General features: G+C 36.5%; 3 protein-coding genes across 3 annotated transcripts; 2 read left to right on the forward strand and 1 right to left on the reverse strand.

The window, feature by feature from the left end:
• The first annotated feature begins 2,735 nt into the window (after window positions 1-2,735).
• Window positions 2,736-31,262, forward strand: LOC131855562 (uncharacterized). Its single transcript, XM_059206837.1, has 11 exons — window positions 2,736-2,961; window positions 8,000-8,188; window positions 9,322-9,441; window positions 9,835-9,945; window positions 11,345-11,497; window positions 13,533-13,721; window positions 15,223-15,424; window positions 25,151-25,247; window positions 27,976-28,064; window positions 30,034-30,100; window positions 31,200-31,262. The coding sequence occupies exons 1-11, from the start codon at window positions 2,736-2,738 to the stop codon at window positions 31,260-31,262; spliced, it is 1,506 nt and encodes a 501-aa protein (XP_059062820.1).
• A 17,756-nt stretch (window positions 31,263-49,018) lies between these two features.
• LOC131855563 (ammonium transporter Rh type A) lies at window positions 49,019-105,363 on the forward strand. The gene is made up of 8 exons (XM_059206838.1): window positions 49,019-49,136; window positions 73,616-73,807; window positions 81,616-81,758; window positions 84,699-84,873; window positions 93,743-93,855; window positions 101,645-101,839; window positions 104,708-104,872; window positions 104,953-105,363. The coding sequence occupies exons 1-8, from the start codon at window positions 49,019-49,021 to the stop codon at window positions 105,361-105,363; spliced, it is 1,512 nt and encodes a 503-aa protein (XP_059062821.1).
• A 4,462-nt stretch (window positions 105,364-109,825) lies between these two features.
• On the reverse strand, window positions 109,826-115,041 carry LOC131855564 (uncharacterized). The gene is made up of 2 exons (XM_059206839.1): window positions 111,705-115,041; window positions 109,826-109,932 (listed from the first exon to the last, which is right to left on the reverse strand). Exons 1-2 carry the CDS (start codon window positions 115,039-115,041, stop codon window positions 109,826-109,828), a joined length of 3,444 nt encoding a protein of 1,147 aa, XP_059062822.1.
• Window positions 115,042-144,179: the final 29,138 nt, after the last annotated feature.

Below are 144,179 nucleotides of genomic sequence, written 5' to 3' on the forward strand. Positions count from 1 at the left end.
AAAATTTCGCATTTATAATATTACTAAGATCTAGTCACAATTAATTTTTGAAGTATTCACAGGTATAAATGTCGATTTTTATATATGTAATACTTTGTCCCCTACGGGACAAACTTACGGCTCACCTTATGGTAAGTCATTACCGCCGCCCATGAGCACCCGCAACACCAGGGGAAAAAATGTAAATGTATGTTGGATTCCAGTATCCGCAATTAGCCTCTCATTCGGGCCGTTGTGCGTGCAGAGCCAGACTACTAAAGTAGCCAGCCAAGCTCCTCCCAAGCGCAGAAGACTCCTGGTGTCTTCGCAGGCTTCACGGAGCGACCTCACCGTTCCGAGGATTTGTTTTCGTTGTTGGGCCACTGCCGTGCACTCCAGGATTACGTGAGCCGCCGTCTCTTCAGCTTCAAAACAGCCCCGACAAAGGGGACTATCTGTAGCATCTATTTTGTATAAGTGTTTGTTTAAGGAACAATGGCCCGTTATTGTCCCTATCATTATTTTGAGGTTATGTCTATCTAGATTAAGTAGACGTGTTGTTAATTGATGGTTCGTTTTTTTTTTTATGGATGATAATGGAATGCTGCACCCGCCTGCGCTAACGGTTTACGCTGGTGGGGCACCAGTGGGGGATGATAAGATGAGCATGAGGTCAGGTCAGTTAGCCCATCGTGATAAATTCACCAGGAATTTATCACGATGGTTTCCAGGGGGAACCGCTTGGAGGTCAACCTGACATTGTACATTGCTAGCAACGGGGTCATCAGTCCACATTACACAGTATAAAACTACATAGTATAAAATAAAGTCGCTGTCGCTGTCTGTCCGTCCCTATTGTAAGATTATGAATATAATTGAGTATCTGAATATGATCTATTTGGTAAATAGCGCCATCTAGTATTTATAGACCGAACCACGTTGTTTGTCAGAAGATAACCGTTACCTCCGCTTCTCTCCCTACTACACTAACTTCGGTCTATAAATAGGGAGGTCGGTAGTTGAATAATCCTTTGGTTGGGTGAGCCGCGGCATTCAGTCGACGAGTGCAGAGCGTGCCGGTTGTGTTTTGGATACTAAAGTGAATTGTATTAGGAATGGGTTCATCCCGGTCTTAGTTGGGCCTGGAGGGAAGCTGCAAGTAGTGAAGGTGAGTGTTAATGCATTCTAAAAGGACCTTTTAAACCTACCCCCAGTGTCACAAGTCACGGGCGCTACTTGGGGTTTCCCTTGGGTAGCCGGCTTCAAAGCCAAGTCATCATCTTATACAAGTACATCTTACACTATGTATGCTTAAATCTTTAAAACTACGCAACGGATTTTGAAGCGGTCTTTTTAATAGATAGAGTGCTTCAAGAGGAAGGTTTATATGTTTAATACATGTATACCCGGGCGAAGCCGGGGTGTGTAGTTAGTAATAAATATATTCATATAGTGAACTTGGCATACTATTATTTTTGTATCTAAAACCTTTCCAACATACAAGGTTTTGAACCCGCTACTCTAACATGCTTTACTCGGTGTTTATTTTAATTCCCTTAGATTTGCAACCAACCGATCGTTGTTAATAACGACCACGGCATGTGGAAACATGGCTGTTTCATTAAACAAACGAGGTTTTGTTACACGCTTAAAAAATACTTTATTTAAGAAAGAAAGAAAATAGTTTAATACTTTATTATATGTATAATACATGTACACCCGGGCAAAGCCGGGGTGTGTAGGTAGTAATAAATATATTCATATAGCGACCTTGGCACATTATTATTTTTTTATCTAAAACCTTTCCAACCTACAAGGTTCTGAACCCGCTACTCTGACATGCTTTACTCAGTGTTTATACCTACCGAGCTATAGCTTCCTTGATTTGCAACTTATGTTTATTTGATAACATAATTTCCATCACAATACCATAGTATTGAACAGCAGATATTTACTGCAACCCAGTAATTCGAAATAAAATACGTTATTTCCTTCCAGTAGATAAGGAATATTTGCTTGCAAATGTTTTGTTTTATTTTCTCTAGCTTTTACCACATTTGCCGGTTCTGTATAAAAAACTTAACTTTTGTTATCATTTCGTCATTCATTCTTATTAAGTTATGTCTTTAAACTCCTTATAGTGACAGACTTTTAACTTTTTAATTTTAAAATTAACAGCTTTTCAATAAATGCAAATGTATACACGGTAGTTATTATATAATAAAATTAATTATAAAGCTATAAAAAGTGTTATAGCGGAGTGATAGAATATATAAAAAAAATTTTTTGTCTGTCTGTCTGTTTTTGTTCATCACTGAAACGGCTGGACCGTTTCAGTGACTAGCAAGACACTGTTACCTGCAGATAGCTAGTTATAAGGAGTAACTTAGGCTACTTTTATTTTACAAATTTATTTTAATAGAAAAACGCCTGGACCGATTTTGACGAGACTTTTACTCGCAGTTAGCTAAAGTTACAAAGAGTAACTCACGCTACTTTTATTTCTTTAAAGAGAAAATAGTTAAATTCCACGTGAACAAATCCGCGGATAACTGTTAGTCTGTATATAAGTATAGATTATTCGTCATGAAATTCAGTTTAAAGTTACCTTTAAATTGCCACCTACGATTGAAGTACCGCAGAAATGTGTGCATTTAATATTTATATGAAAATCATGCAGCAAATATGGGTATAACCCATCTATATAAGTAGATGCCCCATGTTGTTTTGGTAGACATATCATTGATCTGTAAAAAATGGACCAGAGCTATCCATCTGAATACATAAGACCTTTCCTCATATGTTTCGATATGTTCGACCGTATTAACATAAGATTTTTCGATAGCAGTTCGTTTTTTTGGAGGAACTGGCGTTTTGTTTATATAATACCATGCATTTTAGTACAGTGTACAACTATGAGCATATATATGACACGTTTGTACGTGGAGGACCGGAACATGTTTGTTGAAGCGCGAGTGTTGGGTTTGATTTTGGGATGTATACAATGTATGTATGTATAATATAATTTAATTTACTATAACAGCAGTAGAATGGAATAAAAACAATCTTTATAGTAATATAACTGTTGGCGACTGGCCGCCGCAACCTCTTTTGATACTTTTATTATTTTTAAATCTATATTTTTAGAACAGTTCTTTTTATACGTCATGTTTTTTTATACATTTCAATCATTCTATCATTGTCTTTCGTATAGTTCGCAATTGCACATATTAATATATTATTATTGCAAACTACGTGTTTTCATCATTTAGACACCCATACAGTCCACCGATCCATTATAATAATAAAAAATATAGTTTAATTGATTTAGCGCTTTACTCTTGATAATCGCAGGATCGATTCCTCGCACGATACAAACATTTGCAATAATGAGCCGAATTGTTTATATTCTGGGTGTACTATATATATATTACTAGCTGTACCCGCGTGAAATTTATAGACTATATGTTATTGTAAGCTACTTTATTGTAATTTTTTTTAATAATCCGTTTAGTAGTTTTAGCGTGAAAGAGTAACAAACATCCATACATACTCACAAACGTTCGCGGTTATAATATTAATAAGACAATCAAAATGCTAGAAATAAAGTTTTACTCTTGATAATCGCAGGTTCGATTCCCCGCAGGATACAAACATTCGTAATAATGACTCTGATTGTTGTATTAGTGTTGGTGTATGTATTTAGGAAAAAATGTACATAAGTATTTTTATTACTTATTTAGTACCCATAGCAAAAGGTCTGCTTAGTTTATGACTAAATGGCATCGTGTGAATGAATTAATGAAAAGAAATGCTTGCATTTTATTTTATTAATAATGGGATTGCGCTTGGTCTTACCTCATCTGATGGTAAATGATGGCAAGACCTAGGATGTAGCGCGCTCACCCAGAAGATATCTATTTACCATAGACTTGAATAATCCAGGGTTGTATTTGCATTCATTAATTCATTCACACGAGGGAAATCGGGGAATCGAGCAGCGATCATCGGAAGTAAAGAGTACGAAATCGCTACACCACTGAAGCCAATATTAAAAAGCTGTTCATATTTTTAATAACTTTATAAGAAATTAAAATAATATCTAAATATATATAACTCAATGGTGACTGACTGACTGACATAGTGATCTATCAACGCACAGCCCACACCACTGGACGAATCGGGCTGAAATTTGGTATGCAGGTAGTTATTATGACGTAGGAATCCGCTAAGAAAGGATTTTGATTAATTCTACCCCCAAGGGGATAAAATAGGGGATGAAAATTTGTATGAAACATTGTCAATTTTTCACCGATCGGGCTGAGACTTTGCATGCATAAAGCTACTATGACGTAGGCATTCCATAAGAAAGGATTTTGATAAATTACACCCCTAAGAGGATAAAATAGGGGATGAAAGTAGGGGCAAACTCTCAAATTTGCGGGTATTGACTTGAAGGAACATTGCTTCTCTCATGGACAGTTTTGTGTTGCTTGCTCACGAGTAAGTTCACCCAATAAACCCGGGTCAATGGGCTCCCTAAAATATGGTCGAGCGCAGTGATGGCTGGTTCATCCGTCATACTCGTGAACGAGTGCTGCTTGTAGGGACTGGTCTGCTCTTATCACTACGACTGATTTAATCTTATTGCATGATTATATTTGACCCAAAAATTAGTGCTTGTTGGTAGTTTGTATTCACACGTTTCGACTTGTAAATGTAAACTTACAAGGATTATTTAAAAGAGCAACACACAAGTTTCTTGCTCGTTCTTCTTGTGATGAGACAGCTTTCCGAACGAGTGGTAGATAAAAAACAAATTGTTATGACTATTCAAAAGTGCTTAAATTAAGTTTATTTGAATAAATGATTTTCTATTCTATTCTATTCTATTCTAAATAGCTTGATAGTTTTAGCGCCTAATGACAGACTAGTTAAGAATATTGTGTACAATGAAGTTTTGTAGGCCCTAATTTCTACACATGCTAAACAAAAGTAAAGCCGCAAAAACTATACCTAATTAATAATAATACTTCTTAGCGCGAGTGAAGCCGCGGGCAAAAGCTAGTTAATCTTATAATTTAAAAGTAGAAACCATAAAATAACTGAACTAGAAATAAATTTATCATCTATGGAACGAGTCGATTGAAAGTTTCTTTACATTTTCTTAGACACCGTGTCTGAAATACCAACATGGCTTCCTCGTCTACTGAGCTACAGCCTATTAAAAATTTCGCTTCAGGCTGCGATGGATGGCTGCCCCAATTTTTGAAATATCAGTTGATCGGTACTTACGCTAAAATTCTTTCTCTCCCGCCGTAAATATTGTTTTTTATCGTGAAAATTCGGTACTCATATTTTGCAAGTACTCCTTGCATACGGATCATCAAACATCTTAAGCTTTATCTTATACTCGTTATTACCCGCGACTTTGCGTAAAATTCAACCCCTATTTTACCCCCTTACCTGTGTTTTTTGAGATACGGTATGACCTATGTTCATCTCCGTGATACTATAAGCATATCAAATTTTATTAAGACTCGTTCAACCGTTTCGCCGTGAACAGGTTATAATCAAATACACAGATTTTCACTCGAGCGCAGTGATGGCTGGCTCATCCGTCATACTCGTGAACGAATGCTTGTAGGGATTGGTCTGCTCTTATCACTACGACTGATTTAATCTTATTGTATACATATTTATATTTGACCCAAAAAATTTGTGCTGGTTGGTAGTTTGTATTTACACGTTTCGATTTGTAAATTTAAACTTACAAGGATTATTTAAAAGAGCAACACACAAGTTTCTTGCTCGTTCTTCTTGTGATGAGACAGCTTTCCGAACTAGTGGTAGATCAAAAACAAATTGTTATGACTGTTCAAAAGTGTTTATTTGAATAAATTATTTTCTATTCTATTCTATTCAGATTCATAATATTAGTATTCTGGGCACGGTAGCTGCACGAATATTTGCCGACACTACGACCAAGAAGCCCGCACAGGATGACGTCGAACATAGTCGAGGGCGATGTGGTGCTTATAGCTAGGTTAATTTTAATTACAATAGAAGCGCGGCCGGTCACCACCGGCAGTTAGTGTTCCACTGGGGGCCCGGTATGTTGGCGACCGACCGCCGAACTCTTTTGATATTTTTATTATTTTTAAATTTATATTTTTGAAGAGTTCTTTTTTATATGTCATGCTTTTGATATACTTCAATTTATCTTATTATTCCATCCATATATTTTAGGACCAAAATATAACGAATCGGTGGACTGTATGGGTGTCTAAATGATGAAAACACGTAGTTTGGAATAATAATATATTAATATGTACAATTGCGAACTATATGAAAGACAATGATGGAATAATAAGATAAATTGAAGTATATCAAAAGCATGACATATAAAAAAGAACTCTTCAAAAATATAAATTTAAAAATAATAAAAATATCAAAAGAGTTCGGCGGTCGGTCGCCAACATACCGGGCCCCCAGTGGAACACTAACTGCCGGTGGTGACCGGCCGCGCTTCTATTGTAATTAAAATTAACCTAGCTATAAGCACCACATCGCCCTCGACTATGTTCGACGTCATCCTGTGCGGGCTTCTTGGTCGTAGTGTCGGCAAATATTCGTGCAGCTACCGTGCCCAGATGTCCTCAATGGGGCGCAGCAACCACCTCCAGTCTTATCTGTTTGGTGGGTCGGCGATGGGCGGTCAATAAATATCATAGGTTATCGTCGCAATCGAGTATATCCCACTATATGTACATAAAGGGCCAGTCGCTGGTCTGTGGCTTAATAACTTGCCATTCCATCTTTATAATACTGATGGTATTGTACGCTCTTAAATTCTAGACTTTCTTTCGTACTGGGTGAATATGATGACAGAGCATCAGAAGTCGTACAAAGTAGCGACGGCAATGTAGTATAATGAGTGATAGTGTATTCGTAATAACCCGCTTTCCTCTGGTACCGGTGCGTGTTGCAAAATAGCTGGGCACGGGCTGCTTGGCCTTCCGCTCTTCAGGGAAGTTGTCTATTTCAGCTTGTTGAGGCGTCTTCTGGGCTTCTGTGACGTCTCTTGCACAAAGTCGTGAGGGAAATGTGGTGCCATCTAAAAACAATTTAGAATTTGAGAGTATTGGCCGAGACAGCTTAAACCGAAATAGACATGCATCTTGGAGAATGCGAAGCCACGGAGGATCGGGTAATGGGACGCAGGAGAGCAAGTCTAGTAAAGTCTCCTCTGCGTCAGTGATGTTTACATTTAACCCGAAATCTAGTAGTTCTAAAAGAAATCTGAGAGGGCTAGGAATCCACCTCTCATTGTACGGATTTATGTAAGCAGTAAAATAATTAAATGACGGCCTGAAAGGATTGAATAAAAACGCGCGTAGAATAATCTGTGTGCATCGCGTAAGTGCCGTCTGTAGCTCCAGTAGACGTATGGAGAGCGGTTTCAGTGGTGCTATACGCCCTTTACTACACATAGAAACATCACTGATAACACCGTTGTGTGTAAAATGCAGCGCGAGCTTATGCCTGAATGCAGTACAGGTATTTGCTCGTTTGTCATTATCCCTAATTGACGATATATTTGTCGTACACATAGAATCAGTGTCGTACTGTTGCTTTATGGGAGTATCTAGGACGTTATGACAGATAATATCGTCGACGTTTTCAGATGGATTGGATGATAATGAAAGTGCACCGTGGAGTACCCATCCTAGTAATGTTTTAGAGGCAACAGGTTCGTTCTTTTTTCCGCTTCGTACTTCGCGACTGAGAGATAAATGCCAATCGGGAGCTCCAATGAGAACAGTAGGTGTAATGTTTGCGTATGAAAGTTCATCGGATAGATCTGACAGGTGCTGGTAATGCATGTAGTTGACGGTATTTTCATTCCGAACGCGCAGGCTTAGTGGGTTGATGGCACGTGCGTGCTCCACTAAGTAGCGGTCGGATAGGTTACGTCCTCGGATATAAAAATTCACATAACCAACTTTAACGTCTTTAGACATACCATTTACACCTTCAATACGAAGATGCTCACCACAGGTGGATTTGGCGCCGATGCGCATTGCTACCTTATCATCGATTAGCGTCGCAGTGCTACCCTCGTCCAGAAGCGCTGTGGTTTCGTACTCGCCATCAGGGCCTTCGAGGATGACCGGTAAGACTTTCAGCAAGCCACGCGGACGTAAAGGTAAACTTGTCATATTGATTAGGACGTCAGATGAGTTGATGGTTCTATTTGGTTCGTTGTTATGACTATTACTACCAATATCACTAAGAATGGGTGAATTGTCTGGTAGTATTTGAGTGCAATGGATGTTAGATATTGGACTAAGAGTAGGATCATCGTGCGGCATGCCGTGAAGGAGTGAGTGGTGACGCCGTGAACATCCATTGACTCCGCAACATTTAACACGACAATTGTTCCACTTATGAGGGTTCGATTTGAGACAGCGATAGCAGACTTTGTTATTTCGAACCCAACGCCATCTGTAATCTACTGCGAGAGATAAAAATGTTTTACAGGATTTGATACTGTGCCCCCTTGTTTACAGTACGAACATTCGAGTAGATTATTACTAGTAGGCGTCATGCGTAATGTCTCCTTTTTTAAATGACTATCAGCCATAGAGGGATGCGTGGTGTATGGCTTGACAGTATAGTCTTGCACAAAATTATAACGGAGTTGCTTGTCCGCTTCTACTAATAAGAATTGCGACAACAACTCTAATTTTGGTAGACATTGTTGCTCACTTACGTAAGTTGCGGCAAAATCCGTAAAGCGAGCTCTAGTATATTCGCTTAACTTCAGTAAAATAATACGAAATAGCTCCGGTGAATATAAATAATCGTTTTGATTCACTAATTTTAAAGTTGTTACAAAATTACGCAATCTGTTCGCAAGTGAATTTAAATCCTCAGGAGAACTTAACTTAGGGGTGTTACGTAGCTCTGCGACCTCACGGGCGACGAGAATTTCTGGTCGGGCGTAAGTCTGCTCCAGTGTCCTCATGACGACCTGAGGGTCGCTGGAGGTCCACAGGAGTGATGCCACGGCCTGGTACGCTGGTCCCCGAATAGCGTTGTTTAAACGTGTTAGGTTCTCTGCTGTAGAAAAATTGGATTTAGTCCTCTCGTAACTACACTTAAAGGCCATCCATTGATTTACGTCACCTGAGAAGGGGACGAGATCGGGCTTTTTGGAATGGTTAGACAGACTAGTGATTGCGTATGTAAGTTGTACTATAGGGTCCGCTGGTGGATGCTCAATTGGTGGAAGACTCGCAATAGTTGCGTAGTTGTTGTCGTCAATGGTACGTGCAGGTTTCGATTGGTTTGCGTGGTTGACATGTGGTACATGTGACGGGACCGTGGTGGAAAAGACAGCCGGCTGTAATCTGGGGCCTTGGATATCATCCAAGGTGACAGTCGGTGTCTTCCCAGGTATGTTCACATGTGCCATGGTCATGTTCGCATTTTGTTGTGAAACCCATGTCGCTGTACGTATTTCGGTATCGCGAATGGAAAGACGAGAACTACGTGAATGCGCAGACTTATCTTTGCAATCCAATGCGGCGAGCTTCGCTTCCAACTCTCTCTGCTCAGCCTCGGACTCCAGGCGAGCTAGTTCGTGCTCGCGTTCCGCCTGACGTGCGAGCTCACGTTGCCGTGCTAATCTGCTCCGCAGGAGTTCCGCTTCGATGGCGAGCTTCTGAGCGCGGACAGTCGCGGACGACCGCGAAGACTGCGAGCGTTCTTTACTGCAACAGCTTTGTGTCTTATGAGGTGATGATGTATGGGCATCGAGTCTTTGATGTGAGCTAGCGGTGTCACTAGGACGCTTGGTACAGCGAGATGATGCTGGTACCGAAGTGGTGGCGTCCGCCGTTTGTGCGACTATTCTAGCCGATGATGCCGATACGTTCGTAATTGCGGTTGTTGAAGCCGGCTGGTCGCGGAGCGATCGCTCGGGAGGATCGCGAAGCGGCCGTTCGACTTCTACAGCCGTCAAGTTCGCAACTGATTTACTTTTGCTACGTGTTTCCACCATGTTAAACAATGAAAATTATGACGCAAAATAGAAATGATAAATGATAAAATGTAATGCAATATGAAAATGAAAATGAAAATTTGGAAATTAATTTAGGTCGATAAATTTCAACTTACGGCAGCGAAAACAACCAAAAGTATGAAATTTCAGTATTACGGCGACGAAAGGACCAAAATATAACGGATCGGTGGACTGTATGGGTGTCTAAATGATGAAAACACGTAGTTTGCAATAATAATATATTAATATGTACAATTGCGAACTATATGAAAGACAATGATGGAATAATAAGATAAATTGAAGTATATCAAAAGCATGACATATAAAAAAGAACTCTTCAAAAATATAAATTTAAAAATAATAAAAATATCAAAAGAGTTCGGCGGTCGGTCGCCAACAAGTATGAATAAATATTTACAGCAAAACAATGTTTTTGCAATATTTATAACTTAAAATTTATACTAAAAACAATGTTATCTGATTGAACAAAGATTGAGTGTTACACACTCAATCAGGTTTCTATGTGGATTGTCCGCTTAATCCGTGTTAACGTAAATCTACTTAAAACTACATTTATTTAGCAGAGAAACACACAAGTTTCTACCTCGATGTTTCCTAGACTCTGAATGAGAACTGATGAGTCTGCGTTCTGAATGAGTGGTATAATAAAAAAATGTGACTCAGAAGTGCTTATATTAAATTTATATGAATAAAGATTATTTCTATTCTATTCTATTTCTATACTTTGCATTTAAGCTCACCAAATAGTTTGGTCACACAAATACTCTATTAATAACTAATAATTACGTATCTTTGCTCTGTAGAGATATTTTTATTTAACCTAGGAATTGTAATTTTTGTTAACATATCCTAGAATTAGTAAACACGGTTCTCTGTCATATAAACATATTTTAAATTCTAAACTTATTTCAATTATTTTTAATAATAAATAGTTATCTATACATGTAAATAAAATCTGTTTGTAATATTGAAGTAACCATGTTTTACTACATGCGTATGTATATAAATACGGTACATACACCAAAATAACATTTTTTACAATTTTTGTCTATCTATCTGTTTGTTCCGGCTAATCTCTGAAATGGCTGGACCGATTTTGACGGGACTTTTATTGGCAGGTAGCTGATGTAATAAGGAGTAACTTAGCTGATTTTATTTTAGAAAAATAAAGTTAAATTCCACGCGGACGAAGTCGCGGGTGCAGCTTGTTGACATTAAGCTGTAAAGTGTATTAATAAAGTCTTTGTTCAAAAATAATGAATGGTAAATTTCCAGGTATTTTAAAAGGGATTGTTTTATTGCAAAATATAACAAATATAAGGGTGTTTATTGACGAAATGGCTCGTATATGGAGAATACACGACCTGAATGAAGAACAAGTCGCAAAGAAGAACCGTTTATACAAGAAACTGGATATTGCTGCAATTGGTAATAAAAATATTTTATTACTATTTAATAATACTTTGTAATAAATCGTCTGCATATGCTATCTTTCTATGATATGTAATGTAATTTTTTTTATACTACTGATGATGATGATGTCATCCCGGCTGATTTCGGCACGGTACTGGCTTCAACTCCGGTTTTGCTGTTGATGTGCTCGCATGTGGGTTTTGTAACCAATTGACGACCTCGGTGGTCTAGCGGTCAAGCACACCGCTTTACGACCGATGGTCGCGGGTTCGATTCCTCGCACGGCACAAACATTTGTATTCATGAGTATGATTGTTTGTATCGGTCTGGGTGTTTTCTATGTATAATGTATTTACAAAAAAAAAAGATCTATGTATATGTGTCAGTTATCTAGTACCCATAACACAAGCTCTAGCTAGCTTAACTTGGGTCTTGATGGCTCTGTGTGAATTGGCCTGAGATTATTATTATTATTAATTTTGTTTACAAAAATCCTCGCACATTGCTGGCATGAGAGCACACCGTACAGATAATTATAGCTGATAGCCGCAGGTAGTCTGGCATCCAGCTCAAAGAGCTGCTGGTTTACAAAGGCTTTGATGCTAGATTTAACAAGCGCTGTCCACTCCGGGCATTTTTTTTTATTGATGTCGCACTGCTTCATGTGTCGCTTCAGCACATCCTAGTACCTGAGGAGTTGTCTGCCATGCTTTCGCTTGCCTTCCTCAAGTTCTGTGTAAAAGATGTGCTTCTATTCTTTCCTCCATATTATTATAGTGGCAAACAAGTATACGGCCCATCTGATGGTAAATGGTTACCGTAGCCTATGGACGCCTGAGACCCTTAAGTGCGCGTTGCCGACCCTTAAGAAGCCTTAATATACCCTTCTTGGAAAACCCCATGCTGTAGTTTCATGAGAAAACCACGGCAGGTAGTTCATTCCACAATCTAAGTGTACGCGGGAGGAAGCTCCTCTGAAACCGCACTGTCCGAGACCACTTAGGTTCTAGCGTGTGGGGATGATAACCTGATATATTTGACTTCAAAAACTTTTTTATAAATATTAAATGAAGATTTTTATACTACGGTGGTGAAAAACAAGCATACGCCTCATCTGATGGTTACCGTAGGTCACACCAGGGGTGTCACGTGTGCATTGCCGACCCTAATATAGGTATAATTAATGGGTTAGGAAAAAATAATAATCATCATCATCATCATCGCAGCCCGGAAGACGTCCACTGCTGGACATAGGCCTCCCCCAAAGATCTCCACGACGATCGGTCCTGCGCTGCTCGCATCCAACGCCTTCCAGCGATCTTGACCAGATCGTCGGTCCACCTTGCTGGAGGCCTTCCCACGCTGCGTCTTCCGGTCCGCGGTCGCCACTCGAGGACTTTACTGCCCCAACGACCATCTGTCCTACGAGCTATGTGCCCTGCCCTGACTGGAGCTTCCTCCCGCGTATACATAGATCGTGGAATCAATTACCTGCCGAGGTTTTCTCACGACTCTACAGCATGGAATTTTTTAAGAAGGGTTTATTAAGATTTCTTAAGGGTCGGCAACGCGCACGTGTTACGTTGGTACCCTTGGTGTTTCAGGAGTTCATAGGCAACGGTATCCATTTACCATCAGATGGGCCGTATGCTTGTTTGCCACCATCGTAGTATAAAAAAGGTCAAAGAAATATAAAAATATAAATAAAATTATACATATAAACACAATTGGAGTGTCTGTTTGTAATATTGAAATAACCGTTTTTTACTACATGCATATCAATATAAATACGGTAAATACACCAAAATAACATTTATTACAATTTTTGTCTATCTGTATATTTGTTGCGGCTAATCTCTGAAATGGCTGAACCGATTTTGACGGAACTTTTTTTGCCAGATAGCTGATATAATAAGGAGTAACTTAAGCTACTTTTATTTTAGAAACATAAAGTTAAATTCCACGCGAACGAAGTCGCGGGTACAGCTAGTAATAATATAAAACTGTATCAAGGAGTTCGCTACACTCTATAGTTGTTTGTCACTTTCAGTTTTTTTCAAGTTGGCCATAGCAACGACCTGGCTGATGTTGTTATTTCCTCTGGTGGAGACCGTGTTCCGCAAACTAATATTGGGCCAAAATACAAAGTTGATATTAGCGTTCGCAAGCACTTATCCGTTTGACCCCACGACAAATTGGTTCATATACATTGTCGTTTATTTCTTTCAAGTGTACAGCAGTAAGTATATATATCTAAATATACAGGGTGTAAGGGACAGGTTGTCAAAACGAAAACAGCTGATTCAGTCACCTTTGAGTTATATATATAACTCAAAGGTGACTGACATAGTGATCTATCAACGCACAGCCCAAACCACTGGACGGATGGGGCTAAAATTTGGCATGCAGGTAAATGTTATGACGTAGGCATCCGCTAAGAAAGGATTTTGATTAATTCTACTCCCAAGGGTATAAAATAGGGGATGAAAGTTTGTATGAAACTTTGCCAATTTTAAACCAATCGGGCTGAGACTTTGCATGCATAAAGCTACTATGACGTAGGCATCCCCTAAGAAAGGATTTTGATAATTTCCACCCCTAAAAAAAAAATAATCTATAATGAGCAATTTTTTTTCTTTGCATTTTTTGGGTTAGGTTATTATTAATTATAGATAATTATATATTCTTTCTATATTTGGTGAAGGTCACTATAACACGCGGACGAAGTCGCAGGCAAAGCTAGTATACTTATATTTACATCGGCATTTATCATTTTATCGAAACGTTTGTTCGAATTACAAATCCTGCTGAAATCAACATAGCAATGTCGAATATATACATCGAAATCTCTAAAATTTAAGTAGGCGCTTCCTAACCCGTTTCGTTTGTATATTCTTTTATGATGAATTGCACCTAGTGGGTACAAAAAGCAGAGACATAAATGAAGATGAACGGGACAAGAACCGCAATTTATATGGAAACTAAGCGTGTCATATTCTTTCTACTTACTGTGACAGAATATACAATCCCTACACTAAACCTTTTGGAAAATATCGATCTCAACCTTTCATTTAATGTTAGACATAGACACCTATATAAATACTTATACATTATAAATAAACTGGTTTTTAAAAGAAAGTATTACAATTGAGTTTCTTGTCAGTTCTTCTCCATTGGATCTATATACCGAACTGGACGGTAGTAGCTAGTAATATGTAATGATAGGTATAGAAAAAAATATTAATACAAAAACTGACATATTAATACTAAATTGACTGTAATTAGTATCTTAAATATATATAACTCAAAGGTTACTGACATAGTGATCTATCAACGCACAGCCCAAACCACTGGACGGATCGGGCTGAAATTTGGCATGCAGGTACATGTTATGACGTAGGCTAAGAAAGGATTTTGATTAATTCTACCCCCAAAGGGATAAAATAGGGGATGAAAGTTTATATGAAACTTTGTCAGTTTTAAACCGATCGGGCTGAAACTTTGTATGCATAAAGCTACTATGACGTAGGCATTCCCTAAGAAAGGATTTTTCCTACGAGCTATGTGTCCTGCCCATTACCACTTCAGTGTCGCAATTCTTCGGGCTATGTCGGTCACTCTGGTTCTTCTGCGGATCTCATTTCTGATTCGATAACGCAGAGTAACTCCGAGCTTAGCCCTCTCTATTGCTCTCTGAGTGACTCTGAGCTTGTTCCAATTAAATTACCGATTTTTTTCAGTGCTTCGAATGACATACATATATTTGAATGGCAATTACCTATTGATAACTTTATGCGGATTCCTCGGCACGCAGATTGCGATATTATTGGATGATTTTGACAAAATCAATCCAATTAACAAGAATGGCAACACTGTCCGCGGCCAGGATGATACAGAGATCAATATTAGTGAATTTATAATGAAACATCAGACATTAATAAGGTAAATCAAATGAGGTGTATGTTCCCACAAAGATTTACTACATATATTCGACGACCTCGGTGGTCTAGTGGTTTAGCACACCGCTTTACGTCCGATGGTCGCGGGTTCGATTCCTCGCACGGCACAAACATTTGTATTTCTGAGTATAATTGTTTGTGTCGGTCTGGGTGTTTTCTATGTATAATATGTATGTATTTACGAAAAAAAAAATATCTATGTATTTGTATCAGTTGTCTAGTACCCATAACACAAGCTTTTAACTAGCTTAACTTGGGTCTAGATGGCGCTGTGTGAATTGTCCTGAGATTATGAGATTACAATACATTCATGAAACATATCTTCATTACATAGTATAAAACAAAGTCGCTGTCGCTGTCTGTCCCCATGTATGCTTAAATCTTTAAAATTACGCAACGGATTTTGAAGCGGTTTTTGTAATAGGTATAGTGTTTCTAGAGGAAGGATTATATATATATATATATATATATATAATACATGTACACCCGTGCGAAGCCGGGGCGAATAGCTAGTTATTTATAAATGTATAAATGTAATAATGCTAGCTGTGCTCGCGGTTTCGCGTGAAGTACCCAGTCCCAGCAAAACCAAATCTATACCTACATCTGTACATATAAATAAAATTGGAGTGTCTGTTTGTCATCATCATCATCATCATCGCAGCCCGGAAGACGTCCACTGCTGGACATAGGCCTCCCCCAAAGATCTCCACGACGATCGGTCCTGCGCTGCTCGCATCCAATGCCTTCCCGCGATCTTGACCAGATCGTCGGTCCACCTTGCTGGAGGCCTTCCCCCTTCTGTTTGTAATATTGAAATAACCGTTTGTTACTACATACATATGAATGTAAATACGGTATATACACCAAAATAACATTTTTTACAATTTTGGTCTGTCTGTCTGTTCCGGCTAATCTCTGAAATGGCTGGACCGATTTTGACGAGACTTTTATTGGCCGGTAGCTGATATATTAAGGAGTAACTTAGGCTAATGTTAAATTCCACGCGGACGAAGTCGCAGGAACAGGTAGTAAATAAATAAAATATATATAGAACGTAAATGTAGTATAAAAAAATTTAACACCTCGTTACATTTACGGAGCTAGTCTTTGTAGAAATTTGTCTGCGTGGGGTGCTGTACCTCAGACTCACCTTTTCATCCGATACGCGGCAAATTTGAACTTTTACCTTCCCAAATGGCTCGATTACACTGTATATGACATATATATGTTTTGTAGGGAACATAAAATAAATATTATTATCATAATAGCTTGATTTTACTAGATATTTTGTAAAATAAAAGCCTAAGTTACACCTTATTACATCAGCTACCTGACAATAAAAGTCCCGTCAAAATCGGTCCACCCATTTTAGAGATTAACAGGAACAAACAGACAGATAGATAAAAATTGTAAAAGATATTATTTTGGTTTACGTACCGTATTTATATTCATATTTCTGTATTACATACATACATTTTATTTATATATATAGATGTATAGATTACTAGCTTTGCTCGCGACTTCGTTCGCAAGGAATAGAGGATGAATGAGGAATTTCCATTTACCCCTTTAAGGGTAAAATTCGCAAATTTTGAATATCATATTGATAGTCAAAAGCTTAAAAAATAAGTTTCAAGCTTTTAGCTTTAAACATGTCGATACTTCCATAGAACGGTTCATCTCCCCTTTCTACCCCTTACAACCCTTGATTCGCATTAAAAAGTAGCCTAGGCCCTTTTTCAGGTTCTAGACTATCGGTACACCAAATTTTAATTAAATCGGTGCAGTAGTTTTGGCGTGAAAACGAGACAGACATACAGACAGTTACGCATTTTTAATATTAGTAAGTATCTGTTTAATACAGAGACAGACAGACAGACAGACAGTTACTTACGCATTTATAATATTAGTAAGTATCTGTTTAATACAGAGACAGACAGACAGACAGACAGACAGTTACTTACGCATTTATAATATTAGTAAGTATCTGTTTAATACAGAGACAGACAGACAGACAGTTACTTTCGCATTTTTAATATTAGTAAGGGTCTGTTTAATACAGAGACAGACAGACAGACAGTTACTTTCACATTTATAATATTAGTAAGTATCTTTTTAATACTGAGACAGACAGACAGACAGTTACTTTCGCATTTATAATATTAGTAAGTATCTTTTTAATACAGAGACAGACAGACAGACAGTTACTTTCGCATTTATAATATTAGTAAGTATCTGTTTAATACAGAGACAGACAGACAGACAGACAGTTACTTACGCATTTATAATATTAGTAAGTATCTGTTTAATACAGAGACAGACAGACAGACAGACAGTTACTTACGCATTTATAATATTAGTAAGTATCTGTTTAATACAGAGACAGACAGACAGACAGTTACTTACGCATTTATAATATTAGTAAGGGTCTGTTTAATACAGAGACAGACAGACAGACGGTTACTTTCACATTTATAATATTAGTAAGTATCTGTTTAATACAGAGACAGACAGACAGACAGTTACTTTCGCATTTATAATATTAGTAAGGGTCTGTTTAATACAGAGACAGACAGACAGACGGTTACTTTCACATTTATAATATTAGTAAGTATCTGTTTAATACAGAGACAGACAGACAGACAGACAGTTACTTTCACATTTATAATATTAGTAAGTATCTGTTTAATACAGAGACAGACAGACAGACAGTTACTTTCACATTTATAATATTAGTAAGGGTCTGTTTAATACAGAGACAGACAGACAGACAGTTACTTTCGCATTTATAATATTAGTAAGTATCTGTTTAATACAGAGACAGACAGACAGACAGTTACTTTCACATTTATAATATTAGTAAGTATCTGTTTAATACAGAGACAGACAGACAGACAGTTACTTTCGCATTTATAATATTAGTAAGTATCTGTTTAATACAGAGACAGACAGACAGACAGTTACTTTCGCATTTATAATATTAGTAAGTATCTGTTTAATACAGAGACAGACAGACAGACAGTTACTTATGCATTTATAATATTAGTAAGTATCTGTTCAATACTGAGACAGACAGACAGTTACTTTCACATTTATAATATAAGTAAGTATCTGTTTAATACAGAGACAGACAGACAGACAGTTACTTTCACATTTATAATATTAGTAAGTATCTGTTTAATACAGAGACAGACAGACAGACAGTTACTTTCACATTTATAATATTAGTAAGGGTCTGTTTAATACAGAGACAGACAGACAGACAGTTACTTTCGCATTTATAATATTAGTAAGTATCTGTTTAATACAGAGACAGACAGACAGACAGTTACTTTCACATTTATAATATTAGTAAGTATCTGTTTAATACAGAGACAGACAGACAGACAGTTACTTTCGCATTTATAATATTAGTAAGTATCTGTTTAATACAGAGACAGACAGACAGACAGTTACTTTCGCATTTATAATATTAGTAAGTATCTGTTTAATACAGAGACAGACAGACAGACAGTTACTTATGCATTTATAATATTAGTAAGTATCTGTTCAATACAGAGACAGACAGACAGTTACTTTCACATTTATAATATAAGTAAGTATCTGTTTAATACAGAGACAGACAGACAGACAGTTACTTTCACATTTATAATATTAGTAAGTATCTGTTTAATACAGAGACAGACAGACAGACAGTTACTTTCACATTTATAATATTAGTAAGTATCTGTTTAATACAGAGACAGACAGACAGACAGTTACTTTCGCATTTATAATATTAGTAAGTATCTGTTTAATACAGAGACAGACAGACAGACAGTTACTTTCGCATTTATAATATTAGTAAGTATCTGTTTAATACAGAGACAGACAGACAGACAGTTACTTTCACATTTATAATATTAGTAAGTATCTGTTTAATACAGAGACAGACAGACAGACAGTTACTTTCACATTTATAATATTAGTAAGTATCTGTTTAATACAGAGACAGACAGACAGACAGTTACTTTCGCATTTATAATATTAGTAAGTATCTGTTTAATACAGAGACAGACAGACAGACAGTTACTTTCGCATTTATAATATTAGTAAGTATCTGTTTAATACAGAGACAGACAGACAGACAGTTACTTTCGCATTTATAATATTAGTAAGGGTCTGTTTAATACAGAGACAGACAGACAGACAGACAGACAGTTACTTATGCATTTATAATATTAGTAAGTATCTGTTTAATACAGAGACAGACAGACAGACAGTTACTTTCGCATTTATAATATTAGTAAGTATCTGTTTAATACAGAGACAGACAGACAGACAGTTACTTTCGCATTTATAATATTAGTAAGTATCTGTTTAATACAGAGACAGACAGACAGACAGTTACTTATGCATTTATAATATTAGTAAGTATCTGTTTAATACAGAGACAGACAGACAGACAGTTACTTATGCATTTATAATATTAGTAAGTATCTGTTTAATACAGAGACAGACAGACAGACAGTTACTTTGCATTTATAATATTAGTAAGGTATCTGTTTAATACAGAGACAGACAGACAGACAGTTACTTTCGCATTTATAATATTAGTAAGGATCTGTTTAATACAGAGACAGACAGACAGACAGTTACTTATGCATTTATAATATTAGTAAGTATCTGTTTAATACAGAGACAGACAGACAGACAGTTACTTACGCATTTATAATATAAGTAAGGGTCTGTTTAATACAGAGACAGACAGACAGACAGTTACTTATGCATTTATAATATTAGTAAGTATCTGTTTAATACAGAGACAGACAGACAGACAGTTAGCATTTATAATATAAGTAAGGGTCTGTTTAATACAGAGACAGACAGACAGACAGTTACTTATGCATTTATAATATTAGTAAGTATCTGTTTAATACAGAGACAGACAGACAGACAGACAGTTACTTTCACATTTATAATATAAGTAAGGATCTGTTTAATACAGAGACAGACAGACAGACAGTTACTTTCACATTTATAATATTAGTAAGTATCTGTTTAATACAGAGACAGACAGACAGACAGTTACTTACGCATTTATAATAATAATTATCTGTTTAATACAGAGACAGACAGACAGACAGTTCTGCATTTATAATATTAGATCTGTTTAATACAGACAGACAGACAGACAGTTACTTACGCATTTATAATATTAGTAAGTATCTGTTTAATACAGAGACAGACAGACAGACAGTTACTTACGCATTTATAATATTAGTAAGTATCTGTTTAATACAGAGACAGACAGACAGACAGTTACTTTCACATTTATAATATTAGTAAGTATCTGTTTAATACAGAGACAGACAGACAGACAGTTACTTTCGCATTTATAATATTAGTAAGTATCTGTTTAATACAGAGACAGACAGACAGACAGTTACTTTCACATTTATAATATTAGTAAGTATCTGTTTAATACAGAGACAGACAGACAGACAGACAGTTACTTTCACATTTATAATATTAGTAAGTATCTGTTTAATACAGAGACAGACAGACAGACAGTTACTTTCACATTTATAATATTAGTAAGGGTCTGTTTAATACAGAGACAGACAGACAGACAGTTACTTTCGCATTTATAATATTAGTAAGTATCTGTTTAATACAGAGACAGACAGACAGACAGTTACTTTCACATTTATAATATTAGTAAGTATCTGTTTAATACAGAGACAGACAGACAGACAGTTACTTTCGCATTTATAATATTAGTAAGTATCTGTTTAATACAGAGACAGACAGACAGACAGTTACTTTCGCATTTATAATATTAGTAAGTATCTGTTTAATACAGAGACAGACATACAGACAGTTACTTTCTCATTTATAATATTAGTAAGTATCTGTTTAATACAGAGACAGACAGACAGACAGTTACTTTCACATTTATAATATTAGTAAGTATCTGTTTAATACAGAGACAGACAGACAGACAGTTACTTTCACATTTATAATATTAGTAAGTATCTGTTTAATACAGAGACAGACAGACAGACAGTTACTTTCACATTTATAATATTAGTAAGTATCTGTTTAATACAGAGACAGACAGACAGACAGTTACTTTCGCATTTATAATATTAGTAAGTATCTGTTTAATACAGAGACAGACAGACAGACAGTTACTTTCACATTTATAATATTAGTAAGTATCTGTTTAATACAGAGACAGACAGACAGACAGTTACTTTCGCATTTATAATATTAGTAAGTATCTGTTTAATACAGAGACAGACAGACAGACAGTTACTTTCGCATTTATAATATTAGTAAGTATCTGTTTAATACAGAGACAGACAGACAGACAGTTACTTATGCATTTATAATATTAGTAAGTATCTGTTTAATACTGAGACAGACAGACAGTTACTTTCACATTTATAATATAAGTAAGTATCTGTTTAATACAGAGACAGACAGACAGACAGTTACTTTCACATTTATAATATTAGTAAGTATCTGTTTAATACAGAGACAGACAGACAGACAGTTACTTTCACATTTATAATATTAGTAAGTATCTGTTTAATACAGAGACAGACAGACAGACAGTTACTTTCGCATTTATAATATTAGTAAGTATCTGTTTAATACAGAGACAGACAGACAGACAGTTACTTTCGCATTTATAATATTAGTAAGTATCTGTTTAATACAGAGACAGACAGACAGACAGACAGTTACTTACGCATTTATAATATTAGTAAGTATCTGTTTAATACAGAGACAGACAGACAGACACAGTTACTTACGCATTTATAATATTAGTAAGTATCTGTTTAATACAGAGACAGACAGACAGACAGTTACTTACGCATTTATAATATTAGTAAGGGTCTGTTTAATACAGAGACAGACAGACAGACGGTTACTTTCACATTTATAATATTAGTAAGTATCTGTTTAATACAGAGACAGACAGACAGACAGTTACTTTCGCATTTATAATATTAGTAAGGGTCTGTTTAATACAGAGACAGACAGACAGACGGTTACTTTCACATTTATAATATTAGTAAGTATCTGTTTAATACAGAGACAGACAGACAGACAGACAGTTACTTTCACATTTATAATATTAGTAAGTATCTGTTTAATACAGAGACAGACAGACAGACAGTTACTTTCACATTTATAATATTAGTAAGGGTCTGTTTAATACAGAGACAGACAGACAGACAGTTACTTTCGCATTTATAATATTAGTAAGTATCTGTTTAATACAGAGACAGACAGACAGACAGTTACTTTCACATTTATAATATTAGTAAGTATCTGTTTAATACAGAGACAGACAGACAGACAGTTACTTTCGCATTTATAATATTAGTAAGTATCTGTTTAATACAGAGACAGACAGACAGACAGTTACTTTCGCATTTATAATATTAGTAAGTATCTGTTTAATACAGAGACAGACAGACAGACAGTTACTTATGCATTTATAATATTAGTAAGTATCTGTTCAATACTGAGACAGACAGACAGTTACTTTCACATTTATAATATAAGTAAGTATCTGTTTAATACAGAGACAGACAGACAGACAGTTACTTTCACATTTATAATATTAGTAAGTATCTGTTTAATACAGAGACAGACAGACAGACAGTTACTTTCACATTTATAATATTAGTAAGGGTCTGTTTAATACAGAGACAGACAGACAGACAGTTACTTTCGCATTTATAATATTAGTAAGTATCTGTTTAATACAGAGACAGACAGACAGACAGTTACTTTCACATTTATAATATTAGTAAGTATCTGTTTAATACAGAGACAGACAGACAGACAGTTACTTTCGCATTTATAATATTAGTAAGTATCTGTTTAATACAGAGACAGACAGACAGACAGTTACTTTCGCATTTATAATATTAGTAAGTATCTGTTTAATACAGAGACAGACAGACAGACAGTTACTTATGCATTTATAATATTAGTAAGTATCTGTTCAATACTGAGACAGACAGACAGTTACTTTCACATTTATAATATAAGTAAGTATCTGTTTAATACAGAGACAGACAGACAGACAGTTATCACATTTATAATATTAGTAAGTATCTGTTTAATACAGAGACAGACAGACAGACAGTTACTTTCACATTTATAATATTAGTAAGTATCTGTTTAATACAGAGACAGACAGACAGACAGTTACTTTCACATTTATAATATTAGTAAGTATCTGTTTAATACAGAGACAGACAGACAGACAGATACTTTCGCATTTATAATATTAGTAAGTATCTGTTTAATACAGAGACAGACAGACAGACAGTTACTTTCACATTTATAATATTAGTAAGTATCTGTTTAATACAGAGACAGACAGACAGACAGTTACTTTCACATTTATAATATTAGTAAGTATCTGTTTAATACAGAGACAGACAGACAGACAGTTACTTTCACATTTATAATATTAGTAAGTATCTGTTTAATACAGAGACAGACAGACAGACAGTTACTTTCGCATTTATAATATTAGTAAGTATCTGTTTAATACAGAGACAGACAGACAGACAGTTACTTTCGCATTTATAATATTAGTAAGTATCTGTTTAATACAGAGACAGACAGACAGACAGTTACTTTCGCATTTATAATATTAGTAAGGGTCTGTTTAATACAGAGACAGACAGACAGACAGTTACTTTCGCATTTATAATATTAGTAAGTATCTGTTTAATACAGAGACAGACAGACAGACAGTTACTTATGCATTTATAATATTAGTAAGTATCTGTTTAATACAGAGACAGACAGACAGACAGTTACTTACGCATTTATAATATAAGTAAGGGTCTGTTTAATACAGAGACAGACAGACAGACAGTTACTTATGCATTTATAATATTAGTAAGTATCTGTTTAATACAGAGACAGACAGACAGACAGTTACTTACGCATTTATAATATAAGTAAGGGTCTGTTTAATACAGAGACAGACAGACAGACAGTTACTTATGCATTTATAATATTAGTAAGTATCTGTTTAATACAGAGACAGACAGACAGACAGTTACTTATGCATTTATAATATTAGTAAGTATCTGTTTAATACAGAGACAGACAGACAGACAGATACTTTCGCATTTATAATATTGGTAAGGATCTGTTTAATACAGAGACAGACAGACAGACAGTTACTTTCGCATTTATAATATTAGTAAGGATCTGTTTAATACAGAGACAGACAGACAGACAGTTACTTATGCATTTATAATATTAGTAAGTATCTGTTTAATACAGAGACAGACAGACAGACAGTTACTTACGCATTTATAATATAAGTAAGGGTCTGTTTAATACAGAGACAGACAGACAGACAGTTACTTATGCATTTATAATATTAGTAAGTATCTGTTTAATACAGAGACAGACAGACAGACAGTTACTTACGCATTTATAATATAAGTAAGGGTCTGTTTAATACAGAGACAGACAGACAGACAGTTACTTATGCATTTATAATATTAGTAAGTATCTGTTTAATACAGAGACAGACAGACAGACAGTTACTTTCGCATTTATAATATAAGTAAGGATCTGTTTAATACAGAGACAGACAGACAGACAGACAGTTACTTTCACATTTATAATATAAGTAAGGATCTGTTTAATACATTCAAATTGATATTTGCAGGTTGACAAAGCAACTGAATGGAATATTTAACAAATTTCTTTTTATTAAATTACTATTTGATTCTATGATGATTTGTTTCTTCGGACTGGCGGCAAAAGTGAGTTCCATTTATATATATATATACTGGCTACTCGACCTGGCTTCGCACGGGTGTACATGTATTATACATATAAAACTTCCTCTTGAATCACTCTATCTATTAAAAAAAACCGCTTCAAAATCCGTTGCGTAGTTTTAAAGATTTAAGCATACTTAGGGACAGACAGCGCCAGCGACTTTATTTTATACTATGTATATATATGTATATACTAGCTGTGTCCGCGACTTCTTCCGCGTGTAATTGAACTTTGTTTTTCTAAAGTAAAACTTGTCTATGTTACTCCTTATTACATCAGCTACCGGCCAAAAAAAGTCCCGTCAAAAACGGTTCAGCCATATCAGAGATTAGCAGGAACAAACAGACAGACAGACATAAATTGTAAAAAAATGTTGTTTCGGTGCATGTATCGTATTTATATTCATATGCATGTAGTAAAAAACGGTTATTTCAATATTACAAACAGACACTCCAATTTTATTTATATGTATAGATACGTAAGTTATGAAATTATATTTTAAATCTTTTCATATATGTGTAACTTCAAAGGAAATTTAGTAAATATATTGTATTATAAAGAAATTGAAGAAAATTAAAATTATTTACAAGTATGTAGTTCTGAAGCTTTATAATATTGATAATACTAGCTACTCGCCCCGGCTTCGCACGGGTGTACATGTATTATATATATAAACCGTCCTCTTGCATCATTCTATCTATTAAAAGAAACCGCTTCAAAATGAGTTGCGTAGTTTTAAAGATTTAAGCATACATAGGGACAGACAGCGACAGCGACTTTGTTTTATACTATGTAATGATAAAGTCTGTTCGCTTACATTGTTAATTACACGACGGATTTTGATTAAGTGTTCAGCTATAGATAGAGTGATTCAAGAGGTAGGTTTATATATATAATATATACGTGTTATTGTATAGAACGAACCGAGAAATTCAAAGATTATAATGCATCCGTGCGAAGTCGGGACAGGGCACTGGTATTTTATTTATTTATTTATTTATATACTCTTTATTGCACCAGGAAAATTACATTAATAGAGTAATTAAAATAAAAGGGTACAAAAGGCGGCCTTATCGCTTATGCAATCTCTTCTAGGCAACCTTTGGGTAGAGGAGAAAAAAACAAAAGGTAGGACTAGAATAGAAGAGAAAAATAAAAAAACATAATAATAATAATGACAAATTAATAATAATGAATAACATAACACATTAGTGTTGTGTACTGTTGAGGTTGAATTTCTTTTAGTACCTTAATTTATCAAGTAGATGACCCGAGCAACCTCTCGACATTTATTATTATACTAGCTTTTGCCCGCGGCTTCGCTCGCGTCGCTTAATTCATCCCCTTAGAGGTGGAATTTATCAAAATTCTTTCTTAGAGAATACCTACGTCATAACACTTTTATGCATGCAAAGTCTCAGCCCGATCGGTTTAAAATTGACAAAGTTTCATACAAACTTTCATCCCATATTTTATCCCCTTGGGGGTAGAATTAATCGGAATCCTTTCTTAGCGGATGCCTACGTCATAACATCTTTGACGGCCACGACACAGTATTACTTACTAATGTGGCTGTTATCATACCAATAAAATAATAATTATTATTATTATTATCTACTTGCATGCCAAATTTCAGCCCGATCCGTCCAGTGGTTTGAGCTGTGCTTTGATAGATCACTATGTCAGTCAGTCACCTTTGAGTTATATATATTTAGATTTCGGCCAATTTACTTAATATCTTTTTAAATTCTAGTCCATGTATTATTCTGATGTATAAGCTACATTACTGTAAAGTTTCATCAATACCCGTTCAGTAGTTTTTGCGTGAAAGAATCACATCCATACATCCATACTCGTAACTTTCGCGTTTATAACATTAGTAATATAAAATTTCAGACAAGTGAAAGTACCGTTTACAAGATCATATACTACGGCATGATCTGGTGTGTTCTGACGATACTCTATATGATATGCCACTTCTGCGACATAATTAGAGAGGCGGTAAGTAAGTAAGCTCAGCACTATAGAAACAGTATGATATTATTAATAACAAACGTATATAGGGACTGGTCTGCTCAAGTAACCATTCATTTATTATGTTAACTTAGCTATTTGTCAGTTTCCATTCGAACAAAATTTTTAAAAATGTATCTCTGCACTAAAAATTAGTGCGTACCGATTTTTATGTTGATTATCGCATGCCTCTTACTTGTTATACTGTAATTATTTATATATATGAAAAAAAACATCCATTCAAAACAGCAACTCACAAGTTTCTTGCTCGTTCTCCTTGTGATGAGTCTGCGTTCCAAATGAGTGGTAGAATAAAAATTAGTATAGATATTTCTATTATATTTAATAATAATAATCCCAGGACAATTCACACAGCGCCATCTAGACCCAAGTTAAGTTTGCTAAAGCTTGTGTTATGGGTCCTAGACAACTGATACAAATACATAGTTTTTTTTTTCGTAAATACATACATATTATACATAGAAAATACCCAGACCGATACAAACAATCATACTCATGAATACAAATGTTTGTGCCGTGCGAGGAATCGAACCCGCGACCATCGGTCGTAAAGCGGTAGACTGGACCGCTAGACCACCGAGGTCGTCTATAATTTATCTATAAATAGTATTTTAACCGTATATGTATATGTATATTTAAGACTCTATGAAGGCAGTATATGATTCCATGTTGCAGAGTGGTGATCTGGCCGATGCAGTATACCGCAGTATGTGGTACAAGGGCGACGCGCAGTATATGAAGATGATACTTTTCATCATCCTCAGGTCAGTATTTAGGGGAGCAAAAAAATACAACCCTTGAACTTCTTAGCATTCCATGTGGATGCCGGGTCTATCATGTGGCAGAGAGGGAAACTCCGAACAGATCCCGGGAATTGTAACCCGGGTGTAGGTGAATTAACCCGGGTGTAGGTGGATCCATTGTGTGGCCAAGAGGGAAACTCCTAGCAGATCCCGGGACTTGAATGTAGGTTTAAGGGGCCCCAAAGTCACTCAACATTAACCTTCGCCGCTCGTATTTCTCGCCCTGCTTAGTCAAATCTGGTAGGGTATTCACAGTGCGGATTGTGTGGCCGAGAGGGAAACTCCGAACAGTTCCCGGGAATTGTGACCCGGGTGGAGATTTAAGAAGTCCCTTGCCGACGTACCTCAACACTCGCCTTCGCCGCTCGTATTTCTTTCCCTGCTTAGTGAAATCTAGTAGGGTATTCACTGTGCGGATGCCAGATCCATTGGGTAGCCGAGAAGAAAACTGCTAGCAGTTGCCGGGAATTGTGACCCGGGTGTTGGTTTAAGGAGTCAACACTCACCTTCACCGCTCGTGTTTCTCTCTCTGCCTCAGTTAAAACTAGCGGGAGTTTGTTAGAGAGGATCTGTATCCTCTCTAACAAACTCCCTACTAGAACTATTTCTAGTACATGTTCTGTGGGTGGCAGAAAAGGAAACTCCGAGCAATCCCTGTGACTTGAGCGCGTGTAGCTTTAAGGAGTCCCTTGCCGATGTACGTGAACACTCACCTTCACCGCTCGTGTTTCTCTCTCTGCCTCAGTTAAAACTAGCGGGAGCCTGTTACAGAGGATATAGTTCTAGTACATGTTCTGTGAGTAGCAGAGCGGGAAACTCCGATCATTACCTGTGACTTGAGCGCGTGTAGCTTTAAGGAGACCCTTGGGTATTCACCGTGCGGATGCCGGATCCATTAGGTTGCCAAGAGGGAATCTCCGAACAGTTCCCGGGACTTGTGACCCGGGTGTAGGTTTAAGGAGTCCCTTACGTGGACACTCACTTTCACCGCTCATATTTCTCGGCCTGTCAAGTCTAATCTAGAAGGAGCCTGCTAGTGAAGCTTTAGATACATTTAGTATATAACGTACTGAAGTGCTAGACACGCCTATAGCTTAAAAGCTATATAAGCTATTCTATTCTATAGAGAGATTTCACGTGTATATATAGAATATATATAGAATTTATCCGACACTACTATCAAGTTATTTAAAATACTTTTGGACGGTTTTTGTTGCAAATTTATTTGAAATGTAATGCCAAATTTATTGCATATACATATATACAGTCGAAATGGAAGGTTGTTATAAAATCTAATATCTATAGTTCTTTAAATGGCTTTTAAAAAATAGTTAAGTTTCTTGCCAGTTCTTCTCAATAGGATCTACATATATACTAATCAGTATATCTATATGATTTTCGAATTAAAATTTGAATGGAATGTATCAAATTTGAATCAAATATCTCAAATGGGATGTCATATGAGATATCAAAGTGGTTCCTTTATATACTAAATCCACTTTTTTTTTTAAATCGTGTAACTACGCGAAATAAAAAAAATATTGATTAGTATTTGATTAACTGTGGAATATTTTTAAAATGCTTTAAATATATATAAACTGCTTTTTAGGCCATTGAAGCGAAAAATCTGAAATTATTAAAGTTGACAAAAATATTTTGTAAATATTGCAGGAAAATCAAGCGGCAGTGGTTATTACAAGTTTCATAATTTACTAGCTTCTCGCCCCGGGTTTCCACGAGTGTACATGTATATAAAATTTCCTCTAGAATCAACCTATTTAAAAAAACCGCTTCAAAATCCGTTACGTAGTTTAAAAGATTTAAGTATACCTAGGGACAGACAGCGACAGCGACTTTATATTATACTATATAATATTTTCATGACACTTATGTATGTATGTTTGTTACTAAAATTGAAGTAAACTTACAGATCTCAAAAACCATTATGTTTGACATCACTGAAGTACAGGCCAGTGACACTGAACACTTTCTCAAAGGTAACTATAACATATATATATAACATTGGAATGTTGAACTATGTTTACCTGATTGTTAAATTATATAAGCAATTAGGTGGCAATAATAAAAACAGTGCGTCTATATGTAAGACGTTTATTCAAAGTTCCTCTTTGTTCCGACTCCAGGGCGTAACTAACTAATTTTCTGTTTTTTTCGTCATACTCTGTTGGCCGCAGCTGGCCTTTACAGCTTCACCGGACGTTAGGGGGCGAGTGCAGATGGCACTCCAAACTAAGAAAGGAATTATGGAGCGGCTTAAGGCCAACTCCTGCATGACGGATACGACTTTACTCTGAGGGCACCGCTAGGGGTTCGAACCTCGGCTCAGACCGTCGTAACATCGGTATCCGTTTGAATTGGACGGGGATCGATCGGAGGGGTGTTATTTTCTGAACCGATTACCCCTTTTTAAGAAGAAGGGTAGTCGTTTCATTCCTTCCTCTATCTATCAATACACTCAAATTACACAAAATATATAAACTTAAAAATATTTGTATGTGTGTTTTATTAAAGTATTGAATATATTTATATCTAAATATATATAACTCAAAGATGACTGACTGACATAGTGATCTATCAACGCACAGCCCAAGCCACTGTACGGATCTGGCTGAAATTTGGCATGCAGGTAGATGTTATGACGTAGGCATCCGCTAGACCACCGACGACCTCGATGGTCTAGCGGTGTAGCACACCGCTTTACGTCCGTTGGTCGCGGGTTCGAATCGTCGCACGGCACAAACATATGTATTCATGAGTATGATTGTTTTGTATCGATCTGGGTGTTTTCTACGTATATTACGTGTGTATTTACAAAAAAAAAATCTATGTATTTGTATCAGTTGTTTAATACCCATAACACAAGCTTTAGCTAGCTTAACTTGGGTCTAGATGGCGCTGTGTGAATTGTCCTGAGATTATTATTATTGTTATATATATATATATATATATATATATATATATATATATATATATATATATATATATATATATATATATATATATATATATATATATATATAGTTGTAATATTTATATGTTATCGTACAGCTGAAATAACATTACGTTCTGTTGCAGGTACTGAGCACCACGTGGTCCTACTTCTCACTAGTAAACACCATGTATGAACACAGAAATTAACATCATTACATAGTATAAAACAAAGTCGCTGTCGCTGTCTGTCCGTCCCTATGTATGCTTAAATCTTTAAAACTAATCAACGGATTTTGAAGCGGTTTATTTTAAGAGATAAAGTGATTCAAGAGGAGGGTTTATATAATACATGTACACCCGCGCGAAGCCGTGGCGAGTAACTAGTTTTAAATAATTACTAGCTGTCCCAGCAAACGTAGTTTCGCCTTAAAATAAAAAAAATTTAGGGGTAGACTACCCCTAACATTTAGGCGGATGAAAAATAGATGTTGGCCGATTCTCAGACCTACTCAATACGCCCACAAAATTTCATGAGAATCAGTCAAGCCGTTTCGGAGGAGTATGGAAACGAAAACTGTGACACGAGAATTTTATATATAAGATATATGATATATATATGATTCTTGACACACGTATTTTGTATATCTATTTTAGAAGTCGGGAACATTATAAATTATATAAAAAATATGTGAAATAAATAAATTATTATTATTTATATGTAGGTAGATGAAAGTGTCAATCGTGAAACAGCGTTCACGATATATCTTTTCGTATATTTATGTCTCAAGACGAAGGTTTACGACCAATGTGTGTTGCAATTATGGGCCCCATGAACAAGCTCAGAGTCACTCAGAGGGCAATGGAGAGGGCTATGCTCAGAGTTACTCTGTGTGATCGAATTAGAAATGAGGAGATCCGCAGAAGAACCAGAGTGACCGACATAGACCGAAGAATATCAAAACATAGCTCGTAGGACAGATGGCCGTTGGGGCAGTAAAGTCCTCGAGTGGCGACCATGGACCGGAAGACGCAGCAGTGGACGTCTTCCGGGCTGCGATGATGATGATTATTATTTATATTTGTTTATATTTTCTTTTGTGCTAATATTATAAGCGGCTGAGTTCAGTTCAGTTTCATTTCTGTTTTAGAGATATTAATCTTTAGTAATGGAATGATAATAATGGAGATGCTTGCAGAGATGTTTATCAGCAGAGCGCAATGACAGAAGTTTTTTTTCGGACTACTCTAATGCTGTTGGCCGCAGCTGGCCTTTACAGCTTCACCGGACGATAGGGGGCGTGTGCAGATGGCACTCCAAACCAAAGGAAGGACTTATGGAGCGGCTGAAGGCCAACTCTCTCCTGACGGATATGACTTTAGTCTGAGGGCACCGCTAGTGGTTCGAACCTCGGCTCAGGCAGTCGTAATATCGATCCCCGTTTGAACGGGGGATCGCTCGGAGTTGTTTGTATCGATCTGGGTGTTTTTTATGTATGTATAATATGTATGTATTTATAATAGCATACAAATCTAAGTATTAAAATCAATAAGTTAATAATACTCATAACACATGCTCTGCTTAGATTGGCACTTCTATACATACATATAATCGATCTATCTATACATATAAATAAAATTAGTGTCTGTTTGTAATACTGAAATAACCGTTTATACTACATGCCTATGAATATAAACACGGTACATACTCCAAAATAACATTTTATTAATTTATGTCTGTCTGTCTGTTTGTCCGGCTAATCACTGAAATGGCTGGACCGATTTTGATGAAACTTTTTTTGGCAGGTAGCTGATGTAATAAGGAGTAACTTAGGCTAACTTAGAAATATAAAGTATATATATAGATATATAACTATTTCAATAAAGATCACGAGTTCATGTTTGTGTCATTATTTTGCATGTATAAGTATATATATATTCATCTAGTTACTTAAGTAACAAATCAGTTCCGTAAACAAGAGCAACAACAGTTGCGTACGCAATGTCACATCAGATAATGTTAATTGTTATCACACGAGATGCTGATCACGTTAGAGGCTCGACCACTTTCGATAATTGACAAGCAACGAGCGCACGACCAGCAGTGTTACTCCAATTAACATTATATTCATTAATATTGGCTGTGACCGCGGTTTCACTCCCTTGTTTTTATTAAATAATACTAGCTGCGCCTGCGACTTCGTCCGCGTGGTTTTAACAAAGAAGTTAATTAGATAATTTTTCTAAAATAAAAGTAACCAACGTTAGAAATAGAAATAGAAATAATCTTTATTAAAATAAACTTAATATGAGTATATATAACTTTTGAATAGTCAAGTTTTTTTACTTTACCGCTCATTCGGAATGCAGATTCATCACAAGAATAATGAGCAAGAAACTTGTGTGTTGCTATTTTAAATAAAATTACTCCTTATTACATCAGGTAATGCCAAAAAGGTCCCGTCACAATCGGTCCAGCCATTTCAGAGATAGCCGGAAAAACAGACAGACAAAATTGTTAAAAATGTTACTTTGGTGTATGTATCGTATTTATATTCATATGCATGTAGTAAAAAGCGGTTATTTCAATATTACAAACAGACACTCCAATTTTATTTATATGTATAGATGTATTTACCAAAAAATGTCTAAATATTTATATCAGTTGTCTAGTATCCATAACACAAGCTCTGCTTACCGTGGGCCTAGATGGCGCTGTGTTAATTGTCCAGGGTTATTTATTTTATATATAATTTTTGATGATTTCATTAATATTGAGTATATAATAAAAATGTAACTAATAACTGTCTGTGCATCATTATCATTACATAGTATAAAACAAACTCGCTGTCGCTGTATGTCCCTATTTATGCTTAAATCTTTAAAACTACGCAACGGATTTTGAAGCGGTTTTTTATAATAGATACAGTGATTCAAGAGGAAGGTTTATATGTGTAATTATATGTCATACATGTACACCCGTGCGATGCCGGGATGGATAGCTAGTTAAAGATAAATGAGAAATTTTATCAACATATTAGAACCTATTTATGAGGAACTTTATCGATACAATAAAACCGAAAATATTAATTGTTCGAATTGTTGTCCGTTTGTTTTGTGTTTATATGTGTTAATCCCTAAAACTGTTGAACGGATATGGATGCGGTTATCACATTAAACTTAGTATTAGTGTTATCCAATTACTTTACAGAACAGAACAGAACAGAACAGAACAGAGACGTGGTCGCTAACTATGGGCCCCATGAACAAGCTCCGAGTCACTCAGACGGCAATGGAGAGGGCTATGCTCGGAGTTACTCTGCGTGATCGAATCAGAAATGCGGAGATCCGCAGAAGAACCAGAGTGACCGACATAGCCCGAAGAATTGTGACTCTGAAGTGGCAATGGGCAGGGCATAGCTCGTAGGACAGATGGCCGTTGGGGCAGTAAAGTCCTCGAGTAGCGATCACGGACCGGAAGACGCAGCGTGGGAAGGCCTCCAGCAAGGTGGACCGACGATCTGGTCAAGATCGCTGGAAGGCATTGGATGCGAGCAGCGCAGGACCGATCGTCGTGGAGACCCTTGGGGGAGGCCTATGTCCAGCAGTGGACGTCTTCCGGGCTGCAATGATGATGATGATGATTACTTTACAAACTGACTGACTGAACACTGAACAAGTTATACTAACAAGAAGTCACGAGATCAGTTAGTATGCCCCTGGGCAATACCTGAAAATTGCATGGAAGGGAATTGTTAGTAATGTGGACTAATGACCCCATTACTAGCAATGTACCATGTCAGGTTGACCTCCACGCGGTTCCCCCTGGAAACCATCGTGATAAATTCCTGGCGAACTTGTCACGATGGGCTAACTGACCTGACCTCATGCTCATCTTATCATCCTCCACTGATGCCTTGCCAGCGTATACCAGACGTTAGTTGACCCATCGTGTTAAATTCCTGGCGAATTTGTCACAATGGGCTAACTGACCTGACCTCATGCTCATCTTATCATCCTCCACTGGTGCCTCGCCAGCGTATACCGTTAGCACAAGAGGGGGGCACCCTTCCATTATGATTCGAAAAAAAAATACCTTAAAATTGAGGGGAAGGGGATTGTCAGTAATGTGCACTGTTTTTTTTATGGATGATAATGGAATGGTGCCCCAGTCTAACGATTTACGCAGGCGGGGCACCAGTGGAGGTCGATAAGATGAACATGAGGTCAAGTCAGTTAGTCCATCGTGACAAATTCACCAAGAATTTATCACGATGGTTTCCAGGGGGAACCGAGTGGAGGTCAACCTGTCATGGTACATTGCTAGCAATAAGATCATCAGTTCACATTACTAACGATAACCCCCTATTGTGGACTGTTGACCCCAATGTACCAAGTCAGGTTGACCACCACGCGGTTCTCTCCGGAAATCATCTTGATTAATTGCCATTTGCCAAGGTGGGCTACCTTGGCAAATGGCAAATGGCAAGTGACCTAACTTTATGCTCATTTTATCATCCTCCACTAGTACCCAGCAAGCGTAAACCGTTAGCGCAGAGGCGTGTATCTTTCCCCACCATCCACAAAAAAAATAGCTGAAAATCAGTGGTTTGCTGCTTGAGCAAAGAATACACTGATGTGCTGTTTTTTATGGGCGATGCACAATCTACACATATAAATAAAATTGGAGTGTCTGTTTGTAATACTGAAATAACAGTCTTTTACTACATGCATATGAATATAAATACGGCACATACACAAAATATCATTTTAAAATTTTTGTCTGTCTGTCCGTTTATTTTTAATTTTATCTATATGTATAGATAAGAAAGTAGGGGTGTTTGTTACGCTTTCACTTAAAAACTATTGAACCGATCATCATAAAATTTTGTACACATGTTGTTAGATATTAGAAAGAACATAGGATAAGAACAAGAATATAAAATGCTTCTAACGTGCGAGGAATCGAACCCGCGACCATCGGAAGCGTCTGCTAAACCACTACGCTACCGAGGCCGTCACATAAATTATGTAAAGTTTGAAATGCAAGGGCGTTCGATTTGCTAACTGCCCGATAAGTGGATGTCGTCCCCACCGCACCGCGACGTGACGTATGTTTGTCAAATTGGTGAATAGTATCACTGGTGTTAGGGCCAGTTCACAATACACTCGTGTTAGAGTTCCCATAAATATTGTGGAAAAAATCCGATATTTTAAAAAGATATTAGAAGGTAGTTTGTGTTTAGTACTAATGAAGTACCCAATATAAAGATTATTACAAATATTGTAAATAGCGCCATCTAGTATTTATAGAACGAACTAATTTTTTGTCATAAGATATCCATTACTCCCGCTTCTCCCTACTACACGGACTTCGGTCTATAAATACGGAGGTCGGTAGTTGAATAATCCTCTTTCGTTGTGTGAGCTGCGGCATTCAGTCGACGAGCGCAGAGCGTGCCGGTTGTGTTTTGGATACTAAAGTGAGTTGTATTAGAAATGGGTTTATCTCGGTCTTAATTGGGCCTGGGGGAAAGCTGCAAGTAGTGAAGGTGAGTGTTAATGCATTCTAAAAGGACCTTTTAAACCTACACCCGTGTCACAGATCATAGGCGCTGCTTGGAGTTTCCCTTGCGGTAGCCGGCTTCAAATCCTAAGTCGTCATCATAATTAGTGCTTCTTACATTCGTATCTTAATCACATAGTTATATCAATCTTGCAGGACATTTGGAAAGTAGATTTATTTCCACATTTCAAGCAAAAATAGTAAATGTGTGTGAGTATACGAAATAGGTGATCATTATACAAATATAGATATTAAATATATTATTATTACTATGACCAAACACAGTATAAAAGATGATAATTAAAATTTAGTAAAGTTTTAATTATCATCTTTTATACTTTGTTTTTGAGCAAATATATTATTATTATTATTAAAAGCAATTAGATTGTCCTGAGATTATTATATTATTATATTATAGATAAATGTGAATATATACGGAAGGAAATCAAATTGAATGAAAGTCTCATTGTTCAATAATAATATTGTATTGAGCTTTTAGCCCCTCGTCAGCAGGTAAAGGATTATCCATTATTTACGAGCCACCCTCCAGGTACCTACCCCTATGTAGAATTATAATTTCTCCGCCTGTAAATTATAGCATAACATTTCAATCAACACATTACGTCACCACTCTATATTATATTCAACTTCGAAATATAAAAAAACAATATGTCGCATCGCCACTCTAAATAATCTATACATGTAAATAAAATTGGAGTGTCTGTTTGTAATATTGAAATAATCGTTTTTTACTACATGCATATGAATATAATTACGGTACATATACTAAAATAACATTTTTTACAATTTTTGTCTGTCTGTTTGTTCCGGCTAATCTCTGAAATGGCTGGACCGATTTTGACGGGACTTTTTTTGGATGGTAGCGAATGTAATAAGGAGTAACTTACGCTACTTTTATTTTAGAAAGATAAATTCCACGCGGACGAAGTTGCGGGAACAGCTAGTGCACAATAAGATTAAATCAGTCGTAGTGATAAGAGCAGACCAGTCCCTACAAGAAGCACTCGTGCGCGAGTATGAAATTTATTCTGTACTAACTATTGCCCGCGACTTCGCTCGCGTTAACTTATTTCCTTAGGGGTGGAATTTACCAAAATCCTTTCTTAGGGGACGCCTACGTCATAGTAGCTTTATGAATGCAAAGTCTCAGCCCGATCGATTTAAAATTGACAAAGTTTTACAAACTTTCATCCCCTGTTTTATCCCCTTGGGGGTAGAATTAAACAAAATCCTTTCTTAGCGGATGCCTACGTCGTAACATCTACCTTCATGTCAAATTATAGCCCGATCTGTCCAGTGGTCTGGGCTGTGCGTTGATAGATAACTATGTCAGTCACCTTTGAGTTATATATATTTAGATTCATTCTATATTCTATATTCATAGGAAATACACTTTCTCGGTTTCATCATATCATATTTTCTTTTCTTGCACGGAAATTAATTTAATTCTTTAAATAGATACAGCGTGCTTTGATTCTAATTTTGGGGGTTTTATTTGATATGTTCACATATATATTCAGAATATGTAATAGTATCGGAAACTGTAATTCCATTTTAAAGAAAAAAAATCTTACTTAAAACTTCATAGCGCTGACAATTTTATATGATTACACAAATATTGAGTATGTATCGGTTTCTATGTTGATTGTCGCATGCCTAATCCTTGTTAAAGCGTATTTACTTAGAAAAAAAATATTTAAAAGAGCGACACGCAAGTTTCTTGCTCGTTCTTCTTGTCAGTCTGCGTTCCGAATGAGTGGTAGAATAAAAAAATATGACTATTCAAAAGTGTTTATTATTATTTCTATTTATTAATTTTATTTCTTCTTATGAGAATGGATATAATGTAATATTACAACTTTACATTCGTTTAAAGATATGTAAACAAGAGAAGGCTGCACTTTTTTTTACGATGATAATGGAATGGTGCTCCCGCCTGCGTTAACGGTTTACGCTGGCGGGGCACCAGTGGAGGATGAGCATGAGGTCAGGTCAGTTAGCCCATCGTGACAAATGCACCAAGAATTTATCACGATGGTTTCCAGGGGGAACCGCGTGGAGGTCAACCTGACATGGTACATTGCTAGCAATAAGATCATCAGTCCACATTACTAATAATCTCCTTTCCCCCCTGAAGGCTGCACTTGTGTACGGCGCTTTATTGTAAGTAAACGGCTGAATGTCACAAGCAACTCATTGATTTTATTATTTGGACAAATGTCTTGAGTGCAGATTTTTTCATTATTGCTGACCTTTTTTTCACCATCTGCTTCTTTCTTATCCCATTTATTTGTGGTCGTAATGTTTTTCACTTCCATTCATCCCTGTTCGCAGTCATCTCGTTATTTACTTCCTTTCTTAACATATCATTTATCACACAGTCCCTCCATTTCTTTTTCGGTCTTCCTCTGCCCTTATAACCATCCACATTCATATGTAACACTTTTCTTAAAATATTATCCTCATTCCTACGCATTACATGTCCATACCATGATAGACGATTACTCTTCAACCTCTCTGACACCGGCGCCACTTTCATACTTCCTCTAATGTATTCATTCTTTATCTTATCCATTCTTGTCACACCAAACATCCACCTCACATTGATGATCTTTTTTTAACGTGTGTAAAATCTTCAAAAGAACTTCATCCCGCCCGAGGAGGATTTTTACCCACCAAAAACCACAGGATGTACCTACGAGCACCTATGCCGGATCCATGGGTCTCGCATGTGCATTCTGCCCAAAATTATTGACGTACCTACTGTAGGTCCATGTAAACATTACTAGAATTTACCTAAGATTTAGTTACTCGTAGTAGTTTTGATATATGTTGTTCACTTCTTAATTCAACACAAACCCTAACAAATTGAGTACTGAGTAGTGCATCAAAATCCGATTCTGCATCAATAATATTTTTACAAATACGAACACAATATATAAAGCGGGTCCATTTATCTTTGTGTCTGTCTGTCTGTTATCTTCTTCCGAGTTTATGAAACAAATTTGAAAAAACGATCTACCATACTTATAATTTATCTAATTTTGTTTATATTAAACAGCTGTTAATAAAATAACTCGAAGACATTTTCATAATCTCACAATTGTTTACAGCTCTCTTGTTCACGTCTGATGTAGTTTTATACGTGAGTTAAATTAACTCCGTTCTATTTGACTTAGATTAATGTTTTATTTGTTTGATGTCATAATGTTCCTATGTTATCTGAACTTATCTGTATGAGAATAGCAATTGAAATGGCAAACAAGCGCGGAATACCAGCGACGTGGCACATCGTCACTGCATATGCTGAATGGAGACTTGTTCATGCAACACATTAGTGCTCCAATTATGATTGATTGTTTTTATTTTGAGGGGTGGACAACCCTTAACACTTAGGGGTATGAAAAATAGATAGTACCCGATTCTCAGACCTACTGATTTGGCATATAAAATTTTATTAAAATCGGTCAAGCCGTTTCGGAGGAGTATGGTAACTAACATTGTGACCCGAGAATTTTATATATAAGATTTATCTACCACACGTTAGACTAATTCACATTATTTATTTATTTATATATAACTAGATTTTACCCGCGTCTTCGCTCGCGTTAATTTATCCTCTTAGGAATGGAACTTATCAAAATCCTTTCTTAGGGGATGCCTACGTCATAGTAGCTTTATGCATGCAAAGTCTCATTCCAATCGGTTTAAAATTGACAAAGTTTCATACAAACTTTCATCCCCTATTTTATCCCCTTGGGGGTAGAATTAATCAAAATCCTTTCTTAGTGGATGCCTACATTATAATATCTACCTGCATGCCAAATTTCATCCCGATCCGTCCAGTGGTTTGGGCTGTGCGTTGATAGATCACTATTTCAGTCAGTCACCTTTGAGTTATACATATTCAGATTTGGATATATAATTTGAATGGTTATAACGGCAGAGGAAGGCCGACAAAAGGGATGGATGGACTGTGTGAAAGATGATATGGTAAGAAAGGGAGTAAATAACGAGATGATTGCGAACAGGTATGAATGAAATAGAAAAACATATTACGCCGACCACAAATAAATGGGATAAGGAAGAAGCAGATAATGATCTTGTTTATTTACTATAGCATCTGGACATTTCGTAAAATGACGAATAATCTAATTCGCGCTGCGACAAACATATTAGTTTGATAATTCGATGTGGGGGCTCGACGGTCGACAGCACTCGACAGTTGACTGTTGACAGTGGCGCGGTGGGTGTGGTACCACACACTTGTTATCCAGTGCTCCGACTGCACGCACCAACTACTACTTACTTGTATGTATATTATATATTAATACATATATATATATATTGTCAATTTTTTTTTATGTCACAGATTGTAACCTGTACCTGTATAACTTAATTATCTCGCTCATGTGCAATTATGTTATACTTAATTTCGAATTCAAATCTGACCGACACATTTTTTTTTCGTTTTCTTTTTTTAATGCTATTATAATTTTTAAGTCTTCAGCAACATGTCTTAAGTATATTGCAATAAAAACAATATTATTATTTAACACTAGCTATAACCGGTTATAATTTAATTTAGATAGTAACAATCGAATCTTGATAAAAAAATAAATCTTATTATTGAATAACGGGTGTAATTTATTTAGTACTACCTACTCGCCCCGGCTTCGCATGGGGGTATATGTATTATATATATAAACCATCCTCTTGAATCACTCTATTAAAAAAACCGCTTCAAAATCCGTTGCGTAGTTTTAAAGATTTAAGAATACATTTGTTGTAATAATAATAATACTTAATTTACATATTTTTTATTAAATAAATATTTTCGATTGTAAATAAATGAACTTCTTAATGGAAATTAATTACAATTTTAAATTCTTGTACTTGCACCAGTTTCGGTAGAAGTCTTTGGATGCTGTATCGGCACAAATTTTTATAAATCTCAATAAAAACAAATAAAATGGTAGTTCCAATTTACTGCACAATATTTTTAATATTATATTAATTCAATATGTGATTTATTTTCCCTATTTACAATATTAATTAACAGTTATTAGATTATTTGGGCTAAACAGCTAGACTACGGTTTTTAATTTATTTTTCCAAAAATAAAATCAAAGTACAAAAAGTGATTAGTATTTGCTGACAAGTTCAACAGAAGTGTCATTAACAACCTTTTAACTATTCATTCTACATCATTAAATCCCTTATATATATGTGTACATGTAGTATGTACATACACATTAAGGAGTAAGTTTACCCTTTACCCTTAAGTATAGTTCTACGGTAATAATCATTACTTCAGATATGTGTATTAAATAAAGTTAAAAAAAATTAATAATCATTTTGTAAAATTTTTCTAGTGATTACACTAATTAAAGTTTATGTAACAATAACAAACTATTTTTACCTTAATGTCGTTTAGTACTTAGATTCATGGTAATTGCGTAAGGTTTTACAACAAAATACCAGAGTCTGTTATAAATCTGCCTGAAAAGAGATTCAAATGTCATATAAATCACTTCCTTTGTAAAAAATCAACTTTATAAAATTAAAGAGTTCGTTAACGATAATGTTTTTATAGAAAAACCTAACATCCATAGCGCTGACCATATTATCTGAGCACTAAGAATGAGTGCGTACCGGTGTATATTGATTATCGTATGCCTCTTACTTTTTATTGTGTAATTATTCATATTAAAAAAATCTACGCAAAATGAAAACTAACTAATAAAAACTCTTAATAAAGTTGTTAGCAATTATGTAAACATTTGTATTGCCAATGTATTCGCTTAAAATTAAAAAAATGTACCAACACTCAATTATAAGTTAAATTATTTTATTAAAATATGTAGATTACACCAGGGAGACTTTATACTTTTAAAATAGTGAATGTAGAATATGTTATATATCACGAGGATCAATTCTCAGAGTACAATATTCATTTTTGTTGCATGCTTCTATGCACATGTGTCTATGAAAATATGCAGTTGAGTGGAAGGAGAATTATATAGACTTCTTATTAAAAAAAAGAGCAACACACAAATTTCTTAATCATTCTTCTTGTGATGAGTCTGCGTTCGGAATGAGTGGTAGAATAAAAATATATGACTATTCGAAAGTGCTTGTAATGAGTTTATTTGAATAAAGATTATTTCTATTTCTATTTTAGTTTATAAAACATATATTCTTAAAGATAATAGTATATCATGGTGTCGCTTGCGTGATATTTTAGCTGGATTTTATTCATATTTCTCTCTGACAGCTTAACTTATAATAAAAGAAGAAAGATTACATGAAACAATTTTCGAGGCCGATTTTTAAATACCTCCCATATAAACAAACAATATTTAGTACTACACCTCTTATTTGCATTTACATCTACAGAAATCTAAATAACATGCGTAAACCCAGTATAAATTCTGTAACGTATCCTTTTCTACACGTACGCCATTTTGAAAATCCGAACTCAATACAAAATGGAAGCAATTTTCAATTCAATGAAACCTAATCATTACATAGTATAAAACAAAGTCGCTGTCGCTGTCTATCTGTCCCTATGTATGCTTAAATCTTTACAACTACGCAACGGATTTTGAAGCGATTTTTATCAATAGATAGTGTGATTCAAGAGCAATGTTTATATATATATATAATACATGTACACCAGTGTGAAGCTGGGGCGAATAGCTAGTCAATCATCATTACATAGTATAAAACAAAGTCGCTGTCTGTCTGTCCCTATGTATGCTTATATCTTTAAAACTACGCAACGGATTTTGAAGCGTTTTATTTAATAGATAGTGATTCAATAGGAAGGTTTATATATATATATATATATATATATATATATATATATATATATATTATATGTACACCTGTGCGAAGCCGAGGCTAGTAGCTAGTAAATTATCATTACATTGTATAAAATAAAGTCGCTGTCGCTGTCTGTCCCTATGTATGCTTAAATCTTTAAAACTACGCAACAGATTTTGAAGCGGTTTTTTTAAATAGATAGGAATCAAGAGGCAGGTTTATATGTATAATATATGTACACAAATGAGAATCCGGGGCGAGTAGCTAGTTAATCTAAATATATATAACTCAAAGGCGACTGACATAGTGATCTATCAACGCACAGCCTAAACCACTGGACGGATCGGGCTGAAATTTGGCATGCAGGTAGATGTTATGACGTAGGCATCCGCTAAGAAAGGATTTTGATAAATTCCATTCCTAAGAGGATAAATTAACGCGAGCGAAGACGCGGGTAAAAGCTAGTTATATATAAATAAATAACAAATAATGTGAATTAGTCTAATACCACACATTAGATAAATCTTATATATAAAATTCTCGGATCACAATGTTAGTTACCATACTCCTCTGAAACGGCTTGACCGATTTTTATAAAATTTTATATGCCAATTCAGTAGGTCTGAGAATCGGGTACCATCTATTTTTCATACCCCTAAGTGTTAAGGGTTGTCCATTCTACCCCCAAGGGGATAAAATAGGGGATGAAACTTTGTCAATTTCAAACCGGGATGAGACTTTGCATGCATAAAGCTACTATGACGTAGGCATCCCCTAAGAAAGGATTTTGATGAATTCCACCCCAAAAAGTATAAATTAACGCGAGCGAAGCCACGGGCAAGATCTAGTTATAATATAAAATAGTTTCCTGAGGTACGATTATGTTACAGCCCGTATTATTATCACGTGTGTTTCCGTGAAATAAGGAAGCAATTTATCCAGGATATATGCTGTGCGGGATACGCAACTTCCTCGCTCCACGTTACTGAACGGGGGAGTTCAGTAGCTTCACGTCTATTTTCATATATATTACAGTTAATGCTCGTTCATAAAACGTGAACGCATGTATGTTTCAGGGAGATTTACCTCAAAATTTTATGTAAAATATTATTTATACTTAAACTAAGTTATTGCCATTAAACAGCAGCGTTGATCTCGTAGAAAATATTGTTTTATGTTTCAACAAACAGTTTTATTTCACGCAAAGTTGTATATGACAATATCTCTTAAATATTATAGAGGTGTTTTTATTAGTTATATTACAAAAAATGCTTAGTATAAACTTATTAACATCCTCAAATATATTCCTGCCCTGATAATCAACACCTACCGTATCCTAGTTTGTTTTAAAACTATCCAGAAACCTATTTTGTTAGATCGACAATGAGAATCACTGGCAGTTTTTCTATATTCTTTTATCCATGTTTAAAATATGAGAGTTCTTTTTATACATTTTGTTTTCTAACACTTCTGCCACTGCCCTCTCCAATAATAAACGTCTACACAAGCATCTCTCTATATTCATTCATTTTTACTTATTTAAATATACACAAAAAATTGCATCCAAATCAGTCCAGCCATTTAAATACAGTTTCTAAAATATATACAGTAGAATTTTATATATTAGGTTAAATAAAAATAGTACGCAGATTGATCTCAGTCTACAGGATATTAACATACCTTTTACCAGAATTCACGCAGGCAGTGTCACGGTATGCAACTAGTCGTAAATACTTGTACGTCAAATTGTGTAAAAATTTACAGCCTCAATGTTTTAGTGGTTTAACACATCGCATTACCTCCGATGGTCGCGGGTTCGATTCCTCGCACGGCACAAACATTTGTATTCATGAGTATGATTATGATATCGGTCTGGTTGTTTTCTATGTGTAATATGTTTTACAAATAAAACGTATTTATAAGACTAGACTAAGAGCTTTGATGTTTGACAATATATTTTATGACATAAATGAATATTTTAGTCCAACGTAATAATTTAATAATATGTAATAATATATAGTTCATAGATAGTCTTGACAATATACTTATAATAATACCATGATATAATTAGTTACTGTAATTTAAAATATAATCTTAAATGAAATCTGTTGTAAATTGTTGCATGCCCGATAGGTTTTTTTTTTTTACGGATGATAATGGAATGGTGCACCCGCCTGCGCTAACGGTTTACGCTGGCGGGGCACCAGTGGACGATGATAAGATGAGCATGAGGTCAGGTCAGTTAGCCCATCGAGACAAATTCATCAAGAATTTATCACGATGGTTTCCAGGGGAAACCGCGTGGAGGTCGACCTGACATGGTACATTGCTAGCAATGAGATCATCAGTCGACATTACTAACAATCACCTTTCCCCCTGCCCGATAGGTTGTAACTGTTGATACTATGTATATATCTAAATATACATATATAACTCAAAGGTGACTGACATAGTGATCTATCAACGCACAGCCCAAACCACTGGACGGATCGGGCTGAAATTTGGCATGCAGGTAGATGTTATGACGTAGGCATCCGTTAAGAAAGGACTTTGATAAATTCTACCCCTAAGGGAATAAAATAGGGGACGAAACTTTGTATAAATCTTCTTAGATTTTGTAGGCCCTAATTTCATATACACGCTAAACAAAAGTAAAGTCGCAAAAACTACACCTAATTAATAATAATACTTACTACTATGCGAGCGCAGCCGCGGGCAAAAGCTAGTATACTATATATATACCTACAAAAAAATGTACCCACACAGTTAGCAATAAAGATATATATGTATCAGTTGTCTAGTAAAAAATATCTGGTTTTCATATACGGCTGATAGTAAACAAGTTTTCAGACTTGGGACAATTACGCGAGAAAAATAGATAGGTGGGTTAACTAAGTTGTTTGTTTTTTTTCAATACGAATTACGGTAAAATGGAAATAAGGTTTTAACTTTAAAGATTAATTAATTAAAAGAATTTATTTTTCATTGAAAATCATATGAAACGACTAATAGAAATTTATTGAAATTAAATAAATAATCAAAACGAGCATTTCAAAAATTTCTTTATTTTCAATCAATATCTTAGACTCTATTCAATTTGTTTTTAAATAAGATATCTTAATTAATTACTTTTCCTAAAGGCACTCCTTTTGATAATATATTTTGGTTATTATATGATATTTTTTAAGCTTTTTAATTTTAGGTTCTTAGTTGTACAATTAAGTTATCTAAGTAAAGTAAAATTAACTTATATTAATATGAAAAATATATGTAATTAAGTATATAAACTGTTGCACACATACATATTTTAGGAAATAATATTACGTTACTAATATTTTTAATGTTATATATATTTTATATGGATTAGGTGTTATTTTGCGGATGTGCATTTTATTACTTAATGGATTTATTTCATAAGTATTTAGTGCGGTAACTTGACCACCGCTGCAGGAAACTCTTCAGAAGACTCTCTCAACTAGTGGTCAAATACTATAGGCAACAGGCATCGTCAGGTGTTGAATCTAGTTCGGATATAGTAGCTTGGAAGTTTAGTATTGACTGTATGTATAATATGTATTTATTTACAAAATTATAGACTTCGCATCGCTTTGTGTGTTCTACCGAATATACAACGGACTGTGTTCTGATGAATTGTTTGACATGATGCCTACGGCTACCTTTTACCATCGCACCGCTCGCCATCGACAGGGAATTCATCCCCACACGCTGGACAGTGCGGTTTCAGAGGATCTTCCTCCCGCGTACACTTAGATTGTAGAATGAACTACCTGCCGAGGTTTTCTCGAGAGACTACAGCATGGGGTTTTTCAAGAAGGGTATATTAAGGTTTCTTAGGGGTCGGCAACGCGTATGTGACACCCCTGGTGTTTCAGGCGTCCATAGGCTACGGTAACCGTTTACCATCAGATGGGCCGTATGCTTGTTTGCCACCTAAGTGGTATAAAAAAAAATATCAGTTGTCTAGTACCCATAACACAAGCTCTGCTTAGTTTGGGACTAGATGGCGCTGTGTGAATTGTCCTGAGATATTATTATTATTAACGCCCTCAATTTGTATGGTTTAATGAAATGTTATATATTATTATATCATTGGCTGTGGACGTTAATTATTTCAGTAACATTACAAACAACTGTTACCTGCCGTGGACAGGTTCAAAGTATTCATTAACGAGCACAAAGTATCATATTTTGTTAATTATATTCAACAAAAATATCAATTGTCAGTACACTGTTACGTTCTTTGTGTGATTTTAAAAAATCTGCTATATAATATTTATGGATATTTCGTTCGCTGGAAAAAGGTGTGGGTGTTTGTTTTTTAAATAAAAAACACAGTAATAATATATTTTCGTTGTTTTGGTCGAATGAGTTAAAACATATTGTGGTGCTTGTTAAATTTAGAACATGGTGTTTAACAAGGAAACAGCCAATCCATATGGGAGTGCGTGTTTAATTAGTGTAGTTAAGATTACAACAACATCACCACATTGTCATCCACAAACTGACCGACACCCAAGAGACAAATATTAAACTAATTTATTAGAGTCAAATATAAATATACAATAAGGTTATATCAGTTGTAGTGATAAGAGTAGACCAGTCCCTACAAGCAGCATTCGTTCACGAGTATGACGGATGAGCCAGCTATCACTGCGCTCGACCATATTTTTGAGACCCCAATGACCCGGCCCACCACGCCGCCACATGTCTGGACATTTTAGTGAGCATAACTACTCATTCCACCTTCAAATTACTATATGGTAGTTACAGTATTCGCACTTTACATAGGGATGCATGCGGTAATATGGCACATGTATATATACATAATATATATAAATATATACATATATATAGCGACATGTTTTTTATTAGTAAATTGTCCTGGGTTTGTTATTTCTCTTCTAACATCCCGTTGACTCGGTTTTTGGCGTTTTTTTCCTATATACAGAAATTCGAGTTTTATTGTACGTATAGATACTAGCTGACCCCGCCAACGTTATTTAGCCATGTAAATTAAAATCGTCCAAAAAATAAAAAAATAAAGTTAGGGGTGGACCTTTATCACTTAGGGGTATGAAAAATAGTAGCCGATTCTCAGATCTACTGAATATGCATATAAAATTTCATAAAAATCAGTCAAGCCGTTTTAGAGGAGTATGGTAACTAACATTGTGACACGAGAATTTTATATATAAGATAAATTCAAAAATCATATAAGGGTTGTCCACCCCCTAACATTATTTTTTTATTTTTTAGGCAATTTCTTTTATTTTAATTTTTTTATTATGTGTCATTAAGAAATACATACAACCCTAAATTGTCACCCTTCTTTCACTAACCTCTATTTTTATAGCGTTATTAATTTTAATTATAACTATATAAAAATGAACTCGTCTTCGTCTCTTCTTGTTCCTGCTGTGCCCAACAGGGTACATAATTTATCTACTTTACACCTCCCAACTGTTTACTGTAAAATTACGGAAACCATAGCTAAAATAAATGAATCTTCTACAGATTTCAAGACTTCGAAATGGTGCTAAAACTCAGTGCAATGAAGTACATGCCGCTGATAGCGTTCCAGCTGGTACTAGTGGCTTTGTTCTTCGTGTTTACAAGATATGGACGGGACAAAGATGTCGACGTCAAAGGTAAGTTAACAATAACTTAACTAATGCTAGCTGGTGGAAAGAGGATTGCTTTTAATTAGAATAGAATAGAATAGAAAATCATTTATTCAATTAAACTTGCATTATAATAATAATCTCAGGACAATTCACACAGCGTCATCTAGACCCAAGTTAAGCTAGGTAAAGCCTGTGTTATGAGTACTAGATAGCTGATACATATACATAGTTTTCTTTTTTAACACAAAAAACACCCAGACCGATACAAATAATCATACTCATGAATATACGAGGAATCGAACCCGCGACCATCGGTCGTAAAGCGGTGTGCTAGACCGTTAGACCATCGAGGTCGTCCACCACATTGAAGCATTTTTGAATAGTCAACACATTTTTTTTTAATCTACCGCTCATTCGGAAAGCTGTCTCATCACAAGAAGAACGAACAAGAAACTTGTGTGTTGCTCTTTTAAATAATTTTATTCTTACTTTACAATTTAAGTTTAATTTAATTAAATAATTAAATAAAAAAAATATTGAATACAGAACAACTTGTTAAACAATTAATAAATCAGTCAGAGTTATTAATTTACAATTTATAATATCTGCCGATGTGGCACCGATGTCGGAGAGGTTAAAGAGTAATCGTCTATCGTGGTATGGGCATGTAATGCGTAGGAATGAAGATCATATCCTATGGACGGTGTTACATATGAATGTGGATGGTTATAAGGGTAGAGGAAGACCGAAAAAGAGATGGATGGACTGTGTGAAAGATGATATGGTGAGAAAGGGAGTAAATAACGAGATGACTGCGAACAGAGATGAATGGAACGAAAAACATATTGCGCTGACCACAAATAAATGGGATAAGGAAGAAGCAGATGATCATAAATAATATCTACCGCTTTCTTTGTAGCGACTTCCTTTTTTTCTTTTTAATTATCCTGTATATGGAACACATGCCTTTTATTATTATTATTATTTCTTGTTAATATACTTACACTACTCATTGTATATACCCGTAATACCTTAATCTATGCATATAAATAAAATTGGAGTGTCTGTTTGTAATATTGAAATAACCGTTTTTTAGTACATGCATATGAATATAAATATATGGTACATACACCAAAATATTTTTATAACAATTTTTGTCTGTCTGTCTCTTTATTCCGGCTAATCTCTGAAATGGTTGGACCGATTTTAACGGAAATTTTATTGGCAGGTAGCCGATGTAATAAGGAGTAACTTAGGCTACTTTTATTTTAGAAAAATAAAGTTCCACGCGGACGAAGTCGCGAATACAGCTAGTTTTATAATAAACCTCATAAATCATACGCAAGAAATCAGATCAGATTCAGATCGAACACGATCGAAAGAGGTCGCCTGGAAATGTCAAATAATTATTTCTGAAATGTCGCCTACACGAGATAGCATTCCTCTGAAGAGACCAAAAGTTTGTCCCACTTCGTAAGTTTTATCTGTTGCAGCCTCTCTCTGTAACTTGCGCTATTATGATTCCTAGTAATTCATACCCGAAATCTTCTTGGTCAGTTTATTTTATTTAGTATCTACTACCCTTTATCTAAAGGTCCCTGGTTCGTTTCTGGGATTAGAGAAATATCTTCGTAATACAACTTTTTATATACTTTTGTATGGATGTAACACATCTAAATATATATAACTCAAAGGTGAGTGACATAGTGATCTATCAACGCACAGCCCAAACCACTGGACGGATCGGGCTGAAATTTGGCATGCAGGTAGATGTTATGACGTAGGCATCTGTTAAGAAAGGATTTTGATTAATTCTACTCCATTGGTGCCACGCCATTGTAAACCGTTAGCGCAGGTGGGTGCACCATTCCATTATCATCCACTAAAAAAAAATGTAATAATGAATTGCACCGTAATACAAGTTTCTTAAAGATTGTGAAATAGAAATAGAAATAGAAATAATCTTTATTCAAATAAACTCATTACAAGTACTGAAGATTAAGAATGCAGATTAATCACGAGAAGAATGAGCAAGAAACTTGTGTGTTGCTCTTTTTAATAGATTGTTTTTTTTAAATAAATAATTACAGTATAACAAGTAAGAGGCATGCATGTATGTATTGTGACATGTGTGATTAGATTAGATTGACGAGTGTATAGGTTTATTTTTGCCTTTCCCTTTATCCCAACATTTATGGTCAGCGCAGTATGTTCTCTTATTCTACTGTATACAGGCCATTATATATGAGAGATAAACTTTTCATTTATATATAACAGTTTTGACGACCTCGGTGGTCTAGCGGTCTACCACACCGCTTTAGGATCGATGGTCGCGGGTTAGATTCCTTACACGGCACAAATATTTGTATTCATGAGTATGACTGTTTGTATCGGTCTGGGTGTTTTCTATGTATAATATGTATGTATTTACGAAAAAAAAATTTATGTATTTGCATCAGTTATCTAGTAGTCATAACACAAGCTTTAGCTAGCTTAACTTGGGTCTAAATGGCGCTGTGTGAATTGTCCTGAGATTATTATTATTATTATTATTCCCAACTTCCAAAAAATCTCATCTCCCCTTAAGGAGAGGAGATGGCAACTTACTCCCGGCAGAAGCACAGTCGGCCGGGGTTCAGGGCCCCAGGATAATAATAATAATAATAATTATTATTATTATTATTTTTTTATATTATTTTTTCTCGACTTTCGCCGGTAATCTTGGTATGTACGGGCCTAAGCCAAGTACATAACAATGTTCTATATCAGGTGGATATACAAATGTAGGCCTAATCTATCTGTAGAAACTTTCTAACAATCCGGCATGTATTTAGAACTACAGCCTTCTGTAGTTGGCAGTATATATTAGGGGGCAAGTTCAGGGTATTTAGTGACTGATGCATGTGTTTCGGTATGACACCTGTAGTTGAGAGGACGATTGGGTTATTATTATTTTTATTATTATTATTATTATTATTATTATTTTCACAAAGTCCTGTCCATTTCTCCCTTTCCATCCACGTTCATGTTATATACTTTCTTTAAGACATGCTCCTCGCTCTTCAGCATACCATGACCATGCCAAGTCCCGTCAAAATCGGTCTAACAGTTTCAGAGATTAGCAAATAAAACAAACAGACACAAATAAAATATCATTGCAATGTGAGTACCGTATATCCTATTAATATTATAAACGCAAAAGTTTGTGTGTATGGATGTTTGTTACTCTTTCACACAAAAACTACTGAACGGATTTTAATGAAACTTTACATTAATGTAGCTTATATATCATAGGCTAAAAATAATAGGGTGAAGCCGCGAGCACAGCTAGTAATATATTTTCATTCATTTATTGGAAAGCTGGTAATTTGCAATCATGAACAGACTCTTCAATTTTATTCATTAACTAGCTGTACCCGCGACTTCGTCCGCGTGGAATTTAACTTTATTTTTCTAAAATAAAAATAGCCTAAGTTACTCCTTATTACATCAGCTATCTGCTAAAAAAAGTCCCGTCAAAATTGGTCCAGCCATTTTAGGGATTAACCGGACTAAACAGACAGACAAAAATTGTAAATGTTATTTTGGTATATCTATGTACCGTATCTATATTCACATGCATGTAGTAACAAACGATTATTTCAATATTACAAACAGACACTCCAATTTTATTTATATGTATAGATAATATAAAATGAGGATATGACAGTCAGTTCAGTGAGGGTATGTAGGGGACGTTTTGTAAGTGAAATACCATGTAAGGTATATGGGTGGCGTCGTGAGGAGTAACTTCTGCCAGGAGTTAATTGGTTTGATTACACTGGAGACATATTGCCCCAACAAACGCAATGCAGGATTAAGTTACAAGTGTTGCCAATTGTAATAATTAGCGTAAGCAATTAAAATAAACTCCGCAAACAATACAAGGACGCATTCGTTGAGTGTTAAAAATACTAAACTAACTAATCTTCTCTTGGGAATTTGATGATACCAACATAACAATATGTTTGGAATTCGTTGCAGTTCATTAGAAACAATAAAATAGCTATTATAGTTATAAAGTGGCATTGGATTACGTGCATCGATGTTGTTTGATGTCTACGATATACAAATTGGTACTAGGTACTACGTTCTTTGAAACCAATTCCGATTGAACGACATTGGAATGTTATGTTTTTTTTTTAATTCTATACCTACTAATAATGTATTAATTCCATATATAGTGGTAATTGAATGTTTTAATGCATATTGTAATGAAGTATCTAAAAAAATTTAGCAAGAAACTTAAAATTATATTATTTTAAAAACATTTCGAATTGGAAATGTCAATGAATTTATCTTATATATATAAAATTCTCGTGTCACAATGTTAGTTACCATACTCCTCTGAAACGGCTCGACCGATTTTTATGAAATATTATATGCATATTCAGTAGGTCTGATAATCGGCTACTATCTACTTTCGTACCCCTAAGTGATAAGGGTTGTCCAACCCTAAAATTATTTTTTATTTTTTGGGCAAAATGAAAAATTTTAATAAATAAATAGTCAGCGCCATCTAGTAGCCAAAAGTGTTAGATATATTATTATATATATTTATATACATTGAAAAATAAAGTAATGCGTAGAGACATATGAATACTTACTAATATTATAAATGCGAAAGTAACTCTGTCTGTCTGTCTGTCTGTCTGTCTCGCTTTCACGACAAAACTACTGAACCGATTTAAATGAAATTTGGTACACAAATAGTATAAACCCTGAGAAAGAACATAGACTACTTTCTAATGCGAATAAAGTGTTGAAATTTTCGCCCTTCTATCACGAACCCCTATTTTTTTATAGAATAGAATAGAATAGAAAATCATTTATTCAAATAAACTTACATTGAAGCACTTTTGAATAGTCATTACATTTTTTTTTAATCTACCGCTCGTTCGGAAAGCTGTCTCATCACAAGAAGAACGAGCAAGCAACTTGCGTGTTGCTCTTTTAAATAATTTTATTATTACTTTACATTTTTAAGTTTAAGTGTGTGAATACAAACCACCAATTAGCACTAATTCAATTAAATACTCAAATAGAAAAAATATTGAATACATAACCAACTGGTTAAACAATTAATAAGAGGAAATCAGTCATAGTGATTAGAGCAGACCAGTAGTAGTATAGTGTTATTAATTTATATGGCAAAACAACGTTTGCCGGTACAGCTAGTAATAGAAATATAATCAACAAATAACCGCTCCACATAGTCGGATTTATAAGACAAATTGACTCCACCGTTCTGTATTGATAGCGAGTTGATATGGTCGTTACATTCCTAGACAGCTTAAGATAACAATCTGTAATGAGAGATTTAGATGTAGCGACAAAATCCACGAGTTCTCTTACTATTGCAATTAGCGTTTTTTTTTTAAACTAATGTTGAAAACATTAGTTTTAAAAAAAAACTATTGATCAAAATTAAAAAAAAAATATTGATCGCTTATCAGAATGGAAACATGCAGTTTATTGGTTTTTTAATGATTGATAATGGAATAATCCACTATGGATAATTAATAATTTGTGGTTTAGTGGTTTTTTTTTAATAGATGATAATGAAATGGTGCACTCGTTTGCATTAGTGGTTTACACTAGCGGGGCACCACTGTAGGATGATAAGATGGTCAGGTAAGCCTAGCCTGATGTTACGGGGTGGCAGCAGCAATGAGACTATTAATGTCTTCTATCACTTATATGTACTTCACATCGAGCATCTAAATCGAACTGGTCTGTGAACACAATATGGTGGTTCTTTTTAAAGTCAGTAGGTACGTGGGACTGTTATGGTCAAATCAGAACATATTTTGTACTCAATAATAAACATCAATATCAAACTTCTAGAACATACATTTTATGTCATAATTATAATTAAATTTAATATTTACTATTTATATATTTACTTCAAGTTTATAGGCATAAATAATATTAATTAAATAAAATATATATTGTGGTGGTTATCTCACTTAAACCGGATGGCGTTGTAGTCGCTGAAATCTGCTTTAGCGGGGCAAGATGGCGAACGGTTAACGGTAACACTACCATCTTGACAAATTCATGAAATATTCTTTAAAAACAAACATCATAATGATTTCCAGGACTGCGTGGAGTCAATCTGTCATGGTATATTGTTGATCATGTGGTCATCAGTCCACATTACTCACAATCCGCTACCCCCGCAACCTAGTGGTTACCTACATACGATTCGGTTCCTCGCACGGCACAAACATTTTGTATTCATAACTATGATTGTTTGTATCGGTCTGGCTGTTTTCTATGTATAATATGTATGTACTTTCAAAAAAATATATATGTATATGTATATCAGATATCTAGTACCCGTAACACAAGCTTTAGCTCGCTTAACTTGGGTCTAGATGGCGCTGTGTGAAATGTCCTGAGATTATAATTATTTGTATGTTTCGCTTTCTCAGCCTATTTGCTGGGTTTATTATTATTACTTATCGATATAATTTTGTTTAATGTTGTACCTCGTTGAACTGGAACCTGTTAAAGTTTCTGTACTTAAAGATATCTGATTCCTGCAACACAAGTCTTGAGCTTAATGGAGGGATTGGTGTTAAATATTTTGTATATAACCATTGAAGTGTACAAATAAATAAAATATTTTTTTGTGTCTATCAAATTCGAACTCACAACTTTCCGGCGTAAGTGATTTCCAACCACTAGCCCACTTTCCAACTACTGCTCTCTCATTTTAGGTTATGTTATCAATCATTAAGTTTGCCTAAATTGGCAAGTCGTTTCATGCAATACGTACCAAATTTCTTGCGGTGGCAAAATGTAGAGTTTGTGGAGCGTTTAAAAATCAATGGTCCAAACACAGGGTCAGGTTTAGAAGGGTCAAGGGTCCCCGCAGGAATTAACCGCCGGCGAGCGACCTGCACTCTTCAGAGGCCCAAATAGCATTTCCCAACCAATAATATATTTTACATTCAATTTTTTTTTATTTACTGATGACCTCGGTGGTGTAGCGGTCTAGCACGCCGCTTTACGTCCGATGGTCGCGGGTTCATTTCCTCGCACGGCACAAACATTTGTGTTCATGAGTATGATTGTTTGTATCGGTCGGGTCGGGTGTTTTCCATAATATATAAAGAATTACGTTATAAAGCTTCTTGTATTTCAAGAAATCTTCTATTCAACATGACATACCTTCATAAACTCAGCTTTTGAAAGTCAATCAATTCAAAATATTGTTACTCATATACGCCTATTACATATGCTTATGATCTATCAGTTGGAATTGCAACTTGATGTATAATTATATATAAACAGTGAAATCTCAGCTTCTCTCTTCAAATAACATTATCTATGTCGATATTTATATCTATATCTATCATCACATAGTATAAAACAAAGTCTCTGTCGATTTTCAGAGTGATTCTAGAAGAAGGCTTATATAATCTTATCTTATATATTCTTATAATCTCAGGACAATTCACACAGCGCCATCTAGATCCAAGTTAAGCCAGCTAAAGCTTGTGTTATAGGTACTAGATAACTGATACAAATACATTGATATTTATTTTTCGTAAATACATATTATACATAGCAAACACCCAGACTGATACAAACAGTCATACTCATGAACACAAATGTTTGTGCCGTGCGAGGAATCGAACCCGCGACCATCGGACGTAAAGCGGTGTGCTAGACCGCTAGACCACCGAGGTCGTCGGTATAGCCGTGCGAAAAGCTAGTACATAATAATATAGTATTAGATTTACGAGTATATCATTAAACAAAATTCAATTTCCAGCTGTAACCTCAATAAACCGGTCCCCATAAGAACACCATTGTGCGTCTAATGTTACTCACTTCCTTTACTCACATCTTTATAACCAAGACCTATCGCCATATTATCCGAGGTGGATTGCTATCCATTCTTTTTCCCAAATTTATTCTATTGTCACGCCGCGCCTATTTTCGTAGTTTCCGTCGTAGACACTTTACTGTACATATGGTTTGAGCTGTTGTATTTTTGCATTAACTCCATGATCTTTGTATGCTTTGTTTCATTTATATTTTATTTATTTAATTCGGATTACATCCATATTGTGTCAGTAAACAACTTATGAACTATGTTAGTAAATTATAATATACAGATATACATACACACTTAATCTATATATATATATATATATATAACTCAAAGGTGACTGACATAGTGATCTATCAACGCACAGTCCAAACCACTGGACGGATCGGGCTGAAATTTTGCATGCAGGTAGATGTTATAACGTAGGCATCCGCTAAGAAAGGATTTTGATTAGTTCTACCCCCAAGTAGTAGTACCCCAAAGGGGATAAAATAGGGGATGAAACTTTGTATGAAACTTTGTCAATTTTAAACCGATCAGGCTGAGACTTCGTCTTACTTCTTCGAAAATATTATTACATAGTATAAAATAAAGTCGCTGTCTGTCATAGTCAGACAACAAAAATGTCTGTCCCTATGTATGCTTAAATCTTTAAAACTACGCAACGGATTTTGAAGCGGTTCCTTTTAATAGATAGAATGATTCTAGAGGAAGGTTTATATAATACATGTACACCTGGGCGAAGCCAGGTAGGTAGCTAGTGATAATTGTAATCCTTGAAAATATATATGTGTAATTGCGCTCGCATTTTCATAGTATTTTCTGCATGGTAATACAACATCATGAGTGGTTATGAGATTGTTTTATGTATGACAGTTCTGTATATAGTATACTAGCTGTGTCCGCGACTTCGTTCGCCTATTATAGTGACCAAAAAAAAGAAACATATTCAATTATCTAACCCAAAAATACAAAAAGAAAAAGTTTCATCGTTCTAGCTTCAGAAATGACGAATTTCTATAAAAACTTTCATCCCCTATTTTTTGACTCCTTTAAGAGTAACATTTTTACAAACTTTGAATGTCACATTTATTTATATTTAATCAGCAGCCTAAGAAATAAGTTTCAAGCTTCTAGCTTTAAAAATGAAAATATTCCATACAAACTTTACCTCCCCTTTCAACCCCTTACAACCCTCTTTTTGCGTTTAAAAGTAGCCTATGTCCTTTCTCAGGGTCTAGACTATCTGTGTACCAAATTTTTTTTTAATCGGTTCAGTGGTATAGGCCTGTAAGTGAAACAAACAGACAGACAAACAGTTACTATCGTATTTATAATAGTAGTAAGGATATATATACAAGTTGAATGTGCACAAGTAATTGTGATATAGTGGGGTCGTAAAAATAACATTAATCTACATAGTACATTAGTGTGAACACTCCGAGAGAACAACGAGCAATTTCAGTAAGCAACAAATTGGAGAAAACATTTTATACATATAATGTTGTTATGACATATATAATAACTAACTACTCGCCCCGGCTTCGCACGGATGTACTACATGTACGTTACATATCGTCTGTCTGTTATATATCGTCGATTGAATAGAAAAATGACAAGTCAAAAGTATAAGCTAGAATTGCCTCTTTTTATATAAGTCAACTAGCTTTTGCCCGCGGCTTCGCTCGCGTTAATTTATCCCCTTAGGGGTGGAATTTATCAAAATTCATTCTTAGGCGATGCCTACGTCATAGTAGATTTATGCATGCAAAGTCTCAGCCCGATCGGTTTAAAATTGACAAAGTTTCATACAAACTTTCATCCCCTATTTTATCCCCTTGGGTAGAATTAATCAAAATCCTTTCTTAACGGATGCCTACGTCATAACATGTACCTGCATGCCAAATTTCAGCCCGATCCGTCCAGTGGTTTGGGCTGTGCGTTGATGGATCACTATGTCAGTCACCTTTGAGTTATATTATATATATTTAGCTAGATTTAGGTTTAGATTAAACCACGCCGTCATAATCATTATCTAAACACTTTTAAAATGATATATAATACTTCTGTGTAAATATAAAACTTTAAAGGAAAAAATATTTAATATTTAAATAAATTAAAAAAAAATGGTTTGTCTTTCAAAATAGATTGGACGGGGAATCAATCGGAAGGTGTGCATATAAAAAAAATTACATGTCAATATAAAGTATGACAAAAAGATCTTATCAGCGTGTTTTAGAAATATGTATGGAAAATACAGCGCCATCTAGTTGTACTAGTATAAAACTATTTTGACTCGAACAACCTCAAATACCATTTGTCAGCATTAGTCTAACTAATCTTTTCTACTATTAAACTCAGAGAAATAATATTTATAGGGATTGCTATATGACCTGCCAGGAAGCGATATTTCTTCTTAATCTTGTAGAAAGGCAAAAGAATTGTGCTTATACAGTCATGTTCAAGAACCGATCGGTTCATTTTTTCTTTTTTTTTTATTATTAACTAGCTATTCGCCCCGGCTTCGCACGGGTGTACATGTATTATATATATATAATTATATATATAAACCTTCCTCTATAATCACTCTGTGTGTTACAAAAATCCGCTTCACAATCCGTTGCGTAGTTTTAAATATTTAAGCGTACATAGGGACGGACAGACAGCGACAGCGACTTTTGAACTACCGATTAATTAGTTAGTTAATAAAAAAAAATCAGTGACTTTTTTTTAGTTTTATTTGCGCGTTACCTTTCGGTGTTGCAAGTATTTAATTCATTTAAAAATGTATTTGGGGTCGCGTACTCGTATTTTTCTCAGTGTGAATTATTCGAAGACTCTAGTTATGTTTTTCATATGTACATGAATAATAAATTTGTTTATTTTTATACAGGCGTCTGGAGAGACGAGTTACTTACATACTATGTAATCAACACAATTGTCTTGTTTGTAGACATTTGCGTTTTTTTATGTAATAAATCTCACATTATTTTCATACCTATAGGCATGATTTGTTTTATTTTTGACACATTTTATTGTATGGATCTCGAAATATATATTATACTAGCTGTACCCACGACTTCATCGGCGTGGTGTTTAACTTTATTTTTCTAAGGTAAAAGTAGCCTAAGTTACTCCTTATTACATTAGCTACCTGCCAAAAAAAGTCCCGTCAAAATGGGTCCAGCCATTTCAGAGATTAGCCCGAGCAAACAGACAGACAGACAAAAATGATAAAAAATGTTATTTTGGTGTATGTACCGTATTTATATTCATATGCGTGTAGTAAAAAACGGTTATTTCAATATTACAAACAGACGCTCAAATTTTATTTATATGTATAGATGTATAGATTATAATGCTGAAGACTTCGTTTGTTTACATGAACTCAATAATCTCCGGAATTACTGTTTTAAATTGAAAAATTCTTAAATTCATTTTGCATAAAATATTTATCGAACAAGGTTATAGATTCCGTACAATCACGGTGTAATCAATAAGAATCAGCCTGTATAAGATATAAAGTAAAAAAAAACAATCATTAGAATAAAATCTTTTCTCTTTATACTGTTAGTTTAGACATACTATCTACTCGCCACGGCTTCGCACGAGTGTACATGTATTACATATATAAAACTTCCTCTTGAATCACTCTATCAATTAAAAAAAACCGTTTCAAAATCCGTTGCGTAGTTTTAAAGATTTAAGCATACATAGGGACAGACAGCGACAGTGACTTTGTTTTATACTATGTAATGATATACTATTTTGCAGTTTACTCATGATCATGGGGTTGAAACACTGCCGTAATATCGGGAACATAATAAAAATAAAACGTAAGATCCCGTGATCAGTGATTTACTAATTATACGTATGGGGATATAGTATATGTGTTATACAAGGGTGGGTCCAGGTTTGGTGCCGAGGGGGTCACATAGTCTTGTTCAAGTCAAGAACTTATAATTTAATTTTGACAACAATAGATACAAGTAAAAAGTAGATACTTTTTTAATGTACGTAAGTATTGTACTTGATATTAATATAATCTGTATGGTGACAAAATATATAAATAAAATCATTATGTTCAATTAGTGGTCCACCTAAGTCCTGGGTTCAGGGGGGTCATGGCCCCCATGACCCCCCCCCCTGGATCCGCCTTTGGTGTTATATTTTGATACCAATACTGGAAAATCCCTGAACAAATGAAAATTGTTTAATATTAAGTCATAGTATTTTTTTTATATGTCTCTACATATAAATAAAATTAGACTGTCTGTTTGTAATACTCAATATTACAAACAGGCACCAACCATAACCATTTTTTACTACATGCATATGAATATAAATACGGTACATACACCGAAATAACATTTTTTTCAATTTCAATCTGTTTGTCTATCTGATTGTTCCGGCTAATCTCTGAAATGGGTGTACCGATTTTGACGGTACATTTTTGGCAGATAGCCGATGTAATGAGGAGTAACTTAGGCTACTTTTATTTTAGAAAAATAAGAAATAGAAATTATCTTTATTCAAATAAACTTAACATAAGCACTTTTGATTACTCAAGTTTTTTTATTCTACCGCTAATTCGGAATGCAGACTCATCACAAGACGAATGAGCAAGAAACTTGAAAGACAAAATTCCACGCGGACGGAGTCGCGGAAACAGCTAGTATCAAATAACAGGCTTCATATAGCTCGACTGTTCCTTTCATGGTCCGTGAATGTAGGAGCACTGCCTACTGCCTGCTGCGTATATAACATAACATATCGAGAGATCATTGTTATCGATACGGGCGCGATGAAACTCGGCTTACACAGAACAATCATCCGTTATTACTGGGATATATCTCTTTTGATAGACGCACGAAGTAATTTCATCAGGATAAAGGTTATTAAAAGGAACGAAATAATAAATGACTGGATCCAGAAATACGTATAATCCTTGTACATTAATATTAATCGGATATATTGATAGGTCCTATGTAGGCTGGCTGGGTGTGGTATTTACGACGTTTCGGTTTTCGGTTAGAATGACGGTTTAAAATTATATCTCAGGCTCGCGTACAATTTTATGATCAAAATAATGATTTTTAAAGAATAGAATAGAATAGAAAATCATTTATTCAAATAAACTTACATTGAAGCACTTTTGAATAGTCATAACATTTTTTTTTTTTGAATCTACCGCTCATTCGGAATGCTGTCTCATCACAAGAAGAACAAGCAAGAAACTTGCGTGTTGCTCTTTTAAATAATTTATTCTTACTTACAATTTAAGTTTAAGTGTGTGAATACAAACCACCGATAAGCACTAATTCAATGAAATAATAAAATAGAAAAAAAACATTCAATATACAACAACTGGTTAAACAATTAATAAGAGAAAATAAGTCATAGTGATTAGAGCAGACCAGTCCACACAAGCAGCACCCGTTCACGAGTATGACGGATGAGCCAAATGATAAAAATGACTGGCAAATAAATGACTGGCTACCCACCCCGACTACCAAATATTATATACATATAAACATAATTATCCAAATATTATATACAAATATATATATAAACCTTCCTCTTGAATCACTCTATCTATTAAAAAAAACCGCTTCAAAATCCATAGTTTTAAAGATTTAAGCATACATAGGGACAGACAGCGACAGCGACTTTTTTTTATACTATGTAATAAATAGCAATGCCCGCGATTTCGTCCGCTTGAAATTTATAGCCTATATGTTATTCTGTATTTTATGTAAAGTCTCATCAAAATACGTTCAGTATTTTTGCGTGAAAAGATACGAAACATCCAGCATTCTAACCACATTCACAAACTTTCGCATTTATAATATTACTAAGATATTTTTTTTATTTACGTTTTTGTTATGTTTGTGTTCTGTTTAAACAACCATGCGTATATAACACAGCGCCATCTAGTCCAAAACCAAGCAGAGCTTGTATTGTGAGTGCTAGATTCTGTGCTTGTTTATAATTACATAATTATTTATATACTAGCTGTGAATTCAATTTCATTTTTCTAAAATAAAAGTAACCTAAGTTACTCCTTATTACATCAGCTACCTGCCAAAAATGCCCCATCAAAATCGGTCCAGCCATTTCAGATATTTTCCGGAACAAACAGACTGACAAAAATTGTAAAAAATATTATTTTGGTATATGTATCGTATTTATATTCAAATGCATGTAGTAAAAAACGGTTATTTCAATATTACAAACAGACACTCCAATTTTATTTATATGTATAGATGTACTGCCAGTGGATGGTCAAACAAACTAGTACATACACTTGGTTTGGTCGTGAACTGATATCGCTGTGAGGTCGGCAGAGATGCTGTCATATAGTAAATCTTTTGAGCCCTTTTTACCCGACTGCTTAAGACAAGAGAGATAATGTATTTACATGTATCCGTATGTACCTACTTTAAAAAAATGTAGCCTGATTAATGCATATTATTACACTAACTGACTCGCGTTGCTTCGTCTGCATCGCTCTTAACACATGTAATTTTAAGTGACACAAGGGGAAAATATATATAGGTGCATATCTAAATATATATGTATAACTCAAAGGTGACTGACATAGTGATCTATCAACGCACAGCCCAAACCACTGGACGGATCGGGCTGAAATTTGACATGCTGATAGATGTTATGACGTAGGCATCTGTTAAGAAAGGATATTGATTAATTCTACCCCCAAGGGAATAAAATAGGGGATGAAAGTTTTAATGAAACTTTCTCAATTTTAAACCGATCGGGCTGAGACTTTTCATGTATAAAGCTACTATGACGTAAGCATCCCCTAACAATGAGATTTTGATAAATTCCACCCCTAAAGGGATAAAATAGGGGATGAAAGTTTGTATAAATCTTCTTAGATTTTCGACTGATTGAACTGAAATTAAAGATTGGAGCTACTATGATGAAGACTTTCACTTAAATAGGATATTGATAAATTCAACCCCCATGGGAATAAAATAAGGGATGATGCAGGATGTAATTGTATTAGTTTGAACCTATCACAACCTAATGAAACGAATAAATTATGACGAACAAAATAATTTTAAGTTCTTTAGGCTACTTTTATTTTAGAAAAATAAAGTTAAATTCCACGCGAAGTCGCGGGAATAGCTAGTAATATATATTTATTAATACGGGTATAAATGCCCCGCTCATAACCAACATTCATCATTATATTTCTCCCAATTTACATAATATCCTTTCATATTATAGCTGATGTGTTATTCTGATGTGTGGTATAAGCTATATTACCGAGAATAATAATAATCTCAGGACAATTCACACAGCGCCATCTAGACCCAAGTTAAGCTAGATAAAGCTTGCGTTATGGGTACTAAATAACTGATACAAATACATAGATATTTTTTCGTAAATACATAATAATAATAATAATAACAATAATTTAAAAATTTGGTGATTTTTACCCGCAATGATCAGTCTATTACCCCATCAATGGGAGATATATAATATATATATAAAATAATAATAATAATAATAATATCTCGGGACAATTCACACAGCGCCATCTAGTCCCAAGCTAAGCAGAGCTTGTGTTATGGGTACTAGACAACTGATACAAATACATGGATACGTTTTTTTTTGTAAATAAATACATATTATACATAGAAAATACCCAGACCGATACAAACGATCATACTCATGAATACAAATGTTTGTGCCGTGCGAGGAATCGAACCCACGACCATCGGATAGTAAAGCGGTGTGCTAAACCACTAGACCACCGAGGCTGTCACATGACGTGACATATATATTATACATAGAAAACACACAGACTGACTCAAACAATCATACTCATGAATACAAATGTTTGTGCCGTGAGAGGAATCGAACCCGCGACCATCGGAAGTAAGGTGTTAAACCGCAAGACCACCGAGGCCGACAAACCGACAATGGGCGGCCTTGTCGCTAAACAGCGATTTCTTCCAGGCAAAATATGGTGGTAGGACGGCAACCCAAAACTGTTTTCAATTCATTATAAAAATGTATTCGACTGAAGGACTTGTATCCATGGTCATGAATAAAGCATTATTAAAAAAAAAAACATATTTCCGAAATCTAACACTGATAACCGAATATGTACATACTAAATCCCGGCCGGTGAATTGATTACGAGCTAAGTTTAGAGAAGGATCACTTGGCACACTTCCTTAAAATTGTATTTTGTAGGAAAGTTACGAGATGAGTTAAGATTCAATGATGGACATTCGTTCGATTAATTTCTACGTAATTGAATTGCGCTTAGCATCCAGTCAGACATTGATTGATTATAAGTGCCCTACTCAGCGGGACTGCCGCCTGAATTGCTAAAAAAATGATTCCTTGGAATAACTTGATGACCCACGTTCATCACCTCAGCCTATGAAATTCAAAATTCAAAATATCTTTATTCATGTAGTAATAGACCTACATGAATAAAGATATTTTGAATTTTGAATTCTGACTTCTTGACTGTAGTCGAGTGGAATGAGTAGTCATGCTCACTAAAATGTCCAGACATATGGCGACGTGGTGGGCCGGGTCATTGGGCTCCCTAAAATATGGTCGAGCGCAGTGAGCTCATCCGACTCGTGTGCTGCTTGTAGGGACTGGTCTGCTCTTATTACTATGACTGATTTAATCTTATTGTGTTTTTATATTTGAGCCTAAATAAATTAGTGCTGGTTGGTAGTTTGTATTCACACGTTTCGACTTGTAAAATGTGAACTTACAATTGTTTAAAAGAGCGACACACAAGTTTCTTGCTTATTCTTCTTGTGATGAGACAGCTTTCCGAATAAGCGGTAGATTTAAAAAAAATGTTGACTATTCAAAAGTGATTAAATTAAGTTTACTTGAATAAATTATTTCTATTCTATTCTATTCTTATGATATGTCAAATCTACCGTCAGTTTAATGATTTCGAGATGAGAAGAACTGACAAGAAAATCAGCTCGTATTCTTTTCAAATTAATGTTATACATGTTTACAATAATACAGATTAACTCTATGACAGATACGAATCATATCTAAATTATATGTATATATTTGCAACGCTTACTCAATAATGATAACGTAAACATGATAATAATGTTATTGTACGTTCTATAATTAGAGTTTATAGTGTTGTATGTTGACAGGTGAGTGACTAGAAGTGGTTAGCAGGCCACATCAGTTACTACTATTAGCCACATATCATTATTGTTGTCTAATATTATAAATGATATCGTATGTAAATAACATACAAACATATAGACAAATGTCTATATGTTTGTATGTTATATTTTCTGGACTAAACAACTGAACGTTCCTAATGAAATTTGTTATTAAAATACATAGTGTTGGATTGGATAATTTAGATTTTTTCTTATTAATATTTTGAACACGAAATCTTGTGAGTTTGTGTATGTGGATGTTTGGTACTCTATCAAGCAAAAACTACTAGGATTTGGAAAGGAAAGAGATTAGAAAGGATTTGGATTTGGATGAAACTTTACAATAATACAGCTTATACATCAGTATAACATATGGGCTATAAATTTCATGCGTGTCAAATTGCGGGCACAGCTAGTATTTAGATTTTTTTTGCCATTTTTAATTAATATTATATATACGTATAATTAGTAAAAATCACGGGATCTTACCACGTTTTATATTTATTTGCTGAGTTCCCGATATTTCGGTAGTGTTTCAACCACCATGATCACGGGTAAACTGAAGAGCAGCGGTTTAATTAAACAAAAAACGCGGTCAAAAAGTGTATTAAATGTACGTAAAGATACTGTGAGTACAGTTTGCCGAGATGAATATCGAGCGAGTTCCAATAGTAGCAACAAACGAAGACGTGTGAAGGTAGACGCATATGTCTGCCCGTAAAAAGATTTCATTTTCCATCTACCCGCTGCTCTTCAGTTTACCCGTGATCATGGTGGTTGAAACACTACCGAAATATCGGGAACTCGGCAAATAAATATAAAACGTGGTAAGATCCCGTGATTTTTACTAATTATACGTATAAATAATGACCGCGTCAAGTTTAAAACAGTATATAGTATTATATATTTGACATAAGTTCAAATTATTGTTTGTTCACCACTTACGATCTTTCTAACAGATAGGTATATGTTGATATATGGACGAAAATAGACATTTTATGGATCTCAAAAAATAATGTTGATATCAAATTAAAAATCTATAAGAGTGAAGCTTTGTACAGACATAGCGACAGCGGGTGGTAACAACTTTTTATAATAATAATAAAAGAGGAAATATCTCGACCTGGCTCACGAGGTGACCGAAATGTGGGGGGTGATGTCCACCGAAATCATTCCAATCGTTATGTCGGTGAACGGTCTTATCCCAACCAGTCTGGAACAACATCTCAGACGGTTGGGATTCCGGGGCGGCTCACTCCCGGGAAAGATGCAGAAAGCGGTGCTATTAGATTCTGCCCGCATTGTACGCCGGTTTTTCTCCCTGGGGCCCTGAACCCCGGCCGACTATGCTTCTGCCGGGGATATGTTGCCATATCCTCTCCTTAAGAGGGGAGATGAGATTTTTTTTTAAGTTTAAAATATAGTAAATTAATTTTGCAGTATGTATACATGAATGAACATATATACACACCGCCACTCCAATATAGTAAGATAATAATTAAAGCCGATACACTACTAAACAACACAACACCAATCTTTTTAAATATAGATCTTACAATTGACAATGCGTCTGTGACAACCTGACAATAAAACATACTATATATATGTAATAATACTCGAGGATAATTAATATATATTAATTAAAACGTTTTTGGTACGTTGCTCTTTTATTACTCAAGGACATAATCGAACCAAATGAATGTGTTGTCTTTGGAAATAAATACATTCTTAATATAAAAAAAAAACATATACATACAGAGCACTCTGACTAACCTATCTATGAGTACAGGTATATGGATATATGTATGTATGTAAAGTCTTATAGTTAATTTTTTTAAAACATGACACAGCAACAATTATAAATAAAATAATAAAATGCATAATATATACAGAATAGAAAATATACTAGCTATTCCCGCGACTTCATCCGCTTGGAATTTAACTTTATTATTCTAAAATAAAAGTAGCCTAAGTTACTCCTTATTTTACATCAGCTACCTGCTAAAAAAGTCCCGTCAAAATCGGTCCAGACATTTAAGAGATTAGCCGGAAAAAACAGACAGACAGACGGCCAAAAAATGGTACAAAATGACATTTTGGTGTATGAACCGTATTTATATTCATATGAATGTAGTAAAAAACGGTTATGTCAATATTACAAACAGACAATCCAATTTTATTTATATGTATATATTACTAAAAATACGTATAGAGTTTTGCCATCTGATGGAGTACTATCAAATTCAATTTGGTTTATCACTCAATATTGGATAGCAGATCCATAACCCCTCTCAGCTTTAGTCACTATCACTGCAGCAAAAGTGATTTTTGTAATGGAATTATTACTGTTAGAGTAACACAAACGTTCCTCACACTACATCCAAATCGGTGACAATATTGGAGCAGTGGTGGAAAGTTCCAGATCATCTCGTGTGTAGCTAAATCGGGGTCAACTTCACCACTACTCCAAGGGTACAATACTGATTTGAGTGTCGTGTGGAGACCTTTTTTTTAATACAATTATACAAGAATGATTTACCTCTTGACATAAAATCTAGCACTACCAAATTCATGTTTAAATCTAAATTACGCCAATATCTTTTTCTAAATCAGAATGATTCCTTCTCTAATGTTAAATAACAATTTTCTTACTTACGCATCTGAACATTCACTGTTGATTTGTATAGGTATATATTTAATTGTATGTGTATGTATGTATATGTACGAGTATATTTTTCATATTTATAAATATTGAGTATATGTGTAATTATTTATTTAATATTGTAAGAAGCACTAATTATGATGGACGACTGAGGCTTTGAAGCCGGCTACCGCAAGGGAAACCCCAAGTAGCGCCCGTGACTTGTGACACGGGTGTAGGTTTAAAGAGCTCTTTTACAATGCATTAACACTCGCCTTCACTACTTGCAGCTTCCCCCCAGGCCCAACTAACACCGGGATGAACCTATTCCTAATACAATTCACTTTAGTATCCAAAACACAACCGGCACGCTCTGCACTAGTCGACTGAATGCCGCGGCTCACCCAACCAAAGAGCATTATTCAACTACCGACCTCCCTATTTATAGACCAAAGTCAGTGTAGTAGGTTGGTCTATAAATACTAGATGGCGCTATTTACAATATCCGTAATGATCCTTACATTGGGTTCTTCATTTTAATATATTTTTAAAATATCAGATTTTTTCTACAATAATGATGTGAATTCTAACAATATTATGTATTGCATATAATTATGGACTAGTTTATAATATTTGTTATTATTATTATTATTTTTGAATTGTTATTTTAATGGTACACCTACATTTTTTTTATTATTAATATTTTTAATGCATTGCCCACTCACACAGATCTCTGTTTGCCTAATGGTTGACTGGGAGAAAATACCTCATGGTGTTAAGTCCGCCATAAGCATCTATATTTGTGTATTTATGCATAAAAGATTTAATAAATAAAAATAAAATAAATATATGTGGCCAGTGGCAATATCGGAGCAATGGTTGCAAGCGCCGTAGATTGTATCGTGTGTATTTGATACCGCATATATATATCACGGGGAGTGTTCTGAGAAATTGTTCGGATTAATACCACCTGCTGCTGAGTTTCACCACCGTACCATCCGCCAGAAACTAAAATACCATCCTAATCATCTGGATGAATGGCGGTCTTCCACAGTGCGGTTTTATAGAAACTTGCCACGCACAACCACATTGTGGAATCACCTTCCAGCATTGGTATTTCCGAGCCGATACGATATTGAAACCTTCAAGAGCTTATTCCTTTTTAAAAGGCAGACAACGTACTTGCATTTCCCCTGGTGTTGCGGGTGCTCATGGGCGGCGGTAATTACTTACCATCAGGTGAGCCGCATGCTCGTTTGTCTCCTGTGTTGTAAAATCTCTACCACTACTCCGAGGGCACACCTGCCTACAGGGCCTACCCTGGTTTTAGCGTCGTGTGAAGGCCGTTTTATTTGTAAATGTCACAAAACACCACGCTCGCGATGTAAATACAGTTCATTTTAATATTTAAGGAGCTCCTTTTGTTTAATTGATGCATGTGGTGGTTGCTTCACTCGTTAGACGGCGGTGGACAATAATGTCCATATTGTGCGGGGGAAGAGGGGCGGGAAAAGCTGTGTGGCGGGTAACAAACTATTTTTTTTTTGTTTTTTTTTATAACACAGGGGACAAACGGATGTAAGTAGCATTTCCCCTGGTGTGGCGAGTGCTCATGGGCGGCGGTAATCACTTACCATCAGTGAGCCGCATGCTCGTTTGTGTCCTGTGTTGTAAAATCTCTGCCACTACTCCGAGGGCACAATACCCTGGTTTTAGTGTCGTGTGAAGACTGTTTTATTTGTAAATGTACGAATATATATGTGGCAAACATAATTAAGCACGAGGGTAGGACACACGAGTCAGTATACGTTCTCATGTGATTATTCTCATCGGCCCCATTCTGTTGAGGACCCAATGAATTGAGCAATTTCATTTGCAATTTTTCATTTGACATCCTAAAATAACAAACATATCGAATGATGTGTGCCCACGTTGTTTGGAAAGGTCCGAACAATATTATTGGGAATCCATTGGGATTATTTTATGCATTATAATTTTATTATGGAAAAACAAATTAAAGTAAATAAAATTTGTTACATGCTTTTGTTTTTATGTACTTAATAAAGTGCGTATACTATAACTATCATATGGCAATTTTAAGCAGCAATGACGTGGTTGAGTGTCTTGAGTAGTTATGCTCACTAAATGTCCAGACATGTGGCGGCGTGGTGGGCCGGGTTATTGGGCACCCTAAAAATGGTCGAGTCGAGTGATGGCTGACTCGTCCGTCATACTCGTGAACGAGTGCTGCTTGTAGGGACTAGTCTGCTCTAATATTATTGTGTATTTAATATTTTGACCCTAATAAATTATTGCTAGTTTGTATTCACACATTCAACTAAAAAATGTAAAACTACAACGATTATTTAAAATGGCAACACCCAAATTTCTTGATCGTTCTTCTTGTGATGAGCGGTAGATTAAAAAAAATAACTATAGCTATTCAAAAGTGCTTAAATTAAGATTATTTTAATAAAGTATTTTCTATTTTTTCTATTCTTAGTTCGTATTTCATGTAGATCATGCACTAGAACTTACCGTGATTATTTTCTGCATATTTTAATTGTAGTTCCCAGGTTGAAAGGTTGAAGTTTGTATTAACCGGCGTTATAGTACCCATATTCCATTATAACCATGGACTTTTAATATACAAACGTAATGATTACAACCAGTCCCAGAATGAAGTTTGTATTAACCGGCGTTATAGTACCCATATTCCATTATAACCATGGACTTTTAATATACAAACGTAGGCTATAAGCTTGACAGAATTAGGCTACATGAGCGCTATCGCTTAGTTCCCTTATATATGACTAGTTACTTGCCCAGGCTTCGCCCGGGTGTACATGTATTATACATATAAACATTCCTCTAGAACCACTCTATCTATTTAAAGAAACCGCTTCAAAATCCGTTGCGTAGTTTTAAAGATTTAAGCATAAATAGGGACGGACAAACAGCGACCGCGACTTTCTTTTATACTATGTAATAATAATTTGTTTTATAAGAAATTCTGAATTGATTTATTGGATTTTAACATTAATACTAAAATTAGTAATCATGTTTGTATTATCTTATTACGTGAAAATAGTCATATACACTATATCACAGATTAAGAGTTTAATCAAATGGGCCACCTCCATTTTTTTATTGTTAGTTAAAAATACCTCTGGCCACCCCATCTGCGATGATAGTCGTAAAGAAGTATATTAGATTTAAACAATAATTGAACAATACACACAAAGTAATATTTTTTTTTATGAGACTGGAATTACAAATAAACATACGACCCGCTTACGGAAAGTAGAATGAATGCGGTTGAAATGCGAGCACTCAGTGTGCAGAATCTGCGGATTAACGCTGGAGGACCGTATTCGTAATACTGAAATTTGTGAGAGAATTTCAAAGTGTCGGTCGGTGTAAACTTAGAGATGGCATGCTTACGTCGGTGGGTACAGATGGAACGCGAAAGTATAAGTATGTAGGTACCAGGAACTCGTCGTCAGGGTTGAGGAAGATTTCTTGACGATTCTCGTAACTCTGACAAAAGGTTAAGAGAAACACCTTTTTGTTTATACAATATGGTGGTAAACAGGCATACGGCCCATCTGATGGTAAATGATTACTGTAGACTATGGACGCCTGAAATACCAGGGGTATCACGAGCGCGTTGCTGACATTTAAGAACCTTAATATACTCTTGAAAAACCCGTGCCGTTAAAATCGGTCCAGCCATTTCAAAGATTACCCGGAATAAACAGACAGACAGACAAGAATTGTAAAAAATGTAATTTTGGTGTATATACCCTGTTTATATTCATATGCATGTAGTGAAAAATATTACAAACAGACATTCCAATTCTATTTATATGTCTAGATGACGTAGCGTTTGGCTCTGATAATGAACTGCAGACAGCTACCTAATTAGCAATTGCTAATTGTCTCTCGATTTACTATTAATTGTAACAGATCAATTAGTAAAACCCGACCAGCAATCTACGCTGAAACTGATACGCTACAGAGGAGATCAAATATAATATCTGCAAAGCAATTCCGCTGTAGAAGCCAATAATCCTATAACTACCAACTTATGTACATCTAATATATCTACTGTATATATAAAACAACGTAGTCTTCGTATTACTAGTATAAACGCGAAAGTTTGTGAGTATGGATGGATAAAATATATAAAATAATATAGCTTATATATTTATTATACATCAGAATAACACATACATAGGCTACAGATTTCATGCAGGTGAAACTATATGAGTATAGGTAGTACTATATAAATGTTCAGATTTTAATTTGCAGTTTTAAGACTATCCATCTAGAATCATCATCAACAGAAACAGAAACATCATTATAATATTAAAAAATCAACATTATTGTATTTAGTGACAATTGGCAATTAGAAAATCTTTAAAATGTTTTAATTATTCAATGTTTTAGTCATAATTGACGACCTCGGTGGTCACTGGTTCTATTCCTTGAATAATAATAATCTCAGGACAATTCACACAGCGCCATGTGGTCTACATGTTAGGCTAGCTAAAGCTTGTGTTATGGATACGAGATAACTGATACAAATACATCCTTTTTTTCGTAAATATACATATTATACATAGAAAACACGCAGATAGATACAAACAATCATACTCATGAATACAAATACTTGAACCTTTCGAGGAATCGAACCCGCGACCATCAGAAGTAAAGCGATGTGTTAACTGCTAGACCACCGAGGCCGTCAATTAAATAGTTGGTTTTCGTTTTGTTGCAGGATTTGAAGGCACTCACGTTATGATATTCATTGGCTTCGGTTTCCTCATGACGTTCCTCAAGAAGTACTCGTACAGCGCCCTGGGGTTCAACTGGCTGCTGGCAGCGCTGGTGGTGCAGTGGGCCCTGCTCTGCCAATCGTTCTACCACATGGAAAACAACTACATCTACATCACCAAGAAATCTTTACTAGGTACTTGTAGAATTATACTCATTATCTGGGCAAAAGGGGATTGTTAGGAATGTGGACTGATGACCTCGTGGTTAGCAATGTACCATGCCAAATGATAATGAACCTTGCTACCTATATTCATAATACTCCGACATGGTACATGGTACAGGAGCAACCGCGTGGAGGTCTTGGTTGCGCCTAGAAACAATCATAATAAACTCCTGGTAAATTTGTTACATTATTCATCTTTACGCCCAACCACATTGTGGAATCACCTTCCAGCAATGGTATTTCAGAACCGATACGATATTGAAACCTTCAAGAAAAGAGCTTATTCCTTTTTAAAAGGCCGACAACGTACTTGCAATTCTCCTGGTGTTGCGGGTGCTCATGGGCGGCGGTAATCACTTACCATCAGGTGAGCCGCATGCTCGTTTGTCCCCTGTGTTATAAAAAAAATCTTATCATCCTCCACTGATATCTCACCAGCGTATACCTTTTACGCAGGCGGGTTTACTAGTCCATTATCATGCATTTTTTTCTATACGACGATGGTGGCAATCAAGCATACGGCCCATCTGATGGTAAATGGCTACCGTAGCCTATGAACCCCTGAAACACCAGGGGTATCACGAGCGCGTTGCCGACCCTAAAGAAACCTTAATATACCCTTCTTGAAAAACCCCATGCTGTAGTCTCGTGGGAAAACCTTGGCAGGAAGTTCATTCCACAATCTAAGTGTATGCATATATTTCACTGAATCACTGGCAAGAAATGCCAGGATTGACACATTTAAAAGCCCTAATATCGGGCTACTCGAACAAATACTCCAATGGACTACTGCTATTGAGTTAAAACAATATATGCATGACGACTAGGGCCCTCACAGGACACTGCAAATTGAACAAGCATATGGCCAAACTATGCACGACAAGTACTGCCAAACTGAAGAGGAAACGCCGCTTCACATCCTATGTGGTTGTAGCCCACTCATGCATAAACGAAATATCTCCTTTGGAAAGTTTACACTCTTTCCCGAGGAGATAAAAACCATCGCTCCTAAGAATATCCTTCAATTCTTGTCTGACGATTCTAGGCAGCGAACTTTGAAAAAGGGCAAGCACAATAGATCTATGTAGGTCGCAGTGCTACAGGTGCTACAAACATCTGACAATAGCCCAAAAAACCCAATAAAAAAAATCATATATTTAATGTCAACTTCCACGATACCATCCTTACAATGTACACTCACTACCAGCAGGAAAAACAGACAAACAAACAGTAAACAGGAAATATTAGTAATCATCGAATTATAGAAATCTCTTCCTGCCCACGTGTTGCCCCTTTACTATCCGAAGGGTTTTAAAATAACAGTGAAAACACCTACATGCGGACTATCAAGATGATATTCGTCTACACTTTAGAGGAAGGGGTAATATTCCCCTAGCAAGGTGACTATTAACCCCATTCCCATATACTACACTTCCCCTAGTAATTGTGACTCCATATATCAGGTCGATTCTTCCCACTTGGAAGGCATCCTTGTATATTCCTAGTGAATTTGTCGCGATGTACTGACCTGATCTCATGCTCATATCATAACCCTCGGACGGTTACCATTACAGCAGATCCTATTAATATCCTTACAAATATTATAAACTAGCTACTCGCCCCGGATTCGCCCAGGTGTACATGTATTATACATATCAACCTTCCTCTTGAATGACTCTATCTATTTAAAAAAACCGCTTCAAAATCCGTTGCGTAGTTTTAAAGATTTAAGCAAATATAGAGACGGACAGACAGCGACAGTGACTTTGTTTTGTACTATGTAATGATTTGAAAGTTGGGATGTCTGTTACGCTTTCACGCAAAAACTACTGAACCGATCATCATGAAATTTTGTACACCTGGTCTTGGACGATACTTTTTATTAAAAAAAAAATTATAAAAAAATAACGAAGAAATAAAATATCAACATATGCAACGTTAACGTCATCTAGCAGCCAATAATGAAGTTGTAAATCAATGAAGTTATACGAGCGAAGCCGCGGGTAACAGCTAGTAAATAAAATTCATATTTCTCTATACTGTGGCGGCCATTTTCGTATTCGTAACATGCTGGTATAGGCCGCGAGCCACGAGACTAAGTAGAGATGTGCTAACTCGTAATAAACATAACTCGAGTTGAAATTCAGGTAACTTGAGTAAACTCGAGTTGACTCGAGTTACCTGGGATAAACAGTTTTTTTTTTAATTTTTCGAACAAATCTAATGTTTTTGGCCGCAGCTAGCCTTGAAAGCTTCACCGAACCGTAGAGGGCGAGTAGAAATGGCACTTCAGAGCCGCGGAAGAACTTATGGAACGCATAATCATTTTAATGATGACATAACCGGACGAATATGCGAAAAAAAAATGATAACGACCTCAAATCAATATTGAAACAATTGTGACGAGTGAAAATTGTATGATATGAAATGATCGGAAAATTTCATGTCATTGTCGGTTCGATGACAGAATCTTGCTCTCGCTCTTTCACTTGATTCGTTCATTTACCAGTTGAATACTTCCAACTCGAGTTGGCAGAATTCAACTCGAGTTAACTCGAATTATGCGCAACTCGAGTTGACACATCTCTAAAACTAAGTCTGTTTTCTTTAATTAGCATGTAAAAAAACTTTGTATGTACATATATGTATAGATAACATGTCTTGTAATATCCGATATTGTTCATACAAAGTTAATATTATTTTTTACTTTTACAAGAAATGTAATGATGCTATACATAATTTGACTAGCTGTACTCGTGACTCCGTCCGCGTGGAATTTAACAAAAAGTTAAATAGAGAATTTTTCTAAAATAAAAGTAGCCTAAGTTACTCCTTATTACATCAGTTACCTGCCAAAATAAGTCCCGTCAAAATCGGTCCAGCCATTTCAGAGCTTATACGTAACAAACAGACAGACAGACAAAAATGGTAAAAAATATTAATTTGGTGTATGTACCGTGTTTATAATCATATGCATGTAGTAAAAAGCGGTTATTTCAATATTACAAACAGACACTCCATTTTTTTTTATATGTATAAATAACATGTGTTGTAATATCCGATATTGTTCATACAAAGTTAATATTATTTTTTACTTTTACAAGAAATGTAATGAAGCTATACATATTAATTGAATATTTTTATGTAATAAATTATTTAGAAAAGAAAGAAAGAAAGTAAGAAAGAAAATTTAAAAAGCAAAACGCAAATCGTTCTTCTTGCGATGAGACAGTTTTCCGAACGAGCGGTAGATTAAAAAAAGGATAACTGTGACTATTCAAAAGTGCTTAAATTAAGTTTATTTGAATAAAGGATTTTCTATTCTATTCTATTCTTTTGGTTATCCACATCAATAGCAGTAGAACAGTTTTTTTTATTTACGTACGTACTGACGTTTGATTATCCTAAACTACTGACCCGTACAACTTCGTCGGCGTAACATTTTCCCCTTTATTCCATTTTTTCCATTGCTGCTTCACTCCTGTTGGTTTCAAAGTGATGTTATATATAGCCTTCATCGATAAAAGGGCTATCCAGCACGAATTTTTCAACCCCTCCGATCGATCCCCAGTCCCATTCAAACGGGGTTCGATATTACGACGGTCTGAGCCGAGGTTCGAACCCCTAGCGGTGCCCTCAGACTAAAGTCGTACCCGTCAGGCGGGAGTTGGCCTTCAGCCGCTCCATAAGTCCTTCCTTTGGTTTGGAGTGCCATCTACACTCGCTCCCTAACGTCCGGTGAAGCTAAAGGCCAGCTGCGGCCAACAGCATAAGAGTAGTCCAAAAAAAAAAGGGATTTTTCAATTCGATATAGTACTTTCAGATATCAGAGCTTTGAAACAAATTCTTCAGCTTCATAATATTAGTATAGACCAGCTACTCGCCCCGGCTTCGCCTGGGTGTTCATGTATTATATATAAACCTTCTTCTAGAATCACTCAATATATTAAAAAAAATCCGTTGCGTAGTTTTAAAGATTTAAGCATACATAGGGACGGACAGACAGCGACAGCGACTATATTTTATAGATTTATAAATATATAAAACATAATATGTAATTAAAGGACGCCATTGCTCGTCTGTCACAAGTTTCTGATCTCAATTACCAGAGGCCGACTTCTGTAGACAACGAATCTAATAATTAACAAAAATGGAAAACATTAAGTAAATACACAATCGAATTACGAATCGAATTCGGCACTTGATGTTCCAATAAAAAAAATATGGGTTCCCCGCACAGCTTATTACCAAGTCTTTCAAGTTACATTAAAGAGAGATCCACTTTTTCGTTGTTTTTAAACAAAAATACGCGAAGAATAATTAAATAATAACATCGATGTAAATGTACCACAAGAGGATAATGTATCTCAATAAGATCCAACAATTAAAGATGATTTATTGGAACGAATGTAATCAAACAAGAAACGGGACTGTTTCATCAAATCTGAGTATAAAGAAACTAAGATATTCCCATGGGCAGACTCACTACCCACGTAAATATTGTATTGGTTTGGGAGAGATTTATAAATTTCATGCGTAATCCAGACCAATAAAAAAGGAACTTAAATTTGTTCTACAGATCACCTATATTTTTTTTCTTAAACTTATAACACTAGCTATTCACCCCGGCTCCGCACGGGTGTACATATATTACATATATAAACCATCCTCTTGAATCACTGTATCTATTAAAAAAACCGCTTCAAAATCCGTTGCGAAGTTTTAAAGATTTAAGCATACATAGGGACGGACAGACAGCTTTATTGCCTATTAGAGCTCACGACGGCCAGACATTGGTCTTATTAGTGAATGTGAAAGTTCTTGTATGTGTGTCCCCAACACAGGTAAGAACGATCCCCAAACATGAAACCTGGATCGTGGTTCCTTTGGCAGGTAACAGGTAACAAAGGTGTAAAAATTTTCATATCAAATTCGTTATTTTATGAAACTCAATTTTTTCACATATTGTTTGTAACAGTATTATTATAACTTGCGCTGCTCATTGCCAGACCCTTAGCATGGTTGCAACCCCCCGCCGGACACCCCTAAACTATATTATTTCATAAATATAAACTACATTAAAGCTGAAGTTTATATATATTATTCAAAGAACTATTAAACTGTGTTTCCTAAATTACCAGACAGTTTTGTTGGTTCTATCGTCCTACCAGACGCATTGAAACCGTATATTGGGTAACAATGGAGTATACAATTTCATATCAAATTCGTTATTTTATGAAACTCAATTTTTTCACATATTGTTCGTAACAGTATTATAACTTGCGCTGCTCATTGCCAGACCCTTAGTGTGGTTCCAACCCCCCGCCGGACACCCCTAAACTATATTATTTCATAAATATAAACTACATTAAAGCTGAAGTTTATATATATTATTCAGAGAACTATTAAACTGTGTTTCCTAAATTACCAGACAGTTTTGTTGGTTCTATCGTCCTACCAGACGCATTGAAACCGTATATTGGGTAACAACGGTGTAAACAATTTCATATCAAATTCGTTACTTTATTAAACTAAATTTTTTTACTCGTAACTGTTGTAGTAATAAGAAAAAAGACTTGGTAAAACGTAGAAAATATATTAATAATAGAGAACTAACATATTGACAACAGAAAGAATGAATTGAAGTATCAAAAACAAGAATGTAATATAAAACAAACTATAAATTTAAATACAAATTTAGAATATAAAATACATATCTGATTAGCCAACAACAGTAACAAAAATAAATAGCAACACAACGTTAAAAATCCGTTTAGTAGTTGTTGCGTGAAAGAGTAACAAACATCCATCCACCCAGCTATGTATAATCACAAACTTTCTCTCTCATTTATAATATTAGTAAGAATAGAATAGAATAGAAAATCATTTATTCAAATAAACTTACATTGAAGCACTTTTGAATAGTCATCACATTTTTTTTAATCTACCGCTCATTCGGAAAGCTGTCTCGTCACAAGAAGAACGAGCAAGAAACTTGCGTGTTGCTCTTTTAAATAATTTTATTCTTACTATACAATTTAAGTTTAAGTGTGTGAATACAAACTACCGATTAGCACTAATTCAATTAAATAATCAAATAGAAAAAATATTGAATACACAACAACTGGTTACACAATTAATAAGAGGAAATCAGTCATAGTGATTAGAGCAGACCAGTCCCTACAAGCACCACCCGTTCACGAGTATGACGGATGAGCCAGTCATCACTGCGCTCGACCATATTTTAGGGAGCCCAATGACCCGGCCCACCACGCCGCCACAAGTCTGGACATTTTAGTGAGCATGACTACTCAAAACACTAGACCACGTCATAACTACTCACACTTGCCACAGTCATAGTATTCATATTTTACATAAATTATTATGCATGCTGCAATCAATACAAAAACCGCTACGCTTTCATATTCCCAAAATAATTAAATCAAGAAAGCAATGAGATAAATAAATTATAACGTTGTATGCTAATGAACTAATTATTTACTTGATATGTTGTCATCTATGAATTCGTCTATCCTGTAATAGGCTTTCTTACGCAAAAATTGTTTAATATAAGATTTAAATTGCCTCTCTGTTAGATTTAGTGCAGATTCTGGCAGTTTATTATAGAATCTTACGCAATTACCATATAATGAATTACTGACTTTGTGCAGACAGCATTTAGGTAAAATTAGCTTATTTTCATTGTGTAAGTTTCTACTTGTACAGTCTTTGAGTTTTTTAAAACTCTCTAAATTCTTCCTTGTAGACATGATATTTTCATAAATGTATTGTGAAGTAACGGTGAGGATATTTGATTCTTTAAAGCACTGACGTAATGACGATAAGATGTTTAGCCGTCGGCCATGTTTCTTTCTTGTTAGCCCATTAAAACTACTCAATACTTGTCGTTTTATTTTTCATTCCCGTAAGAATTCCCTGAAATCCTTTCTTTCGGGATCCCCGCCCTTCGTAAAAGGTTACGGTATCAAAACTGTCTTGTTATCCCACTGTTTATCTAAGTATAGTGATAATGTGATATACACTTACGTATATGATAATCCAAGTATTATTCAACATGTCTGTGAGAGTGACAGCCTTTTGGTAGAAAGTGGAGTAATCTATACATATATAAAACTGGAGTATCTGTTTGTAATAATGAAACAACCATTTTTTACTACATGCATATGAATATAAATATGGTACATACACCAAAATATCATTTTTTACAATTTTTGTCTGTCTGTCTGTCGTTCTGTTTGTTCCGGCTAATCTCTGAAATGGCTGGATCGATTTTGAGGGGATTTTTTTTGGCAGGTAGTTGATGTAATAAGAAGTAACTTAAGCTACTTTTATTTTAGAAAAATCTAGTCAAAATCCACGCGGACGAAGTCTCAGATACAGCATAAATATTTTCACTTACTTGTTCTTATTATCGACCTCGGTGCTCTAGCGGTCTAACACATCGCTTTACGACCGATGGTCGCGGGTTCGATTCCTCGCACGGCACAAACATTTGTATTCATGAGTATGATTGTTTGTATCGGTCTAGATGTTATCTATGTATATTATGAATGTATTTACAAAAAAAATATCTGAGTTAACTGATACATATCAGTAATCTACTCGTAGTACCCATAACACAAGCTTTAGCTAACTTAACTTGGGTCTAGATGGAGCTGTGTGAATTGTCCTGAGATTATTATTATTATTATTATTATTATATTCGTGTTCAGGACTCATGTTGCATACTCTAAATATACGTAATGTTGTTATTGTAGAAGCAGACATCATGGCGGCCACGGTGCTAATCACGTTTGGAGCGTTGCTCGGAATAGCAAGCGGCATACAGTTGCTATTCATTGCTATTGTTGAAACCGCAGTGGCCTGTCTAAATCTTTGGTTGGTGACAGACGTATTCAAGGTTTGTACTTAATTTCGGACTACTCTAATGCTGTTGGCCGCAGCTGGCCTTTACAGCTTCACCGGACGATAGGGGGCGAGTGCAGATGGCACTGCAAACCCGCGGAAGGACTTATGGAGCGGCTGAAGGCCAACCGCCTGACGGATACGACTTTAATCTAAGGGCACTGTTAGGGGTTCGAACCTCGGCTCAGGCCATTTTTGAAAACCCCCTTCCGATCGATCCCCCGTCAAGTTCAAACTATTGTACTATTATATTACTTTACTTAGTACAGATAAGATTACAGTGGGATAACAACGTTTATAACGTCACATCTTTAACATCTTTACATAGTATAAAAAGAAGTCGCTTCCTATGTCTGTTCGCTTAGATCTATTAAACTACGCAACGGATTTTAATGCAGTGTTTAGCAATAGATTGAGTGATTCAAGAGGAATGTTTATATGTATAATATAAAATAAACTCAGGGCAATTCACACAGCGCCATCTAGACCTAATTTAAGCTAGCTAAAGCTTGTATTATGGGTACTAGATAACTGATACATATACACAGATATTTTTTGTAAATACATACATATTATACATAAAAAACATCCAGACGGATACAAACAATCATACTCATGAATACAAATGTTTGTGCCGTGCGAGGAATCGAACCCGCGACCATCGGTCGTAAAGCGGTATGCTAGACCGCTAGACCACCGAGGTCGTCAAATAATACCTACATGTACATACGTATGAAGCCGGGGCAGGCGGATAGTTAAATATAAATACAATGCTTACAACCTAAGTATGGTTTAAAAAATATTAGTAGCCATTTTACGCCAATAGCTGGTAAATGTTGTATTGTACTGAAACTAATATTCAATCAATTTAAATTTGTTATTAAACACTCACTGTTTCTTGCCAATTCTCAATTGAAACAATACCACGAACCAAAATTATACGGAACAGAAATTATGTAAAAATAAATAAGTGGCTGAAATGTTCTACATGAATCAATAAGTTTGAGTTTAAACAAAAATTACGATCTGAACAAGTACGTACCTTAACGTACCTTAAGAAAACGATAAATGAAATACAGGTGAATTATCAAAATGACACAGGTGTATAATTATAATAATAATTAAAATAAAAAAGAAAATAAGAAAAATAGACATATTAAGACCATAAGAAAAAAGAGGTATGAAAAATTACAATAAGATACCAAAGGATATATACTAGAATTACCCTTAAGTAAGTTCAAAACATCTGTTAAATCATATTTACTGAGCAAAGCCTATTACTCACTAAACGATTACTTGAATGACGAGCGTGCATGGCAATAGTTGTTCATGCAATTGATTTTTATTAATGTTAGACATAGATACCTATATAAATATACATTGTAAATAAACTGGCTTTAAAAAAAAGTAATTCAATTGAGTATCTTACCAATTCTTCTCAATTGGATCTATATACCGAACTGGACGGTAGGGAAAAAATTAAAAATATAATGTAAAAATTAGACGTTCATAAGCGGCTAAAATGTCCTACATGAATAAATTATTTTTTAATTTGAATTTGAATTTGAGCGAAGAAGAAAAAGATAAGCCAGGGATCGTGACAAAATTTTAAAGTCCACTGACAAAATGTAGAGTATTTTTAATTGTTACGTACATACATGGCAGGTACATAAACTCGTACATCAAAAGCAACGTACGTGAACTATAACTTCATTTTTATTTCTGTAATAAACACACGACGCTTTGTAAAGCATTTTTAAACTTGTGCATAACATTCGTAGAATACTCAGCGAGATGTCTATGGTATGTAGAGCTCTAGATTTCAGGCTACACCTAACTCAATAGAAATAGAAATAATCTTTATTCAAATAAACTCAATACAAGCACTTTTGAATAGTCATATTTTTTATTCTACCACTCATTCGGAACGCAGACTCGACACGAGAGGAACGGGCAAGAAACTTGTGTGTTTCTCTTTTGAATAAATGGTATTTTAAATAAATACATACATATATAGTAGTAACAAGTAGGAGGCGTGTGGTAATCAACATAGAAACTGCTACGTAGTCATTCTTTGTGCAATCAGATAATATTATCAGAGCTATGTAAAATGTACCTCAAACCTGACAAATGTGTAAATGTATATTTATATCAATAATGGTTGTCATTAAATGTATTTCTTCTTCTTAATAATAATTATTACATTAGTAAAAGCCTACGTAATAATAACAAACTATCTAAATGACGTGTTAGTAACTCATTTTAAGTTAATTGCTCAAGGTTTTACAACAAACTGATAATATTTCTGATTACACTAGTAACTGGGTACACTGCAGTCGCAAAAATATTTATTTTTTGTCTATGGACTAGACTGAAGATATTTTTTTTATAAATTTACTAGCTACTCGCCCCGGGTTTGCATGGGTATACATATATTATATATATAGCCCTTCCACTTGAATCACTCTATTAAAAACCGCTTCAAAATTCGTAGCGTAGTTCGAGCGCAATGATGGGTGCTCATCACGAGTATGACGGATGCGCCCGTCATACTCGTGATGAGATCACGCTCTTATCACTACGACTGATTTAATCTTATTGTGTATTTATATTTGACCCTAATAAATTTGTGCTGGTTGATAGTTTGTATTCACACGTTTCGACTTGAAAAATGTGAACTTACAAGGATTGTTTAAAAGAGCAACACACAAGTTTCTTGCGCGTTCTTCTTGTACAGCTTTCCAAATAGAGTAAGAGTGATAGAATAAAAAAAAATGTTATGACTATTCAAAAGTGTTTAAATGAAGTTTATTTGAATAAATGATTTTCTATTCTATTCTTAAACACTTAAGCTTACATAGGGACAGACAGCGACAGCGACTTTGTTTTATGATGTGTATGTACTATGTAATGATGATGATTATTTTTATTTCAGGCAGCTGATGTTGGTGGCTCAATAGCAATACACACGTTTGGTGCGTACTTTGGCCTCGGTGTCAGTGCGGCGCTGAGAAATAAAAAAACGGATCCAGCTGGTGGTAACGGTCACACGGTACAAACAGTCGACCTCAATGGACCCAGCTATGTGTCAGATGTCACTGCCATGATAGGTGAGTCTGTTCACTACCATTTTGTAAACCTAAATGATGTTACAAACGAATTTGATCCTTTTGTATCATTGTAATAGAATAGTATATTACACGAGATTCAAACTAACCTAATATTTTTAATAATAATAATAATAAGACAACAGTGATAATAATAATAATCTCAGGACATATCACACAGCGCCATCTAAACCCAAGTTAAGCTAAAGCTTGTGTTATGGGTACTAGATAACTGATACAAATACATAGATACATTTTTATTCGTATATACATAAATATTATATATAGAAACACCCAGACCATTAATAATCATACTCATGAATACAAATGTTTTTTGCCGTGTGAAGAATCGAGCCCGCGACCGTCGGAAGTAAGACGTTGTGGTAAACCGCTAGACCGATTAATCTAAATATATATAACTCAAAGGTGACTGACACAGTGATCTATCAACGCACAGCCAAAACAGCTGGACGGATCGGGCTGAAATTTAGCATGCAGGGAGATGTTATGACGTAGGCATCCGCTAAGAAAGGATTTTGATTCATTCTACCCCTAAAGGTATAAAATAGGGGATGAAAGTTTGTATGAAACTTTGTCAATTTTAAACCGATCGGGCTGAGACTTTGCATGCATAAAGCTACTATGACGTAGGCGTCCCCTAAGAAACGATTTTGATAAGTTCCACCCCTAAGAGGATAAATTAACGCAAGCGAAGCCGCGGGCAAAAGCTAGTATTATATATAAATAAATTAATTACCATGTGTCCAAAAGCAGAGTACCTTTATACGTACACAGGGCCCTCCATCATTATAGTAAATAGATACTAAAATTAGAGCAAGTACACAAATATACTACTGTCAAAGTTTAACAAATATTATACAATCGTAGATTCTGTGAAATATTCAAAATCGAATCTCCAATGGACCGCACAAGTCTACACCTCAACTCAGACAAAGTGATTGACAGAATACCCGGAACAATTTTGTATTCATTTCCAATAGAGCAGTGCTGCACGTTGGGTCGAACATTAAAATTTCAGTAATTACAGATATAACTTCAACAATTCCATAATTATAATCTCTTAATAATGTTAATAATAATAATATTTTGTGTTTGAATATATTACCCCCGTAAAAAGGGAGATATAATAAATATATATATATAATTATAATAATAATCTCAGGACAATTCACACAGCGCCATCTAGACCCAAGTTAAGCTAGATAAAGCTTATGTTACGGGCACTAGATAACTAATACAAATATTATACATATACATATATATTTTCGTAAATACATAGAAAACACCCAGATACAAACAATCATACTCATGAATCTTTCAATTCTTGTCCCTGACGGGTCTAGGTAACGAATTCTGAAAGGGGGCGAGTACATTAGATCAATACAGGTCGCAGTGCTACAGGTGCTACCGGCACCTGAGAATTTATAAAAAAATAATCTACGTACAGAGCTATCAGTTGTACCCATAACACAAGCTCTGTTTATCTCGGATTCCTAAGAATATCCTTCAATTCTTGTCCCTGACGGGTCTAGGTAGCGAACTTTGAAAAAGGGCGAGCACAATAGATCTATGTAGGTCGCAGTGCTACAGGTTCAGGTACCTGACAATAGCCCAAACAACCCAATAAAAAAAAATCAATAATTGGTGTTAAAGAAAAAAAAATCAAAAATCCGATTATATTAAAAAATTTATACTAAACGCGAAAATAATAATAAATATTTTTTTTTATACTACTATGGTGGCAAACGATCATACGGCCCATCTGATGGTAAATGGGTATCGTAGCCTATGGACGCCTGAAACACCAGGGGTAAATGTAAATGTAATTGTATGTTGGACTCCAGTATCCGCAATTAGCCTCTCATTCGGGCCGTTGTGCGTGCAGAGCCAGACTACTAACGTAGCCAGCCAAAAGCGCAGAAGACTGCTGGTGTCTTCACAGGCTTCACGGAGCGACCTCACCATTCCGAGGATTTGTTTTCGTTGTTGGGCCACTGCCGTGCACTCCAGGATTACGTGAGCCGCCGTTTCTTCAGCTTCAAAGCAGCCCCGACAAAGGGGGCTGTCTGTAGCATCAATTTTGTATAAGTGTTTGTTTAAGGAACAATGGCCCGTTATTGTCCCTATCATTATTTTGAGGTTATGTCTATCTAGATTAAGTAGAAACAAATACCAGGGGTATACGTGCGCGATCTCAACCAAACCTTGACTGCCAATATCCCAAACAACCCAATAAAAAAGCTACTGGTTTCAATAAGCAAAATCACCCTCGCCAAAGGTGTCGACCTTCCGTCTGACTGTAATATCTACTAGTGGATTTAGCAATGACATGCAATCTTACCGTCTGCAATACTGGAAATCATCCCACCTTCACCTCCACTACAGTCGATACCATCCACGAATCCATAGTGGACATCACGCTGGCCTCAGGACGAGCTGCAGATAGGATAGCGGACTGGAAAGTCAATCCCGACATCTGCCCGGCATCGGATCACCACGGCATTGAATTCTATTACTACATCAAAAAACGAATCCTGAAAAAACAAGCCAAACTTACCACGTTCAAGTACGCCACCTCTGGAACATGCTGGAACGAATTCAAAGAAAAACTTACCGATCATCTCCCCCTGGAAATAAAAGACCACAATAGAATCTCTAACATGAACTCTACAGAACTAGATAGCTACATACACAGTCTAACCAATAGCATACAAACCTTCTGCGACGATCAGCTTCCCTGCTCCCGGCCCCGTGAAGCCCGATGCCCGTGGTGGAACGATGACCTGGAACAAAGTAAAGCAAAGGTTATTAAACAACATCATAAACTCTGTAGGTTAAAAAGACAGGGTAGACCGCTGGATGAAGCAATAGCTTTAAAAAACTCCCTTCGATTGGAATACTCAAAGCTGTTCAGTGAGTATTCCAACAAGCACTTCCGCGAATTCTGCAATAGACAGGGAAAAGAGGATGTATGGGCTGTCACAAATAGAATTATTAAAACCGCACCTGCACCGCAACCTCCAACTACAATACAAAAACCCGATGGGACTTTCACCCAAACCCCAATTGAAACAGCCGAAGCTATTCTCCATAAATTTTTCCCTGATGATACGCCGGACACTAGGCAGGCCCACCTGGAACATAGAATACAGTCAAATCTACCCCCTCCCAATACCCCTAATGAACCCCCTTTCACCATAGATGAAGTCCTCCTAACTGCTAAAGAAAGCAATCCAAAAAAAGCTCCCGGACCAGATCACCTTACCGCCGACATTATTGTTGCAGTCGTCGAATCCATTCCCGAAGTAATCACCACCGTCATGAACAGATGCCTTGCGATAGGACATTTCCCTACGATTTGGAAGGTAGCACGCATCAAACTCATCCCAAAGAATGGTCAACAGAGTAACGCCAATAGCCTTACCTCTAGACCAATAGGTCTCCTCAACATCCTAGGAAAGCTATTGGAAAAACTCGTCATGCAACGCCTCACTCATCACATCTACACCACAAACGTCAACAACTCCCGTCAATATGGTTTCAAACCCCAAGTCTCCACCGCACACGCTTTAGATAATGCCATCAGCAAAATTAGAACAGCCTCAACATCCGGCTACCAAGTCCTAGCCGTATCCCTTGATATCAAAGCCGCCTTTGATCACGCTTGGTGGCCTAACATCCTAAATAGACTTAGACTCATCGGTTGCCCCAGAAACGTATACGCTGTTCTGGCCAGCTATCTGAGGGACAGAACAGTCTCACTAAATCTGGCAGATGCCTCAGCCGCCAAACCACTGTCGAGAGGTTGCATACAGGGTTCTGTATGTGGGCCGGCAATGTGGAACCTGGTCCTGGACGGGCTTTTCGACCTGAGCCTTCCGGAAGGATGCCATCTTCAAGCATTCGCTGATGATGTGCTCCTGATTGTTCAGGCGAAAAGCGCGGCCACACTTCAGGAGACCGCGGATGAGGCTCTGCATCAAATTCACAACTGGGGTTTAGATTCCAAACTCTCATTCGGACCATCCAAAACTGTCGCCATCACCTTCACCAGTAAAGCTCGTAAGTGCCGTATCTATATGGACGGTCACATCATCCCATTTCATAACCATATCAAACTACTCGGAGTCATCATCGATCGCAAACTCACCTTCATCCAACATGTCAACCACACCATCGACAAATGTAAAAAATTATACCATAAAATCATCAAATTCATCCGTCCCACATGGGGTGTCAGCCCCGGAAACATTAGAACCATCTATCATCAAGTCATTGAACCCATTATCTGTTACGCTTCCGGAATTTGGAGCTCAGCGCTCAAATTCAAACTCTGTCAAACCAAACTCACCTCATTGCAACGATCATTCGCTATCACCATCATCAGAGGGTTCAGGACGATCAGCACACCCGCGGCTATCGTCCTGGCCGGTCTTCATCCCATATGTGGCAGGGTTCGGGCGGCTGCGCAGGCCGAGCTTGCTCGGGTGCGCAGAGTAGCCGGAATTCTGCCACATGACATTCCACTCGACTCACCCACTCCACCATCCGATCTCCTACATCCTAGGCAGAGAAGGGGAATCTCCTTCATGGAGGCCGACTCTGCCGAGGAACTCACACACATTCTCGACCCCACTTCATTCACTTGCTACACTGACGGTAGTAAGCACCACGGCAAGGTCGGTGCAGCGGTCGTCATCCGGAACCCGAGCGGCTCTACAGTTCTGAGCAAGAAGCTCAAACTGCATGATGTCTGTTCGGTGTTTCAAGCGGAGATGGCCGCCATCGATCAAGCATGCCAACTCATCATCACGAAAAAACTGTCACCCGCAATCATCCTCACGGACAGCAAGTCATCGCTGATGGAACTGTCCAATCATAACAGCACCAATCATCTTTGTAACAACATTTTTAAATTACTCCATCTAGCCAAACATCACAACATCAACATTTCATTCATTTGGATCAGATCACACATCGGGATACCTGGTAATGAGGAGGCCGACCTCGCGGCCAAATCAGCAGCCAACTCCCATTCATCCCCTTCATTCTCCAAATTCCCCCTCAGCTACATAAAACATCACTTCATGCAGTTAAGTAAAGCCGAACTAGAGGACTTATACGACACGACAGACAATTGCCAGTATACCAAGCAGTGGTGCAGCAATTACGCTGAGCTGCTGCTTGTGATACAAGCCTTCCCTCCAAACTTTCATTTCACCCAGCTTCTCACCGGTCATTCATACTGCAAATCATACCTCAAACGGTTCGGGATCACCTCGGACGACAAATGCCCTTGCAACGATGATGCTCCGCAAACTATGGAGCATCTCGTCAAGGAGTGTCCGAGGTTTGGTCCCACGAGGCTCGACCATGAGACGGCTTGTAGCATGGTTCGGGTCTCAGAACCATTCCATCTCCCATCCATCATCAAACATCAATCAACCATCGACACTTTCACATCACACATATCATACATCATTCACAACCTCAAACATTTCAATCAAACATAATCATCATCACCAACATTCCCATACCTCTATCATCAACATTCTCATACCATCATCATATCCATACCATCGTCATCCAAACCACCAACGTCTTTATTTTGTTTCCTTTTTTCTTCGTTTTGTTATTTTGTTTAATCTTTCATTTGTTTCGTTTTACATCTATTGTCGTTTTGTTTTGTTCCTTTACTTGTTTCATATTGTTTTGTCTTCGTTAATTTTTATTTTTGTTGTTACTTGGTTAATTTTGTTTTATTATAATATTTAATAATGTTATATATATCTATAAAAATGTATATATTACAACAAGCGAATTCAATTTTACACCTAATAAAAACATAAGTTGAAAAAATCCGTTCCAACTCTGCTGAAGCGAGCGTAAACCAAAAGCGCAAACGCTAAGGCATAAGAGTACATTAAACAGACTCTCAATTAAAAAAAAAAAAAAATATCTACTAGTAACTTTTTAATTCCCATAATTAATTCTCAACGGAAAGAGAAACAATTTTCATTAGTAAATAAGCTGGCTGTAGGTAAGTGAAGTACCCACTCGGCGTTCAATTTATTCAAATCATGATACTAGCTTTGTTTTGTAATTTAAAGTAATTAAAACAAATCCGTGGAGCAGTAGCTTCGCTTTAAAATCTAATTTGTGAACGTAACTTAATTTATATTTTCCAACATCGATATTCAATTGATAGCTTAGAACAAACATTTTATTTATTTTATTAATACTTATATTAGAAACGCGAAAGTTTGTGTTTATTTATTTTTAAGGATTACCAACGTTAGATACAGCAACAAAAATCTGTCGTGATTCTATACAATTCTAATGATCTTATATTTTTTCGGACTACTCTACTGCTGGCCGCAGCTGGCCTTTACAGCTTCACCGGACGATAGGGGGCGAGTGCAGATGGCACTCCAAACCAAAGGAAGGACTTATAGAGCGGCTGAAAGCCAACTCCTGCCTGACGGATACGACTTTAGTCTGAGGGCACCGCTAGGGGTTCGAACCTCGGTTCAGGCCATCGTAATATCGATCCCCGTTTGAATTGGATGGGGGATCAATCGGAAGGGAGTTCTTATACCAACTGTTCCCGTATTTATAGGTAGGTATTTACAGCATGCTTTGAGTTTCAAGATATATGCATATATATAGTAGTATATTATATATGTCAATAATATGTACATCTATACATATAAATAAAATTGGAGTGTCTGTTTGTAATATTGAAATTACAGTTTTTTACTACATGCATATGAATATAAATACACGGTACGGTACATACACCAAAATAACATTTTTTACAATTTTTGGTCTGTCTGTCTATTTGTCTGTTTGTTCCGGCTAATCTCTGAAATGGCTGGACAGATTTTGATGGGACTTTTATTGGTAGGTAGCTGATGTAATAAGGAGTAATTTAAGCTACTTTTATTTTAGAAAAATAAAGTTAAATTCCACGCGGACGAAGTCGCGGGTACAATTAGTATTAATTCAAGTTGAATGTTACTAATTGCTTATATGCTTGGTTGGATGGATGTTTGTAACTGTTTCACGCAAAAACTACTGAACGGATTTTGATTAAATTTTACAGTAATATAGCTTATACATTAGAATAATACGTAAGCTATAAATTTAATGTATTTATAACTGCGGGCACTACTAGTTAGATTATGTATTGATATTATTTTTTAGATGGATATTACTATCAAAATATAGGTAATGCTATTTTTAAACTTTCGAGTTTATTATACACTAGCTACTCGCCCCGGCTTCGCCCGGGTGTACGTGTATTGTACATATAAACCTTCCTATTGAATCACTGTATCTGTTAAAAAAAACGCTTCAAAATCCGTTGCGTAGTTTTAGAGATTTAAGCATACATAGGGACAGACAGCGACAGCGACTTTATTTTATATTATGTAATGATTATTTTTATCATTATCCGGATCTTAACACGATACTTAAGTCGTGTTAAGATCCGGTTATACTATGTAATGATTATTTTTATTAATAACCGGATCTTAACACGATACTTAAGTCGTGTTAAGATCCGGTTAATAATATAAATAAGTAATGCCATCCGTGTATTCGATATTTCTGAATCATCTTCTATACATATAAATAAAATTGGAGTGTCTGTTTGTAATATTGCAATTACCGTATTTTACTACATCCATATGAATATAAATACGGTACAAACACCAAAATAACATTTTTTACAATTTTTATCTGTCTGTCTGTTTGTACAGGCTAATCTCTGAAATGGCTTAACCGATTTTGACGGAACTTCTATTGGTAGGTAGCAGATATAATAGGAGTAATTTAGGTTACTTTTATTTTAGAATAATTCTTTTACTTTAGAAAAATATAGGTAAACTCCGCGCAGACGAAGTCGCAGGAACAGCAAGTAATAAATAATAATGGAATGTTGGGTATTATTGAGTTCCCCATATTTGTACGGTATTATAACCGCCGTAATTACGGCTCAACTGAACAGTACATTGTGAGCTGATGTATTGATCTATCTTCACACGTCTTCATTTGTTATTACTATCGAAACTCGCTCGATAATCATCTTCTCACACAACACCCACCATATCTACATACGTGTTGTATTTTGTATGTTGCATGATATTTTTTCAAACACATTTTAGTATCATTAAATAATATTATCTTATCTGTGAAATGTGTCTCTATGAAATGTCCAAAAATGAGAAAAAAACACATTATATATTATATTATAATTATAATAAAATATACAATAATAAATAAAATAAACATAAATAAAAGATATATATATATATATATATATGACGAAACGATTATACCACAGATAACATAATATTACATAATTATACTAAGGTCGATAAATAGTGTGATTTTAACCTTTTCTTAAAGCAACCAATTGATGAACTTTCTTGTATATATTATTAATTTTAACAATATTTAGACGTATCAAGAATTAAAGAGCATTATGGAAGATCGCTGAAAGTGGCAAGAGCACCACCGACAAGAGTGTAGCTCTTAAATTATGAATGAATTAATGATGATTTTAATATTACGACTAAATAATAATTGCAATTTATTACAAAAATTATATTTCTTATTCAATCTTCTTATAATCGAAATTAATGAAATAATTTATATATATATAAAAATATACAAAAATTATCTCGTCTGCCTCTCTTGTTTTCTACTCGCTGTGCCCAACAGGGTCCAAAATTGATCTATATTGAATTATACATACCAACTGCTTACTCTAAACTTCTTTCTTTAAATTTATGGAATGCAAAGCTTTAATAAATATATAAATTGTAACCTAAGCGTATTGTTTTAGGTTCTATATTCCTGTGGATTTACTGGCCGTCTTTCAACTCCGGGCTGACCAACACCGACGTGGAGTATCAGAGAGCTGTCATCAACACATACCTGTCGCTGGCTGCAGCCACGGTGAGTTTAGACATACTCTGTATTGAGGGGCGGATCGGGAATTTATGGGCCCTGAGCTATATCTACTTAGGGGCCTACCTATCGTACCTAATTATATTACTCAACTAAAAAAAAATACGAAAATTCCCCGTTCCTTAGACGCGCACTTGCATGGGTTTATTTTTTTTTTATTAAGTATTTTACGGCGCTGGAAATTTCCTTTCAGCCAAACAATTATATTCTACAAATACAAATCAACTATTAATTACTAGGTACGATCTCAGTGTTACCAACCTTATGATAGGTTTTTTAACATTCTAGATATTTTTTTATATTCTAAATATCGTTTCAGTGGGGACTGGGTGGCCTTTGTATCCTCGGGGCCTTGGGCTGCAGCCCAAAAAGGCCTTAAGGCAGATCCGCCTATGTCTGTATTAACACTAACAAACTGTTTCTTTCTTAATTCATGACTGCGTGTAAGCCCCTTACACGCAGTCATTCAAGTATTACGTATGTAAGCACTATAAAGGGGCGGGGGGACTTTGTTTTGCTTATTTTGGATAACATGGGGGGCAGGGGAGTCTAGATGATGATTACGTCATCACTAGTTATTTACTTTTTTACACGAATGGCAACCTTCACATTGTCTTTGCTAAAAAACAATATATTAATTGAAAAATGTTTACGTAGTCATGTTGGAGGGGGTAAGAGCTTTGCTTATTTTGCTGACAAGGGGGATGAGGGGGGGGTTATTTACCCCATTTATTGTAATAAATCTGCTTACGTAATACTCGAATGTAAACTTACAAGGATTATTTAAAAGAGCAACACACAAGTTTCTTGCTCGTTCTTCTTGTGATGAGACAGCTTTCCGAATGAGCGGTAGATTAAAAAAAAATATGACTATTCAAAAGTGCTTAAATTAAGTTTATTTGAATGAATGATTTTCTATTCTTATTCTATTCTATTCCAACAGCTCCTAATCGAACTATCAAAGATTTTTTTGTCAGATCTACACATTTATATAAAACTCACAGTTATATAATTCAAATCCTGCGGTTTCACTCGTATAAAATTTATAGCCTATTTGTTAATCTGATGTATAAGCTATATTACCATAAAACTTCCACAAAATACGTTTAGTAGTTTTAGCGTCTAAGAGTAACAAACATCCATACATCCATCTATACCCACAAAATTTCGAGTTTATGATTCTTAAATTAATCTTCAAATATTTTTGTAGCATACGACTAATAGGTGCCTGATAAACAGTCATAAAATCTCACCAATCTATCCTGTAAGGCAGTGATTCCCAAACTGGTATATATCGACCCCCATGGGTCTATGACAAACTGCAAGGGGTCTGCGACACCAGTCATCTTGTTGTTTTTACTTTATATTTTCAACACTAAACTTTACTACAGTTAGAAATTTCCAAAAAAAACAATACCAGGTAAGAATCTACGGGTCTACCCGAAACCGAAAAATATGGCAAAGGGTCTACGACACAAAAACCTCTGCTGTAAGGTGTATATTTATCACGAACTTAATAGTAAAACGAAAATGTAAAAATAAAAATTTTACGTAAAAAAACGTTTGTGAAAAATAAGTATATATATGTATATATAAAAACAGATGTCTGTCGCCAACAGACATTATTCTAAAAATGACTAACTTGAGTTTTCTCAACTAATTTTCAAGAAAAATGTTCACCTGTACGAATTTACTATATATATAAATCTATACATATAAATAAAATCGGAGTGTCTGTTTGTAATACTGAAATAAGCATTTTTTTACTACATGCATAACATGAATATAAATACGTTACATACACCAAAATAACATTTTTTTACAATTTTGTCTGTATGTCTGTCTGTCTGTTTGCTCCGGCTAATGTTTGAAATGGCTGGACCGATATTGTCTGCAGTTTTTTTAACAGATAGCTGATGTAATAAGGAGTAACTTAGGCTACTTTTATTTTAGAAAAATGAAGTTAAATTCCAAGCGGACGAAGTCGCGGGTACAGCGAGTATGTTATAAAGTTGTTGTAACGAAGTAAGACCCACGTACTGTGGATTCAAACTTTACCAATTTTACGATACTTTGGAGGCTTGTAACTCGCAAAGACGGTTCACCTAATCACAAAACTCCTGGAACAGTTCAGATGGCATTCAAGAAGATCTGGTTCAAGATAACTCATTTGATATTACACAGCACACCGTCTTACTATATATATATATAGTCGCGGGTTCGACTCCCCCCCCCCCCCCCCTGGCTGACGGGGCACCAGTGCAGGATGATAAGATGAACATGAGGTCAAGTCAATCAGTCTATCGTGACAAATTCACCAGGAATTTATCACACTAGCGGGAACCGCGTGGAGGTCAAGCTGACATGGTAGATTGCTAGTAATTGGGTCATGAGTCCATATTACTAACAATCCGTGTACAACATTTTTTTTTAAATAATACGAGCTGAGTTTCTTGTCAGTTCTTCTCATCTCGAAATCATTCCGAACTGACGGTAGATTTGACATATCATAAGAGTCTGTAATAGACCTACATGAATAAAGATATTTTGAATTTGAATTTTTCCCCCCTAATATGAGAGTGTTACGTACAGACAGATGTAATATATTTTATTAGATGATAGTGATAGTATCATTACATAGTATAAAACAAAGTCGCTGTCGCCGTCTGTCCCTATGTATGCTTATATCTTTAAAACTACGCAACGGATTTTGAAACGGTTTTTTTAATAGATAGAGTGATTCAAGAGGAAGGTTTATATATATAATATATGTACACCCGTGCGAAGCAGGAGCGAGTAGCTAGTTGCATATAAACTATTGAATTGAAAAATTAAATTGATAAATGTACAGTTTAAAATATAGTATTAAATTATAACTCGTTAATATAATATTAATTCTTAGAAATAGTGAGTAGAGCAAACAAAATGTAGTGATTGAGTTGAATATAAAGAGATAACATCAATTCAACAAACTAAGTATTCAAATATCAATCAATACAGTCTACGGTCTAGACTGAGCTATAATGGGGCAATACATATATATATACATATAAATAAAATCGGACTGTCTGTTTATAATATTGAAATATTCGTTTTACTACATGCATATGAATATAAACTGTACATACATCAAAATAATATTTTTTACAATTTTTCGTCTGTCTGTCTGTATGTTCCGGATAATCTCTGAAATGGCTGGACCGATTTTGACGGAACTTTTATTGGTAGGTAGCTGATATAATAAGGAGTAATTTATGTTACTTTTTATATAAATTTTATCTGTCTGTCTGTCTGTCTGTTTATTCCGACTAATCTCTGAAATCTCCGGAACAAACAGACAGACAAAAATGGTAAAAAATGTTATTTTGATGTATGTATCGTATTTTATATTCATATGCATGTAGTAAAAAACGATTATTGAAATAATCGTTTTTTATATAAACAGACACTCCAATTTAATTTATATGTATAAATGTATTGATTACATTCAAAGTTTGAGTTCAGTTATCCCAATAGATGATACCAATAGAGCCAAAATGTACATGAAAGGGTACACGAGCCTTCCATTTACTCTTACTATATCTCTGGCTACCATATACCTGATATGTCCAACAGTCATAGCTGGGGGAAGGGGATTATTAGTTCCCCTGACTGATGACTGATGGTCCCCAGACTGATGGTCCCATTGCTAACAATGTACCATGTCAGGAAACCATCGTGATAAATTCCTGGTCAATTTGTCACGATGGACTGATTGACTTGACCTCATGTTCATCTTATCATCCTCCACTGGTACCCCGTCAGCCGGGGCGGGAGTCGAACCCGCGACTATGTACGTGATTGTTAGTAATGTGGACTGATGGTCCCATTGCTAACAATGTACCATGTCAGGTTGACCTCCACGCGGTTCCCCCTGGAAACCATCGTGATAAATTCCTGGTCAATTTGTCACGATGGACTGTTTGACTTGACCTCATGTTCATCTTATCGTCCTCCACTGGTGCCCCGTCAGCCGGGGCGGGAGTCGAACCCGCGACCATGTACGTGATTGTTAGTAATGTGGAGTGATGTTCCCATTGCTAACAATGTACCATGTCAGGTTGACCTCCACGCGGTTCCCCCTGGAAACCATCGTGATAAATTCCCGGTGAATTTATCACGATGTGCTAACTGACCTGACCTCAAGTTCATCATATCATCCTCCACTGGTGCCCTGTCAGCGTAAACCGTTAACGCAGACGGGTGCATCATTCCATTATTATTAAAAAAAAAAACAGTCATAGCTTGAAGCAGTAGTAATTCAATTACTTGGACCATACCCTGTTCAAATTCAAATTCAAATTCAAAAATCATTTATTCATGTAGGACATTTTAACCACTTATGAACGTCAAGTTTTTACATTATAATTTTTTCCCTACCGTCCAGTTCGGTATATAGATCCAATTGAGAAGAACTGGCAAGAAACTCAATAGAATTACTTTTTTTTAAAAGCCAGTTTATTTACAATGCATAGGTATTTATATAGATGTCTATGTCTTACATTAAATGAAAATCCCGAACATGAAAACTATTGCCATGCACGCTCGTCATTCAAGTAATCGTTTAGTGAGTAATAGGCCTTGCTCAGTAAATATGATTTAACGGATGTTTTGAATTTATTTAAGGGTAATTCCAATATATCCTGTCAATATATCCTGTGTAATGGGGTACTTCATCAACTGGTATCCTTGTAGGTAAAGTTGGTCTTAAACCTTATGTTTATCCAGTTTACGCCACGCATGCCTGTACTAATCTGAAGTAGGTGCGGCGAGCCTGCCATCTTCACGCACATTAATTTACCCTCGGTGTTTTAACATCGCTACTAATGTAGAGTTTTGTAATACCAATTATATTATTTATGGTAATACTCACCCAATTTTACACTTCACGTGTACGTTATAATATTTTCGTTAAGATGTACTTGAATTTTCATTTGTTTTTTTTTCTATAATAATAATAATAATAATGATCTTAAATAAAACCTTTAATTTGCCTTATTTTTAAGTACATATTATTTGTATTTCACTGTTAGTTTTCAAAATAAATAATAATCTCAGGACAATCCACACAGCGCCATCTAGACCCAAGTTAAGCTAGCTAAAGCTTGTTTTGTGGGTATAACTGATACAAATACATAGTTTTTTTTTGTATACGTAGATAACACCTAGACCGATACAAACAATCATACTCATGAAAACAAATGTTTGTGCCGTGCGATGAATCGAACCCGCGACCATCGGATGTAAAGCAGAGTGTACTAAACCGCTAGACCACCGAGATCGTAAGACCAGGTGTAACAAACATCCATACTCAGAAAATTTCGCGTTTATATCATTACTAGCTACCAACCCCGGCTTCGCCCAGGTGTACATGTATTATACATACAAACCTTCCTCTTGAATCAATGTATCTATTAAAAAAACGGCTTCAAAATCCGTTGCGTAGTTTTAAAGATTTAAGCATACATAGGAACAGACAGACAGCGATATTGTTTTATACTATGTAATGATTAAGATCAAGATAAATTACCGTAGCTGTTAGGGAAACTACTCTCTGCTACCAAAATATTAGGGAAAGTACTATGTATATATATAGGGAAAAACGTCTGTCACGTACCTGTATGGTTCTGCGGATTTCTTGGGCTTCAGGGTCTCGAAGATATCTTCGCTAGCTTTCCAGTTTCACAGTAGGTTTCACAGTAGGTTTAACAGTTCTAATTTATTTTAATTCACAACACAATGCGCGCGCGCGTCAAGGCACGTACGGTCAGTTCAGTACTGTAGGTAAGGGAGGGGAACAGAAACCGCGGGAACACAAACTAACGGACTCTAATATAATAATCTGTGCTTACGATGGTACAGGGTAGATTTTGAACAGTAGCTATAATTATTAATAAAAAAAATTATGCATATAACAATTGCAACCGAACGAAGCCGGGACGGGTCACTAGTGTTTAATATTCGTAAATATTACCAGTTACTTTGTTTTACTCGTAGTACTAAAATTTTTGACATACTTAAAGTTAGCGCCTTAGCTTTAAGCTGAGTAATGTGTGGAATTTAATGAGATCACCTGCCTAGTGGGAGACGCTACGCCGGCCCGACGCCGCGCCGGGGCCCAGGGTGTGGTAACATGACACCGAGCGTGGTACACACTCGCGACGACCTTCAGGTCACAATGGTGGAATGTTTAGTATTTCATGATTAAGTCTTATGTGTATTTCACTCGTCTATATATATAAAATTCCAGTGTCATATTGTTAGTTGCAATACATCTCATAAACGGCTTAAGCAATTTTGATGAAATTTGATATGTATTGAGGTAGGCTTGTGAATAGGTTGTTGCCTATATTATCTATATTTTAGTTAATTTTGGGGTTGAACACCCTTATCACTTAGTACCCCCTAAGTGATAACCCCAAAATTTTTACCATGTACTTTTTTATTTTCATGATAGATGATGTCATTAAAAAAATACATACAATATAAATTTTCACTCCATCTACTATTGAAGGAACTACTATTTTTTATTTTCATGATAGATGATGTCATTAAAAAAATACATACAATATAAATTTTCACTCTATCTGCTATTGAAGGAACTACTATTAAAAAAATGAACTCTACCACATTTTTTCTCCTCGACTAATTTTTCTTCCCATAACTCAACACTCAACTTTTCTACAGACTACAGACTATTTTTTTTTTTAAATAACTTCCACAACTTTTATCTCTAATTTTTTAACAGCGATATTAATTTATATGGCATAACCACGTTTGCTGAGTAAGCCAGTTACATTATTATATTAGTTCTCGCTGCCTCAGACAACGGTTCCTCTAGAACAATGTGCAACAAGAAGAGAGAATAGAATAGAATAGAACAATATTTATTACATCACAACAATAACGATTTTTGACAGCAGCATATAAATTATTATATCAAATTACTAAATAAATGCATTAAATTAGAGATGAAATCAAATATATATCAAAAAAGATTCTCTTTCCTTATATTCTCATTCTTGACACTTCTTTCTTCTTCTCCATCCTCGCCTTCCCGTTAAGCGGGTTCCGCGTTCCTAATCTTGATGATTCCTAATCATTTCGCTGGTAAGCATCATCATTTGACAGGCCCAACTTCTTCATGTACCTATGAACAATCAGCCAGTTAGTTAGTGGCCTGTCTCGTCCTCTTTTCATTGTAACCACGGAAAGGCACTCACTCGGTCTGGACACAAATCAGATATATAAAATTCTCATGTTTCGTGTTTATACTCCACCGAAAAGCTTGACCTATTTTGATGGAATTTTAAATGTCTATTCAGTAGGTCTGACAATAGGTTTATAACTAATTTTTATACCACTAAGTGTTAATGTTCAACCCAAATTCTTTTATCGATAATTTTTTGTATTTTTTTATTATTGCCATTAAAAAATACATACTCTAGATTTTCACCCTACTATCACCAACCCCTATTTTTTATAGCGTTATTAATTTATATGGCAAAACAACGTTTGCCGAGACAGCTAGTCATTACATAGTATAAAACAAAGTCGCTGTCGCTGTTTATCCCTATGTATGCTTAAATCTTTAAAACTACGCAACGGATTTTGACTTGGTTTATTTTAATAGATAGAGTGATTTAAGAGGAAGGTTATGTATAATACATGTAGACCCGTGCGAAGCCGGGCCGAGTAGTTAGTATTAATATAAAGATTACCATGAAAATGTCAACAGGTGACAACGTTCGTGGTGTCGTCAGCTGTGAGCAAGCACCATGGCAGGCTGGACATGGTGCACGTGCAGAACTCGACGCTGGCGGGAGGGGTGGCCGTGGGCTCCGTGTGCAACATGGAGGTCGGCCCCGGAGGCGCCATCGTTGTGGGCGTGGGCGCCGCCCTGGTCAGCGTGATCGGGTACACCTACCTCACGGTCAGTTACTATGACATTATGGTTGATTGGGAGAGAATGCTATATCATTTTTTTATGGATGATAATGGAATGGTGCACCCGCCTGCGCTAACGGTTTATGGTGTGGAGGATAATAAGATGAGTATGAGGTCAGGTCAGTTAGCACATCGTGACAAATCACCAAGAATTTATCACGATGGTTTCCAGACGCAACTGCGTGGTGGTCGACCTGACATGGTACATTGCTAGCGATATGATCATCAGTCCACATTACTAACAATCTACTTTCCCAACGGAAATGCTATAGCATTGAGTCCACCCTTTGTAGCAATTTTAGCAAACAAATAAATAAATAATAATGAACAAATCTTTTATAAGATGGCATCTGTTTAAACATGTATAAGCTCATTCAAAAACAATACGAGTTGAGTTTCTTGTCAGTTCTTCTCATCTCGAAATCATTCCGAACTGACGGTAGATTTGACATATCATAAGTCTGTAATAGACCTACATGAATAAAGATATTTTGAATCTAAAAAAATATCCATGGACAATCCACACAGCGCCATCTAGTCCCAAAGTAAGCAAAGCTTGTATTATGGGTACTAGATAACTGATATAAATACTTACCTATTTTTTTTGTAAATATATACATAATATAAATAGAAAACACCCAAACAGATACAAACAATCATACTCATGAATACAAAATTAATACCCTGCGAATCGAAACATCGGAAATAAAGCGGTGTGCTAAACCGTTAGCACCACCGAGGCTGTCAATACATGGACACATAAGTAACTTATAATTTTGTTTTGTCTAAATCCCCTACGTTACTCCTTATTACTCCAGCTACTTGCAAAAAAAGTACCGTCGAAATCGGTCCAGCCATTTCAGAGATTAGCCGGAACAAACAGACAAACAGACAGACAAACATTGTAAAAAATGTTATTTTGGTGTATGTACCGTATTTATAGTCATATGCATGTAGTAAAAAACGGTTATTTCAATATTACAAACAGACACTCCAATTTTATTTATATGTATAGATTATATTATAGTACATATACCACCGCTGAATCTCATAATCGACATGTCCATTTAACGCTGTTGCGGTCTAGTGGTCTAGCAGTTTACCACAACGCCTCAATTTCAGATAATTTCGGGTTCGATTCCTACAGTATAAATAATTGTATTCATAAGTAGGACTGTTTGTATTGGTCTGGATGTTTCCTATGTATATTTCTTATGGATGATATAACGATAATAAAATGGTGCACCCGTTTGTGCTTACGGTTTAATTTGGCGGGGCACCAGTGGGGGATGATGAGATTAACATGAGGTCAGGTCAGTTAGCACATCGTGGCAAATTCACCAGGAATTTATCACGATGGTTTCCAGAGGGAACGGCGTGGAAGTCAACCTGACAACCAACAATCCTTGCTATATATAGGAAGGGGATCGTTGGTTGTCAGTTGTGTATGTATTTCGCATGCCTAATCCTTGTTGTTAATTAAATATAAGTAAATATATATATATTTAAAAGAGCAACACACAAGTTTCTTGCTTCTTCTTGTGATGAGTCTACATTCCGAATGAACGGTAGAGTAAAAAAACTTGACTATTCAAAAGTGCTTATATTAAGTTTATTTGAATAAAGATTATTTATATTTCTATAAAAAAAAATATCTATCTACTGCTATCAGTTGTCTAGTACCCATAACACAAGCTCTGCTTATCTCGGATTCATAAGAATATCCTTCAATTCTTGTCCCTGACGGGTCTAGGTAGCGAGCTCTGAAAAAGGGCGAGCACAATAGATCTATGTAGGTCGCAGTGCTGCAGGTACTACAGGCACCTGAAAATAGCCCAAAAAACCCAATAAAAAAAATAAAAAATATATCTCGGGACTAGTTGATCGGACTATGTATATTGTTGAGAGATATTAACTAAATGTTAAAATGAGTTCTGTTGTATGTTGCAGGTGCTACAGGCACCTGACAAAAGTCAAAACCCAATAAAAAAAATATATCTCGGGACTAGTTGATCAGACTGTCTGAATTGTTGAGAGATATTAACTAAATGTTACAATGAGTTCTGTTGTATGTTGCAGGTGCTGCAGGCACCTGACAATAGTCCAAACCCAATAAAAAAAATATATCTCGGGACTAGTTGATCAGACTGTCTGAATTGTTGAGAGATATTAACTAAATGTTACAATGAGTTCTGTTGTATGTTGCAGGTGCTGCAGGCACCTGACAATAGTCCAAACCCAATAAAAAAAATATATCTCGGGACTAGTTGATCAGACTGTCTGAATTGTTGAGAGATATTAACTAAATGTTACAATGAGTTCTGTTGTATGTTGCAGGTGCTGCAGGCACCTGACAATAGTCCAAACCCAATAAAAAAAATATATCTCGGGACTAGCTGATCAGACTGTCTGAATTGTTGAGAGATATTAACTAAATGTTACAATGAGTTCTGTTGTATGTTGCAGGTGCTGCAGGCACCTGACAATAGTCCAAACCCAATAAAAAAAATATATCTCGGGACTAGTTGATCAGACTGTCTGAATTGTTGAGAGATATTAACTAAATGTTACAATGAGTTCTGTTGTATGTTGCAGGTGCTACAGGCACCTGACAAAAGTCAAAACCCAATAAAAAAAATATATCTCGGGACTAGTTGATCAGACTGTCTGAATTGTTGAGAGATATTAACTAAATGTTACAATGAGTTCTGTTGTATGTTGCAGGTGCTACAGGCACCTGACAGTAGCCCAAACAATCCAATAAAAAAAATCTCGGGACTAGTTGATCGGACTATGTGTACTGTTGAGAGATATTAACTAAATGTTAAAATGAGTTCTATCGTATGTTGTACAGCCGCGGCTCACCAAGTTGGGTATCTTGGACACTTGCGGCGTGCACAACCTGCACGGGATGCCCGGTGTCTACTCCGGACTGCTGTCGGTGCTGTTCGCTGGGATCGCCACCCAGCAGACCTACGGGGCAGAGGAGCTGGTCAACGTATTTCCTAGACTGGCCACGGTAAGTGACCGTTGCACCTGTAGAACTAAATGTATGAACTTGTAGTCTGGTCGGCGAATAAGCTATAGGCTTCTTCCAAGCTATATCTAAACTCTATTCATCGCCTGTTGATGCTTCAATTATCAACGAAACGAACGAACGAACGAACTGTGAAGAGAACGAGAAGCTGTGGTAAGGTATCAACACTGACGGAAGGTCTTAATGCTTGTAGAAGCGGTAGTAAGGTATCCACACTGAGGGAAGGTCTTAATGCTTCTAAAAGCGGTAGTAAGGTATCCACACTGAGGGAAGGTCTTAATGCTTCTAGAAGCGGTAGTAAGGTATCCGCACTGAGGGAAGGTCTAAATGCTTGTAGAAGCGGTAGTAAGGTATCCACACTGAGGGAAGGTCTTAATGCTTCTAGAAGCGGTAGTAAGGTATCCACACTGAGGGAAGGTCTTAATGCTTCTAGAAGCGCTGGTAATTGTATCCACACTGAAAGAAGGTCTTAATGCTTCTAGAAGCGGTAGTAAGGTATCCACACTGAGGGAAGGTCTTAATGCTTCTAGAAGCGCTGGTAATTGTATCCACACTGAAAGAAGGTCTTAATGCTTCTAGAAGCGGTAGTAAGGTATCCACACTGAGGGAAGGTCTTAATGCTTCTAGAAGCGCTGGTAATTGTATCCACACTGAAAGAAGGTCTTAATGCTTCTAGAAGCGATGGTAAGGTATCAACATTGTGCTAAGGTCTTAATGCTTCTAGAAGGGATGATAAGGTATCCGCACTAAGGGAAGGTCTTGATGCTTCTAGAAGAGGTGGTAATGTATCCACATTGAATATATGTGGTCTCACATATGCTAATGGTAGCGGAATTCAACAATAATGTAAATTTATTCACTAATAACCCTAGGAATTTTTATTCGTCACTTCTTTTCAAGTCCTGACGCAAAAGAGAAGTGTTTCAAGTGAGACTTGTCTGCCTCTCTGTTAGTTTACATTAGTGTTGTACCCAAGGCAATGAAATTACATGATAAGAGGCATGGCATCTTGGTCCTCTGGAATGTCAGCCTCAGTGATGTAGTGGTTTAGCACACCGCTTTACTATACGATGGTCGTGGGTTCGATTCCTCGCACGGTACAAACATTTGTATTCATGTGTATGATTGTTTGTATGCATCTGGCTGTTTTCTATGTATATTATGTATCTATTTACAAAAAGGCATCTATGCATTTATATCACTTGTCTAGTACCCATAACATAAGCTTTGTGTGAATTTTCCTATTAATAATAATCTCAGGACAATTCACACAGCGCCATCTAGACCCATGTCAAGCGAGCTAAAGCTTGTGTTATGGGTACTAGATAACTGATACAAATACATAGATATTTTTTGTGTAAATACGTACATATTATACATAGAAAACACCCAGACCGAGACAAACAATCATACTCATGAATACAAATGTTTGTGCCGTGCGAAGAATCGAACCCGCGACCATCGGTCGTAAAGCGGTGTGCTAGACCGCTAAACCACCGAGGTCGTCAATATATTATTATATTATTATTATGTATAATAATAATAACCCGTTTCATTTAAATTAGCATATTTGGTTAGTTCTATGTCCCGAACCAGCGTTTGCTGTGTATCAAAACTCAACCCCACGTTACCCAATACACGTGTTGAATAAAAAATGGAGTGATTTAACAGAATAACATACAAACATGTAGCTATTGTTGCTATTGTTATAAATTATACATATATATTTTTAATATTCGCTCAAGGATAAGCTATCACAATATTACTACTGATTAGAGTCGAATCCATTGTTGGAGATAGGATATCAACATTTCTTACTATTCACGAGTTATTCAATACAATTCACTTATAAAGGAAATATGTACGCGTGACCGACTCACTAGTATATGATTTTAGATTATCATTGTAAATCATTGTGATATATTAGTAAATTATTGTGATAGACCTATATATTATAGTATTTTGGGGGTAATAATTTATTTATTTATCTAAATATATATAACTCAAGGGTGACTGACATAGTGATCTATCAACGCACAGCCCAAACCACTGGACGGATCGGGCTGAAATTTGGCATGCAGGTAGATGTTATGACGTAGGCATCCGCTAAGAAAGGATTTTAATTTATATTATGGCCAAGGGGATAAAATAGGGGATGAAACTTTGTATGAAACTTTGTCGATTTTAAACCGATCGGGCTGAGACTTTGCATGCATAAAGCTACTACGACGTAGGCATTCCCTAAGAAAGGATTTTGATAAATTCCACTCCTAAGGGGATAAGTTAACGCGAGCGAAGCCGCGGGCAAAATCTAATTTATTTATATAACTTTAATGCACACAGTAGGAAAGTAACAGTACAGTACATTTGGCGGACTTAACACCAGGCGGTATTTTCTACCAGGCAACCATAGGTGGTGCAGAGAAAAATAATCATATTCATGAATACAAATGTTTGTACCGTGAGAGATATCGAACAAGGATGTTATGGATATGAAATTTCGGATACGGATAGGTTTCGGATATAGGAATGATTATTATACCGGATACGGATACGGATGCGGATATGAAATTATTTCAGATCATCCGTTAGTTTCGGATAATTTCGGTTACGGTTATAAATTTTTTAAGGAATTTCAAAAGTAAAATGCAAATAAAATGGTTACATAACGTGTCTCAATTAGGGGCGGGCCCAATCCGGTATTATTCAAAACTTTTATTTCGCATTCGGTTACAGTTATGAATATTCTTTTATATCGGATAACCAATAGTTTCGATTACGGTTACAGAGCTTCCTAACATCCATGATATCGAACCCGCGACCATCGATACGACCTCGGTGGTCTAGCGGTCTAGCACACTGCTTTACGAACGATGGTCGCGGGGTCAATCCTCGCACGGCACAAACATTTGTATTCATGAGTATGATTGTTTGTATCGGTCTGGGTATTTTCTAAGTATAATATGTATGTATTTACAAAAAAAATAGATATCTATGTATTTGTATCAGTTATCTAGTACCCATAACACAGGCTTTAGCTAGCTTAACTTGGGTCTAGATGGCGCTGTGTGAATTGTCCTGAGATTATTATTATTATTTATATTCTTTACTAGTTAAATAAAAGAAAAAAACATATTACGTCGACGCCAAATAAATGGGATAAGGAAGAAGTCGATGATGATGATTCTTTACTTGTTTAGAATTAACTAGTAAACTAAGTGTACAGTGTACACCCTGTATCCCAGTCGTAAGCAACGCCACCCGATACAGCTAGTTAGTTATCTATACATATAAATAAATTTTGAGTGTCTGTTTGTAATATTGAAATAACATTTTTTACAATTTTTGTCTGTCTGTCGGTCTGTTTGTTTCGGCTAATTTCTGAAATGGCTGGACCGATTTTGACGGGAGTTTTTTTTGCAGGTAGCTTATATAATAAGGAGTAACTTAGGCTACTTTTATTTTAGAGAAATAAAGTAAAATTGCACGCAGACGAAGTCAAGGGTACAGCTAGTCTATATATTTAAACAGTAGGTAGATAGATATAGTATTAATTCTGAATTAATTTAAATAACTTTTACTTTGAGAGTGGTTTTATACAAATGTTAATTGCGTATTAATTTCATTAATATTGCTGTTTGTAATAGAAATTGTAATAGTAATTGACGGCCGGTGGTTTAGCGGTTTAACAGACCGCTTTACTTCCGATGGTCGCAGGTTCGATTCCTCGCACGGTGCAAACAGTATTCATGAGTATGATTGTTTGTACCTGGGTGTTTACTATGTATATTATGTATGTAGTTCCAAAAATATATCTAAGTATTTATATCAGTCGTCTAGTACCCATAACACGAGCTCTTACCTTGGGACTAGATGACGCTGTGTTAATTCACCAGAGTTATTTACTATTTTTTTTATGAATGATAATGGAATGCTGTCCTCGCCTGCGCTAAGGTTTACCCTGGCGGGGCACTAGTGGAGGATGATGAGTTGAGCATGAGGTTAGGTCAGTTAGTACATCGTGACAAATTCACCAAGAATTTATCACGATGGTTTCCAGACGCAACCGCGTGGAGGTCAATCTGACATGGTACATTGTATATTATCTGCGAGTGAATAGGTAGAAAGGACAAAAGGAGCTCACCGGTGAATTCTTTCTTCGACTTCTCCCGATGATTCTCGGCGCTGGTTCTCTTTTCTATTCACCAAGACTAATATTTTTATAATGTTTTTCTTAAAACTTCTTGATTAACAAACACAACACATTACGGATTTATTCTCACTTTATGCGTTTATTATATAATAGTTTTGTACAGGCGGATAGCGAATTGAGCAGCGTTAGCGATGGCGGCCGGCGGTGAACTTGAACTTGAACTAACTGGGCGGAAGTCGTCTTTCTATTTCTTCTTGTCCTTTGACATGTTGCATGGTTTCAGGAAGTAGGACAAGGAAGGACATACATGGGATGAGTATGCGTGAGTGAGACAGATATGCAAATTAAAACGCGCGCTTATGTTTCTATTATATTGGTAGTTAAAAATGAATGAACGAGATGCGCGGCTGCGTGTGAGTGAAATAGAGTATTGATCGAACTATCGCTGCGTAAGGAAAGTATAGGTAAAAATGAAATAATGTTACGTTTCGGCGTAAACAACTTCCCTGGCCTAGAGGTTTTCCTCTAAACAAAGTAAGTTAATTGAATGCGGTAATTAAGTAAAATTAAAATAAAATAAGCGAACGATAAAAAAAAAAAATGCATGCGTATAAGAAAATTAATTGTATTACTGGAGAGGCAAGGGGCAAATCCTAACTACAGGTCGAATATAAGTTCCTGACAAAGTTTTAACGCGCACAGTACGAACGATATTATCTTTACCAGGATAAAGTTCATCAATAACACCCAGAGCCCAGCATAGTGGATGCGTATTATTATCTTTAATTATGACAACCATACCCCGATGAACAGGTGTAGATGGTGTATTCCACTTTTGTCTTTGCTGAAGGGAAGTGAGGTACTCTTGACTCCACCTCCGCCAGAAAGACTGCGTTATTTTATTCAGTAATTGATAGCGAGTAAGGCGATTATCAGCGTATTCAACATAATCCTCGGCGGGTAAAAATTTTAAGGGCGTGACGTTTAAAAAATGGTTAGGAGTAAGTGCGGCTAAATCAGACGGATCAGAACTCAACACACAAAGCGGTCTACTATTTAGTAATCCTTCTATCTGCACTAATACGGTATTGAACTCCTCGTAGGTGAGTATATGTGTACCTATTACTTTATTCAAATGTGTTTTTACACAACGGACATTAATTTCACACAAACCATTAAAATGCGGACCATATGGCGGACTATGTTTGAACTGAATACGTTGTTGTGAAAGTTGATCACCTATGTAATTTATATGAGCTTTAGAATGCAAAAGAGTGTAAATATTATCTAATTTACGCTTAGCGCCAATGAAATTGGTACCACCGTCACTATATATCATTGCGACAGGGCCTCTGCGTGATATAAAACGTTTAAACGCTGCTAAAAATAGATCTGAACTTAAGTCTGTGACCAATTCTAAATGTAATGCCTTTGTCGTTAAACAAACGAACAAACAGATATATGCCTTTTGACTTTTAATACCTCTGCGGCGTATATGCGTAATAAAAAATGGACCTGCGTAGTCCACTGCTGTGTGAACGAAAGCTTTCACCTCAGAAATGCGAAAAGCGGGAAGATCACCCATGGGGGGATAATTATTTTTAGGATTTATCTTAAAACATATATTACAGGCATGAACTCTCTGACGAATTAGATTGCGAGCGGATAATATCCAAAATTTTTGTCTAATTAAAGCGAGTAACAAAGCGGGACCAGTGTGTAAATTAGAGATGTGAAAATAATCAACAATAAGTTGAGTTAAGCGATCCTTATAAGGGAGGAGAATGGGGTATTTTTGATCACAATTAAGCTGTGATTGAGATAGCCTACCTCCAACTCTAAGTATGTTATTGTCATCAATGAAGGGATTTAATTTTCTAAGCGGTTTGTTATTACAAATATTATGTTTTTTAAGAGATAAAATATCTTGAGAAAAATGTTTATTTTGAATGAAGCGTATAATATATAATTCCGCGGTATCTAAATCTGTTCTATTTATAGTGCCTCGGGTGCATAAATGTTTCGTAAAACGTAATATATAAACAGTTGTACGTAAAAGTTTCGAATAACTCGAATAGCGGTCAATGATAATTTGCATAGGATTATTATTTTCATTATTAATTATATTTGCTTTTAATGAAGTGGTTTTAGTCTCCGGTATACTTTCGTCAGAACATGAATTTAATTTAAATTGAGTTATAGGCCAGTCCTTTAGTGGCAGAGAAATCCAAGGAAGGGCACAAAACCAGATTTTATTATTAAATAATTCCTTCGGCGTTACAGGGCGTGATATTATATCTGCGGGATTTTCTTTACCGTCGATGTGAAACCAATGGGAAGCGGCAATTTTTGAATTAATTTCAGTTATTCTATTCGCTACAAATGTATGAAACTTATAGGCGGGAGAATGAATCCATGTGAGTGTTACGGTTGCGTCTGAAAATGCGAATATCTTGTCTATATGACAGCGTTTAGATAGTACCTCATGAACTGCGGAGAGGAGATTAGCGAGTAATAAGGCGGCGCAAAGTTCAAGGCGTGCGAGAGATATCTTTTTTAATGGAGCAACGCGAGACTTAGAAGAAAGGAGATGGACAACACCGTCAGAGTGGACATCATTACTCACTCTGATATAAACAACGGCGCCATAACAGGACTCACTAGCGTCTGCGAATCCGATAAGAGTTACATGTGAGTTGCGTGTTATACCTACATGACGAGGAATTTCAATCTGTTCCAAAAATAGAAGTTCAGATTGAAACTTCAACCATTTATTAGATATGGAGGATGGGGTAGGTGCATCCCAGTCCAGATTGTTCATCCAACATTCCTGAACTAGAAGCTTTAAAAACGCGGTAATCGGGCCTAGCAATCCTAATGGATCGAATAAACGTGCGGTTACAGAGAGAATAGTGCGTTTGGTACATTGTGATGAATCTGTACTTATTTTATATTTAAAATTATCCTCTTTAGGATTCCATTGCATACCTATAATTTTTGTATTTGCGTTTGAGTCACAGTCAAATGTTACAAATTGCGGATTTTTATGCGAATTGTCTACTTTAGTCATAAATTCCTTACAGTTGGACACCCATTTTACTAATTTAAATCCACCCGAAGAAAACATATTAATCATCTCTTGATATGTTTTTTCGGCTGCATCTAGACCATCTAATGACGATACATAATCATCCATATACATGTGATTATCAGCCTCGTGGGCGGCGAGAGGATATTCAGTGCGACTATCTGAAGCCAGTTGTCTCACAACCCTCATCGCGAGAAAGGGAGAACTAGAGACTCCGAATGAGACTCTGTTAAATTGATAAGTTTGTATATTAGTTTCTGTATTGAATCTAAAAAGTATGCGTTGAAATGGTTGATGATCAAACGTGAGTTTAATACAGAAATACATTCGTTCTATGTCAGCCGTTACACCAATAGCAAACATGCGTAAATTCATCAACAAATCAAAAATATTAGTTTGTAAATTACAACCTGTATAAAGTATGTCGTTCAGTGATAATCCGGACGTGGTCTTACAACCAGCGTTGAGGACTATGCGTGTTTTTGATGTCTGTTTATCAGGGCGATAAACAGCTCTGTGCGGAATGTAATAATGTTCAGAGTCGTATGTAGGATTTTTTACTATACTTAAATACCCTTTATCAATATAATCTTGAATTGTGGAGTTATAATCTTTACGTAGATCGGGCTGTGAATCTAATTTCTTTTCCAATTGTAAATACTGACGTTTTGCAATAGCGTATGAATTTCCTAATTTCGAAGGCGGTAATTTAAATGGTAAGTGAACGGTATATTGACCTTTATTATCTCGAGAATAAGTCGATTTAAAATTGTTTTCACAAATCTCGTCGTCTTTACTCATATGCGTTTTAGAGGGAACACTTTCTAACTCCCAGAAGCGTTGTGTAAGAGTATCAAGCGGAAGCGGGTCGGATTGACAGAAAAATAATTTGTCATTATTTGAAAGCGTACTATTCTGAGAAGGAGAGTCGCAGTCAGCCTTTCCCATGACTATATAACCGAGTGTAGTCTCTAAACCAATAACTGATGAAGTAGGTGATGTCACTTTATCACTACCAAGCAGTATAGGGAACAACTCATTGCCCACAAGACAGTCAACACTGCCAGGTGAGTAGAAATCATCATCAGCGAGCGGTAAAGATTGCAAGTGTTCTAATTGCGATACATCGACGCGAACATTAGGTAAATAATCAGTTATAACGTCTATGACTCGTGCAGTTATTGTATACGAACAGCGGGCGTCGTAGCGTGAGTGAATTTTAAACGTTGTGTACCCATAAGACGTACTCTCTGTTTTTCCTATTCCCCTAATGGTAGAATTAGACGGTGTAATATTTAAGTTTAATCGATTACAACATGTTTTGGTAATAAAATTACTCATAGAACCCGAATCAAGAAATAAACGTACATTCGAACGCTTATTCTGATTGTATACGTGAACAGCAGCGGTAGGTAAAAGAATAGTCGTATTGTTTAACTTATTCTGCGCGGGAGTAGTTACCGACAGCGTTATATTATTTGAATTCCCACTCGTAGCCTGTGCGTTCGACGGAGTACTACGAGGGGCGGGCGTAGCCGATTGTACTGTAGCGACGCGGCTTTGGTCGGGTTGCGGGGTGGGACGCGCTGTGTCATAGCGTGAACGTATGTTGGAATCTATATGCAAAAGCGAGTGGTGTTTATAACCACATGTATAACACCGATTTATAGATTTACAGGCGTTTATATTATGAAAACCTAAGCAATTAGCACATAAATTATTTTTCTTAATAATATTAATGCGGTCGTGTACGGATTGATTAATAAAATAATCACATTTAAATAAAGCGTGAGGATAGGGCGAATTACAAAATGCGCATGAGAGTTGACGCGGCTGTATGCGAGCGAGTTCGAACGAGGGTGCGTTGACCTTTGGCCTATATATCTGTTGCGGTGGTGCGTTATAAGGTGATGCGTCCGTGTTTACAAGAAATGCGTTAGTGTGCGTTACTTTTTTATTATCTGACGAATAATTTGATTTATTCTGATTTGGCGATTTATAATTAGTAGAATTAGAGTGAGAATTGCGTAATGTTTGTATTTTACACTGTTCTTTTACAAATTGCGTTAAATCTGAAAAGTTAGGTATATTTTTATCCTTATAAGTTTGTTCGAATAAGTTTACAATATTTTTATCGAGTTTAGTAAGAGCGATATGTAAAAACAGATAGTCAGATAGATTGTCTATTTTCAACTGCCTAAGCGCAGATTCAGCTGAACAGAACTGCTCAATAAAAGTATCCAGAGTTTGATTACTTTTAAATTGTAACATCTGATCGACGTATTGTGATGCTTGTATGCGTACATCCTGATATTTTTCTACTAATGCGTTCCATAATAGCGAGTAATTATCGGCGGTGGGTTGAATACCTGAACAGACATTAAGAGCTTTACCAGCCAAACAACCAATCAAGTACTGAACTTTTTCGGCGTCATGTAAATTTTTATTATCGTGAATTAATGTTTTAAAGTTTTCGTAGAAGCTAATCCACTTACTCGGATTCGAACCGTCGTACTTTAAAAGGTTTAGAGGGGGCAACTTTCGACTTAATAAATCTAATTCTTTATTATCCTGTTTAAGATTTTTTATAGAATTTTCCACTTGTTTAATATGACAATATAACTCATCGAATGACGAAAGCGGCGTGTAGTTCGGTATTGCCGTCTTGTCTATAATTAAGCGAGCCTCCAGTAACGAATCTAAAGTTTCTATAAAATCTGAACGAAGCTTGTCTAACGAATAAACGCGAGTTAAAAATTGCAATTTATAATTCTCATTGGAAACCTTTAGACTGAGATCATAAATATGTTGAATGATGCTAAACAAAGAATTTTTCTTTGCTTCAAGGAGCGTTACGTGGTGATCCTCATCTTTACTAATACTTGCAACTGCGTCTTTAAATTTCGACATTGTTAAAGTAATTAAAGTGATAAATAAGTATTATAGATAGGAGTAAAATTGCGAATTAAATATTATAAAAAAAAGGCGTGCGGCGCGTGGGTGCGAAACAAAATGGCGATCTTGTGAATTGCGCAATAGAAAAATTGACCGTTATAAGTTAAATGCGGTTGCGTTATAAATGACTTGAAAATAAAGTAAATAGCGATAATGAATGAATGATGAAGTAGATAGAAAGGGAATCGGGACGAAGGACCAGGACTTGGAGTGAATAGGTAGAAAGGACAAAAGGAGCTCACCGGTGAATTCTTTCTTCGACTTCTCCCGATGATTCTCGGCGCTGGTTCTCTTTTCTATTCACCAAGACTAATATTTTTATAATGTTTTTCTTAAAACTTCTTGATTAACAAACACAACACATTACGGATTTATTCACACTTTATGCGTTTATTATATAATAGTTTTGTACAGGCGGATAGCGAATTGAGCAGCGTTAGCGATGGCGGCCGGCGGTGAACTTGAACTTGAACTAACTGGGCGGAAGTCGTCTTTCTATTTCTTCTTGTCCTTTGACATGTTGCATGGTTTCAGGAAGTAGGACAAGGAAGGACATACATGGGATGAGTATGCGTGAGTGAGACAGATATGCAAATTAAAACGCGCGCTTATGTTTCTATTATATTGGTAGTTAAAAATGAATGAACGAGATGCGCGGCTGCGTGTGAGTGAAATAGAGTATTGATCGAACTATCGCTGCGTAAGGAAAGTATAGGTAAAAATGAAATAATGTTACGTTTCGGCGTAAAATTGTTATTCAATCACCGACATAACCCGAAGAATTGCGACTCTGAAGTGGCAATGGGCAGGGCACATAGCTCGTAGGACAGATGGCCGTTGGGGCAATAAAGTTCTCGTGGCGACCACAGGCCGGAAGACGCAGAAGTGGGAAGGCCTCCAGCAAGGTGGACCGACGATCTGGTCAAGATCACTGGAAGGCATTGGATGCGAGCAGCGCAGGACCGATCGTCGTGGAGATCTTTGGGGGAGGCCTATGTCCAGCAGTGGACATCTTCCGGGCTGCAATGATGATGATGACGATGATTGTGTGTGTGTCATATGCTTAAGCAACAGTTACCAAATTCCAGAAAGTTAAACATCAATTCGTTCGTCAATGTTGTATAAAATGATGTATAGATGTATATAAATAAATAAAATTGAATTGTCTGTTTGTAATGAAATGTATCGAAGCTTTTCACTAAATGCCTACGAAAGTATATACATAGGCACTTACGTAAAAAAAACTGTAAAACTGTCCGTTTGTTTCTCCTTATTAATCTCTGAAACGACTGGATTATTCTTGTTGATAGGACTTTCACTCGCAGATGGCTAATGTTGTAAGGAGTAACTTGGGCTACTTTTATTTTAGAAAATTTATTTATTTTTATATAGAAAAATTTTAAAGTTAATATATAACTATACAGCGATCTGATTTTTTTTCTCTTTTTTATTTAGGAGCTTAGCACAATAGTGAGCATGTTAGCTCCGTGTTGACTTCTTAATCAGTTACAGTTAGTTACATTACATCTAAAATTAAAATTACTGTAAACACAAATATTACCTACTATTATATACGAATTTTTTTCAAATTCATAATATCTTTATTCATGTAGGTCTATTACAGACTCTTATGATATGTCAAATCAGAGATGAGAAGAACTGACAAAAAACTCAGCTCGTATTTTTTTTTGTAATAAATGTTGTACATGTTTTTCAATAATACAGATTCATTTAAATTTAATTTTGGAAAATGACTACAGATCGTTCTGATAAAATACTCTAAAAGATTCCTAAATTAATTTTGTTTAAATTTGTTTTTCTCAGTAAGATTTGTCTTTCAGTGTCGTCCTTACGCATTTAAGTATATGTTCAACAATACATTAGTATGTCAATAGGTAACATATAAAAATATTTTTACATTCTCAGGTCTGCTATCGAAATTGGCCATCTTTGATCCACTGAAAGAGGCGGAGCGATACGACGACGAAATCAACTGGGAGTTGCCATAAATCAGTTTTCGTTATATGTACACACAACAAAAACGAAATAGATTATTTTCATAGATATAAGTCTCCTTTCATAACACAGGCTCGAGTCAGTTAACATTCAATAAACAAATATTATATTTTCTGAGGCCGTTGTACTTATGTTCAATATTGAAACATAATATTAGTTTGCCACAAATCTGTATTTGAAATCATTACATAGTAAAAACGAAATCGCTATCGCTGTCTGTCCATCCCTATGCGTACATATTGTATCCGTCATCCGGGAGTTGGCCTTCAGCCGCTCCATAAGTTTTTTCTTTGGTTTGGAGTGCCATCTGCACTCGCCCCCTATCGTCCGGTGAAACTGTAAAGTCCAGCTACACAGCATTAGAGTAGTTATAAAAAAAAAGCATACATAGGGTTGGACAGACAGCGAGCATTACTTATTTATATTTTTAACTAAGTCTTAACACTTAAGTATCGTGTTAAGATCCGGTTAATGATATGAATAATCATTACATAGTATAAAGTCGCTGTCGCTGTCTGTCCCTATTTATGGTTAAATCTTTAAAACCACGCAACGGATTTGGAAGTAGTTTTTTTAATAGATAGAGTAATTCTAGAGGAAGGTTATATATATAATACATGTACACCCGTACAAATCCGGGGCGAGTAGCTAGTATTTCAATAAATAAAGAAAATGCCAACGAGTGGAACACATTTCCAGCTTCCGTGTTCTCGGAGAAATACAACCCCGGATTTTTCTAGTCTATGGTGAATGGATTTCTTCTGGGTAAGCCCGCTACATCCTAGGTCTTGCCATGATTTTCCACCAGATGAGGTAAGACCAATCGCAAATCATCTATATCAAATCATAAGGTTTCAAATTCTAAATATCTTTATTCATGTAGGTTATTACAGCCTCATATGATATGTCAAATCTACCGTCAGTCCGGGATGATTTCGAGATGAGAAGAACTGACAAGAAACTCAGCTCGTATTCTTTTCAAGTAAATGTTATATATGTTTACAATAATACAGATTCATTATAAATTCAAATTTGGGAGAATAGAGTAACCACCATATCATATTGCAAAACCGATATATATTTTCCAATATAAATTTAATAATAGGTATTCATAATCGAAACTGTCGATTTCAATCTGTTTTATCAACAATAGCGTTTCACAATTAAGCCCCTGCTGATAATATTGTTTGTGAGATCTTACACACAAAATAGACCGAGGAATTAATTACCTCCCCGCTTGTAAGTCAATTATAGCTACAATGATCGCCAACACCACTTGATCTCCCCTCGACCATTTTTAGATAAAGAGCAACAATTTGATGGGAAAATGTTATAAGTGTATTTTAAGATATTATATTACTTTAATATGTATTTAATTTAGTGGTATATAAATTGATTATAATAAAAATAAGAATATCATTATCATCATATTCTTATTATTTCATACTCGTCATACTCGTGAACGGGTGCTGCTTGTGGGGACTGGTCTGTTCAGGTTGCGAACACTGATTAATTTTTTTGTTCTTTGCGATAGCACGTGCTGGTGATCACTCTATTCTTTCAAATTTGAATTTTAATGACTGTGTATTATTGTAAACATGTACAACATTGATTTGAAAAGAATACGAGCTGAGTTTCTCGTCAGTTCTTCTCATCTCGATATTTTTCCGAACTGACGGTAGATTTGACATATCATAAGAGAGCATATCATAATAGACCTACATGAAGAAAGATGTTTTGAATTTGAATCATTACATAGTATAAAACAAAGGCGCTGTCGCTGTCGGTCCCTATGTATGCATAAATCTTTAAAATTACGCAACGGATTTTGAAGCGGTTTTTTTTAATAGATTGAGTGATTGAAGAGGAAGGTTTATATGTATAATACATGTACACCCGGGCGAAGCCGGGGCGAGTAGCTAGTACGTAATATAATTCGATATAGTCAAGCTCTCTAAACAACGAATTCTGTTATTATTGAATAATTATCATAATGTAATTTTAATATATTACGTTATTTTCTTGACTAGTTCATTCTATGTTACTTTTTTTGTGTATATAAACATATAGATATAATACAAACTAATATGAAAGCTAAACGATACGCTTGACTTTGTAATCTATACATATAAATAAAACTGGAGTGTCTGTTTGTAATACTGACATATCCGTTTTTTACTACATGCATATAAATATGGTTCATACACCAAAAAATATTTTTACGATTTTTGTCTGTCTGTCTGTCTGTTTGTTCCGGCTAATCTCTGAAATGGCTGGGCCGATTTTAACGGAACTTTTATTGGCAGGTAGCAGATGTAATAAGGAGTAATTTAGGGTTTATTTTAGAAATATAAAGTTAACTTAAAATTAAGTATTGTAATATTAGTCTTCACAACCTGGTCACAAATTGTGGTCATAATTGTAAGCCTTGTTTTTGTGAAATTTGCCTTATTTGTACGTACGATGTAAAATAAACGATATTTTTATGAAAATCTGATAATATGTTTTTTTTTAAACGTAGCTCTATTCTCTGTATGTTGGTTCGCATTGGAACGAGTCGCATTGTTTGTCTGTTTATTCAGAGAAAAACAATACGTTCTTGTTATTATGTAGCATTTGAAAAGAAAAAATATAATATACATAATATCTAATATATAAAATTCTCGTGTCACAGGTTTCGTGTTTATCCGAAACGGCTTGGCCGATTTTGATGAAGTTTTATATGTATATTCAATACGTTTAAAAACAGGTTTAGAACTAATTTTTATAAGCCTAAGTGTTAAAAAAGTTTTTTTTTTTATTTTTTTATTAAGTGGCATTAAAAACAAATAAAATCCTAAATTTTCACCCTTCTATCCCCAACTCCTATTTTTTACAGCGCTGTTATTTTTTTTTTAAATAAATTTTATGGCATAAGAATGTTTGTCGGGACAGCTGGTATATTGTAAATATAAGAATGTGTCTGTGAATTTATTGTGGGACAATTTTTACAACTACATCCATAATACTGCAATATGGACTGACAATAGCTGCCGGTGTAGCTAGCATTTCTAAAATTATATATCAGAGAATATAGAAAGCACTGTTAGTCGTACGAACATATCTAAATATATATAACTCAAAGGTGACTGACATAGTGATCTATTAACGCACAGCCCAAACCACTGGACGGATCGGGCTGAAATTAGGCAGGTAGATGTATCAATTGATTAATTCTACCCCCACGGGAATAATATAGGGGATGAAAGTTTGTAAGAAAATTGTCAATTTTAAACCGATCGGGCTAAGACGCTGCATGCATAAAGTTACTATGACGGCATCCCCTAAGAAAGGTTTTTGATAAATTCCACCCCTTTTTTTTTTTTTTTTTTTATCGTGTGGAAAAATCTTCAACAAGACCGTCACCCCGCCGGAGGGATGGCGAGGTGGTGTGTGGGACTCGTACCCACTAAAAAACCACACGGTATACCTCGAGGTGCCGTGGGCCGAAGTCCGGGGTTCGCACTTGGCACTCAACCCAGACTTCGGCGGCTTGGCCTGTCCTGTAGATGTTGTAGGACAGGCCCCCTCTCTCTGGTTAGGGTGCTATGGCTTGCACCCTACCTTCTCGTGGAGGCGCGTGGGTACACGCGCGCGCCTCCAGGGGCCTGGTTGTGGGGTGGTGCCTCCCTCAAGGCATGCACCCCGGCCCCCGTGGGGGGTAGACTCGGGACGGAGTTGGGCTCGTCCCGACGTCTGCGCCTGGTCCTCCGGCGGCGGATCATTGGGGCGAAAGGATCGTACTCCCGGTCCCTCTCCGCCGCCTCCTTCTGCGAAATAACTTCTTCGCAGAAGGTGAGCACTGCCAGCCACGACCCCTCGCTCCTAACCATTGCCCGAACTAAATTCGGCAGCGAGAGGTCGGCCCCCACTTCCGCGACCAAGACGCGGCGCTCCTCTGCGAATGCAGGGCACTCCTCCAGAACGTGCTGCGCCGTGTCTTGGTCGCATCCGCACTGGTGGCACATTGTTGTCGGCTCCCTCCGTGCGATGTTACACAGGTACCGCCCGAAACACCCATGTCCGGACAGCACCTGCGTAAGTCGATAAGTCAGCGGCCACCGTCGCCTGCCCATCCATTCTTTGAGAACTGGACGGACAGCCTCGACGGTCCTCAGGCCGGCCGTAGGGTTGGCCAGCCTTTCTTCCCACTTTTCCATGAGGACACGTCGGAGGTGGGATTTCCGTTCCCCTAGTTCCACTCCAGAGGGCTCCCTTCCTTGGGCCCTTTCGTCCGCGCGCCACTTGTACAAGGACGCGCGGGAATCCGCTACGAGATCCCAAGGTGGGGAGCCCGCGAGCAAGCACGCCGCCTCTCTCGAGACGGTGCGGTACGCTCTGATGACCCTTATGGCCATTGCTCGCTGCGGACGCAGGAGCAAGGCCATATTCCCCCTGGACAGGGCCCCATACCATATAGGGGCCCCGTATAGGGCCATCGATTGTACCACACCCATATAGAGGCGGCGACAATTATCCCCCGGCCCCCGATGTTAGGCAGCAGCCAGCTTAAAGCGCCGGCCGCCGCCATTAGACGAGGAGCCAGGTTCTTGAAGTGGAACCGGAAACCCCAGCGACTATCAAGGTCAAGCCCTAAATATCTAATATGTGGCTTGACCTCGAGCCTATGACCGCTGACCACGATATGGGCTCCTGGTGGCGGCGCTCGTCGGGGTCCATGGAAACAAAGGACCTCCGACTTCTCGAGCGCCACTTGGAGCCCTAACCTTCTAATCCTGCCGACAACAAGTGCCACACTGTCAGTAGCGAGACGGGCAGCCTCCCTGTAGTCCCGCCCGCGGGACGTTACCAGCGTGTCGTCCGCATAGCAGACTAAGCTGGTCCCGTCGAGCAAGGTGCCTCGCAGATTCCAGTCATACCCGATGTTCCACAGGACCGGACCCAGAACCGATCCCTGTGGAACACCGCGTTGCATCTCCCTCTCAATCACCGCGCCGTTCCGCCCGATACACATCACTTTCCTGTCTTGGAAGTAGGCCCCGATCACCTCCCGAAGGTAGGGAGGCACTTGGTGGAATTTGAGTGCCTCCCTAACACACTCAAAGGGAAGGGTGTTGAAAGCATTTTTGATGTCGAGAGACACCGCCAACAACACCCCTCCCCGGGAGACTGCTTCATCCGAGAGGGCACGAACCTGTGCGATCGCATCGATCGTGGATCGGCTCCTCCCGGAACCCGAATTGATTCGGGGATAGGTCGGGACCCACCCGGACCAGGTGCTTGACGAGGCGGCGTACTATGATCCTCTCGAATAGTTTGCCGACCTCGTCAAGAAGGACTATCGGGCGGAACGCCGAGGGGGATATGGAATCCGCAGGGCGCCCCTCCTTGCGGAGCAGGACTACTCTGCCCGCCTTCCACTTCTTGGGAAATCGCCCCGACTCCATGCACTCATTGAAGAGGCTTAGAAGTCGGTCCCCAAGGGCACCAAGGGCCAAATATAGAGTCCGGCCGGGAACACCATCAGGCCCTGGGGCAGTTTTCTTGCCCCGGAGCTTGTCCACGGCCGCGGAGAACTCTTCCGCCGTGATTGACGGAACCCCCACTTCCCTTTGGGTGCCGCCGTCGTCTTCCTCTATTTGACGGCTGCGCGGCACCATAGGAGGGGGTGTGAACTCCGGCTGCTCTGGGAATAGATCTGTCAACACCCCCTCCAATTGCTGGGGCTGGAGGCTCTCTGCCACGGGGGGCGTCCAGGGGCGTAATTTGCCCCTTACGCTCCTGTATGGGCGCCCCCATGGATCTTTGTTGAGAGTCTCCAGGAGTTCCTCCTTGGCACTCTCTTTGGCCCTCCTGATGGCGAGCTGCAGCGTCTTCTTCATCTGCGTATATTGCGCGTGCAGCTCGGCTTCTATAGCGGCGTCACGGCCCCGCCTGAGACGGCGGTGCCTAATGTACTGGCGTCTAGCGGCCATGCTTTCGACTCGCAAGGCCGCTATCTCTTCGGACCACCAGTACACTTGACGTCTCGGAGGGGGAGGGCGGGCTCGGGGCATGGCCGCATCGCAGATGCGGGTCATGGCCTCCCCAAGCCAATTAGCTTCCTCCTCTACCTCCACAGGCCTGGATGGAGATGATGACCAGGCCTGCACTATAGAAGCCTCCACCAGCAAGTCTCTATTGAGACGCTTCAGTGCCCATTTGGGGAACGTCGGAGCGTTTCTCTCTGGGCGCTCCGGGTGCGGAGCTCCGGACGGGGGGAGAATGTCGAACCTGATATAACGATGATCCGACAGGGTCTCCACCTCGTCCATCACCTGCCACCTCCGCACCCGGCGTGCGATGGATGGAGTGGCAAGGGAGATGTCCACTATGGATTCCCCTGCCATCGCACGCATGTGGCGACCGACCCCACATTTAAAACTGCGAGATCGGACGCCACCGCCCAGTCCTCCAGGACCGCGCCTCGCGCACTAGTACTGGGGGAACCCCAAGCCATGGACTTAGCATTGAGGTCCCCCATGACAAGCACTGAACGGGCCGAGTGGACACTTATGACGGTGGCCAGCCCGTTCAGATACTGTTCGAATTCGGCGACGGTCCTGTTTGGAGAGAAGTACACTCCGACGACGACGATTTCCCCCCAACTCACTCCTACGTAACCCCGTCCCCTAAATAGGGGAGTACAGGGAGAGGAGGCTGAACTTCCCCCGACTCGGACGACAGCAGCCAGGCCGTCTGAGTCGCCGAACCAATTGTCAGAGGAAGGAACTCTGTATGGTTCGGCGACTACGACCAGGTCCACGAGCCACTCAGCCGCACTTTGAAGGAGAAGGTCCTGTGCAGCGACTGCGTGGTTCGCGTTCGCCTGGAGGAGACGAAGGGGACGGGGAGCCATTAGGAAGGCGTCTCCTCCTCCAACACGTCGTAACTGTTAGAAGTTACGCTGGCGGCGGTCGCGGGAGGTGCTGGTGCCGGCCCCTTCTTAGTTTTTTGCCTGGTCTGGGAACAACTTTTGCTTCCCAGCCAGTGTTCCGCCGGCCTACCTGCCTCACGGCAGATGGCACAATTTGGTGTGGCTGTACAGCCGACGGATTTGTGGCCAGGCTTACTACACCTAAAGCAGAGGCCACTGCGGTCCCCTTCGTGCGGGCACCTTGTCCTTATGTGGCCGTTCTGCAGGCACTTGTAACACCGCAGCGGCCTCTGCTTGAGGAGCTCGGCGGGGGCCGATATCCAGCCGATTCGGATACGGGCTGCTGTGGTTATTTTCTTTACCACCAGGATGGGAGCCCTTACCCAGCAGGTGCCTAAGCCCGAGGCGTTCACTCGAATTTCACCGGTTTTCACGTCCTCAGGCTTACACTCTCCATCTCTGGTAACTGCCTCTACCACGTCCTCTATCGTAACAGAATCATCCAGGCCCATAATTCGCATTTCTGCCGATTTAATGGGTCTGGAGACCTGTACGGGGTTGCCCACCAGAACTTCACGGAGCCTCGTCGCGAGCGCATCCGCTTTCTGCCCACTCTCCGAGCCTGGGATCTCCAGGATCCTCGCCCCTGTTGCGGCAGACTTGAACCGCACCTCCGATATTCCCAAGGAGAGCAGATCTATTTTCGATTTCGCCTCCCTGAGGATGTCGGAGTAGTTTGCACCTGCCTCTTTCGCATCCGAAGGGAGAGCGAGGATAATCGCTGCAGAGCGAGGGGCCCGGAGTTTACTGGGAGAGGGAGCTCCCTTCTTCCGAGTCCCACCCGCCTGATTGGACTGGGAGCCTGAAGTACCCGCCTTGGCCTGTGGTTGTCCCGTAATGCGTCCACGCCTTTTCACCACGGTTGCCCATGTGTCTCCCGCGGCGGCGGATTTTTCCGGTGCAGGCGCCGGCTCCGGCTTTTGAGAGGTGGCAGGCTTCGTTTGGGCCGCCTTTTTACCCTTCTTCATTTTCCTAGTCTTATTGTTCTCCGCTACAACTGCGGAAGAAGAAGGGGCAGTTGGCTCCGGCGAAGCAGAACGAGTCCTGGCATCTATTGCTGGCGGGGATATTTCGACCTCTGCCACTCGATGTTTGCGTGTTACAGGGGCATGTCTGGGGAAAGGTTGCCTCGCTTCCCAAGCGTCGAACCTCAGCTGCATGACTCGCGTGACCTCTTCCGCGATTGTACGTTTGAGGTCTTCTGACCCGCTTGTATTTGTTTGTTGCGGCTGATTTTGCAACGCTTGGGATGCCCGCTCGCTGTCCACTTTCAACTGGGCGACTTCCATCTTGAGGTCCTCCACCTGCTTGCGGAGAACTTCTACCTCCTCCTCAAGGCGGGAGTTTTGGGCTTTGAGGTGTTGGTTTTCTTCGTTGGCCGTTCTTTTGGCCAGCACCGAGGCGGCTTCGCTGATGGACGCGGCTGCCTCTTTGAGGGCATTAACGAAGGTGCCCTTCAGGTTCTTTGACTTCGAGGCCACGCTGAGTACCACCTGAATATTTTTAAGAACTTGCCTATTCAGGCCATCCACTGTCACATCATTAGGGTTGGTGTTGGGTCCCTCTAATGTCACCTTGCTCAGCCTGGCCGCCCTCGTTTCCGCCAGTAGCTCCTTTTCAGCCTCGGTTTGGAGCATTTGTCGCTGGACTTCGACCAGCGCCCTTTTGGCACTAGCCAATCCCACATATTCCCCGGTTGTTGGGGGTCTGCCTCTACCTCTGCGCGCTGGTCTTTGCTGTTTAGGCTGCGCTTTATTCGGCGATCCTGGCTCTGATTGAGCGGACGCCATACTGCTGTCGGAATCAACCGATTCCAACTCCACCACTACCTGTTTTTGTGCTTTGATCTTATCCATTTTGTTCCCACGAGTATGGGGGATAGGTTGCACAGACAGCGTTGCCCCCTGCTACTGTCTGCGGTCTAATACGCCGGGAGGGCGACAGGTACTCCCGGGTTGTGCGCTAACGACAGGTTTAACGCCCCTGCCACCTCTAGGCACTCCCTCGGCACGCAAGACCTTGGAATGGACGGATTTTTTATAGAGGTGATCTCCTCACGGCCCGGGCGGTTAAGCCGAGGCCCCCGTTCCTGACTAACTAGGCTGATAGACATGACATCAACACCTAGCATCAGGGTTACGGTTTGCGGTCGGTGGTACATAAGTGTACCTGCCCGGCTGCGCAGTGAAGCACCCACTGGGCCCGACCAGGTCTCGCTCAACCGTGTCCCTCTAACTAGTAGAGGGCACGAGGAGGAGACGACACTTCGTCGCAGACGGCGACAAACACAAAGACGACGTCGTCGAGGGACATAACGTAGTACCCTCGAACGAACTACGACGACGACGATACAACACAAGACTATATACAACATGTAACATTGGACATCACAATATGTACAAGCAGAATGTACGAATATGTACATGGGCATGTGCCAGAAGTGACACACACCCCCTGCTCAACGGGTTATTCGGGGCTCCAGTGTCCTCGGCTGAACCGAGGCTTGGGAGTTCCCGAACGACCGACACCTCCGGATGGACGCCGATGGAGGTTGTCCATACCCTACTTGCCGGACTATCGGCCGACATAGTAGCAGTATCCCGAGGGAACGACTACTATCCCGCCCAGGGCGTATCCCCTAAGGGGATAAAATAGGGGACGGAAGTTTGTATAAATCTTCTTAGATTTTCGACTGATTGAACTGAAATTAAACATTGGAGCTACTATGATGAAGACGTTCGCTTAAATAGGATTTTGATAAATCCAACCCCCATGGGGATAAAATAAGGGATGATGCAGGATGTAAATGTATTAGTTTGAACCTAATGGAACGAATAAATAAAGACGAACAAAATAATTTTTAGTTCTTTATGCTACTTTTATTTTAGAAAAATAAAGTTAAAATCCACGCGGACGAAGTCGCGGGATCAGCTAGTATACTGATAAGAGAACACCTTCACTCGTGGTATTATTATAAGGCGGGATAGTATCTCAAACGCCTGCAGAAATCCACTCGGATTTGCGGACTGACCACTCGGACAAAGTTGCAAAGCGACCTCTCTCGTGAAAAATGGCACAAATAGTTCAAAGGATCAGCAAGATACGAGTGGAAACACAGTTACTACCTCTGGACGGAATCGAGAACAATAATAATAATAATATACTTTCTACTACGGGTATTGTACCCAAAACACTTCAAAATAGTCTGCAAACATTAAATATTAACCTTTTCAAAACATATCTCCTACAAAAAGCCACAATACTAAATACCTGTCGCGTAACTCGAAAATTCCTGACCTCCTCAACAATATCATATCATATTATAACAATATCACCATCACACAGCACAACCTCTCCCACACGTGTAGGTGAGTATTACCTTCTTTTAAACTTGTAAAGGAAGAGAAAGAAAGAGAAAAGATAATAATAATAATAATCTCAGGACAATTCACACAGCGTCATCTAGACCCAAGTTAAGCTAGATAAAGCTTGTGTTATGGGTACTAGATAACTGATACAAATACATAGATTTTTTTTTCGTATATACATATTACATATACATAGAAAACACCCAGACCGATACAAACAATTATACTCATGAGTACAAATGTTTGTGCCGTGCGAGGAATCGAACCCGCTACCATCGGACGTAAAAAGGTGTGTAAACCGCTGGACCACCGAGGTCGTCATACGAATACGAGAATACAAAAGAAATAACAAGATGTAAACAAAATATCTATAAATATGTACAGAGGAGGAGATTAAATAAAAATATTACAAAAATTTAATGCACTTTGTCAAAGTGGAAAATATGCCAAAGTAAATTTCGTTACAATTACACGTTCCTTGAGGTTAAATTTTATTATCAGCAGCCCAATAAATCAATTTACTTATTCTTGAGAAAACATTGTTTTCATTATGAGAGGCGTAAACAACCCCGGGCCAAAATAAATTATGATAAGGAATTTTATTCGACAGAAACTGAACTCAAAGCCTAATAAATATTCACTTTTACAATTTCTACCTAATTTTACTTGTAAAATGAAATATGAAAGACAATGATTGTATTATATTAGCTGAGAGATCTGATTCGCCTTAAGTACATTACTTTAATGTTATATTGCGATGTACTTAAAGGGGCAGAGTGCGAGGCACGCAGTTGTTGTGGCTCATTTAAAACGCATTGATTTTCTTGGTCCTCTCCGATCGATCCCGCGTCTAATTTAAACGGGGATCGATTACGATTACGACGGCCTAAGCCCAGGTTCGAACCCCTAGCTGTGCCCTCAGACTAGAGTCGTATCCGTCAGGCGGAAGTTGGCCTTCAGCCGCTTCATACGTCCTTCCTTTGGTTTGGAGTGCCATCTGCACTCACCCCCTACCGTCCTAAGTTGTAAAGGCTAGTTGCGGCCAACAGCATTAGAGTAGTCAAAAAAAAAAGATTTTCTCTTTTTCACAGTCTCTTGAAACGAACTCTTCTGAATTAACTCAGATCGATGTTCTATTTGGTTTAGACTACCTTACACGTATCTGTTTCTTCTTCTTTATCCTTATCTCTTCTCGTTACGCTGAGTCGTCTTTCCCAATCTAGAGGCGTCAAGCATTTCACTGGTAAGCATCGTCAGTTGATAACTCCTTCATGTCCCTATTGACATTAGTCAGCTAGGTAGTTGATGGCCTCATCATCATCATCTCAGCCCGGAAGTCCACTACTGAACAAAGGCGTCCCCCAAAGATCTCCACGACGATCGGTCCTAAGGTGCTTGATGGCCTTGTCCTCTTTTTATTGCAGCCATGGAAAGGCTATGTGCCTTTCCATGGCTACAATAAGAAGACAACACGATTCACAACGTTGTTTTCGGGTTTACGCAGAATATGTTCATACCAACGAAGTCTACTTTCTTTAAGCTTCCTTAACTCTTAACCTCGGTGATCTAGCGGTCTAGCACACTGTTTTACGACTGATGCTCGCGGGTTCGATTCCTCGCACGGCACAAACTTTTGTATTCATGTGTATGATTGTTTGTATCGGTTTGGGTTGTTTTCTGTGTATAATATGTATGTATTTACAAAAAAAAAATCTAAGTACATAATATGTATCAGTTAATAGTACCTATAACACAAGCTTTAGCTAGCTTAACTTGGGTCTAGATGGCGCTGTGTGAATTGTCCTGAGATTATTATTATTATTATTCTTGGTAAAAGGTATCACTCCAAAACTGGTCCTTACATGCTCGAAGTATTTATTTATTAAGAAAAATTATATTAAACCATATTTTTATTCTACTTCAAAGCAGTAGACATGCCTAATAAAATATATATCGTAGTCCGCGCTGGCATGCTGTATTTTGATTGAAGTATCAGATTTAGCAGCATAATTTCTGGAGGAATGATAACGTTACAACTTTAGTACGGTTTGGGAATAATTATGCACTTAAGGGCTTTGAATATTAAATACTGTTCTACTGTTACCACTCATGCTAATGATAATCCACAGTGCCATTAAAAATTCATTGTGCCTATTACTAGGACAATACGTCCTAAAACAAATTTATCCTCAATATTTTCACCGTGAATTATATTATTTAGTACTTTTTAGGGCTTCCGAATATTATTAGCTCGATGCAAAGAATTTTCAACCCTACCACACAGGGGATAGGAGTGAAAGAAAATTTGTTTACAAAGCCCCAGGTGGAGGTTGAAATAAAAATTGAAACGGATGCCCGTACAGATTCGGAATACGATATCTATTCGTTTCGTTCGCAGCAATTTAATGAAATACGGTAAACAGCGCGCCTGGCTGCGCAAATACATACGTATTTGTGCAACAAGTATTTAACTGACACGTTAAATAAAGAACAAAATGTATAATGGCAGATTTAATACTTTTACGATACATTTTCCGCCTTGCTCTTTATCTGCTTTGAACAAAGTATTATTTGGCGATGTCAAAGTCAACAAAAAATTGGAAGTAATCCTGAATGATGAGGTTATATATACACATATATATAATTAAGTTTGCTGCCGGCCTGCTATTTTGTATGGATCAGAGTGCTGGCCCATAAAGGCGACGGATGAGAGACGACTGCATGCAACTGAAATACGAATGTTGAGATGGATGTGTGGTGTGACGAGGATAAACAAGATGAACAATGAATACATCAGAGGAAGTATGAAAGTGGCACCGATGTCAGAGAGGTTAAAGATTAATCGTCTATCGTGGTATGGGCATGTAATGCGTAGGAATGAAGATCATATCCTAAGGACGGTGTTACATATGAATGTGGATGGTTATAAGGGTAGAGGAAGACCGAAAAAGAGATGGATGGACTGTGTGAAAGATGATATGGTGAGAAAGGGAGTAAATAACGGAATGACTGCGAACAGAGATGAATGGAAGAGAAAAACATATTACGCCGACCCCAAATAAATGGGATAAGGAAGAAGCAGATGATGATGATGATGATGATGATATATAATTAAGTTTGTTATTGTCCAATTTTATTAGTTTATAATCTTGTTATTGTCATTTTTACGTTTACTTTGTTAGTTATAGTTTAGAACTTAACTTAATGTGCTATCGTTGTCGTCGATCTCTTATTGTATTAATTTACTGATAAAGGCTATAACAGAATAGCAGAGAGAGTGGACTCACAGCCCCACTGAGTTATAGACCGTTTTGTCTCCTTCATTAGTTTTAAATTATATTATTGTATGGGCTACAATTGTATTAGTTTTTGTTTGAGACAAATAAATATTATTATTATATTATTACATATCAGTATTGTTTCCCCGCATCAGCTATAAATGATTAAATAAATACATTAATACATACAATCATAAAAAACAATAATTGTAATCCAACGCCGCACATCGAGGCAGCGTACCCGAGATCAGTATCTCATGTTACTTCCCTATCTGACTTTTATTCCAATAAACCTAAACTAAACTAGGTCAAAATTTTACATTATCTCATTAATGTTACCTACTTTTGTTGACTTTGATGAAAGTGACGTCACTATCTGTCTCGCTCACTCATGGCAAACATGTCATCATTCTCTCATCTTTTTTGCCTCATCATTTTGCCGTAAAATTAAGAACCTACCAAGAGATTGTGCGAATAAAAAAGAATTTAAACTGAGTAAATATTTTTTTACTCGGTTTTTTTTAGTATGAAACTAACAAGTATTGTACCATTTTACAATCCTGATTAAATGCGCGAACTTTTCATGGCACTTGCCAAGGCACTTTAGTAGATATTTTTTAAAGGAGGATCTTTCAAAGTGGGCAAATTTTGAAAATTTTAAATTCATGGTTTAACAAATAGTCTTAATTCTTGAAAACTTGGGACAATTGTGTCATTATTTTTACTGTGGTTCTAGAAATGGTATTTAGGGTTACGGTACAAAAATTTAAATGAACGAACACAATAAAAATTAACCACAATAACCGAAAAATGGTTACAGTTTCACCAAATTTCTAGATTTTTTCTTAAATGCCCATAATTTTCAAATTGCATTACAGATTTTTATCTGATTTTTCTCATGATGGTTACAATCTAAACTGTTACCCCGTTTCGGCTAGACGTTGAGTTCTGGGGCACCCTGTATACTCATTTCATTGATACAAATTTGTAACAAAATTAATAAGTAACCACAACAGTAAATAATATAAAGCAACTTACAATAGCTGCAGTGTGTTAATTGGATGGTAGTATGGTTGGTAGGTAAGTATTATATACATATTGCGCAGTACGCTCCAAATAATTATTATCCGGATAGAAATTGGGTTGTTTTTATTTATAAAATTAATTGTACTTTTTTCGAGTTATAACAGAATAAAACCTTTGGTTTATATCCATACAGTAAATAGCTATAGACCTCTCTCTCACTCTCACTCTCATTCTCTCTCTCTGTCTATACCAGTAGATACGTGCGGACAAACAGGGATCTCGTAATCCATAATTACATTTTTGTTACAAAACCGTAAATTTATAACGTTTAATAATATACGGCTACATTGATGATAATAATAATAATCTTTATTTGTCTCAAACAAAAACTAATACAATTGTTTTCCATACAATAATATAATTTAAAACTAATGAAGGAGACAAAACGATCTATAACTCAGTGAGGGCAGTGAGTCCACTCTCTCTGAATAGAATAGAAAATCATCTATTCAAATAATATTGATTTAAGCACTTTTGAATAGTCAACAATTTTTTATTTTAAATCTACCGCGCATTCGGAAAGCTGTCTCACAAGAAGAACTAGCAAGAAACTTGTGTGTTGCTCTTTTAAATAATCCTTGTAAGTTCATATTTTACAAGTCGAAACGTGTGAATACAAACTACCAACTAGCTTTTTTACTCAACCGCGGCTTTAAAGTGCCATTCTACTCGCCCACTAAAGTTCGGTAAAGCCTTCGAGGGTAGCTGCGCCCAAAAATATTAGAATTGTTTAAAAAAATAAAAAAATATATATTCCAGGTAACTCGAGTCAACTCGATTTACCTGAATTTTAACTCGACTTAACTCGAGTCATGTTTATAACGAGTTAGCACATCTCTATTATAGCCTTTACCAGTACATTAATACAATAAGAGATCGACGATAAAGATAGCACATTAAGTTAAGTTCTAAACTACAATCAACAAAGTAAACATAAAAATTGACAATAATTTAACGAGATTGGAATCTTGTTAAATTATTTATTTATTTATTTATTTTAGGTAATCAACAGCTTATACAATTTATAGACAATATATAGTATTACTTAGTTAAAGCCAATAATAGATACCTCATGAATTTATCTTTAATATTAAAGTTATATTTAAATTTAAATTTATTGTTATATTATTATTATATACCTACATTAGTGAATTTCCAGTGATTGTATACAAAGTCAGGGACTTAGTTCACTGCGTGTGTTTATCGACAACAAACCCATCCAATATTCTATTAAGTAAGACGGTACAGTGAGGGTAGAGGAGCGCTACAAAGTGCATACAGCAGCCCAATAAATAATTTTGCACTGTAGCTCACAACAAGCGAGAGTTAGTTACACAACCAGCTCCATTTGATCAATTTGATTTCAGGATATAAATGTTTTATATACGTCTAACTAAGATAGTTAATCTAGATAATCTATACATCTATACATATAAATAAAATTGGAGTGTCTGTTTGTAATATTGAAATAACCGTTTCTTACTACATGCATATGAATATAAATAAGGTACACACACCAAAATAACATTTTTTACAAATTTGTTTGTCTGTCTGTTTGTTCCGGCTAATCTCTGAAATGGCTGGACCGATTTTGATGGGACTTTTCTTGGCAGGTAGCTGATGTAATAAGGACTAACTTAGGCTACTTTTATTTTAGAATATAAAGTTAAATTCCACGCGAACGAAGTCGCGGGTGCAGCTAGTATGTTGTAAAACTAAATAGGTATAGTGTGAGCGACGAGTATATAGTATATTGGGTTGGTAAATATAATTATGGAAAGAAAGAATAATATAATGGTATCGAAAATAAAGCAAATAACAGAAGAACAGAAATATTAATATAACATTTTTATATATCGAATATTAAACAAAAAACATAAATCCTTACTTAATATTATAAATGCGAAAGTAACTCTGTCTGTCTCGCTTTCACGACAAAACCGTTGAACTGATTTAAATGAAACTTGGTACACAGATAGTCTACACCAGAGGTTCCAACTTTTTTGTGTCGTAAACCCTTTTTTGTGCCATATTTTTCGGTTTCGGGTAGACCCCCCATTTTTACCTGGTATTGATTTTTTTGTAAATTTCCAACTGTAGTAAAGTTTAGTGTTAAAAACATAAAGTTAAAACAACAAGATCGCCGGTATCGTAGACCCTTTGCAGTTTCTCATAGACCCCTGGGGGTCGATATAGACCACTTTGGGAAACACTGGTCTAGACCCAACAAACAAAGGACAAAGGACAGGCTACTTTTTAATGCGAAAAAAAAGTCACAAGGAGTCGAAAGAGGAGATGAAAGGTTATATGTCAATGAAGTATGATCACTATACGCGGACAAAGTCGCAGGGGCAGGTAGTAATATGTAAAGAAATGTCTCGTGTTAATAATACATGTGTATGTACACATTAATCTATACATATAAATAAAATTGGAGTGTCTGTTTGTAATATAGAAATAATCGTTTTTTACTACATGCATATGAATATAAATACGGCACATACACCAGAATATCATTTTATACAATTTTTGTCTGTCTGTGTGTCTGTTTGTTACGGCTAATCTCTGAAATAGTTGGACCGATTTTGATGGTATTTTTATTGGCAGTTAGCTGACGTAATAAGGAGTAACTTAGGTTACTTTTATTTTAGAAAAATAAAGTTAAATTCCACGCGGATGAAGTCGCGGGAACAGCTAGTACTAAATAAATGAGAATGTGCATTTGTCTGTTACCTTTTCACGACTAAATAGATCAGAGAACTAATTTGTCACACGACATTGTTATCTTGACAAAAGCAGACAAAGTTGGCGTCTTTGTTTTAAATAAGTTTAAAGTGATTTCTTAACATTTAAAGTGTGTTACTAAAATATCTAATTTAAAATTCTTAGCGCTGACTATGTTATCTGATTGGACAGAGATTAAGTACGTAGAGGTTTCTATGTTTATTGTCGCATGCCTAATCCTTGTTAATGTAAATCTAATTAAGACAACATTTATTTAAAACTGCAACACGCAAGTTTCTTGCTCATTATTCTTGTGATGAGTCTGCAATGTGACTATTCAAAAGTGGTCATATTAAGTTTATTTTAATAAAGATTATTTCTATTTCTGTGTCTCTTTTTATTAACAAGTCAAAGTCGATCGAGTGACCACATTGGGGAGGAGTTGAGAATCCACCGGCACCAATGTGTATGCACGAGGCAAGTTATGAAATTAGATGAAGTTACTATACATACTAGGTTTGCTTTAAACAAAAGTAAACTGTATATCTAACCTACTATTGACAGCCTCGGTGTCTGATGGTCGCGGATTCGATTCCTCGCACGGCACAAACATTTGTATTCATGAGTATGATTGTTTGTATCGGTCTGTGTGTTTTCTATGTATAATATGTATGTATTTACAAAAAAAATGCATCCATGTATTTGTCTAGTACCCATAATACAAGCTGTTTGCTGGAGGAATATTGCAATGTTTAATTTATTTTAATTTAAATAAATATTTAGAATATATTGTACACAGATTATAATAATGACGCCATGGAATGTTCGAGAAGTGCAAAATGTATATAAAATAACATCGATGTTCCGTGCCTGACATTCCAAATTTGAATTTTTATAATTTTATTTTTAAATATATTAAAGGGCCATTTGCGATCCCAAACACAAGTTCAGCTTAGCTTGGGACTAGATAGCGTTCTGTGAATTGTCTCGAGATTTAAAAAAAAATATTATAACCTAAAAACAACTACATCTAGTGTTAATAAATTATATAATGACAGAACATATTCACAGCAATAAATAAAATTGAAGTAACAGTGTAATACATTGCGGGACAATGTGTTAATACATTCAAAAATAATATACTCGTATTACGCAAAAATTCCCGTCACATTTCTTGAGATAAATTCCCGTGACAGACAGACTGAAATATGAATGATATGGGTTCGGTTTATGTAGTGGGTACGCAGCCATAAAATTAATAATAAAAAGTGTAATGTTAGAAAAAACTCCATTTAGCGAATTCGATGAAAAATTAATGAGAATATAAACGTACAACATCTGGCCGTCTGGTTATGATAGGACCCAATTCCAGAAGATCCCCGAGCAACGCTGGGGTATGTAGCGCCTAGAGATGTGCTAACTCGTAAGTTAACTCGAGTTGAAATTCAGGTAACTCGAGTTGACTCCAGTTACCTGGAATAAACAACTTTTTTTTAATTTTCGAACAAATCTAATATTTTTGGCTGCAGCTAGCCTGAAAGCTTCACCGAACCGTAGAGGGCGAGTAGAAATGGCACTTCAAAGCCGCGAAAGGACTTATAGAACGCATAATCATTTTAATGATGACATAACCGAACGAATATGCGAAAAAAAATGATAACGACCACAAATCAATATTGAAACATTTGTGACGAGTGAAAATTGTATGATATGAAATGATCGGAAAATTTCATGTAATTGTCGGTTCGACGACAGACTCATGCTCTCGCTCTTTCACTTGATTCGTTCATTTACCAGTTGAATACTTCCAACTCGAGTTGGCAGAATTCAACTCGAGTTAACTCGAATTCACCGCAACTCGAGTTAACTCGAGTTGACATATCTCTAATAGCGCCGGGTGCTCGTTGAAAAGAGAGGCGTGCAGCGGGCGAGCTCTGCACTCTTGGTCCACACTGAGCCGACATGAAAAATTCATTGTCGGAGCTCGCGGCTCGCGAACTCTTTTATTAGCATTTAAGACAAGTTCTGTAATATAAGTCGCTCTCGTTTTGTATTCAAATATTCGCAAACTTTATTTTTGAATACTGCCATTGATAATTTGAATTTGTTCTTTCAGATCTGTGGACCGAACAAACTTGTGCCGACTCGAACTAGGTACGAGTATAATACAATGTTTTGTTCTGTTTGTGATGATGTTAAATGTTGTTTTAAGAGTTTCCAATATTTGATACTTCTGTTTACTTAGCGAACGGCTATTATGGATTTTGTTGATTTATGAGAAACGATAAGTTGGGAATTTCATTTTGTGATAAAATATTATTTTATCCGAACGTCGGGAGGAGTTGATGGAGTTTAAAATATGCGTGATCAATACGGAACTAGTAACTAATATTTGATTCTAATTCCAGTGAGATTAACGATAATGATGATGCTTCCTACTAAGTACCTATAGTTTTAAAAAAAAAATCAACTCTTAATATAATAGGGCTGATTAGAAGCTATGTTCTTGTTACATACGTCGTCGGGTATGTCTCTGGGCAGTGCCTGAATATCAATGGTTTGCTGCTTGTATCCTGCAAACAATACACTGAGGTGCTGCCTTTTTACGTACGGGCTATGCACACACACTACGTTACTCATACCGTTTTTTTTGTTAACTGTATTGCATTTTATTTTATCTGTATATTTGTTCTGTATTGTATTTTGTTTGATTCGACTAATGTAATTGTATATTTGTTTTTATTTTTGTTCTTAATATTACTACAGTGCCTTTAAAGTGAATTTTTATCTATCTTTTGAATCATCTCTCATAGAACTGTAATAATGATAATTGTGATCATCATCTTATTTATATGTGTAGTTTATTTATAATATATATAAATATAAATGTATATGTATGTATGCTCATAATATGACTATGCCTAGTTGCAATGAGAGACGTCTTCCTACCTACACTAGGATATGAAAAAATCTTTCAGAAACCGGATGAAGTCGCGTGCAATAGCTATAGCAGATACCTACAGAGTTACAATTTTACTTTTCTTGTTTCACCGTTTCTTCCTATATTTCTAATTAAAAGTAATTTCGATAGCGAGTAATTTATTTCTAGTATTTTCCAGTAAGACAGATTTGAACTTCACTGCGAAGCAAATTAGGTTTCCAACAGTCGATCCATTGAGGTCGTTTTTTATTTGTCCGTCGTGTTCCAGAACTAATTTACATGAACATTTGCTGGTGCAGACTATTTTATTTAACCAGCTCGACACTTGCTATTTATATGAACGATTGATTTTATAGATAACTAGCTGTTCCCGCGAATTCGTCCGCGTGGAATTTAACATTACTTTTCTAAAATAAAAGTAGCCTAAAGCCTAAAAATTATTTTGTACGTCTTAATTTATTCGTTCCATTAGGTACTTAGGTTCAAACTAATACATTTACATCCTGCATCATCCCTTGTTTTATCCCCATAGGGGTTGAATTTATCAATATCCTATTTAAGCGGGCGTGTTCATCATAGTAGCTCCAATCTTTAATTTCAGTTCAATCAGTCGAAAATCTAAGAAGATTTATACAAACTTTCATCCCCTATTTCATCCCCTTAGGGATGGAATTTATGAAAATCCTTTCTTAGCGGATGCCTACGTCTTAACATTTACCTGCGTGCCAAATTTCAGCTCGATCCGTCCAGTGGTATGGGCTGTGCGTTGATAGATGTCAGTCAGTCACCTTTGAGCTATATATATTTAGATTTATTTTTTATTATTATAGAACAGTATCACGGAGATACGGTGGAGAACAGTATCCACCGTATCTCCGTGATACTGTTCTATAATAATAAAAAATAAATCTAAATATATATAGCTTATAGCATACGCGAGGACGCATGTAACAAGACCACAGCTTGTAATCAGCCCTATTATATTAAGTGTTGATTTTTTTTTTTAAACTATAGGTACTTAGTAGGAAGCATCATCATCATCATTATCATTAATCTCCCTGGAATTAGAATCAAATATTAGTTACTAGTTCCGTATTGATCACGCATATTTTAAACTCCATCAACTCCTCCCGACGTTCGGATAAAATAATATTTTATCACAAAATGAAATTCCCAACTTATCGTTTCTCATAAATCAACAAAATCCATAATAGCCGTTCGCTAAGTAAACAGAAGTATCAAATATTGGAAACTCTTAAAACAACATTTAACATCATCACAAACAGAACAAAACATTGTATTATACTCGTACCTAGTTCGAGTCGGCACAAGTTTGTTCGGTCCACAGATCTGAAAGAACAAATTCAAATTATCAATGGCAGTATTCAAAAATAAAGTTTGCGAATATTTGAATACAAAACGAGAGCGACTTATATTACAGAACTTGTCTTAAATGCTAATAAAAGAGTTCGCGAGCCGCGAGCTCCGACAATGAATTTTTCATGTCGGCGTAGATACGGTGGAATGAAATAAGGGGATACACAGTACGTACCTGTGACTGTAGAGCGGGAGTGACTTGCACAGCCGCTGCACTCGATAAATACTTATTTGAGAAATTAAATAAGGCATTATTTGAGCTTGCGTGTTACAGCTTAGACCACATCATCACTTAACATCAGGTGAGATTGCGGTCAAACTCGTTCAAATTTTAATATAAAAATAAATTCTAGATTTAACACAGGCACGCACACAATCAAAGTTACTTATTTTAATATCAACATATTATATTAATTAATTAAAAGTGGAGCGGTCGGGACGAGATGTCACCATTCCGTATTAGTATAGGAGGTCGTCGGGCGATCTCGGTATACATACGGTGCGCGGGAAAGTGATGACGATATGGGGAATGATACCATACCACTAGATATGTTTATAAATGGTGCGAACAGTATTTCAAATTGATGGTTTGGCTACATTCAGAAATATAGCGCCATTGCGGAGAATATGAACGGACCGAATATCCATTTTTAGTTCAGAATATCCCAGAAAAGGATTATAAGAATAAAAAAAAATCACAGATAAAAAAATGGCTACACAGGTTGGCTATTTGATAGAGAATTTTTCAGGCAATATTCCTCCTATACGCTACACAACATTGTAGACGGGACTCAGTCTAAACAGAGAGCGCGGATCGTAATAGAGCGCTCGTACATTCATTCTGCTGCTTGCTCGCTCAATTTGATTTTGAATCGCTTTGTATTTATTTATTAAATCTTAAACTTTTATATTAAGAACAGTATCGGATGTCCATTGGTACATCATCAACAATGAAATTCACAAGGAAGGAGGAGGTTCTCAGTTGCAAAGTAAAATATAAAAAGCGACTATGTAACCACCAATTCAACTGGCTGTTAAATTACTACAAATTCTTTACCCCAAGGGACTAAAAAGTAGCGACATATTGTAATGTTTGCAGTATGCTTAGAGAGCAGATCCTCCCGCTGGGGTGGACACTCCATTCTTAGTTCCCACACCCAAAAAATCTGCTCATAGTTCTGGGACTGATGGCAGATAGGAAGAGAAAAAACAAAATATAAACTCTTTATTGCACCAATAGAATTAATACATAAGAATTATACAGAAAAAAGATATGGATGTACAAAAGGTGGTCTTATTGAAAGAAGCAATCTCTTACAGACAACCTGTAGGTAGAGAAAATATAACAAAAGTGGTGGCGCATGAATAGACTGGAAATATATATATAGAAAGGTAATAATAGGAATAGGATGATAATACCAATAAATATAAGAAAATAACACACATTATACTATATATAAAATATATGCATACATCATTACATAGTATAAAACAATCTTAAATTAAGTAAATGTATGCTTAAATCTTTAAAACTACGCAACAGATTTTGAAGCGTTTTTTTTTATATTAGTGATTCAAGAGGAAGTGTATGTTATATACATGTGTAGCCGGGGTAAGTAGCTAGTAGATATATAAATAGAAATAAAAATAAATATACAAAAAATACAAGCAATATATACATATATAAATGCAAATACAAAACAACAACGTCATATGCAATGGAACAAGACACAGTATTGTTCTTTATCGATTCCCTTACGTTCAACAGGCCCAATACAAACACTTATCTCTAGATGCTTGCGACTACTCACTACTCACGGCTACGTTTCCTGTGAAGACAATACTATCCGAGGCGATTTATAAACACAGAGCGGAACATTAAGAACACCGTCCCCGCATACATTTTAATAAACTTATTATCCACATAAACGAAGTTTAGAATTCATAAACAAAATTCGCACCTGAAAGGCCCACGCGAAAAATGATAATTTAAATCTTCCAAAAACTCTCTCGCAGCAGCGGGCTGTTTAAAAAACTTCTCCGGCCGCCACTGCGTCGAGCATTAATTAAATAGAATGAGCCTAATTTCAGGTTTCGCTTTCAAGCTAATTGAAATAAATGCAAAGTTTTAATCAGAGAATGGAGGTTGGAAACCCTTCATCCGGACTCTGGTTATATATTACAGTTTCGTTTACACGTCGGCGTCGACGCGAGACCGATGTGAACTCACTACGTGATAATTAACCTTTTACATTGTTAACATTATTGAATTTATAAATTATAAGCTATATTCATTGTATTATATTTGTTTAAACAACTAATTTATTCTGCAATAGTGACCCGCCCCGGCTTTGTACTTGTATATTTAGTGTCAGCATTGACACTAAATATATCTACCTACTACAGAATGTCATAAACAACATTTGCAACTTTTTTGTCATTAGACAATACAAACATGTTTTGTTTAGAGGTTACTCTAGAAAGAGCTACACATAATTGACTATAAGAAAAACACTCATTGTTCAAATCTAGGCCCGCAACGTGGAAGGTTTGAACCTGCGATCCGTGCATTTTAAATCTGTAATATCCTTGGAAATATTAATTTAAATTAGATGCTGTAAATGGCCATATTGATCTATATTAAATAGACAATGTATTTAAGGTATTTAATTGGATAAAAATTAATGTTGTATTGCTTAAAATTACTTCGTAAATTAGCCATTTTTTTCCGTAAAATGTAAAGGAGAAAAAATGGTTATTGTGGGTTATCCTTAAGAGATAGACATATACCATCGCTGACTTTTTGTTGACCTTTTTAAGGTGTATAATACTGTTGTACATTATTTTGATTTATCTCGTGGGGTTCAAGCAGCGTTTGCAATGTAAAGGCAAAGAAATAATAAATGTTTATTTAGGCCATCACATTAGAAACCTCTAAACTTTTCAGTGTTTCTCTGCAATATTATGCATGTATTATATATATATACCTTCCTCTTGAATCATTCTATCTATTAAAAAAACCGCTTCAAAATCCGTTGCGTACTTTTAAAGATTTAAACATACATAAGGACAGACAGCGACAGCAACTTTATTTTATACTATACTAGCTACCCACCCTGGCTTCGCACGGGTGTACATGTATTATACATAAACCTTCCTCTTGAATCACTCTATCTATTAAAAACCGCTTCAAAATCCTTTAAAGACTTAAGCATACATAGGGAGGGACTGTGAGCGACAGCGACTTAGTTTTATAGTATGTAATGAATCTTTCCGGAAACTTTTCACCGGCAGGTCGTCAAGTGGCAGTACCCTATTTTCCGGAGGCAACGCTTCGGAATTGTATTCGCCCCGTTAGAAACTCTCTGCCTGCGATAAAATTAATTTCGCCGTTGCATCCAATAAGTGCCGCGACGCTCGTTGGCCGCCGCGCCCTCCACCGGGTCACGGGAATTTCATAAATCCACGTGTATTTTATATTGTCTGGATCGTTATAAAAATACATTTGTTGAAAACGACAATGTATTTATTAATATATGATCTGTCTTACTAAGATCTAATAATTTATTTATTTTTAAAGATTACCAACACAAGATACAGCAATAAAAAAATTGTCATGATTCAATACAATTCTAATGGTCTTAAACTAACTGTTCTCATAATTATAGGTAACTATAATAGACATATAAATATAATTGGAGTGTCTATTTGTAATATTGTAATAACCGTTTTTTACTAAATGCATATGAATATAAATAAGGTACATACACCAAAATAACATTTTTTACAATTTTTGTCTGTCTGTTTGTTCCGGCTAGTCTCTGAAATGGCTGCAACGATTTTGACGGGACTTTTTTTGGTAGGTAGCTAATGTAATAAGGAGTACCTTAGGCTACTTTTATTTAAGAAAAATAAAGTTAAATTCCACGAGGACGTCGTCGCGGGAACAGCTAGTAAACAATATATGCTTATCTTATCTTATCGTAACTATTGATTACGGCAGCAATAATTGAGGTAATTTTCTTTGTGAAGTGTCCGGTACTAAAATGGAGCACACGATGTAGAGTGGTGGCCGTACCTCATCTGCTCCCGTATATTAAGCTGATTAGTTTTTTGTTGACGACGTAATCCGTATCAGGCTCAGCTACCTACTTGAATTAAATTCAGACGCGTTTGTCTATATCCAAAAAGGGACTAATCTCTCTGCGCTTAATTTAAAAGAATATGAAAAAATTAAGACAACCAGCGAAAAATATTTAACGTTACGAGTTTATATCCATACTAGCTTTTGCCCGTGACTTCGCTCGCGTTAAGAAGTATTATTATTAGGTATAGTTTTTGCGGCTTTACATTACTTTCATACGAACTTTCATCACCTATTTTATCCCCTTAGGGGTAGAATTAATCAAAATCCTTTCTTAGCGGATGCCTACGTCATAACATCTACCTGCATGCCAAATTTCAGCCCGATCGGTTTAAAATTGACAAAGTTTCATACAAACTTTCATCCCCTATTTTATCCCCTTGGGGATAGAATTAATGAAAATCCATTCTAAACAGATGCCTACGTCATAACATCTACCTGCATGTCAAATTTCAGCCCGATCCGTCCAGTGGTTTGGGTTGTGCGTTGATAGATCTCTATGTCAGTCAACTTTGAGTTATATATATTTAGATTTCTCTATTTATAGTAGGATGATACTAAAAGAGCTAATTCTGTAATTTTAATCTCAATAAATGTTCATCTCATAAGATTCTTAATCTATACATATAAATAAAATTGCAGTGTCTGTTTGTAATATTGAAATAACCGTTTTTACTACATGCATATGAATATACGAGTAAATACGGTACATGCACCAAAATAACAGTTTTTACAACTTTTGTCTGTCTGTCTGTTTTCTCCGGGTAATCTCTGAAATGGCTGAACCGATTTAGACAGAACTTTATTTGGCAGATAGCTGATGTACTAAGGAGTAACTTAGGCTACTTTTATTTTAGAAAAATAAAGTTAAATTCCACGCGGACGAAGTCGCGTGTACAGCTAGTCACTAATAACTTCAGCGGATTGTGTGATCATACTTTTTATCCGACTCAAAGAAATAACAAGACGCATTATGAGATGCAGAAGTCAAATTAAAATTAAAAAATAATTTATTCATTCAAACATTACAGCCGCTTATGAACGTCAAGTTTTGTAATTAATATTTCTTTTCTAACGTCCAGTTCAGCATACAGATATAATTGAGAAGAACTGGCACGAAACTCAAATGAATTTCTTTTATTTAATGCCAGTTTATTTACATTTTGCACTTATATATAGGTGT

The sequence above is a fragment of the Achroia grisella genome, unplaced genomic scaffold (assembly GCF_030625045.1).
Source record: "Achroia grisella isolate CSIRO2021 unplaced genomic scaffold, CSIRO_AGI_Agris_v1 utg146, whole genome shotgun sequence".
Classification (NCBI taxonomy): Eukaryota; Metazoa; Arthropoda; class Insecta; order Lepidoptera; family Pyralidae; genus Achroia; species Achroia grisella.

Coding starts and splice junctions, on each gene's coding strand:
- LOC131855562 (XM_059206837.1), top strand. CDS start 2,736: ATGGACCAGAGCTATCCATCTGAATACATAAGACCTTTCCTCATATGT. Junction 9,442..9,834: donor GACAGTCGGTGTCTTCCCAG/GTATGTTCACAT, acceptor CGGTGTCACTAG/GACGCTTGGTACAGCGAGAT. Junction 15,425..25,150: donor AAACATCAGACATTAATAAG/GTAAATCAAATG, acceptor TGATATTTGCAG/GTTGACAAAGCAACTGAATG.
- LOC131855564 (XM_059206839.1), bottom strand. CDS start 115,041: ATGTCGAAATTTAAAGACGCAGTTGCAAGTATTAGTAAAGATGAGGAT. Junction 109,933..111,704: donor TATCGGATTCGCAGACGCTA/GTGAGTCCTGTT, acceptor AAAATAACGCAG/TCTTTCTGGCGGAGGTGGAG.
- LOC131855563 (XM_059206838.1), top strand. CDS start 49,019: ATGGTGCTAAAACTCAGTGCAATGAAGTACATGCCGCTGATAGCGTTC. Junction 73,808..81,615: donor CACCAAGAAATCTTTACTAG/GTACTTGTAGAA, acceptor TTGTTATTGTAG/AAGCAGACATCATGGCGGCC. Junction 84,874..93,742: donor AGATGTCACTGCCATGATAG/GTGAGTCTGTTC, acceptor GTATTGTTTTAG/GTTCTATATTCCTGTGGATT.